Below are 144,179 nucleotides of genomic sequence, written 5' to 3' on the forward strand. Positions count from 1 at the left end.
GGGCTCAAGAGTTATAGTTAGTACAACTAACTATAACGGAGGAATTTCAATGGTTTTGTACAAGTGAAATATCCAGCTAACTATAACACCCCTGAAACCTATGTTTTTTTCAGTGAATTTGTCATGTTTTTTCAGTGCTAATTCCTAACTATAACACGTCTGAAACCTATGGTTTTTTTCAGTGAATTTCAAAGGTTTTTTTATATGCTAATTCCTAACTATAACATATCTGAAACCTATGTTTTTTCCAGTGAATTTCAAAGGTTTTTTTAAATGATAATTTTAAAATATATTTATTGTTGTATTTTTTTTATATTTTTCAATTACATTTTTTAATCTTTTTATTTTTAGATATGTTATTTTTTAAGTTACATTACACATATATTTTTTTTTAATTGTAAAATAATAAAAAAAAAATATTTTATATTGTTTAAAATATACTTAAATTATTTGTTAAATTATTTTTTTCCTTTTTTTTGGAGTCGCGCACCGAAAGCATACCTTGCTCGTTCACTGCGCGTAATGTGTCCGCCATTTTAGGATTGCTGTATAGGATCTGCGTAGGGTGTGCGACGAGTACGACTTTTTAAACACGGATGATATGCGACTTGTACGCGACTTCTGAGGAGATGAGAAGACTACATCAAAATGCTCCTGCACCACCAGCTGTACCAATCACATCTGGGACAGTGCCATCATCTTCTAGTTCACCACCAGATATACGTCTCAAATTTGCACGAGTCAGGATAAATTGTGTAAAATGCAGACGTCTCATTGCTTATGGTGAGCAATCAGTGGACCTTGTTTGTCGGGCTATCGACAACCACCATTGTTAGTTTTTTTTTCTCCTCATATATTTTTGTTCTGTTCATCCTGTTTCCCTGTTTTAAAATAAATAAATAAAAAAAATCGTTAAAAAAATACAAAACTACAAAACAAAAAAAAAGTTCTTGTCAGAACTACCTACTCTGGTTAAAAAAAGAGATAAACTTGTATGCTAGTGTGTGAAAGTTTAGATGTATGTATGTGTAGTGCATAATTGACTGAAATAATGCATTTTTAATGTGTGGTTAATACATAAGTGCAGAACTATAAGAAAATGCTGCATCATGACACTGTAAACTATTTAGCTACAGCATGCTGCACTATTTCCGAAGCACGGGGATGCAACATTTGTACATAAATATGTTGCAAGTCTGTGCATCCCTCTGCACAGCTGCTTAAACTGCAGCCATGTGGTGACACATGCACCCTTGCACCATGGTGCAAGGATGTCCGTGCCATGCAGTGATTGTTTTTGTGCAGCAAGGGACACCTTTCTGCACAAAAACAATCAGAAAAGGCATTTTTCACCTTCAATATATGTTGTGCATTGTAGCATATATTAAAAGTGAAAAAATGAGAAGTAAAAAAAATTCTCCTTGTACTTTGCTACACCAAATGTAGGATGGTGCAGCATTCACAAACATGGCCAGATTTATAATTTTTTATAATACTGGATATATGTCTTGTTCTATGACTGTTCTGTGCAAACACGCACAGCAAAACCTATAGAGTGCTGTGTATGATGAGATTATCTTTCCATGGAAAACAAAAGGTATATAGAATGTCTTTTTCTCACCTTGCAATTAAGAAAGAGAGTTAAAAGCTAGGCCAATTTTTGTTATAGGAGTAAATTTATATTTTACAAAACTTATAGCACATATTTATATATGACTGAAGAGAAGGGATGGGGCCTACTGTCACATGTAAAAAAACACTTAGTGATGTGCTTTAAGTTAAATAATGTTATTTCCTATAATTCTAAAATTACCTGTCTGCAATGGTATTCTCTGGCACAAATCTAGTCCATCAATCTTCCATTTTTTCAGCTGTTTGCAAACATAGTCCATTGTGCATTTTAAGACTTACTTAAACTTACCTCAACAGTAATACAACTAAAAAACACTACACATTTTTTCAGTTGTTTTTTATAATGTAAAATATAGTAAATTCCATATTTTAAAAGTAGGATCTGTAAAAGAAAAGAAAGAATAGTTATAACATGTAATAATACATTTTTAACAGCACAGCATTTAACATTTTACCAAGTAATTTCTTTGCCTTTTTTGCTGTTCTCAGAATATATTGAATTTCACTACAAACAGTGATTTCAATCCTACTCATCACATAACAACGGGCAAAAAACCCCAATTAATTAGATTGTTTAAAAAAACAACAGCAATCCATCCACAGTAAAATACCGGATAATACAAATCACACATGGTTACTGCTAAGAAAATGTTATAACTTAAATTTATAAACAATGTAAATGTTGTTGGTTAAAATTATACACCGAGACAATGTGCAACACAAATTCCATAATTCAAAGAAATACCTTTCCTTGAGGCCAAATTGTATTTTTGCAGTAATTTTTTTGTAAATTGTCCAATGGTAATCCTATTGAATCTTTGACTTTAAAAATATTAGGTAGGAATTTGGTAATTCAAAAGGCAAACGTTGTTTGAAAACCAACTCAACATCTTTATAAAGAGTCCTGCATTTGTCACTTTTTAGATAGGCAGTGTAATGTCCAGATGTTGTTGAAGGGCCATCATTGGAAATTATTGCTACTGCTACAAAAGTCCTTCCTGATATTGATAGTTGAGTAGCTATAAAATATTTATTAAAGTGTCCAATTTTCTTCCGTCAGCGGTACAACATTGCATCATTAAAATTATATATTGTTCATATCTTTGTATAAATAACGTTGATAACATTTCTGATTTGCATTGGCTACATTCCATGTTTTGATTTGCAACTTTAACTAATGTATTGAAATACACTTATTTACAGTCCGGTAATATCAAATATAGAAATTTTTCAGTGTCTACATTAGTGCTACATGTATACATACAATTTCCACAATAATGATCCCATTTATAACAAAGGCCAAAAATATTTTCTATGTCTACACCTTCAAATTCCAATACAGTAAGCATATACATTAGAAATTCCTGAGCATCTTGTTGGATATTTTGTGTAAATTGTGTAGAAGCAGAACATACATCCAAAAGATTATGAACATTGGAAACGGTTTGTATTTTCCTTGCATCAGTTCTTAATTTTTCATAAACAGAATGCAACAAGCAACTACATTTTTTCCCCGATTCTCCATAATTTACTGTTGCAAACCTTCAAGAAAAAAACAACATTGACCACTACATTAGCATAGCAGTTGACACCAGAACTATTTTCAAACTGATAACCAACAATGTCTTCAACAATGTCCTTTTTCTTTTTGCTTGCAATCACATTAACTTGTTTTTCCCTTCTCTACACCTTCAGTACAGATATTCTCATACCTTCGTTTTCGACCAACCACACGCTTTTCAAATACAGCATATTGACCTAAATTAGGAGCATATGTTCTTCTTAACCTATTATACTCTTTGACACAGTTCGCATATGCAGTAACCTTTGTATCATCAAAATACGCCTAAATTGGCTCCCTTATTACAATCCCTTGACATTGGGAGATGTCCCTTCATCTGATATTACCCATCCGCCTTATTGGCTCCGTTATTGCACAAAACGGCTCTCACACGTCAGTCCTGGCACCCTTAATGGCTTCAACAACAATGTGCACTCACACATTGAGCATTATTTGCAATCCCTAGCAGTCTTCACATTTAGTGTGTAATTCTACTAAATGCCTGACCCCACGCTATCCACTGACCGAGTTAGTCTTTTCACTGTGTCAATGAATCACGTGACCTGTTGCCTAGGTAACACCCTAGTAAGCGGAACTCTGCTTCGCCATTCCTCCTGCGAGCAGTGAACGGCTTCGGATTCAGTCCATGACCGGTAAGCATCAGCACCCACCCGAGTGCATGCTCTGAGCCCGCGTCCTACCACCAGACTTGTAACGCTCCGTAATCTTTTCTTCTCTTGACTCAGCCCTGCAACTGACTCGATGCCACAGCGCGAGTGTTTGCTACCCCACGCCGAATGTTGACGAAATACGGCTGTCGGGTAAGTCCATCCCTGGCTCTCCGCTCTTGGCTCCAACCCGTCTGGCTTGGCAATCAGTTTTTAATGTCTGCCCTCGCTCTTCATTTATTTAGAGCAACTGCCCCATTGATGCCCTGTCGGACCCCTGACCATCAATTTACACGGCGCTTCCGAGTGAGACCTCGGTGAGTTTTCTATTATGTGGCCACTCTCGCATTTTATAAACTAAGCACTGTCAGAAGTATAAGAACTGTACATTTTAATTACAGATCCATTCTCTATACTAACTCTCCACCAAACGGGTCCGGTGCACACCACTTTTGTGGTAAGTCTCAACTTCTCCTAGTCTGACCCAATTTAACCATAGTATTTAGTAGTCACCAATTTGATATGTGAGATTTTTTATACTCCCGATCTGTATAACCAGCCCGTACTTATTAGTAGGTGTGCTTAATTCACTTGTAGCCTTCAGGTGTTCGTGGATGGGCTGCCCCTGTGTGGTTAGACCTATTTTCAGACTGCTCCTTCTCTCCACAACGATATTGATTTAGGATCAATTAATAACACATTAATTGGTTGCATTAGTAGCGCTTTTGGCGACACAACTGTTGCATTATGTCTATCCCACCTGGCGGGAAACTCTCTGTTAACTGTCAGCCATCATCATGAAATGGTTGGTGTGCTCTGTTACGTTTGAGTAATTTACGGTGAATTTCTGTCCCTTTATGATAATACATGTATATTTGTACACTAACTAGGTCACGTGTCCCCAACTCCCCAGTCCTGAGGAAGACCCCACGGCAAGATTAATACTCATATCTGCGAGTACGAGGGTCGAAACGTCGACAACACATTGTTCTCTGCTGTCAACTCCACACCCCATTGTTCTCATTTGCTGTACATTTGGAGTATGATTTTTGTAAAACAATTTATATGAACCTATTGGTCCGGTTCTGGGTACATGAACATGTAACTCCATTGAATCTGTCTTATTCGTCGATTTTACTGTCACTTCAAACCCTTTTCCTTCACTCATTACCCACACGTATCACACCCCCTCCCCCTTTTCCCAACTTTTGGGGCACTGTAAAATAGTCACTGACTAATGAATGTCAAATAGTGAAGTATATGCAAGATATCAGCACATTGTGAATAAAACAATGTGTCTTTAAGATTTGTCTTTTTGATTGTTCACACATTCTTTGTTATTATTTCATGCTTACTGGGACCCCTTCCCATACTTCACTGGTTAGAGGAGGCAGACCTGGAAGCAGAGGTCAGCCCGGGACCAGGGTTCAATTCCCGGCTCGGCGGGGTCTTGAGTCCTAAAAATGTCCATGGACTCGACAATTCTCGCTCCGGTGCCTACTCGATTCACGGGTTCACACTCTGCGACTCTGGGCAATAGCTTGCTTAATCTCCACAACGGCCCTTCGTGGCGGGATGCCTGGCTTTCACCTTGCGGATACCCTGCCGGGGTTATCTCACAGAGGAATACCAGTACGGGTTCCCTAAGCAAGCGCTTAGAAACCAGTGGTGATTTGCGCTATATAAATTCCTGTACATTTACATTTACTTCAAAAGCCTTTTCAACAATGGATTCGATATGCTTTTTCATTTTATAAAATACTGTTCTCTTTCTATATTTCTTTGCATGTTTCATCAAACTATGGACTGTTGTAAAATATTTTTTTGCGGATTTCTATATATTGATTTTCCCTTCTTTTACTATAAGTTGTATCCTTTGTTTGTACATTGCCTTTTTTCATTTCCTATTCGTTGCACTTTTTTTGTGCTTGGAACATTTTCAGTACTTTTTCACATTTCCAGTTTTGTTTTCTGAATCTAGTAATGTTTTTAATAAAGTCCTTTGTGGTCTTACCAGAATTTTTTTCTCTGTTTAGCCACATTGTGTGGGTCTTCCTATACTTGTGGCTGAGTTTTGTCAAGTAAGTATCCTTTTTCTGACCTTTTCTTCTTCTTTCTCTCTCCGGCATGATAACGTTATTTTAATGATGATAAACAGTATCTTTAAAAAATAATCATAAATAGGTATTTATTAATAACTTTATAAATTATACTTTTTTATACTATACAAACACATTTCATATAAATTCTGACTAAGAAATTGTATGCCTGAAGCACAAATGTGAAGATGGTAAGAGCAGTACATACATAGTGCATAGCAGTTTGAAGCACTCCATAACACTAAAACCTGAAGCACTGTATGAGTACATGCATATTAACTAAATGATCACAATACTATAGGGAGAGACAATGAGTGAATTTATAATTGGTTCACTTTTACTTTAGTAAATAGATTACTACATGGTACATAAACAGTCACTATGGTTTTGCAACAGTACAGATTTAGAGTTTAGAGTAGTGCAGTGGTGGTTGTGTAGTGTAGTGGGTCGTGCTGGGGTACTGTACTAGGGTAGTTCAGTGGTGTTTGGGTAGTGTAGGAGGTCGTGCTGGGGAAGATTTAAGGTTTAGGGTAGTGTAATGGTGTTTGGGTAGTGTAGGGGTTGTGCTGGGTGTTCCGTTGCCGACCGGCCCAACACCGCAGGAGTGAAGAACGTCCCAATCCTCTACCCTCACCGTGACCCCCAACACCCGCAATCAAAACGGATGGTGGAGAACACGACACCGGGAGAAGGTGGGTAACAAAACAAGGGAACCCAAGGTCTTGGGGAACACAACTCGTCTCCTCTGGCTTCTTGGCAGCTGACAGCTTGACACAGACGAGACCGCTAAAATGAAACAAGGGGACAAGATTAAACACACCCCTATTACTATGACCAGTGCCAAGTACACACGCAAACCACCGACCTCCCTGCTTACCCCGGATAACAAACGGGTGTAGCTTGATACGAAACAGGAATTCTTCCACTGCAATCGTATTGGTTGTTTCTTTGCGTAACCCCAGACCAACCACGCCCCCTCGGGAAACACCGAAAATGACAAGGGGGTGGAATTCACAATTCTTTGGACAAAAAGGGGACAGGGGAAAAATGGTATCAAGGGAATATGAAAGATACCCCAAAAAAACCTGCAATCTAAAAAAGAACACGAAGGTAGCACAAAAACGGCCGTTATTCAGCTCCTTCGTGAAACCACCCAAACAATGCGCATAACAAGATGGTTAGGATACAAAAAAGGGATAATTACGGGACGATACAACCCAAGGAAACGCAGCCGCGAATCCTGGAACGTCACCAAATTTCAAAAACAGGTCCCAATTAAAAGGGTTCAGAAATGCCCAAGGGAATAGGAAAACAGGGGGGGGGGGCAGGGAAAAAAGGGGGTCAAAACCCAGCACTAGAAAAGACCGCTGGAAAGGAGCTCGAAGGAAGGGAAACAAGGTAGAAACACAGGAACAGGAATCACTCGGCAAGGGACCAATAACAAAACCAAGCACTTGTTTCCTGTTGGCAGCCCCCTTTTAAAGCGAGCTCTAGGGAGCGTCCATAAATTCACATATGCACTTGGCACTTCTAAGGATAAATCACTAACGGGGAACTAGACAGAAGGACCCAGGCCCCCTTGAACCCCAACACTGGGGTAGTGTTATAGGGTTTAGGGTAGTGCACTGGTGAATGGGTAGTGTAGGGGGTCGTGCTGCGGGTAGATTTAGGGTTTAGGGTTGTGCAGTGGTGTTTATGTAGTGTAGGGGATCGTGCTGAATTACTCATTTCGGTAGTACAGTGGTGTTTAGGTGGTGTAAGCGGTCGTGCTGGGGTAGGTTTAAGGTTTAGGGTAGTGCATTGGCATTTGGGTAGTGTAGGGGGTCGTGCTGGGGTGGTGTTTTAGGGTTTAGAGTAGTGCAGTGGTGTTTGTGTAGTGTAGGGGGTCGTGCTGTCATAGTCTTTTATGGTAGTGCAGTAGTGTTTGAGCAGTGTAGGGTGTCATGCTGGGGTAAATTTGAGGTTAAGGGTACTGCAATGGTGTCTGGGTAGTGTAGGGGTCGTGCTGGGGTAGTGTTTTAGGGTTTCGGGTAGTACAGTGGTGAATGGGTAATGTAGGGGATCGTGCTGGGAGTAGATTTAGAGTTTAGGATAGTGCAGTGGAGTTTGTGTAGTGCAGGAGGTTGTGCTGGAGTAGATTTAAGGTTTGGAGTACTGCAATGGTGTTTAGGTAGTGTAGCGGGTTGTGCTGGGGTAGTGTTTTAGGGTTTAGGGTAGTGCAGTGGTGAATGGGTAGTGTAGGGGGTCATGCTGGGGGTACATTTTGGGTTTAGGGTTGTGCAGTGGTGTTTATGTAGTGTAGGGGATCGTGCTGAATTACTCTTTTAGGGTAGTACAGTGGTGTTTGGGTAGTGTAAGGGGTTGTGCTGGGTTAGGTTGAAGGTTTAGGGTAGTGCAATGGTATTTGGGTAGTGTAGGGGGTCGTGCTGGTGTAGTGTTTGAGGATTTAGGGTATTGCAGTGGTGTTTGTGTAGTGTAGGGGGTTTGTGCTGGGGTAGGTTTAAGGTGTAGGGTAGTGCAATGGAATTTTGGTAGTCTAGGGGGTCATGCTGGGGTAGTGTTTTAGGGTTTAGGGTAGTGCAGTGGTGTTTGTGTAGTGTAGGGGGTCGTGCTGTGATAGTGTTTTAGGGTAGTGTAGTGGTGTTAGAGTAGTGTAGGGGGTCGTACTGGGGTAGATTTAGAGTTTAGGGTAGTCCACTGGTATTTGTGTAGTGTAGGGGGTCGTACTGAGGTACTCTTATAGGGTGATACAGTGGCGTTTGGGTAGTGCAAGGGGTCGTGCTAGGTTCGGTTTAAGGTTTAGTGTAGTGCAATAGTATTTGGGTAGTGTAGGGGTTCGTGCTGGGGGAGTGTTTTAGGGTTTAGGGTAGTGCAGTGATATTTGGGTAGTTTAGGGGGTTGTGCTGGGGTAGTGTTTTAGCGTTTAGGGTAGTTCACTGGTATTTGGGTAGTAGAAGGGGTCATGCTGGAGGTAGTATCACTGCAAGAGTACATGTACTTATATGCCTGCAAACATATCAACCAACCAAATATTCTATCTCAATTTTCCGAAATGGACACTGACTCACAGTGTGATTCTAGACAAATAACAATATTTCTTATACATTGAATATATAAATACTGACTGGGAAAATGTAGGCCTGAAACACCAGTGTGCAGATGGTTAGACTACTACTTGCATAGTGCATAGGAATTTCAAGCACTGCATGCCCTAAAGCCTGGCTTACTACAACAGTAAATGTGCTTATATATCTGCTAACACATCAAGCAACCAAACCATTCTCTCTCAATTTTCCCAAATAGACACTGACTCACAGTGTGATTCTAGACAAATAACAGTATTTATAAATGGAGTAGTAGGATAGTACAGTGGTGTTTGGGTAGTGTAAGGGGTCGTGCTGGAGTAGGTTTAAAGTTTAGAGTAGTGCAGTGGTGTTTGTGTAGTGTAGCGGGTTGTGCTGGGGTACTGTTCCAGGGTAGTGCAGTGGTGTTTGGGTAGTGTAGGAGGTTGTGCTGGGGTGGATTTAAGGTTTAGGGTAGTGTAATGGTGTTTGTGTAGTGTAGTGGGTTTGTACTGGGGTACTGTTCTAGGGTAGTGCAGTGATGTTTGGGTCGTGTAGGAGGTCATGCTGGCGGTAGATTTAAGGTTTAGCGTAGTGTAATGGTGTTTGGGTAGTGTAGTGGTCATGCTGGGGTAGTGTTTTAGGGTTTAGGGTAGTGCACTGGTGAATGGGTAGTGTACAGGGTCGTGCTGGGGTAGAGTTAGGGTTTAGGGTTGTGCAGTGGTGTTTATGTAGTGGAGGGGACCGTGCTGAAATACTCATTTTGGGTAGTACAGTGGTGTTTGGGTAGTGTAAGGGGTCGTGCTGGGGTAGTGTTTTAGGGTTTAGAGTAGTGCAGTGGTGTTTGTGTAGTGCAGGGGTCGTGCTGTCATAATGTTTTATCGTAGTGCAGTAGTGTTTGAGTAGTGTAGGGTGTCATGCTGGGGTAGATTTAAGGTTTAGGGTACTGCTATGGTGTTTGGGTAGTGAAGGGGTTGTGCTGGGGTAGTGTTTTAGGACTTAGGATGGTACAGTGGTGAATGGGTAGTGTAGGGGATCATGCCGGGAGTAGATTTAGAGTTTAGGATAGTGAAGTGTAGTTTGTGTAGTGCAGGAGATTGTGCTGGAGTAGATTTAAGGTTTAGAGTACTGCAATGGTATCTGGGAAGTGTAGGGTGTCGTGCTGAGGTAGTGTTTTAGGGTTTGGGGTAGTGCAGTGGTGGATGGGTACTGTAGTGTAGGGGATCGTGCTGAATTACTCTTTTAGGGTAGTATAGTAGTATTTGGGTAGTGTAAGGGGTCCTGCCGGGTAAGTTTAATGTTTAGGGTAGTGCAATGGTATTTGGGTAGTATAAGAGGTCGTGTTGGAGTATTGTTTTAGGGTTTAGGGTAGTGCAGTGGTGTTTGTGTAGTGTAGGGGGTCATGCTGTGATAGTGTTTTAGGGTAGTTCAGTAGTGTTTGAATAGTGTAGGGTGTCATGCTGGGGTAGAGTTAAGCTTTAGGGTACTGCAATGGTGTTTGGGTAGTGTACGGGGTCGTGCTGGGTGGTGTTTTAGTTTTTAGGGTAGTACAGTAGTGTTTATGCAGTGTAGTGGATCGTACTAGGGGTAGATTTAGAGTTTAGGATAGTGCACTGGTGTTTGTGTAGTATAGAGAGTCGTGCTATGGTAGTGATTTAGAGTAGTGCAGTAGTGTTTGGGTAGTGTGGGGGGTCATGCTGGGGTAGATTTCAGGTTTAGGGTAGTGCAATGGTGTTTGGGTAGTGTAGTGGGTCATGCTGGTATAGTGTTTTAGAGTTCAGGGTAGTGCAGTGGTGTTTGTGTAGTGTAGGAGTTCGTGCTTGAGTAGATTTAAGGTTTGGAGTACTGCAATGGTGTTTGGGTTGTGTAGCGGGTTGTGCTGGGGTAATGTTTTAGGGTTTATGGTAGTGCAGTGGTGAATGGGTAGTGTAGGGGGTCATCCTGGGGGTAAATGTTGGGTTTAGGGTAGTGCAGTGGTGTTTATGTAGTGTAGGGGATCGTGCTGAATTACTCTTTTAGGGTAGTACAGTGGTGTTTGGGGTGTGTAAGCGGTCGTGCTGGGTCAGGTTGAAGGTTTAGGGTAGTGCAATGGTATTTGGATAGTGTAGGGGTCATGCAGGAGTAGTGTTTTAGGGTTTAGGATAGTGCAGTGGTGTTTTTGTAGTGTAGGGGGTCATGCTGTGATAGTGTTTTAGGGTAGTGCAGTAGTGTTTGAGTAGTGTAGGGTGTCATGCTGGGGTAGATTTAAGGTTTAGGGTTGTGCAATGGTGTTTGGGTAGTGTAGGGGTCGAGCTGGGGTAGTGCAGTTGTGAATAGATAGTGTAGGGGGTCGTGCTGGGAGTAGATTTAGAGTTTAGGATAGTGCAGTGGAGTTTTTGTAGTGTAGGAGGTTGTGCTGGAGTAGATTCAAGTTTAGAGTACTGCAATGGTGTTTGGGTAGTGTAGTGGTCGTGCTGAGGTGTTTTAGGCTTTAGGGTAGTGCAGTGGTGAATGGGTAGTGTAGGGAGTCATCCTGGGGGTAAATGTTGGGTTTAGGGTAGTGCAGTGGTGTTTATGTAGTGTAGGGGATCGTGCTGAATTACTCTTTTAGGGTAGTACAGTGGTGTTTGGGGTGTGTAAGCGGTCGTGCTGGGTCAGGTTGAAGGTTTAGGGTAGTGCAATGGTATTTGGATAGTGTAGGGGTCATGCAGGAGTAGTGTTTTAGGGTTTAGGATAGTGCAGTGGTGTTTTTGTAGTGTAGGGGGTCATGCTGTGATAGTGTTTTAGGGTAGTGCAGTAGTGTTTGAGTAGTGTAGGGTGTCATGCTGGGGTAGATTTAAGGTTTAGGGTTGTGCAATGGTGTTTGGGTAGTGTAGGGGTCGAGCTGGGGTAGTGCAGTTGTGAATAGATAGTGTAGGGGGTCGTGCTGGGAGTAGATTTAGAGTTTAGGATAGTGCAGTGGAGTTTTTGTAGTGTAGGAGGTTGTGCTGGAGTAGATTCAAGTTTAGAGTACTGCAATGGTGTTTGGGTAGTGTAGTGGTCGTGCTGAGGTGTTTTAGGCTTTATGGTAGTGCAGTGGTGAATGGGTAGTGTAGGGGGTCATCCTGGGGGTAAATGTTGGGTTTAGGGTAGTGCAGTGGTGTTTATGTAGTGTAGGGGATCGTGCTGAATTACTCTTTTAGGGTAGTACAGTGGTGTTTGGGGTGTGTAAGCGGTCGTGCTGGGTCAGGTTGAAGGTTTAGGGTAGTGCAATGGTATTTGGATAGTGTAGGGGTCATGCAGGAGTAGTGTTTTAGGGTTTAGGATAGTGCAGTGGTGTTTTTGTAGTGTAGGGGGTCATGCTGTGATAGTGTTTTAGGGTAGTGCAGTAGTGTTTGAGTAGTGTAGGGTGTCATGCTGGGGTAGATTTAAGGTTTAGGGTTGTGCAATGGTGTTTGGGTAGTGTAGGGGTCGAGCTGGGGTAGTGCAGTTGTGAATAGATAGTGTAGGGGGTCGTGCTGGGAGTAGATTTAGAGTTTAGGATAGTGCAGTGGAGTTTTTGTAGTGTAGGAGGTTGTGCTGGAGTAGATTCAAGTTTAGAGTACTGCAATGGTGTTTGGGTAGTGTAGTGGTCGTGCTGAGGTGTTTTAGGCTTTAGGGTAGTGCAGTGGTGAATGGGTAGTGTAGGGAGTCGTGCTGGGGGTAGATTTAGGGTTTAGGGTAGTGCAGTGATTTTTATGTAATGTAGGGGATCGTGCTGATGTACTCTTTTAGGGTGGTACAGTGGTGTTTGGGTAGTCTAAGGGGTCATGCTAGGGTCATTTTAAGGTTTAGGGTAGTGCATTGGTATTTGGGGAGTGTAGGGGGTCGTGCTGGGGTAGTATTTTTGAGTTTAAGGTAGTGCAGTGGTGTTTGTGTAGTGTAGGGGGTCGTGCACTGATAGTGTTTTAGGGTAGTGCAGTAGTGTTTGAGTAGTGTAGGGTGTCATGCTGGGGTAGATTTAAGGTTTAGGGTAGTGCAATGGTGTTTCAGTAGTGTAGGGGGTCATGCTTGGGTACTGTTTTAGGGTTTAAGGTAGTGCAGTGGTGTTTATGTATTGTAGGGGATCGTGCTGAAGTACTCTTAGGGTAGTACAGTGGTGTTTGGGTAGTGTAAGGGGTCGTGCTGGGGTAAGTTTAAGGTTTAAGGTAGTGCAATGGTATTTGGGTAGTGTAGGGGGTCGTGCTGGTGTAGTATTTTAGAGTTTAGGGTGGTGCAGTGGTGTTTGTGTAGTGTAGGGGGTCGTGCTCTGATAGTGTTTTAGGGTAGTGCAGTAGTGTTGGAGCAGTATAGGGCATCATGCTGGGGTAGATTTAAGGTTTAGGGTAGTGCAATGGTATTTGAGTAGTGTAGGGTTTCGTGCTCGGGTACTGTTTTAGGGTGTAGGGTAGTGCAGTGGTGTTTATGTAGTGTAGGGGGCCGTACTGGGGGTAGATTTAGAGTTTAGGATAGTCCACTGGTGTTTGTGTAGTGTTGAAGTCGTACTGAAGTCCTCTTTTAGGGTGGTACAGTGGTGTTTGGGTAGTGCAAAGGGTCTTGCTAGGGTAGGTTTAATGTTTAGGGTAGTACAATAGTATTTGGGTAGTGTAGGGGGTCGTGCTGGGGGTAGTGTCTTAGGGTTTAAGGTAGTGCCTTGATATTTGGGTAGTGTAGGGGGTTGTGCTGGGGTAGTGTTTTAGGGTTTACGGTAGTGCAGTGGTGTTTGTGTAGTGTAGGGGGTCATGCTCTGATAGCGTTTTAGCGTAGTGCAGTAGTGTTGGAGTAGTGTAAAGTGTCAAGCTGGGGTAGATTTAAGGTTTAGGGTAGTGCAATGGTGTTTGAGTAGTGTAGGGGGTCGTGCTCGGGTACTGTTTTAGGGTTTAGGGTAGTGCAGTGGTGTTTATGTAGTGTACGGGGTCGTACTGGGGGTAGATTTAGAGTTTAGGGTAGTCCACTCGTGTTTGTGAAGTGTCGAAGTTGTACTGAAGTACTCTTTTAGCGTAGTACAGTGGTGTTTGGGTAGTGCAAAATGCCTTGCTAGGGTAGGTTTAAGGTTTAGGGTAGTACAATAGTATTTGGGTAGTGTAGGGGGTCGTGCTGGGGGTAGTGTTTTAGGGTTTAGGGTAGTGCCTTGATATTTGGGTAATGTAGGGGGTTGTGCTGGGGTAGTGTTTTAGGGTTTACGGTAGTGCAGTGGTATTTGGGTAGTGGAAGGGGTCATGCTGGAGGCAGTATCACTGCAAGAGTCCATGTACTTATATGTTTGCAAACATATCAATCAACCAAATTATTCTATCACAATTTTCCGAAATGGACACTGACCTACAGTGTGATCCTAGACAAATAATAATATTTCTTATAAATTGAATATATAGATACTGTTAGGGAAAATGTAGGCCTTTTTTTTATACTAGATTTCTTTTATTTCTACTATTTAGGCCCCCCACATTCCATACTAAACATTTTAACATATGCATTGAAAAAGTTATATATCTCCATTATTAACACATGCAAAAAGAATCATATCCATCTTGTTGTATCTCCAAGTAATATAGTCTTTTAACCCCATGATGCAATTTTTCCCCCACGTTGATCCCCCCCACCCAGACCTTACCAGGCCATAGCCTGTCCCAACCCAGCCGCCCCCCTACTTACGGGCCCCCCCAGTTGATCTGCTGCCGTTCTATTGGCAGCTTTAGTGCGAAGCTAGCCGCCTCGAGGCCTGAGCATTCAAATAATCAATAGAACTTTTGAAACACCATGTCTACTTTTGCCTAGGTTTTCCCTAAGGAAAAAAAAATATATATATATTTTGGGAAAAAGAAAGAGAGATTAAGAAAAATAGAAGAGTTATTTAGTAACTGCTTCCTTTTCCCTTTTCCATTCCGCCAATGCCCTTTCTATTTCATTTTCTTCCATGAAATAATATGTTTGACCGTTTTTAAGCACTTTCAATTTAGCAGGTTCTTGCAAATAGGCCTGACCACCTAGCTCCTTTATGGGGTCTATATATTGCTTCAATTTCCATCTTCGCTCCATAGAAAGTTTACTTAAATCCGATCTTACAAAAAAAGTAGTTGAGTCGATAGTGACTGGACTATTTGGTCTTGCTTTTAGTGAGATAGCTTGATGCAGCAGGAAGTTACCAATGTATATCAAGATTGGGCGAGGGTATTTACTATTTTTATTTCTTTGAAAGAGAGGGAGTCGATGGGCACGCTGAATTTGTGAATCCCAATCCCAATCAGATAATTCAGGAAAAGCTTTCTGAAGCAAATGGACAGTATATGTCCTAGCGTCAGCTCCCTCGGCCCCTTCCGCAATTCCAAATATGCGTAAATTTTGTCGACGTTGACGATTTTCCAAATCTTCAACTTTGGCCTGCATTTGGCATAGCTGAGATTCATGTCTATTTACCGCTATTTCGGAGCGGGTTGTTTTTTCTTCCGTCAGCACAACTCTTTGCTGTAGCTCTTCCATCTCTTGAGAAATCGTTCCAAGTTTGCGTGACATTTCCAGAAGGGAGGATTGAGTCTTATTACTATCTTCCCTCATCTGTTGATAGTGAGATTGAGCCTCTTGTTTTTGCTCACTTAACAGTTTCAGTATCATCTGAAATGAAGAGGACACCTCCCCTTGGGGCATCCAGTCTGTTGAGGATGCGTTGTTATGGGGCTCATTAGTTAAATGTCCGTCATTGTTACTCTGTGCATCATTGGCTCCAGCACTCATTGCATCATTTGGGAGTCCTATACTGGGTGCTGTGTTGGCCGCTGTCTCAAATAATACTGCTGTGGTTGAAGCAGGCACATTATGATTCTCTGAAATCTTTTCATTAGAAATAGAAGAAAGAGGGAATGAAGTTTCCCCCAGTGGATTTAACTCAATATTCCTCTTTGAAATATCAGCAGAGGCACAGGAAGGAGTAGTTGATATGATTTGTACCATCTGACTTTGAGTATCACCATCCGTTATCTCTACTGCTGAGTCCTTATTATTAGTCAAATCCATCATAGTATTAGAATCATCAGTATCAGCTACAGTGTTAATTAGCTCAGCTGGGCTGTTTCCAGATAGTCGTAGTGCCATTGATTTCACTCCACCTTTAGACTGTACCCATTGTCTTATCAGGCTATTTTCTGCGATTGATTTCATGGTAGCGGATTTAGGTTTATTTGTTACCTTTTTAAATTTGTTCTTAATTTTACCTCTCCCTTTCTTAACGCTGGTAATTTTATCTTTGGTTTCAGAGCGAGGTCCAAGATGGCGGATTGACACCGCCGTGCGGAGGAACCCTGCTCGAGAGCTGAGCAGAGCTGATTGAGAGGCACCGTGTCTAACTCCTGAAAACGAGTAAAAATAAAATGGGAAAGCGGAACGATTTAGCCCTTTGAGAGAACCAGACTCAAAGGCTTTTACTGTGGCTAATTTCTGCACGATACGGCAGCGTGTGGCTGGAGCCGAGGACGGCGAAGGAAAGGCTCACTGTGCTGAACGAATGGAGATCAGCTGGAACCTGAGGGCGGTGTACGGCGTGCTGCGGGAGCGGTGTGTTTAGGAACCAGAGATTGAACAAACGGATGCTGAGATTACAGCTGCTTGAGACCAGGCTGAATGGGCTGAAGGGGCTCCTTCGTCTCACTCAGCTGCAGCGGCGCTTCCTCCCAGTGGCAGCGAGGGGTCGGCGTGCAATCGACTGGCTCAGCTCTAAAGCGATTTGGCGTTCTGCCTTGCTATTTTCCTCGGAGGCAGCAGCGGAGTGCAGGGAAATGGCACCAGAACCACCGGGGCGGAGTACTCGTCTAACTACAGCTACAGCTACAGCTACTAAGGTGACGGCGACTATCAGCGGTACTATTCCTGTTCATGCTGGGGCTTTACCAGGAATCACATCAGGAAAATCTGGTAGGCAGGAGAGAATGGAGAAATATGATGTGACTGATAAACTGATCTCTCAAATGCCTGACACTGCTAATATTAACGCTAATGCTAACGCTAATGCTAAAAACGACCCTGCTTCTGCATCAGCTTCAGACTTAAATTCATCGCTTTCAGGGATAAAAAGTAATCTTTTGATTCCACAGTTAAACAGCTGCCCTGAAAATGGATGTAATATTATAAATAATCAAGAAATGCAGCGTGGTGACGGCAATGACATAAATATTTCCACTCCTGCTTCCACTCCTGCTTTTGTAGGAATTACTACCCCTGATGAACCCTCTTTACAAATTGTGACTGAGAGTAACTTGAGCACATGTATTACACAAGTTACATTAATTACACAGCCTAGCACTACTCTGATATCAAGAGAGGAAGTGGTATTAAGCTCTGACCTAGGGGGTTGTAGGGGGAGTATAGGAGTAGAGCATTCTGAATGCCTGGAACAGTTGGAGCAGTTGGAGCACACGGAGGGAGTAGAAACGGATGAGGAGTATTATGATATCTCTGATATGGGAAATAGCAAAACATCACCTTCTATCAAAGGGAAAATGTAGGCCTGAAACACCAGTGTGAAGATGGTTAGACTACTACTTGCATAGTGCGTAGGAATTTCAAGCACTGCATGCACTAAAGCCTGGCTCACTGCAAGAGTATATGTACTTATATATCTGCAAAGACATGAACCAACCAAACCATTCTCTCTCACTTTTCCCAAATAGACACTGACTCACAATGTGATTCTAGACAAATAACAGTATTTCTTATAAATGGAATAGTAGGATAGTACAGTGGTGTTTGGGTAGTGTAAGGGGTCGTGCTGGAGTAGGTTTAAAATTTAGAGTAGTGCATTGGTGTTTGTGTAGTGTAGCGGGTTGTGCTGGGGTACTGTTCTAGGGTAGTGCAGTGGTGTTTAAGTAGTGTAGGAGGTCATGCTGGGGAAGATTTAAGGTTTAGGGTAGTGTAATGGTGTTTGGGTGGTGTAGGGGTCGTGCTGGGGTAGTGTTTTAGTGTTTAGGGTAGTGCACTGGTGAATGGGTAGTGTACGGGGTCCTGGTGGGGGTAGATTTAGGGTTTAGGGTTGTGCAGTGGTGTTTATGTAGTGTAGGGGATCATGCTGAAATACTCATTTCGGGTAGCACAGTGGTGTTTGGGTAGTGTAAGGGGTCGTGCTGGGGCAGGTTTAAGGTTTAGGGTAGTGCAATGGTATTTGGGTAGTGTAGGGGGTTGTGCTGGGGTAGTGTTTTAGTGTTTAGAGTAGTGCAGTGGTGTTTGTGTAGTGTAGGGGTTGTGCTGTCATAGTGTTTTATGGTGGTGCAGTAGTGTTTGAGTAGTGTAGGGTGTCATGTTGGGGTAGATTTAAGGTTTAGGGTACTGCTATGGTGTTTGGGTAGTGTAGGGGTCGTGCTGGGGTAGTGTTTTTGGGATTTAGAATGGTACAGTGGTGAATGGGTAGTGTAGGGGATCATGCTGGGAGTAGATTTAGAGTTTAGGATAGTGCAGTGGAGTTTTTTTGTAGTGCAGGAGGTTGTGCTGGAGTAGATTTAAGGTTTAGAGTACTGCAATGGTATCTGGGTAGTGTAGGGTGTCATGCTGAGGTAGTGTTTTAGGGTTTGGGGTAGTGCAGTGGTGGATGGGTAGTGTAGGGAGTCGTGCTGGGGGTAGATTTAGGGGTTAGGGTAGTGCAGTGGTGTTTGTGTAGTGTAGGGGGTCATGCTCTGATAGTGTTTTAGGGCAGTGCCGTAGTGTTTGAGTGGTGTAGAGTGTCATGCTGGGGTAGATTTAAGGTTTAGGGTAGTGCAATGGTGTTTGAGTAGTGTAGGGGGTCGTGCTTGGGTACTGTTTTAGGGTTTAGGGTAGTGCAGTGGTGTTTATGTAGTGTAGGAGATCGTGCTGAAGTACTCTTTTAGGGTAGTACAGTGGTGTTTGGGTAGTGTAAGGGGTCGTGCTGGGGTAAGTTTAAGGTTTAGGGTAGTGCAGTGGTGTTTGGGTAGTGCAAGGGGTCATGCTAGGGTAGGTTTAAGGTTTAGGGTAGTGCAATAGTATTTGGGTAGTGTAGGGAGTCATGCTGGGGTAGTGTTTCAGGGTTTGGGTAGTGGAAGGGGTCATGCTGGAGGTAGTATCACTGCAAAATCACATGTACTTATATGTCTGCAAACATATCAACCAACCAAATTATTCTACCTCAATTTTCCGAAATGGACACTGACTCACAGTCTGATTCTAGACAAAAAACAATATTTCTTATAAATTGAATATATAGATACTGACTAGGAAAATGTAGGCCTGAAACACCAGTGTGAAGAAGGTTAGACTACTACTTGCATAGTGCATAGGAATTTCAAGCACTGCATGCACTAAAGCCTGGCTCACTGCAACAGTACATGTACTTATATATCTGCAAAGACATGAACCAACCAAACCATTCTCTCTCACTTTTCCCAAATAGACACTGACTCACAATGTGATTCTAGACAAATAACAGTATTTCTTATAAATGGAGTAGTAGGATAGTACAGTGGTGTTTGGGTAGTGTAAGGGGTCGTGCTGGAGTAGGTTTAAAATTTAGAGTAGTGCATTGGTGTTTGTGTAGTGTAGCGGGTTGTGCTGGGGTACTGTTCTAGGGTAGTGCAGTGGTGTTTAAGTAGTGTAGGAGGTCATGCTGGGGTAGATTTAAGGTTTAGGGTAGTGTAATAGTGTTTGGGTGGTGTAGGGGTCGTGCTGGGGTAGTGTTTTAGTGTTTAGGGTAGTGCACTGGTGAATGGGTAGTGTACGGGGTCCTGGTGGGGGTAGATTTAGGGTTTAGGGTTGTGCAGTGGTGTTTATGTAGTGTAGGGGATTGTGCTGAAATACTCATTTTGGGTAGTACAGTGGTGTTTGGGTATTGTAAGGGGTCGTGCTGGGGCAGGTTTAAGGTTTAGTGTAGTGCAGTGGTGTTTGTGTAGTGTAGGGGTCGTGCTGTCATAGTGTTTTATGGTGGTGCAGTAGTGTTTGAGTAGTGTAGGGTGTCATGCTGGGGTAGGTTTAAGGTTTAGGGTACTGCTATGGTGTTTGGGTAGTGACGGGGCCGTGCTGGGGTAGTGTTTTTGGGATTTAGGATGGTACAGTGGTGAATGGGTAGTGTAGGGGATCATGCTGGGAGTAGATTTAGAGTTTAGGATAGTGCAGTGGAGTTTTTTGTAGTGCAGGAGGTTGTGCTGGAGTAGATTTAAGGTTTAGAGTACTGCAATGGTATCTGGGTAGTGTAGGGTGTCATGCTGAGGTAGTGTTTTAGGGTTTGGGGTAGTACAGTGGTGGATGGGTAGTGTAGGGAGTCGTGCTGGGGGTAGATTTAGGGGTTAGGGTAGTGCAGTGGTGTTAGTGTAGTGTAGGGGGCCGTGCTCTGATAGTGTTTTAGGGCAGTGCCGTAGTGTTTGAGTAGTGTAGGGTGTCATGCTGGGGTAGATTTAAGGTTTAGGGTAGTGCAATGGTGTTTGAGTAGTGTAGGGGGTCGTGCTTGGGTACTGTTTTAGGGTTTAGGGTAGTGCAGTGGTGTTTATGTAGTGTAGGAGATCGTGCTGAAGTACTCTTTTAGGGTAGTAGAGTGGTGTTTGGGTAGTGTAATGGGTCGTGCTGGGGTAGGTTTAAGGTAGTGCAATGGTTTTTGGGTAGTGTAGGGGTCGTGCTGGGGTAGTGTTTTAGGGTTTCGGTTGGTAGTGCACTGGTGAATGGGTAGTGTAGGGGGTTATGCTGGGGGTAGAATTAGGGTTTAGGGTTGTGAAGTGGTGTTTATGTAGTGTAGGGGATCATGCTGAATTACTCATTTAGGGTACAACAGTTGTGTTTGGGTAGTGTAAGGGGTCGTGCTGGGTTAGGTTTAGGGTAGTGCAATGGTATTTGGGTAGTATAGGGGGTCATGCTGGGGTAGTGTTTTAGGGTTTAGAGTAGTGCAGTGGTGTTTGTGTAGTGTAGGGGTCGTACTGTCATGGTGTTTTATGGTAGTGCAGTAGTGTTTGAGTAGTGTAGTGTGTCATGCTGGGGTAGATTTAAGATTTAGGGTACTGCAATGGTGTTTGGGTAGTGTAGAGGTCGTATTGGGGTTGTGTTTTAGGGTTTAGGGTAGTACAGTGGTGAATGGGTAGTGTAGGGGATCTTGCTGGGAGTAGATTTAGAGTTTAGGATAGTGCAGTGGAGTTTGTGTAATGCAGGAGGTTGTGCTGGAGTAGATTTAAGGTTTAGAGTATTGCAAGTGTGTCTGGGTAGTATAGGGTGTCGTGCTGAGGTAGTGTTTAAGGGTTTAGGGTAGTGCAGTGGTGGATGGGTACTTTAGGGGTCGTGTTGAGGGTAGATTTAGGGTTTAGGGTTGTGCAGTGGTGTTTATGTAGTGTAGGGGATCGTGCTGAAATTCTCTTTTAGGGTAGTACAGTGGTATTTGGGTAGTGTAAGGGGTCGTACTGGGGTAAGTTTAAGGTTTAGGGTAGTGCAATGGTATTTGGGTAGTATAAGGGGTCGTGCTGGAGTAGTGTTTTAGGGTTTAGGGTAGTGCAGTGGTGTTTGTGTAGTGTAGGGGGTCATGCTGTGATAGTGTTTCAGTGTAGTGCAGTAGTGTTTGAATAATGTAGGGTGTCATGCTGGGGTAGATTTAAGGTTTAGGGTACTGCAATGGTGTTTGGGTAGTGTTGAGGGTCGTGCTGGGTGGTGTTTTAGTGTTTAGGGTAGTACAGTAGGGTTTATGTAGTGTAGCAGGTTGTACTAGGGGTAGATGTAGAGTTTAGGATAGTGCACAGGTGTTTGTGTAGAATAGAGGGTCGTGCTGTGGTAGAGTTTTAGTGGGGGGGAGAGGCTTACAACGTGGTGACACTGCCGAAGGAGAAACACGCTACCTGCTCACTGGCAAACGAAGGCTCCTGGGTCATCAACGCTGCAGTCTCGCCGCGCCGCTTTGCTCCATCACGCGGCCAGCGGCTGGAGACTACAGCTCCCAGGGGGCCTAGCGGCGACTTCCGGTTTTGCCGGTACTTCTGAGGGAGGCTTCCTCGGTGGAGCGGGGGAGAGGCTTACAACGTGGTGACACTGCCGAAGGAGAAACACGCTACCTGCTCACTGGCAAACGAAGGCTCCTGGGTCACCAACGCTGCAGTCTCGCTGCGCCGCTTTGCTCCATCACGCGGCCAGCGGCTGGAGACTACAGCTCCCAGGGGGCCTAGCGGCGACTTCCGGTTTTGCCGGTACTTCTGAGGGAGGCTTCCTCGGTGGAGCGGGGGAGAGGCTTACAACGTGGTGACACTGCCGAAGGAGAAACACGCTACCTGCTCACTGGCAAACGAAGGCTCCTGGGTCACCAACGCTGCAGTCTCGCCGCGCCACTTTGCTCCATCACGCGGCCAGCGGCTGGAGACTACAGCTCCCAGGGGGCCTAGCGGCGACTTCCGGTTTTGCCGGTACTTCTGAGGGAGGCTTCCTCCGCGTCGCGGGACGCGTGCGGGCAGCGCCGGGCGGAGCCCGGACAGAGGGCGGGCCGTCTGTGGCCGTCAGGGGACGACAGAGGACAGGACAGGCCGGTCCTCTAACATCTACAGTCCAGAAATGGGTAAGAGAAAACTCCAGACATCGCTTACAGGGGGAACCAGCAAAGTAAAAATTGCACGCAAAACTAGTGCTCCCGAAAGCATCTTGACATACCTTACATCTGCCGTAGGGAAGCTCAATAAGGAAATCGCCGAGAAAGAACTGGAACTTGGTTTGGAGGGAGCTTCGATTGAACACAATGAGTCAAGGGTACCTTTAGAACCCAATATTGTTATTAATAGTGCCTGTGACAATTTACCTAATGCTCAACAGTCAGCGAGCCAGGAGCACTCTACAGGGGTATCTGGCCCCCCTGTGCGCGCCCAAGTCCTAGTGGGGGATGCCAAGATATGTAAAACTAGGAAAAGAGCAAGATCTTATAAAACTCTACCCTTACAATACAGAGCCACTACTAAATCACGACAACCCTCAGCTAAATTTGAAGGCTCTATTAAAGATATGATAGAAAGGGTATTAACTGACACCATTGAATCCACACTCATCAAGATCTCAAGTGACATAGTGGAAACCCTTAAAGATTGTGTAGCAGGTATTATAACCCGATGCGAGAGGATGAACTCCCTGTTGCTCCAAAAAGTGGCAGAGCATCTAGCAAATGATCCATTACATGCCACAGGGCATACCAGCCAACCCATGGAGGTGACCAATACTGGAAATACAATGCCCAAAACAGCACATCTGCCACTCATACCGACAGTGATTCCTGCAAATAATCCTAAAGCTGCCGGAAATATTCTGCACCCCAGCAGACAGAACAACTCGGATTCCAATACTAGTGAGGCAAATCACGGGGCTGCAGATAACACATCTCACAAGAGAACGGGGCATGGTTTGTATCCCAAGCCCATGGTAAATTTACCCCCTGAGGCAACTCCTTTCGTGGCAGTTCTGGTTAATGTCCCAAGACTTACTCCGGGAGAATCAGAAACTCAACTAACTCTTATGGAAAATGTAAAGAGTTGGTGCGATAAAAACTGCACAGGTCCTAGTGACGTTTCTGCACATGTTAGCTTGGCGAGAAGAGTTACTTGGCTGGGCCCGACGGCCAAACGCTTCCCTGATGATTGTGTCATCATTAACTTCAGGAATCCACACGTCTGCTCAAGACTTTTTTGGGACGCAACTGATATTATCCAAGGGCAAATACGTGCGGTCCCATTGGGCTTTTTTTATCCTCGCCCAACACAACAAACCATCCGGGACTTTGCTCACAGGAAAAATACCCCAAGACAAAAAGTGCAACTAGCCAGCTGGGCCACTCTACCCCTTAGCTCACATCTGTCCCTAGACTGTAATCACCAAGCGGCTCTGACTCCAGGCCTGGAGCTAAGTAACCGTTTTGATGCTCTTACAAACCTGGATACAAACATCTGACTGGGCACCAAGATGGGGCTGCAGGAATCTTCCGGGACCAAAGGGGCTGTCAGAACTATGAAGCTAATGACTTGGAATATCTCTGGCCTACAAACCAAAAGAGAAGATAAAGAATGGCTTGAAATCATTAAGCAACATGAAGTGATTGCACTCCAAGAAACATGGGACACCGAATGTAACTTTTGGGTAGAAGGAAATGTATCCCACTTTAAAGCTGCACAAAAGTCCAATAGAGGCAGAAGTAAGGGAGGCCTTGCACTATTAACCTCAGTAAGTCATATGGGGGCGATGAAAATTATAGATATCAACTCCCCTAACTGTCTCATCTTAGAGGCCTTGATGAATACGGGGGAAAAACTCCTATATGTAAATTTTTATAATTCAACAGAAGGGTTACAAGGAGGCGAAAATATCCTAATGTTGACTGATTTTTTAAACAACTATATGAAGAGTCAAACTACTTTGGTTTATTATATTGTTTTTGGTGATTTTAACACACATCTTTGTCAGCTTAACTGTTATAACGGTAGTTCCTACGATGATGACTATTTGACTCACCCGCACTTTGAACATTCTGCAAAGGGGGGCGCTTTAGAAGAACTGTTGATTGATATGGATATGTCTGAACCCGCTTTTGCGAACCCGAAAGACAGAGTGGTGACCTATAGTGCGAGAGGTAGTAACACTATCATTGATTATATCTTTGTGTCACCTAGTATCCTCGTAAATGTTATTTCATATAATGCCATTATAACAGCATTTAGTGACCATAACCCGGTCGTTATGGAACTGACTAACATAAATCCTACCATAATAAATTATGACCAACAGTCAACCTACCCTACTGTAGTCCGGGCCCACGACCAAGGTAGACGGGTTAAGTGGTCTAAGATTAATGTTGAGGAATTTTTTACTAATTTGTGTGACGAATTAAGTGTTGAACTTAACATATGCAGGGATCCGCTGTCAACAGGAGGAAATGTCACAAAAGCTTTTGGAACCATATGCAAAAATGTTGCTGAGGCACTCACAATCAAATCATCTGATAAACCACGAATGGCACAGGGATGGTTCAATGCCGATTGCTCAAAGGCGCATAAAAAACTTCTAGAAGCCCTAAAACGTAAGCCTCGTAATATAACTGAAGTGTCCCAATTGAGGAAAGATTATAGGAGTACGACCGAGGCTCGTAAAAGAGAACTAAAACACAAGGCCTGGGAAGCACTTTATGACAACCTTACTTTAAGGGATAGTGCAAAATTCTGGAAAATAGTGAACTCTCCTTTGTTTAGTGGTAACGAGAATGAGATAATAGAGGCTAATATCACCGAGAAACAATGGCTAGATCACTTCGAAAACATCTATGGAAGTAAGACCCTTACTACCCCTTTCACTCCTATAGATTCTGTACCTACAGACACTCCATTAAGGGTAACGGTAAAAGAAGTATTAAATGCAATTGAAAATACTGCCGGCGGGAAAGCCCCAGGCCCGGATGGGGTCCCCGCCGATATGTATAAAGCACATCCCCACATATGGTCCATAGTACTCGCGAATGTTTTTAATTTAGCATGCATGAATTTGACTGACACTCCCAACACTTGGTCACATTCGGTTATTATTCCAATTTTTAAAAAGGGGCAAAGGGGTGACCCCAGATGTTATAGACCTATATCGCTACTTGATTCTTCATTCAAGATTCTTGGCAAAGTCATTTTAAATAAAATTAACTTGTGGGAAAAGGAAAATGCAATTTTATGTGATACGCAATATGGATTTAGAACAGGGAGGGGTACTGAGGAGCAGTGTCTTAACTTATACATGACTGTTTCTAAATATACTGCTGCTTCCAGCGGGTCAATCCACCTAGCTTTTATGGACCTGTCCACAGCGTTCGACTTAGTAAATAGGTCGAAGCTGTGGACAATTCTCTCTGAGTTGGGTCTAGACCCTGCTCTGATAAATTTCTTAGCTTTCCTGCACAGCGACCTGACGGCTTCGGTCCGGATGACTACAGGTGGCAAGTGCACTACTGGGTTCAGATCAGTTAGAGGGGTGAGACAGGGGTGCATTTTGGCCCCCATGTTATTTTCCTTGTATATTAATTCCCTGTATTCCGTTTTAAAAACTGCTACCCCAGATATACCTAATATGGGAGGGTCACCGTTGCCCGTACTGATGTACGCCGACGACACGGTCCTCATCGCCAGAACCCCTAATGGTCTACAGCTGCTCCTCGACTCGTTTGGAGCTTTTATGGAAAAACTAGACCTGGTTGTAAATATGGATAAATCGCACGTTATGTCCATAGGGAAAGGAAAGAACACCACTAAAACCCTGCGATGCAATGGAGTGATTTTAACCAAAGTTAAAACATTTACATACCTTGGAGTCATTTTTGATGACATGGGCACCTGGACTCCACAGGTTGTCAATAAAGCAATGGCTATTCGGCGGTCATTTGGAGCGATACAGAGCTTCGCTAAAAGACTGGGGGGTAAACCAACGGAAGCCATTCTCAAGCTGTATAGAGCCAAAACCCTGGCTCTGGCTAGATACGGGGCTGGGATTTGGGGATTCAGGGATTTGGCCCTGATACAGAAGGAGGAGAATAGGTCCATGCGTTCACTATTAGGCTTACCACAGTCCACACCCATTTTTTCCGTCCTGATAGAATTAGGGCAAGGATACATTGAAGATACTCTTAACCTGGCCCCACTACTTCTTTGGGTGAAAATGTGGTTGAACCCGAACCTGACGTTAAATCGTCAAATTATTACTGACTGCATGGGGAGAGACAGAGCTAATGATATTAAATGGCTGAGCTATATTAAGTCTGCTGCTACCCTCCTGGGCCGTGTTGACTTGTATAGTAATCCCGAGAGGCTGTGCAAAGAAGATGTTACATGGATCAAAACACAATTTTTAGAGTCTAGGAACATGCTGCGTGAAGCACAAGAAATAGAGAAAACCACTGTTAGGGCTCACTATATCGTTGTATCTACCATATCCATCCAGCCTTATTTAAGGGTAGTGAACAGGCCTTATCATCGGTGGCTTCTCACAAAATTTCGTTTCAACCAGATGCACCTCCTTCTGGGAGATTACCCGAAATGGAATAAACCAAGGGATAACGTCCCATGTAAATGTGATTCCTTTTCCGACCAAGACCAGACCCATTTTGTATTTTTCTGTCCCTTTTTTGCGGAGGGGAGAAAAAAATATATATACTACCACTAATGAGAAACAGGGGATTTAGGCAAGTGAAACCCGCATTGTTGTTTTTACAAATTATGGAGACCCCTATTGTGATGTATGGGGTTGCAAGTTTTTTGGTAGCAGCTATGAGAGCTAAACGTCTCAGATCAATGAACTCTTCAACACCTGATTGAATCACGTAAATATAGGTGCAGTATATTACACAACCTATGTCTGTAGATTTGTATAAAAAACTTGCACCATATAGTTTTTAAATGTTTTTTGAACTTGCCAATGAACTACTTATAGAACATAAATGTGATGTTTTATCAAGGGGTTTGATCTATTCTATTCTAAAAAGGAAAAGTAAAAAGTAAAAAGTAAAAAGTAAAAAGTAACACCTGACCCCGATTTTCCCTGCATAAATGTTCTTTTTAATGTTTCTTTTAAAACATTGTTTTATATGTATACCACATCACTGTACCGTATTTGTTGAAATATGAATGAAATGCCATCCCCATCTTTATATTTCTTTATATGCCTTTATATGCCTTTATAAGTTTTCATATGTGTATGTGTTTGTAGTATACTTTTATGATTTTAACTAATCGAATAAAGTATTTTTGACTCTGACTCTGACTCTGGGTAGTGTTGAGGGTCGTGCTGGGTGGTGTTTTAGTGTTTAGGGTAGTACAGTAGGGTTTATGTAGTGTAGCAGGTTGTACTAGGGGTAGATGTAGAGTTTAGGATAGTGCGCAGGTGTTTGTGTAGAATAGAGGGTCGTGCTGTGGTAGAGTTTTAGAGTAGTTCAGTAGTTTTTAGGTAGTGTGGGGGTCATGCTGGGGTAGATTTAAGGTTTAGGGTAGTGCAATGGTGTTTAGGTAGTGTAGTGGGTCATGCTGGTATAGTGTTTTAGAGTTCAGGGTAGTGCAGTGGTGTTTGTGCAGTGTAGGAGGTCTTGCTGGAGTAGATTTAAGGTTTAGAGTACTGCAATTGTGTTTGGGTAGTGTAGGGGGCTGTGCTGGGGTAGTGTTTTAGGGTTTAGGGTAGTGCAGTGGTGAATGGGTAGTGCACACCATACCACAATTATGCTTTACATCCTAGAACAGATCCTAGAACAGATCAAAATAAGCTCAGGTACAGACATTAACACAGCATTAGCTCACAGGGAAACTCACTTTATAAAAATGTTAGGGACAGTGACTCCAGGTGGGCTCAATGACCATTACGAAATGTTATGTTTTCTCTAATATGTATTGTATATTCATTCACATCTCATTTTGTACAGGATTTGCACTCTTTCTCATTATCATTTCTTTATCTCCTCCACTTTGTTGTACTGTTGTTGTGCATCACCTTAGTGCCGTTTCATCTCAACTTTCCATATTCTTTAGGTTGCATTTAGGCTTGGGGTATGATTTCTCTTCATGACAATGTAAGCACACCGGATATAGAGTGGCGTTCCTTGAGGTCATCCATCTTGATACAGTAGGTATGCGTGTCCGTCTTTCTGTAAGCACGCATACTTCAATCAATCAATCAATCAAGAGATTTGTATAGCGCGCTACACACCCGGAGGGTCTCAAGGCGCTTGGGGGAGGGGGGTCCGCTACTGCTCGAACAGCCAGGTCTTGAGTTGCTTCCTGAAGGAGAGGTGGTCTTGGGTAAGACGGAGGTGGATGGGGAGGGAGTTCCAAGTCTTGGCTGCCAGGTAGGAGAAGGATCTTCCTCCCATGGTGGCTCTTCGAATGCGTGGAAAGGCGGCGAGGGCGTGGCTGGTCGATCGTAGCTGGCGGGTGGGAGTGTAGAAGGTCAGGCGGTTGTTGAGGTACCTGGGGCCCAGGTCGTGGAGGGCCTTGTGTGCGTGGGTGAGGAGTCGGAACGTGATTCTCTTGCTGACGGGGAGCCAGTGCAGGTCTCTCAGGTGTCCGGAGATGTGGCCGTGTTGGGGGATGTCCAGGATGAGTCGAGCGGAGGCGTTCTGGATGCGTTCGAGTCTCTTCTGCAGTTTGGCTGTGGTTCCGGTGTAGAGGGTGTTTCCGTAGTCCAGTCGGCTGGTGACGAGTGCCTGGGTGACCGTCTTCCTGGTTTCGGTGGGGATCCATCGGAAGATCTTTCGAAGCATACGTAGGATGTTGAAGCATGATGATGAGACGGCGTTGACTTGTCTGGTCATCGAGAGGGAGGAGTCCAGGATGAAGCCCAGGTTGCGTGTGTGGTCCGTTGGTTTGGGTGCACTGCCCAGGGCAGGGGGCCACCAGGAGTCGTCCCAGGCAGAGGGTGAAGATCCAAGGATGAGGACTTACGTCTTGTCTGAGTTCAGTTTCAGGCGGCTGTTCATCATCCACTCGGCTACGTCTTTCATCCCTTAGTGTAGGTTGGTTCTGGCGGTGACTGGGTCGTTGGTGAGGGAGAGGATGAGCTGGGTGTCGTCGGCATAGGAGATGATGTTGAGGTTGTGTTGGCGTGCGATGGCTGCGAGGGGGCTCATGTAGACGTTGAAGAGGATGGGGCTGAGTGATGATCCTTGTGGTACTCTGCAGATGACTTTGGTGGCCTCGGATCTGAACTGGGGGAAGCGGACTCTCTGTGTTCTTCCGGCGAGGAACGAGATGATCCACTCCAGTGCCTTCCCTTAGATTCCGATATTGCTGAGGCGCTGGACTAGGGTGCGGTGGCAGATCGTATCGATCGCTGCGGAGAGGTCCAGGAGGATGAGGGACGCTGTTTCCCCGTTGTCGAGCAGGGCTCGGATGTCGTCAGTGGCTGTGATGAGGGCGGTCTCGGTGCTGTGGCTGGCTCGGAAGCCGGACTGCGAGTGGTCGAGGGATCCGTTCGTCTCGAGGAAGGCGGCAAGCTGTCTGGTGACGGTCTTCTCGATGACTTTGGCAGGAAACGGGAGGAGCGAGATGGGGCGGTAGTTCTTGAGGTCGGTGGGGTCTGCTGATTGTTTCTTCAGAAGGGTGCTGAGTTTGGCATGCTTCCAGCTCTCCGGGAAGGTGGCGGTGTTGATGGAGCAGTTGATGATGTCCCGGAGTTGGGGTGCGATGACGGAGTCGGCCTTGTTGAAGACGTGGTGGGGGCATGGGTCGGTTGGTGATCCGGAGTGGATGGTGTTCATCGTGTGGATGGTGTCTTCGGTGCTGACCTGGGTCCAGGCGCGGAGGGTGGTGGTGGGGGGCATTGGTTCGGTGGTTGGGTGCGTGGTCTGTGCGCCAAAGCTGTTGTGTATGTCTGCGATATTGCTGTGGAAGAACGAGGCGAGTGAGTCACAGAGGTCTTGCGGGTGGCGTGCTTGAGGCCGGTCATGTTGTCTGTAGTCGGGTTTTCACCATTAGCTTGCAGTATCTCACTCTCAGGTATTATGAGTTTGTTAAAAGTATCCCCTCTCAAATGTTAGATCTTGAGCACACTTTTTTGCATGATGTCAGACACATTATAGCCTGCAATGTTGTGATGGTCTTATTAAGCCTCACTGTACATTCCCACTATAATCGAATGGTTTGGCCTACAATTACTCCTGTAGCACTCAGTGTCAGGATATCTTTGTCCTTTCACTTCGGGATCGATAAAGTGTTTTCAATGTTATGGCCTGGTAATCTTTTTAACCTAGTGCGGTTCCTTTAAATGCACACAGGATGCTGGGTGCACACGCGAACTCCGGCACAGCCGAGAGTCAGAGGCAGCTTGAAACCGGTCGGCGGTTTCACTTTTGCGGTTCAAAACGGTGAGGACACTTTTAGTTTGTTATGTTGTACTGAGCGTTTTCGTTACAACTTCCAGAAGTAGGCAATGCAGTGTCACACTTAGCGTTTTGTTTCTACTATTTTAGAACACGGACAGTGACGGGCATTTAACATGCTCGGGGATTACTTCGGCACCAGCTGGGTAACTTGAAGATCACACAATGAAGATTGCTTTTTTACGCATGAGGGCTGGTTTCTAGAATACTCGTGTTTTGCACACGCGTTTGATCATGTGTTACTTTATATTCAGGATGCATTACTCGCTTTGAGCTCTGGAAGGCACACATCTAAGCAGTTAGTTTATCGTACATTCACGGGTAAGAACCCTATTGTTTTTAACTTTTCCTGCACGTTACCCCACACAGTTTAGGAGAGACACTGAGGTGTTGTCATTTCTTTGTCTTAAGTGGCACATGGCAGCTTGGTAATCGCTCTCTCCAAGGGCATTTGGTCTATCTTTTCACCACTATTGTTCATTACGAGTTTCAGATGGCTCACTGATGTTTGACAGAGAGCACTGCATGAAGTTCTATGGACAGTGGCAGGCTTGTTGTATAGTACATGAAGTCATTGGATCTAGGCTTCAGAGCCATATCTTCACTTCTATAAGTTTCACCTAATAGCACACCATTTCTTCCTTTTCATATCTTTGATCTTTAGAGAGTGCACATTCTAATTTTTTCTATTGTAAAAAAAAAAATTCTATTATAAATGATATTTTTTTATTGGAAAGGACAGTATTTTGGTTACAATGCAACTCATTGTGTTGTAGGTTTCCTGTGGAGAACATAACTGCATATTCTTAGCCTCAACGGACCTTTAACCACATGGCTGCTAGGCGTTTTCCCGTCCTGCGCTGAAGAACCAAAATGACCATTATTCATGACCAGATGGCCTTGTCATCCGCGCACGGCAGGTAAGCGCCATGACGAGCCCAGCTCGTCATTAGCTTCGAAGGGGTTAACATCTATCCCCTGATGAAGGGTTCAGTTTGGAACCCGAAATGCATTGGGACCCCTCTTGTATAATCTGTTGATTGTATCATATGTTTGAAGTGGGATTTGATGTCGCATACAGAATGACTTTTCTCTAGTTGAAATATGTATGCAATTAAGTGCATAACAGTTTTCCTTTTGAAGATTGATAATTGATTTCACACATTGTTTATGTCAAGTAAGATGCATTATGGTATGATAAATTCACATGCCTGAGAGCGTTTGATTCTTTTTTGATTACTTTGGTTAATCTACTGAGACAATCTTTTGTCTAACGCTGTGCTCCACTCGGGTTGTGGTTTTCCACAGCCCCCTTTGATCCTGCTGTGAGGCAGGTCAGGCTGGAGCCTGCTGACTAATTGGGAGGGGGAGGGAGAGCAGAGAAAGTGGGACCAATGAGCCAGGAAACAAACAACAATAAAAATGAAACTAGCTTGTGAAAGGGGCGCTCTGCTGATAGATAATGTCGACAATTATTAACAAGCAACCCAGGGGGGGCAGGGGAGGCAGCAGTAACACAACTGTGGTGTTAAGAGGAGTGGGAGGAATAATGCTGTATTTAATTATATGAAGCTATGGCACTGAAGCTGAACACAGACAAACAGTAACAGAGAAGGAAACCGAAAAAAGAGTCCCACAGAGAACAGATAAAAAAATATAGTTGGTGGGACAGTACTAAGCCCCTGCTCTTTGGGAGGAACAGAAGAGAGAAAGGAGGGACAAAGAGGCAGGACTGGCCACTGGAGAGCAAGGATTTTTGGAGGACACTCACATTAACAAATGCAATGCAGTGGCAAAAAAGGGGATGGACTTAATGCACATGGACGGATTACAGCAGGTCCCGAAGAGGCAGCTGCGCTGCCTAGCTCAACCTTAAAAAAGCAGTGCGAATCATAAGAGAATGAAGAGAGTTGGCATAAGTGTTCAGTTGTAGAGTAGTCCCTTATCATATCAGAGTTGAAGTGTAAGAACAATGCGCTTACGTATAATGGATATACATTTGCTTGGAAACAGAGAGTTGGCCCTGTTTAGTTCTTACTGCTCTGTTCACTGTTTATAGATCATGGGTAACACTGGTATGACTTGACATATCAATGAAGTTCATTGGAATATGACACTCTGAGGAGTTAAATGTACACTGATTCAGTGGTGAGACCAAGCTTCTTCTTTGCTCTTGAACTGCATTGACTGAGGGACTTGATGATGCAGACTGATACTAGTATTAAAGTAACACAAGGTGGTCATTCAGTAATATTCCATAGGAATATATGCTTGCACCTTGAGCTATCTCTCTGTAATATATTGCCATGCAAAATGTTATTCTTGTCTAGTGCAAAAATTGTAAACCAAGGCATCTGTAAATGACAGGGGGCATATGTATCAATATCCCGTTTTGAGAATCTCAAATTGCTAGAATTTGCGATTCGCAACTTCTGATTCGCAAAATGGGATGTATGTAAAAAATCTCTAAAGTTTTGTGATTTTATAAATCTCGCAAAAAATTCTCATAATTGTTTTGCGATTCCTTAATAGCGAAATTTGCAAAATAAGAAATCACAAAACCGGGAATCTGCAATACAGGTGCAGCTTGATGACATCACAACCAGGAAGTGGGAGTGATTAGCTGCACCTGTTTGCCTGAGCCACAGTTAGAGGCAGTTTGGAGTGTGTTTGGAGGCTGCACAGCTCATCAAGAACCCCAATGGAGTCTCAGAGGCCACAGGAGGGCATGGAGGGTGAGAAGAGGAAAAGGAAGCACACATTTTCAGAGAAAGAGCAGGAGGTCCTCATAGAGGAGATGGTCTGCAGACATGAGCTCCTGTTTGGTAAGAAAGCCCTGAAAGTACCAGAGGCAAGAAAAATGAAGATTTGATTGCAAATACAGGAGAAGGTGAATGCTGTGGGTGTGAACAATCGTACCGTCGAAGAACTGCGCAAGAGGTGGTATGATATTCGCCAAAGGTCCAAGGAAAGGGTGGCAGCCAGATTGAAGGAGTCACAGAAGACCGGGGGAGGAACATCCACAGCAGGACAGCCAACACCCCATGAAGAGCTGGTGGAGTCCACTCTCCTGCCTGAGAGTGTATGTGGTGTGGCTGATATTGACAGCTCTGACCCTGCATCCAGCAATCAAGGTAAGATGCATGGCAAATATTTTTTTGCACACCTACCCATAGCATGCACACTGTGTAGAATGTGTAACATAAAGACAACACTTGTCACTCCGGTCCACTTCTTACAACACACACAGCAATGCATCAAGGGAGTTGTAGTTGGATGTAGGTTAGTTTGTGAATGAGACAGGAAATAATGCCTAAAATGTGGGTTGCAGTTTAGGCACAATGACAGCGTCAGGAGTCAGTCAACTTAAAAGCTGTAAACTTTATTGAGTCCAAAATGCAGACAAAACACAAACTCATATGTCCCCCTTTACCTCCACAGCACAATCCAGGGCACCTGAGGACAATGCATAAGAAAAGATATCCCAATTAATTTGGAGCACTCTGATGATGGGAACACAGGTGATGACTCTCATCACACATCCATTATGAACAGGAAGCGCACATATGTGCTCCCACTGGCTCCATTGGAGGACGACTTAGACGCCACAGGGGAGGCGAGTGAAGATAGAGAGGAAAGGCAGGGAGTGTCTGACAGTCGTGGATATGAAAGACCACAAAAAGTGTTGAAGCAAATGAAGCACGGAGGTCAAGACCCAGGAGCAGCACTGGCAGTGAACAGGAACATACTCTTTTTGCTAAACTTGAGCAGAACATGCTTGAAGTTCAGCACCTGCAACACAAAGCATTACGTTCGATTAACAGGCAGCTGAGCGCACTCAACAAAAATCTGCGGAACATGGGGGAGGGCATCATGGCCATGGCAGGTTCCTTACAAAACCTATGCACCGCACAGGAATGTAATGAAATTGTCAGGGACAGGGCTGCCCAATGTGCCAATGCACGACTGCAAAATTATACAAAGGCGGTGAACCGCCTCTGCACCACCATCAGCAACTTTGCACGGCGCAGCATTACTATGCAGCTGCAAATGACACACTGCTGCCAGGACATTGCAAGAGGGCTGGAACAATTAACAAACGCAGTGGACCAAATGCAAGCTGCGAACTCTGGAGGCAGCACACTCATGGTCTATGGGGAGAGCGAACAGACCTCCAGTAGGAGCAGCATCACTCCGACAGTGCCTGATGCACACAGTCGCAGTGGCAGACAAGGTGCTGCAGGTAGGCAGACAACGGAGGGCACTCAGGCAGAACACCGTCCTGCACCAAACCGTCACCGGAGGAGGTGAACTAAACATTGAAACTTTTGTGAAAAGGGGTGAAGCAACCCACCTAAACATATTATTGCACATTATTGATCAGTACCTTCACTGTGTACAAAATATGTGTTGGGTACTGCTAAAAATCTTGAGTGTGAAGTGTGAATAAACACATCACATGTAACAGAAAACATTTTAGCCCAACACCTTTATTTCTTACCTAAAAGTAGTTTTGTGTGATCTCAGACTGTCTCTGACGTCCAGCAGCTGCCCTGACTCCTGCTGCTGCCCGGCCAGGGGGAGGTGGGCAATCATCATCCGATGTGTCTGTGTCGCTCACATCAATTGCGGTGCCTTTTCTCATTGCCATGTTGTGGAGCACTGTACAGCTTGTCACGATTGTACAGCTTGTCTCAGGGCTGTATTGCACTGCACCTCCACTTTAATTTTATTTATTTTTTAAGCATGGGCGGAAAATCCGTTCCGCTCGCGGATTTTGTGGATTTTCGGTAATTTCGCAATCCGCAAACTCTCGCGAATTTACCGAAAATCCGCAAATTCGCACGCAGCGGATTTTTTTGCTTGGTGATACAATATTGCAGCGTGCGGCGTTCACTTACCGTCATTCAGCGTTTGCCGAGTTGTTTTTCTCGATATTTTGCGAGTGCTACGCCATTTTGGATCTTGCTGCGGGATCCCGCGGGAGTTTGGCTACGCATTGCGAGAGTTCGCACTTGCGAACATGTAGATGCGGCGGGCAGCAACAATCTCGCACTCGCGAAATTACAAAATTTGCAATTCTGCACAAGAAATCCACCAGCAAGCAGCATAAATGATGATTTTTATCAGAATAACTCCTCAGGTTGACATTTGCCTGCACTTTTTTGGATTTGAGGCTTTTTTGACTTTCTTTGGATCACTTTTGGATTAGAAATCAACTTTCACAAGTAAGTTTGTTTGGGGCATTACAGTTGCTGTTCTGCAGAAAAACGAGTTTTGCAAAACTGAAAGCAATCAGCAGGTGCAAATGTTCACTTATAATTAGGGCTCCCGGTTTTATGGTATTTATTTTTTTAACATTTCCGTCTGTATTTATCCATATTTATTTTTATGTCATTTTATCTGTATATATCCGCATTTATTTTTGTCGCAAGCAAAAAAAAGGGTTGCAGCTAGTATTTTTCCACATTTATTTAAATAGACCGTGCACACAGTTGTTATAGGTTTAGCCAGGCACGCAACACCCATTGAACTCAACGGGCTTCAGCCCCCCCTCACCCCCCCGTCGTGTGTGGCAGCCCAGGATGAGACAGATCTTGGGACCCACAGAGCCGCACCCCAACGTTTCACAGGTCTTTAAAAGACCATTTGAATGTTAATTAGGCCTTGCAGTTGTTTCACCCCTTCTAACAGCCCCTGCAGCTCCACTCTGCCTACTGATTAAAGGTTCAGCCCCCCCCCCCCGAAATTTTTTCTTAGCCCCAACCCCGAAATCCCCCCCCCCCAAAATTTGGCTCTAGTTGCACCTCTGGGTTTAGCTATATGTTTATATGCGCCAAATTAAGTGAACACAATACAGTCATCAGACAACTTTGCCATTGTAATACAAGTCATAGTGGTGTCAGAGATTACTTGCAGTAATACATGTGAGCTGCTGCTGTGTTACAATATTGAAAACACTGTCACTAGCAGTGATTATTAGATGTAAAAACAATTTGATTTTATACGAGTGCATCTGAGCACTTTCAGTGATCTGGCCAAAGACTGAATGGAAGAGCTGTCTGATTTCGTGATAAATTAGAGGTATTGGATGCCTCGTTCTCCTTATTGTCAGTTCCATGCTCCTCCCTGCAGCATGCTCCTTGGTGCATTAGTCCTGCCGTGCACTATTTCCCTCGCATTTTTTAGGCCTAAAATATCCAACACCACCAACGTGAGCTGAAGATTTTAATTCACACTTTTTAAAACTAAGACATTTGCTAATGTAAAACACATTTGTAGAGTAGAACAATCATAGTTTCTAAGATCTCGGCCAAAGTGAAATACTTCAGGTTACCGAGGTTGGGAGTTTCAAACCCCCTCTGAACCTTTGCTCAGTTCCAGTTGACACAATACTTTTAACTTTTTTTGTTTTAGAGTAATTGTACTTTTTATTTAATATTCTTTTTTATCATTTTCCTGGATAATGTTAACCAATCGCTTTTTATAATTGGTACAGTTTAAAGCATGAAGTTGAAGTTAAATGGCACGATTATTTGTGAAAGCTTGAGCTTTGTGATAAAGGAACCGCTGACCTTTCTGACCTTTTGGGTTCACACTCATTTTCCCGCGCCTACCAAAGATTAATGGCCCAGCAGGTGTTAAAGTGGCCAGGCATACACTGCAATTAGGAAGAGGGGCGAGGCGAGGCAACCACGGGCTGGAGCACAGATTGACAAATAATTCTGGACATCTGATTAGGTCGTATTTTTCTGTTTCTATTTATAAATACAGACGGAAGAAAAATATTTTTCCGTCTGTATTTATATGTAAAAATCCGTTTAAACGGAAAACCGGGAGCCTTACTTATAATTAGTAACCATTCCCTGTAGTGCTTCCTGAGGGGCCCCTCCAGAGTTCAGTTGCCTACGTTTGTTTGGGGCATTACAGTTGCTGTTCTGCAGAAAAACGAGTTTTGCAAAACTGAAAGCACTCATCAGGTGCAAAAGTTCAAAGTCATCATTAGTAACCATTCCCTGTAGTGCTTCCTGAGGGGCCCCTCCAGAGTTCAGTTGCCTACTTGCAACTATTCTATGACCCTGCTCTGACCCTCACAGCAGGCTCATAGAATAGCTACAAGTAGGCCACAAAGGTCCTGGGAAAAAAAATTGCACTGTAACAGAAAGCAAATTACAGATAAGGAAGCAGGTGCCAGACAGGAAGTTTAAATTCAGTGACACATTAATCAACCCAAAATTAATTCATGTCAGTTGAAGCAGGGCAGGTGTGCTTGCTTCCCCCCCCCCATAATCTACAGTGATGAATCAGAACCAGAGGGTGGCAGTGATGTACCAGAGGGTGGCATGGGTGAATCAGAGGGTGGCAGTGGTGAAACAGAGGGTGCTGTGAACCTGTGATGATGAACCAGACGTAGAAACAACAAAGTTGCGACCGTTGCGAGCCGACAAGTAAGTTCGCAATTGCGAACTGGTACAAAACCCTCGCGAACTGGCAGAAACCCTTGCCAACACAAAAAAAATCCGCAAATTTGCGAGAATTCGCGGATTTTGCGGATTGCGAGTTCGCAAATATGCAAATTCGCGAACGCCAGATTCGCAAAATTCACCCATGCTTATTTTTTTTAAAAGTTTTTATCAAACATTTTATTAGGTTATAAGGCACATAATCACAGCAATCGGAGGAACCCCATCTCCCCCAATTGATCATACACAGTGCAACACTACAGAGTCTCAATAAAGAAGCCCTACTTCCGATATATACACAGCCTTATAGCCAACAACCCATCACTGGGCAGGCGGCGCACATTACCTCATCAGAACCCGAACTAACCGTATAGACAGAACACCCCTGGAACCTCCCCTCTCCCAGAAGAACGCATTACCCACCCATGAACATCGTGCGTGACAGGCTGCCCAAACTCGCCCCCCCCCCACCCCGGGCAACATCTATTATGTCGTCACCTCAACCCCCTGAGCCCCCTCAACACCTCCCAATGGAGTACTTGCTACTGCTATACCCCCACTGGTGGGAGCCCCCCCAATGGTGTCTTAAAGCGTTACTCAAATCACACTCCTCAGAAGTGAGAAATCAGCTTGTATCTGATCATTGCACCGCCTCTCCCCCGTCACTGGGTTCACCCTCGGCCCGGTTCTCCACACCACTGCCACTTAAATGCATCTGGTACAACCCCCAAACGTTTTTGGGGCGGCTCTTAGGAGGTAGCAGCTCGCTGTAGTGTTCAGACTGCGTGCAACAGTATAGCATTTCATGTGCCCAGCGTTTAGTTGTGGGTGTTGGGCCTCTCATCCAGCATAGGGCTACCACTCTTTTGGCTATGAGCAGCCCCATGTCTACCAGCCTGCGAATAGCCCGGGGTAGCTTTCTTGAGTGACCAAGCAGCGCCAGCGCAGGGTCTGGGACCAGTTCAACCTCCACTATACTGCTCAGCTCTGAGAAGATGTCCTCCCAATATGCCCTCACTCCCGGACACTGCCACGCCAAATGCAGAAAATCTGCGACAGGAACATGGCACCTCTCGCATTCCGCCGCCTGGAGGAGGCCGTATCTGTGCAGGCGTTCAGGGGTGTTATACACTCTATTTAAAAATTTGAAATGAATCAATCTATGTTTGCCATTTAAAGAAATCCACCTAGTATTTACGCAGCAGTAGCGTCACATATCATCGTCTATTGTGATCAATACATCTTTTTGCCATGCCAGCCTTGCCACCGTGTATTGATGTTCCCTATGCGATATTGCTATTTTGTAGAGGTTGGTTATCAGCTTGCGAGGGAACTCAGTCTTCACCACATAGGAGAGCTCAGGGACCTCTGGTGGTTCCGCAAGGTCGTCCCCCAGTTGCTCCAGTAGAGCACCACGCACTCTATGATACTGAAAGCGTAGCAATAAGGATTCCTCCACCCCGCTCGCAGCAACCTGATCCCAGGATTTAACCTTCTCGTCATAGAAGAGGTCCCCAGCCAGCTCAATATTCAGTTTGTGTAGAGCAGATATCACCCCCTTATCTCTGCATGGGGTCAGCCACTGGGTCCACTCAACCGGCATGCTGGGAGAGTATAGCAACGCTCCATCCTGCTGTTGCAGAAGGCAATGCCATGCATGATTAGTGGCAGTGATGGAATCTAGAATCCCAGTCCTACGATCCACCGGTTGGAAAATCGTGGCAGGAAGAGAGAGGGGATCTGCGAATACCCTCTCCATCAGGACATGGGGGATGTGCGCATCACCATGAACCCAGGAGTGCAGGTGCGTCCCCTGGGCTACTCTGTAATAAAGTTCCAGGTCTGGGGTGCCCAGGCCCCCCATGCTGTACGGTAGTGTGAGAATCTTCCAACGTGCTCTAGGCTGCTTGCCAGTCCACGCAAGTTTAATCATGAGTTGTATTAGTCTCTGGAAAAATACCCGGGGTAACACCATCGGAAGATTAGTGAACAGAAACAGCATTCTTGGGAGCACCACCATCTTCATGATCGAGATGTGGCCCAGGAGCAAAAGCAGGAGCTTGCACCAGGCCTCTACATCATCCTCCATTCTGCTAACGGCTACACCGTAGTTCTCCCTGAACACTATCTCCGAGTCAGTGTGAAGCTGTATACCCAAATATCTAATCGAGTCTGTGGTCCACTGCAGCGGGAACTCCATGTCAAATTCCTGCGTAATCAGAGTGAGAGGGAAGGCCAATGACTTCGTCCAGTTCACCTTCAAGCCTGAGAGGGCACCGTAGTGTACCACTTCCCTAAGCATTGGTGATAAATTATGTTCTGGGTCACGGACATAAAGTAATGAGTCGTCCGCATACATGGACACCACAATCCTGTAGGTAGGGAAGCCTATGCCCTCGTGGCCATGGTATTCACGCAGTGTGCACGCAAGCGGCTCAGCCACCAAGACATACAGCAGAGGGGACAGCGGGCAACCCTGGCGAGTCCCCCTGCTAATGGAGAAGGAGTCTGTGACCAAATTCCCGAGGCGAACTCTGGCCCTCGGTCTGTTGTACGGGGTTCCAATCATTTGCAGGAACGGCGAACCCAGCCCCATCCACAGTAACACCTGCCGCATAAAAGGCCACTCCACGAGTCAAAGGCCTTCTCCATGTCAAGGAACACGGCTACCGGCTTTGTGTCCTGTCTTACGCGTTGCATAGTGCCAAGTACCGTGTGTATGTTATATGTTAGGTTCCTGCTCGGGATAAAACCCGCCGGTTCCGAAGCAACCAGCAGTGGGGCCAGGAGCGCCAGACGATTTGCCAGCACTTTGGCAAATATTTTAGTGTCTACGTTCAGTAGGGAGAGGGGTCTATACCAGCTACACTCCTCAGGCGCCTTACCCGGCTTAAGGATAGTTACCATGATAGCCTCCCTCATAGACTGCGGCATGCTTCCTTCTACACAGATATCATCAAACAGGGCCGATAGATATGGGAGCAATTGGTCCTGGAACGCCTTATAAAATCCCACTGTGAGCCCGTCTGCTTCTGGGGCACTGCTCGACCTCATATCCGCCAAGGCCTCCACAATTTCATCTTTTTCAATAGGAAGCATCAGGAATTCCCTATGTGTATCGGTTAGAATCGGGAGTTCTATATGCTCCAGATAATCAAGGATTTTGTCGTCTAGGTCCCCGCTCTTGGAAGAATACAAGTCCGAGTAATAACTTCTAAACATCTGCACTATGTCGGCCTCGTCTGTGAGAACATTAGCCTCTTCCGTCCTGATCTCCGTAACCTGTGGCCTACCCCTCCTTCCCTTCAGCACCCTCACGAGAACTGAGAGTACTTGCCCATATGTTTGACCTCCCTGTCTGCTTCCTCATGGTATTCAGCTAGCAAAGATTTTATATCCTCTTCCGTAGCTGTATCTTGGACCCTCCGCTGTTGCTCTTCTAAGTGAGCTAATCGCCTCTCCAATTCAGCCAATCTGAGCCTAATGGACCTAAGGACCCCGGAGTGCTTAGACGTAGTGATGCCCCTTATATAGGCCTTAAATGCATCCCAAACTGATTGAAAGCTGTCCACTGAGCCTATATCAGTTTCAAAGTTTACATCAATAGCTTCCGCTAGCTCTTCTCTGAATAGCGGGTCAAGGAGCGAGTAGGGCGGGAACCGCCAGGTGAACGGTGGACTCGTTTTCTTAGGAGTGGCCAGCACTAACAGGATAGGTGAGTGGTCCGACATGGTTCGCGGGAAGACCCTACAGTCGCGTATCTGTCCCATCGGGGAGGCTGACGCCAGCCAGTAGTCGATGCAAGTGTGAATGTCATGGTAGGCCGAGTAGTGTGTATATCCTCCCTGAGCCGCATGTCTCACTCTCTACACATCTTCTAAGTCTAGACTGGTGAGTACGCTGCCCCTCCACTTTTATGTAGGCATCTGAATCGGCTCTTCAGTATTCCGAAGGTACGTTCTATGACGCTTCGTGTTGATTTGTTTGCCCTGTTATACCTCCTCTCCCTTGCATTTGCTGGATCCAGATACGGTGTGAGGATGAAGTCTGCATTGCGTAGGCACTATCACCTACATGGATACAAATAATAGGCTAGTCAATGTCCCCCCCCCGCCACAAAAGAAGTAGTGGATGGATGTATGTGTGCTATAGATTTACCTAGCAGGTATCCCTCTCCAAAGTCTCCAGCACTCAGACGTCTGTCTATCCCACTATGTCTGAAGATGAAAGAGTTGTGTGTGCTGCCTGGGTATTTTGCTACAATGTTGGTGATCATGTACTTAGCATTGCACACAATCTGTATATTCAGGGAATGGTAGCATTTTCCGTTCCTGTACACATATTCTGTTGCTGCTGGGGGTGGGAGGGCCACATGGGTCCCATCAATGCAGCCAATGACATGGGGGAAACGTGCAATTTGATAAAAGTCAAGTTTGGTTTCCAGTAACGCCTGTTGGGTGTTGGGGAATTGTATATGATGTGCTAGCCTCTGCAGCATTGCGTTCTAAAAGCCATGGAAAAAGCGAGATAGTGCACTCTGTAACACCCCGCCAACCTCTACTATGACTCCTTGAAAACTACCTGAGGTCAGGAGGTGCAGTGAGCACAGGACCTGCACATGGGTGAGAATTGTTTGTGTCCTGCGCGTGGGTGTTCCAAAAAGGGTTTCAGCTCCTCAATCAGGTCCAAGATGGTCTGTGGGTACAGCCTGTACTTCTCATGGATGTCCTCTTCAGTCTGCTGGAACAGCGTGATGCGCAGCCTGAAAAAACGCTCCTGTCTCAGTCTCCTGTGTGCAAGGGCACGGATACGCAGCCTCCTGGCTATCACATATAGTGCTGCCATTGTGGAAGTTTCAGTTGCATTGTGGGCTGCTTTTTATACCTTGCACCTGGTTACCACCTGCATGCACTTGGTGGTAATTGTGATTTCTTAATTTGTGATTTTCTCATATTCGCAATTTGCGATTTTTTGTTACATTTCATTGCAATTTCTTATTTTACGATATCACTTTGCAAATTTCGCAAACAGTGAAAATCGCGAATTGAGAAATTGCTAGAAAATTCGCAGAATTCATGGTATCGCAACGTAAGAAATCGCAGGTTTTGCGATTTCTTATTTTGCTATGCGATTGTGCATCATACATCTGTTAAAGCAAATTTTTAATTGCAAAAGCTGTTTTTTGCGATTTGCAGCGTTTGCGACTAAAAATTCGGTTGATACATATGCCCCTAGATGAGTTCATGATATGCAAAAGAGAGTGTGTTGGAGCACGATTGATAACTGTGGAGTTAAGGATCAAGGCAGTGAAAGTTTTTCACAGTTTCTATTAGTGGCTCATGAAGATGTTAAGACAACATGCTCTTCCAATAATTATACTCTGCATACAGTGCATAGAGCAATGATAAACTTTTCCCTAAGTAACATTAATGTCAGGGATACAGTCTCTGGTTAAATTAAACATTTTACTTTTTTTGCATTCCCTATCAGAATATGCATTTTCCAAATGCCATGATTTTATAGGGTTTTTTATGCAACATGCAGGTCATGTATAGCACTTACTGTTTACCAAGTTGTTTCTAGGTATCTGGGTGAGTTAATGTTGTGGGTGGGTGGTCATGTCGGGACATGATTAAGAGCCCTAGAGATGAGTCGGAAATCAACACGAGTTTCATGCACCACAGGTCTGGTCCTCCCCCTGTCAGCGCCTATTTGTGTCAGTTCCTACTCCTGTGCTCATAGTCAAGAATTTAGAAGTATGGCTTGAGGAAAGCCTATGCATGAGTCATCAAATTACCAATGTTTCTGGCACGTGTTTTGGCATTTTAAGACGACTTAAGAAAATGTTGGGATGTCTCCCTAGTTCTGCACAAAGAACCGCAATCCAGGGTTGGTTATTTCTAGGCTGGATTACGATAATATTCTCTATCTAGGAGTAAAAAATGTCTGCTTAGACGACTCCAGATAGTGCAAAACTCTTACTACAACCTTCCAAATCGTATTCTACAGCTAGCATGCTTCAAGAACGTCATTGGCTTCCAACTGAATGTCGTGTTCGATTCAAGGCACTTTATGTTCATAAATGTCTTTCCAACTCAGGCCCCAGCTATCCTGATTCGATGGTGTCAGCATACTTACCCAACCGAGCTTTGCGGTCCAGTAACTTGCAACCTTGTGATAATTCCTCAAATCATTCCTTTTTGGCAAGGAGGGCGGGCCTTCTTCTTTTTAGGTCCAAAGCTATGGAACGCCTCACTCCTGAATTAAGAGCTTGTTGCTCTCTATTGCTTTTCTGTAAGAAGCTGAAGATGTGGATGTTCTAATCTTTGTCTAATGTGACTATGGGTTCCGTAGAGTAGAGTAGCAAGGGGAACCCCTTTTTTTGGGTGGCCATGCACTCCACAAGTCTATACCATAATACTGATAATAATAATAATAATAATAAAAATGTCTGTTGGTGGGTCATAAAGTGTTATGACCGCATGCTGATTCAAACCAACTATGTGCTCGTCCAATCTTTACTCCCCCCCCCCCCCTACCCCGGAAAGCACACAGACCAGTTGTCACACATATATACCAATTGAGAGTACTAGTTTATGTGAAAGTGTGCGAACGAGGTATACAGCTGTTGCGATACCAACAGCAACAGACTAAAGGAAAGGAAATACTGTTTCACTTAGGAAGTTTGTGTGTGTGTGTGTGTGACCCAAGAAAGTGCATGCAGAAAGATAATCAGAATTGGGTTTTATTGTAGAGTTATTTAAAATGATTACAATATATTGTCATAGCGCAGACATTATGCAAACTGTAAATAAAACAGACACGCGCTTCACCCTAAAACATTGGTCTATTGTCCTCCTGTCCTGGCATTTGAAGCTACAGATGCCTGTAGGCATAATAAAACACACCGACTACCTCAGCTAGTGAGTGTAACTATGGATATCTGCTGGACTGATGGATGCCGTCACTGACTGGTACACACCAGCATACCAAATGTTGTGGTCCCACAGTGAAAATTAGCCTTATAAAAAATTAAAACACTCCTCATTATAGCTTTAAAGTGCCTTTTGCGACAAGTGTGAAGTACTAGAAAGGGGGCTTGAATATAAAAAATTAGAACAGTCCTCGCTATAGATTTAAAGTGCCTCCTGGAACCATTCTAAAGTGCTGTAGCTGGGGCTCGGTGCTTTTTTAGGATTATTGGAGCAGGGTCCAACTGTAGCTAAGGATGCTTTGGAATTACTAGTTGCAAAGTGAAATGACAGCTGAAGAGGAAGGAGATAAGGTGTGAAATAGGTAGAAATCTCAGAAAGATGCTGGGAGAAAAAGGAAAGACATATGTGGCTACCAGTGTGAGAGAGTGCAAAGGAAATTGGTGAGAAGGGGGGAACATGAGTGACTGAGACACTTCGAATAATAATATCCCTTCGACATACCTCAGTAATGTTTAATTTAAAGTCCACATTTTAAGAATATTCAGTTCATTTTCAATTCTAATTATTACCTATAGAATCATTGTTATTGCTCATTTACCTAATACTGCTATCAAACATTTGCAGCGCCAATAGGACAGGCGTGTTTAGGTGTCTCTTCGTTATTGTGCTATTTTTCTCCATACAGTACCAGAAAACGCTATCAAATATTGGTCATTGCTATGATTTGGTGACGAGAAAGAGTCACTCAAAGTGTCACACGTTTGACAGAAGAATGCCACTCATACACAGACTAAAAGCATAGGAATGTTACACATAACCAATTTGGCAGGTATGCTTTTTGAAATTATTTACTAATATATTTACTAATATATGGCCGTATTTGTCATGTCTTGGTCCAAGGAAGACATACAAATATGTTATTCTTACAGGAGCTTTATTGATTACATCTTTCTTAGTCCCTGTCCCTACTCTAACTGGCCCGGTTCCTGTCCCCTGGCTCCTCCCGTTCCTGCTCCTCCCTCTTAGCTCCACCCCAACCACTAGACTACCACATGCAATACTACATCTCCCCCCTTCTTAACAAAATGAACTTAGTTTCCACAGTGTTTGCAATTCTTCAATCCACCACACGGGTGGACGGACAGCTTGTTCTTCAAGCATCAGTAATGTCGAATCCTTGGTGATCCTGACTTTGATCAATCTTTCCGGTGTCTTAGCCAAGACGTCCTTAACTGCGGGAATGCATTTTTGAGATTGCAACCCATTACATGTGGGCTGCTTATTATTCGGTTTCGCAGTTATCGTGGTTCTTTCTTGTTGGGTGACTGCTACGGGCTCAGCTCGGCAGTGGCAGTCTGCCTTCCTTGGTGACTCTTGGTCTATTGCCGATTTATCTCCTTCGGGAGCGGACGGTGTGCTGGTCTTCTTCTGAGCTCCCACCAGTAAGGTTGTTTCTCTTTGTCTCGTCCGGTTGGGGACCGCACTGTTCTTCTGTTCGCCATCGGTCAGGTTGGGAACAGCACTGTTCTTCTGTTCACCGTCAGGCATGCCAGACACAAGGGTATTATCTGACATGAGTGTCCTGTCTTGATTCTTGGACTCGTTTGCTGCCTCTGTTTGTGTCTTCCCTTCCCACTCGTGTCTGAGACTGGCGAAACCCTTGACCACCCGGTCAGGTGCCTGTTTGTCTCTCATTCGGTGACTGTTCATCTCTGTCACCACGTTCGATCCTCCCCGCGGGGTGACGGGATGATCCTTTACCACTTGGTAGATACTGTCCCAGTCCTTTGCTCTCCTTCCGTCAGTTCTTTGAGTCAGCCTCTCTGACCCCTTCAGGGGTGACGGTATATTATTTATGTCTTGATGTGGCGATGACTGATGTGACTTGTTGTCCTTTGGTTCTGTTGTGCGTTCTGGTGATTGATGCCATGGCCGTGGTCGGGGCCATGATTTTGTTGACCCGAATGATCGGACAGACATGTTTTCCGACTCGGAGGAGTCGGTTACCGATTCCCTTTGAGAACGTTCTTTTGAGGACGTCGTGACTGATAAGTTTATTGAGTTGGTAGTCTGGGATGACGTGCTCCTGGAGTCAGAGCTATCTATGGAGTATTTCCTTGGGTATGTCTCTTTATGTGTCTTCTGTGTTGTTGCGGTGGAGGGGTCGTTTACTTCTTTAGTTTGGTCTCGGAGCATTTGGTCCTTACCCTTTTCACGGGACATCAATTGTCCGTCTTTAGTTTGGTCTCGGAGCATTTGGTCTTTACCCTTTTCACGGGACATCAATTGTCCCTTCTCCGTTTTCTCGTTGACACAACTGTCTGAAGTGCCCATGCCCCTCCCATTTCGGTGTCTGGGTGGCTTGCCACTCCTCATGTGGTTGGTTTCTTCTTCTCGCTTGTTGTTTGTGTTAACGTCCGTGCTATTGAGGTGATGTGTCTCACTGCTTGATGCTTCCTCAGACTCATCTATAGACTTTGGTGCATAGCGGGAGGATGCCCGAGGTTGTTTGTGTGCTGATTTCTGGCGTTGACGGGATAGGTCCCGTCTTCCGTAGTTCGTCTTTCTTGCCTTCTTGTTGAGTAATCTGCCATCTTGTCCATGGGTGTAATCTGTCCCACTTGACACTTCATCTGCTTCATAATCATTTTCATCATCGGTTGACTGACTCCTTGAGGTTGAGTAACTCCGTGAGGTTGTATCAGTATCATCATCTGTTGACTGACTCCTTGAGGTTGAATAACTCCATGAGGTTGCATCAGTATCATCACCATCTGTTGACTGACTCCTTGAGGTTGAATAACTCCATGAGGTTGTATCAGTGCCGCTTTCGCAATCCTGATTCATCCAGGTCTTTTGTGATGGTGACTTGGAGTGTTCCATGACGCTCTGTCTCTTGTTTCGTCTTGGCTCTGATTCACCCTCCCTCTTTTCAGCCTTGTTTGTTTCCTGGGCCTTGCCCCTAGACATAAGGGGTGCCTCTTTCCAGACATCCATGTGTCTTGCATTCGAGTGCACGTCTTTCGATAAGTCCTTTGCTTTTACCCGCACTCCAGCCTCGGCCCCTCTGATGATTCTCTTTAGCGACCACTGCTCCTGAAGAATCTTGCGCTTCGTGTCTGCGCTTGAACAGCCTTCGATTATTTGGAGCCGAACTGCTTCTTCATTCGTAAATGTATTGAAGTAGCAGCAGGGTACCAATCCTTGTAATCGGGCAATGAATTTTGGCAGTGGTTCTCCTGGTTCCTGCCGTGCGGTGGTGAAGGCGATGCGAGCATGGTCCACGTCTACCGGTGTATGGAAATGGGCACGTAGTTTCTTTTGGAGTCTCTCATAGGTCTCTGTATCCTTTTCAGGGAATGTTCTGACTAACCGTCGGCCCTCATGACCTACCAGCTGGTGGAGTAGTGTCAGACATTTTCTATCTCTCCTTTCACCGATTGCGTCGAGGAAATCATCCAATGATTCCAGCCACCGGTTCCATCTGGGGCCCAAACTCTGACTGTCAATCTGTGTCACTGGGGGCGGTACTTCAATGCAGGGAGTGGACCGACGGGTTGCTGTACCCACCGCCATGAGGGAGGAACATTTTCGTCTGCTACCGTCGCCGGATTGTTCACTTTGCTTCCCGTCTTATTGGCTGACCACCTTCTGCCGAGACCCTTCGTCTGGTTGTTTCCTCTGAGGTTGGTAAGTTTTGCAACTATCTCGATAGGCGCTTGTCTTTGCTCGTGCTCGTTACACTCGCTGATTTCGGAGCTTGTGGTCGTCCGTGCTTGGTTATATGCAGTGCAGTCTTCGCTTATTTCCGACATTGGCTTGTGCCTGACGCGCTACGAATCGTGCATGTGCCAGTGTTCGTTGCTAACAGTTACTTCTGTTCACTCCTTTTCTTATCACCTGTATTAATGCGTGTTTGTGTTCCCCGTTTACTTTGCTTGTCTCTGGCATTTGCTGATGCTCATTTCATCTGGCTGATGCATACTCTTTTATTACTTTTGCCACGGCTTGTTCGCTTCCGTGTATCAATGTTTGCTCCTTCACGTTTGCCAATATCTGTTCATTTAGATTTGCCAGTGCTTGTTCCTCTAACTTGCCAAGGCTGGTCCCTTATTGTTCACTCGCAGGTATCAATGCTCGTTTCATTTCTGTTACCGATGCTTGTTTTATTTCCCGTACTAATGCTAGTTTCATTAGTGTTTCCAGCATCTGCTTGTGCTTGTCTTCATATTGCACTTCTTGCATTTACTCGTGCTTATTTACTTGTTTAGCTCCTTGCGTTGGGTCGTGCTTGTTTTCTCTTTATACTTGCTCGTGATTATTTATTGTGAACTCTTGCACTTGCTTGTGCTTGTTGCACTGTTGTGGCTTTACTATTGCCTTTATCTGTCTCTTGCATTTGCCAGTGCTTGTTGGATTGCTGCAACTTTGTACTTGTCAGTGTTTGTTTGTTTCCATCTACCAGTGCTTGTTTCTTTTACAGTTGCCAATGTTTATTTTTGTTCCACCGTCGCCAAAGCTTGTTTTTTGTCTTTCCAGTGCTTTTCTTCTTCACTTGCAATTGCCAATGCTTGTTTGCATGTGTCAGTGCTTGTCTTGGCTTTCCAATGCTTGTTTTTTTCTTTTCAGTGCTTTCTTTCACTTGCATTTACCAAAGCTTGTTTTCATCTGTCAATGCTTGTTTTTTTTTTTCTCTCTCTTTTCACTGGAGTTGCCTGACTTCAAGATGGCCGCTCATGTATCTCATAGGGGTGTCCTTAGTAGCCGCCTGACTTTAAGATGGCCGCCACCTAGCACCCACGAGGTTTGAAGCTCCATTCATTCTGCAGCTCACTCGGCTCCATCAACCACTCACCGAGGATGTCTTCTCCACACGGCAGGGATTAGGCAGCTCAGCGCTCACTTCCAGGCCACTCAGGTAGGTCAGGGGCGAGCTCCGGTTCCTCCCGGCAGCTGCGTGCCGTTCCTCACGCATCGGGGGTGAGACCCGATGCCGGTAAAATCGGCGCTTTCTTCCGGCGCCTTCTCTGGGATTCCTCGCTCCTCCGGACGCTCCCCACTCCTTCAGGGTACTTCAGGAGGGCTGAGGTGGGCTCTCAGTTCCCTCTATTTTGGCGCAATCGCCCAGGAGCACTCGCAACTTTTTTTTTTTTTTTTGAATGGCGCTAAGGATCGCGTCGGGTGTCAGAGAAGGCAGCGCTACTCTCACGCTGTCCTGGAGGGGCTCTACACGATCATCTGATCGTGGAGCAATTCATTCACCGCTGGCCTAATGCTATAGGCGGCGGCGGCGGCGTCAGGGCACACGTGTCCTGCAACACGATTTCTTTCCTTCGTGGTGCCCAGGGACAGGACGCTTCTTCTGTGGTGTAGGGTGATTATTTTCCCATCCCACCCTCGTCGCCAGTTGTCATGTCTTGGTCCAAGGAAGACATACAAATATGTTATTCTTACAGGAGCTTTATTGATTACATCTTTCTTAGTCCCTGTCCCTACTCTAACTGGCCCGGTTCCTGTCCCCTGGCTCCTCCCGTTCCTGCTCCTCCCTCTTAGCTCCACCCCAACCACTAGACTACCACATGCAATACTACAGTATTGAGATCACAATTTAAAAAGTCAAAATTATACAAAATATAGAGAATCTTGAAATGCAATAAAATACCTATTTTTTCAAATAGCCACCAGAGGGCAGCAACGTCTTTGTATAGGATACCAAAGAGAAGGCGGGCTGTCAAAGGGGTGTTCCTTTGATTTGCATGGGGTTCCTGGCCCCATGTAAATGAGAAAACAGTATCTCACTCGTACTGTATTATAGATACGGGTTCAGAGGCAAAAGAGCGGTTGATGAATCCCTAATTAGATAGATGGAAACAAAGGCACAATGGCTACATCGAATATTAATGTATGTTTCGCTTTATTGATAAGAATGATCTTCTAAGAATTTGAAAACCCGAATGTAACATACGTCTTTTGGCTAGATAGGGTTAAATTTATTGGATTTAGAGAATACATTTTAACCAATGCAGTTGAAAAGCGCAATTTTTAACATGACAGAAATAGTCTTCTTTTCCTGCCACCATAAACTAATTTAATTGAACTCTAGTGAAAGATGTTCCCGAAAGTGGCCGCACGGGTGAGTAGTACCATCTTCAAATCCCTGATTGGTTGATTGGTTGATTGCTTGAAAGAAGGTCAGATTCAAAGCTCTGCAGCTGTGTTATAAAGTCCAAACAGTAACGTTACACTTTGTACAGGGGTCGCACTTTTTCACCACTCTGTATTTGCACTGGATGTCATCAAGGAACGCAATGCATTCGGTTTTGTTGTACATAGCAGGATAGGCCGCCCTACAAGACAGAAAGAGGACACAATTACAGTCGGTCAGGACACATCTCACAACTCAGCTCTCTTTTCTCTGTTTGGAGTTTTCCGTATAGAAAAGTACAACATAAGTATTACAGTTTGTTTCGACAACTTCAAACACATTTTTACCATTTAGATGATTTTAGAAATATTTGATCACTATTTTCACTCTTTATTGCCCCGGTTGATGCCTTTAAAATATCTACAAATCTGAATACGAACATCACCGTCTCAAACGTTTCCAAAATAGTTTTAACATGGCATTGTATAATAATGAAAATCTGACTTCCCTTTTAACAACCTTGTTATTTCATCATATTTTCCCCATGTTATTCATCCAAATACGAGGGCAACCGACTATGGTGCTTTATGGTGTATTTTTTTTCACACCGTGTTGAAGCAAACCTGCTTCATAAAAAACATAGGCCTGATTCAGAGAACTAACTTAAGATAAAATCCTAAACTTACTACTTTTGGTATTCACAGAAGTTAGGATTTTGTCTTAAGTTTGTCTTACATTTTACTACATTTTTTAGTGCTTCTTCTGTGTTGCTATGTTGATAAGAGTTATCATTCTGCACAGCACCGTTGATGTAAAATTGTAGTCCCTTTTCTACTTTTGCAAAATGTCCCAGTTTTTGGTTTTTAAGATCTAGTCACCCTAGCTTGAGAGACACTATTGTTTTGAGTTAACTCTTTTATATTTAAAGAAGCCAAAGTATCACAGTGCAGTTTGTAAAGCAGCTGGTCATGGGCTACGCAGAGCCCAAGCATATGGCATGTCTTTAAACAAATTAGACCTAAAACTAAATGAAAACAAGAAAGAACAAAGAAAGAAAAGCCCCTCCGCTTCCACTTGTCCCCCCTCCCCACCACTGTGAGTTGAAGATTGTGGTAGGTGTGTAACAATAACAATTGTGTAGCGGCTCCTGGGGAATCAATTTCAGGTGTGATGAGACGCAGGAGTTGTAATTACCTGGGGCAGGTAAGTTCCCTGAACTCTTGAGTGAGGATGCCCAAGAGTGTTTGCCAAACCTTTCCAAATGTCGAGCTCTTCCCAGCCAGTGTAAGGGATATTTTCTCCATCCCCATTATGTGCCAAAGGTGATGGAGCCAGTGAGTGGGAATCCGGGAAGTCCTCCAGTGAAGCAGAATGTTTTGGGTGGCAGTGCCCAGCACAATTGCTATCTGGTGGCCTCTTTTCGACTTGAGTGGGTATGTTAGAGGGTTCGGCACGCCCAAAAGAATATAGCTAGGGAATCTGAGGAGCTCCGTATCAAAATTCTTATCAATTTCATCTAAAATCTGGGACCAGTATTGTTGCAGGTGTTCGCATTCCTAAAGGAGGTGGACCAGTGTTCTAGTTTTCCCACAAACTCTCCAACATTCCGTGCTTTGAGTGGGGTCCGCTTGATGTAAGTGTTCTGGAGTGTAATACCAGTAGGTGACTAACTTGGTCAAAGTTTCTGTGAGGCCCATATTGCTTACTGTGTGTCGAGCCCTGTAGTACACCCCCTCTCATTCTTTACTGCTTAGTTTGCGTCCCAGGTCTCTTTCCCATTGTGTATTTTTATCAGGAGAGTAGCATCTTATAGAGGTCTGAGATCAGTTTCTTGACGGACGATGATGTGATTAACCATCGTTCGTATGGAGTAAGAAGTATTTGTGCGTGTGGCCTATTGTCTGGGTGAAGCGCCCAGTGTCGTAGTTGCAGGTAATGGAGCCGTTCGGACTCTGGCAATCCATAATCAAACCTGAGCTGGTAAAAAGGAATCACCCCCTGGGTATCAAAGAAGAGACATAGTCCTCAACATTATGAGGCTCGCCACTGTGTGAAGGAAGTCTTCCCCATCCCTGGGCTGACGTCCGGATTGTCAAAAAGTTTGGTGAGAGGGGAGGGAAAGGTCGTCAACCCGTGTCTCCTGTTGGTCTGATCCCATATTGTTAGGGTAGTACGTGTGATGTGAGCGGTGTAGTGGTTAGGGGGTCTATGCTGTTTCTTGAGGAAGGGAATCTTCCTGAGAGAAGTACCCGCTACTGCCCAGTCTTGAAATAACCAGTGTTTCTCTGATTCTGTGCGACTCCACTCCGCTAGGTGATAGAGTTGCTAAGCTTCATGGTAGAGTTGAATGTCAGGGACCCTGAGTCCCCCTTCAGTGGGTGGGAGAAAGCAAACTAATTTCTTCAATCTTGGTTTGCGTCCCTGCCAGATGAATAAGGAAAGTTCCGACTGTACCCTGTAGAGCCAACCGTCCGGTGGCCGTAAAGTAAGCATCTGAAAGAGATACAAAATTATGGGCAAGATTGTCATCTTGACCGCTGCTATCCTCCCAAGCCACAAGACAATAATAATGTTTCCAGCGCCGCAGGTCGAAGCGTATTTGATCCTGTAAGTTAGCGTAGTTAACGGACGCCGTAGAATTGAGGGTAGGCACTAAGAGAATCCCCAAGTAGGAGGGACCGTGTCTCGGGACCATTGCAGTGGGTGTTGCCTCTGAAGGCATGCCTGCTTCTGTGGGGATAGAGAGAGATTAAGAGCTGTCGACTTTGCGATGTTGACTTTGACGAAGGAGTCCTGCTCCGATAGGAAGGATCCCAAAGCTACTACGGGGTCTGTCAATGTCATAAGGACATCGTCCGCATATAAACTAATGGTGTGCGTATCACCCCCAAAGCGTTTGGCCGTGATGAGCGGATGGTCCCTAACTTTCTGAGCCAGTGGTTCCATATGGAGTGCGAAAAGCAGGGGTGACAGGGCACACCCCGCCTCATGCCTCTGCTAATGGGGAAGGGAGCTGAGGTATGTCCATTGACCCTGACTGATGACGTGGGGTTGCGTTAACAGTTCAGGATCCATGTCATCATTTTCTCTTCGAGGCCAGCTCGGATCAGCACCTGTTCTAAATAGGGCCAGTGGACCCGATAGAATGTCTTTTCGGCATCAATGTTAAGGAGCATGTAGTCTCCTGAGATCCGCAACACCTTTTCTATGAGATGCAAGACCCTCTTAGTGGTATCGCTTGTTTGTCTTTGGAGGATGAATCCCGCCTGATCGGGGTCAATCAAGCCCGGCATGTGAGGAGCTAACCTGCTCGCCAATATCCCCTTGTATAATTTGAGATCGATGTTCAAAAGTGAAATGGGCCGAAACGTCCCGCAGTAAGTTTTATCTTTTCCCAGTTTGGGAATTACGACTACAGCGGCCTCAAGCATAGATCGGGGGATCGCTCCTGGGGAGGTGAAGATGTTATATAGCCTAGTGAGCAGGTGGGCTAGAGTGGATCAGAACTGTTTATAAAAGGCCACAGTGTAGCCTTCCTGGCCAGGCTATTTTGCTAATTTGAGACGTGCTATCGCCTCTATGACCTCCTCAACCTGGATGTCCCTGTGCAGGTGTTCGGCCTGTTCCGGCGTCAAAGTGGGGAGACGTGCCTGCATCAAGTAAGCTTCTAGCTTCTGCTTGTCATATAGTTGGGCATAGAATCCTCTAAACGTCTCAGCGATAGTCATATCGTCTGTGGTTACCTCCCCCATTTGGTCTCGGAGCTCCTGAACCCCCTGCCGCCGTCTAGCTTTTGCAAGTCGTGAGCACGCAGACGCCCGCATCTGTCGCCTCCTACATAAAAAGAATTGCACAAACGCAGTGCTAAGTATTCCACCTTGTCTTGATACATGGCCACTAATTGCGCCCATGCTGCTGACAGGTGGTGCCAGGTACAGGGTGCACCAGTTCGGCGATGCATTTGCTCCAGCTCCCTGACTTTTTTTTGTCAGCTTGTCCCATTTGTGCTTGTGTTCCACGTTGTATGCCGTGGAAATGGCGATTAATAAGCCCCTGATCACGGCCTTGAGTGCTTCCCATCTGGTGGACAGGATGGTGTTGGGTTGTCATTGTGTAATAAATACTCGTCTAACGCACATTGTACCTGGTCCACCATGTTGGTCCGCTGCAGGAGGGCGTCTTGAAGTCTCCATTGTCGTGTGAGTCACTGAAGAGGAGGCACGGTCAGATTGGCCATCACTGGCGCGTGGTCAGACAGTGATGCTACGAGAATGTCAACCACTGACGAGATATTGCGGAGTGCCATGGAGCATATCAAATAGTCCTGCCTGGAATAGGACTTATGGGCGTTAGAGTAGAACAAGTATTATCTAAGCTGTGGGTGTTGAACCCTCCAAAGATTTACCAGGCCCAGCTCATTGAATCTATTCAGGCTGCTCTGTGAGAGAGCCCCACCTGTTCAAATCGCTGGGCTGATCTGTCAAGTGTATTGTTAAATACTAGGTTCAGGTCTCCCACCAAGAGGATCTTGCACTCTGTTGTAGCTGTGGCCTCCGTCAGTGTCTTGTGAAGGAACCTCTTCTGACCCTCGTTAGACGTGCATATGGACCCAATGATCAGTGTATGCCCCACGATTAAAAATTGATAGGAGAGTAGTCTCCCTTAATTTCGGTTGTCTTTCCCCCACCTTCCCCTGAAATGCTCTGGAAACTAGTATCGCAGTTGTTGAGTCCTCTTACATTGAGCGTGAGGACTTTAAGAGCGTTAGGAGGCAGCTAGTAGGCTGGGCGCACAGGATGCAGTGTGAGGCCAGGAGCGGGGCCATCCTGTGGGGACTAGTTTGCACCTGTGAAGGGAGGCCTGTGTATGAACCCCAACTCGGTACAGGACAGAGAGTAGTCAACGGGGGACCCAGGTAACAGAAACCCCCATATAAACAAATTGAACAAACTTAAGAAAAGAAGTTGAGTGGTCCAAGTTCAGTCCGTCATCAGGGGATGATCGGCAGGAAATATTCCTGGTGTCCATGGTGCTACCAAGTGTGTTGCCCCTACCCCCGCCACCCACCTCAAATGAAAGGAAGAGAGGGCAGGCAGTCCCTGTGGTGTTTAGGAAGTTTGCATCTTCGCCTAGGTTCCAGGAGGGCCTCCAATACCGCCTGCTGTCCTTTTGTGATCTCTGCTGGATCTGGGCGTTTGGTGCGACACCTGCGGCCCTGCTGTCGCCACCTTGAATGTGCTTCTCCTGTACTTGGGCTGGGGCTACGGCCTCCATCCTCCTCCTCTGGAATGTCAACACCCAGCAGTTGACTAGCCTCTGTAAGGGAGCAAAGTTGATACAGCTTGCTATCAAGGCGGAAGATAAGGCGGAACGGGGCCCCCACAATTAAGAAATGTTGCGTTGTCGTAAATGAGCTGTGATGGGGCAAAAGGTCTGGCATTTCTGCAAGGTGAGCACCGCAAGGTCCTGATACATGATTGGGGTCTGGTCTGGCTTTGCGAAGTATGTCCTGTTTTGTGCGGAATTCCGGGATGCAGACCAGGATGTCCTCGGGCTGAGCTTTATCTGACATGGGGAGGCCCACCCTAATAGCTCTGTCTAATTTAAGGTCTGTGTTGGGTGGGTTGCCCAGGATGTGATTAAAAAGCTCCCTACGTAGCTGAATATTTCGCCGGCTTCTTCATTGGTTCGCGCCCCTCTGATCCTGATGTTGTGCCTGCAGGAACGATTCTCCAAGTCCTCGAGGTGTGTTTATAAGTCCACCTGGTGCTCATGAATGGCCTCCCGCTGAAGGGCCATTAATTCTGTGACCCTATTATCGCCCTTGTCTTCTAGTGTGACCACCCGCTCGCCGATGTTGTCTACATCTCTACGGATGTCTTTCATTTCAGAGGTGAGGTCACGCTTGACCGTCTGTAGAACTTCACAAAGCATCACTGGTTTCTCCCTGTTGTCTTCCGTCGGCATCGTGGAGGAGTCACCCGGTGATGGATAGTCCATGGTGGTGCCCCCCTGTTGACGTGTGAAGAGCTCTTTCAATGTCTTATCTTTATTTCCCCTGGTGGAAGTCATATCCTGTGCTTAGTGGTGATTTGTAGCCGGTACGCCAAGGCTGTCGGGCTCTCTAGTACCCCTCCAAGCTGATCCAGGTGTGTGTCAAAAAGCATCTCAGCCTCCCGTTTCATTCCCTGTAAATGCCCCCTCAGAATGCTAAATCGTCCGGCCAGGCCGTGGGGGTCACCACCCCGTGAGATGTAGCGAAACAGGGGCGGTAAAGCGTCTGGTTCGTCCTGTTGAGTGACCTTCGCCTGTGGACTCTGCTATAGATATAGGGGCTTGCTATGACTGGAGGGTCCTCAGCTGAATGAGAGCACACTGCCCAGGCTCAATGCTTCCCGCTGCCTCCGTGTGATCCACATGTGGATCGACCTGCTTAGTGCAGGAATCCCAGTGCTGCCTCCGCCTCAGGGGTCCCTCTCTCTGATGCAACTCGGGGGTCTCGGACTGTTCCGTCTGGTAAATCTATGCCTCCTGCTGCCTTGCCTGTCCAGTGGCAGAGCCTAGTCCCCTGTGGATCCCGGACTATAGTAGAGAAGGCAATGCTCATCCTGGAGGGGGCGCTGGACAGCAGAAACGCTTGTGGCCCCGTGCCTCCTCATGCTCCCTTCTAGAATCTTTCCTCCGGAGGTAGCTGGCAATGCTAGGAATCAGGCAGGCGCTGTAGCGTGCTCTGGAGGCCCAATCATTTTGCTCCTGGATGCGAACCTTGCCTATGCAGTTCTGCCCCGTGTGTCGCAGGAGTCCAGGCTGTGCCCGAAACTCCCGTAGCCGTGCACTGATCAGTCTGCGCCATGTGGACAAGCGTCAAGCCGCCCCACACTCACCTCTGTCCATAGCTTGGACTGTGTCAATTCTACGTGTGAGGTCTGACTGCAAAAGCAGATAGCCAGGTCAAGGCTACCCTCAGACAGTGCACTGTATCGGGCCAGCCAAGCCGCATGCACCACTGCTACCTCCTCGCTGCCTCTAGGGCGCGATCTCGGTGATGCTGGTGTTGGGGTGCGGCGGCTGGCAGGGCCCTCTCTCCCCTCTCTCACCTCAGGACTTAACCCGCGTCAGTGCTTTGCCACCGGACAAGATGGTGGGGTAGCGCTCCAAACCTGCGGCCGCAGCCAGTCCTGGCGCCTCCTGTGCTGTGCCATGGTCTGCTTGTCACGGCGGGTGCTGACAGGTGCACGCAAGGCGCTAGACCCTCTAATCCGGACCCCGCTGCTCTAGGGCTGTCTCAGAGGCTGCGATAATTCTCCAGGCAGGCCGTCTCAAGGGAGCCTGTGTAGCCGCCTCGCCGGGCCAGTCTAGTGTGCCGCTTCCACCGCTTCAGCAGATCTCGTTGCCTCATCCTCGAGCTCCCAGGGTGTATTGCGCTGTCAGGCCACCATTCCTCAAAGTCATCGGCTCCACAGGCAGCCGGAGGTTGGTGCTTTGCTCGGTGGTCGGCGGGGAGGCAGTGAGACAAGTCCTACCTCACCGTCATCTTGGTCACACACCCCCACTATTGTTTTTAAACGGTTTGCAGCCTGCCCATTGCTTTCCATTCGTAAGCTTCAGTTTAAATCTTCTTAGCTGCATCGTAAGTGGCCAGTGCAGGCAAAACGTCACTTCCATTCGTCTCTGTGGAGCAGGGACCAAGCACAGATTAAGCTACCATAATCAGTGCTCATCAGCTGCTCCTTATGTGATTGAGGTACTATTTGTTCTGCCCCCGGAGATGGCATAAAATGACCAAGACTCACTTGTGACTCTGGTGACCTTCCCTTCAGTTAATGGCATTCACTTTTTCACTCCTAGGTGTTGATCCTATGTGACAGTCTAGGGACAAAAAAGAACAAGATTTTGTTTTTTGAATATCTGATGTCATGCATGAGCTTGGAACCTCTATTTGCCTCTTTATGCTCATCCTGCCCGTTATTTTGCCTCTTTCCGCTTGCTCTTGACCTTTATTCTGTCTGTTGCTCCTGGTTTCTGACTTTAATATTGCCCGTTTCTGCTTGCTTCTGACCTTTATTTTGCCTCTTCCTGTGCGCTTCTGACCTTTACCCTGTCTCTTTCTGCTTATTTCTGACCTTTAGTTTCCTTCTGGCTGCTTGTTTCTGAGCTTTATTAGCCATTTTCTGATCGTTGCTGACCTTTATTGTGCCTCTAACTATTCATTACTGAGCTTTAGTCTGCCTCTTTCTGCTTGTTTCTAACCTTTATTCTGTCTCTATCTGCTCCTTTCTGCCCTTTATTCTCGCTTTTAGCTCCTTTGGGTGCCCTGTAGCCCACCTAGGGCACCCAGTGAGCACTGTTGGGTCTGCGGGGAAGCCTCAATGTCCTGTGGTCCCTGTCATTGCTCCTGCAAGCAGGGGACATCTTGAAGTAGCAGCTGCCTGCTCTCAGGAGCATTGTTTTCATCTGTTTCTTGCATGTTTGCATGCACTGGAGAAAATGAAAATTCCACTTTCTGCAAGCCGGAGCTGTTTGACAGCTCCGACTCGCCGAAAGCTGAGTTATGTTTGCTTTGCATGGTGGGAGCTGTCAGCTCCCACCAAGGTAAGGCAAACAGCTACCTTCCGAGGGTAGGCACCTTGGGAGGTAACTGGAGCCGGCCCTGGGGACTAGAAGTACCCAAGGCCATAAATGGCTCCTAGGTAGAACTTAGCCCCGGGCGGTGGTGGACCCCATGGCCGGAGATTCGCAACAGATCCCCTACATTAATTTATTTTAGCCCCTTGGAGGTAGTGGTCCTTGGACCACCCATAATAATTTATTATATATTTCAGCCTCCGGGAAGGTGGGGGTCCCCAGGGCATGCGTGGGCTGAGATGGGCCTGCCCGCATACATTATAAGCAGTGCCCCGAGGAGGTGGCAGTCCCCGGGGACGTTGTGGGGGCCATGTGGGTTCCCTGCATTAATTTAATTTATTTCAGCCCCGTATAGGTTGCGGTCCCTGGGGCATGGGCCCACCTGCATACGTTATAAGCAGTGCCCAGTGGAGATGGAGTCCCCAGGGCTGCCGGGGGCACAGGCCTCCCACATTCATTTAATTACTTTTGCCCCGGGAGGGTGTCGATCCCAGAGGCTGGGGAGGGCTGAGTGGGCCTGCCTGCATACATTATAAGCAGTGCCCCAGGGAGGTGGTGGTACCCGGGGTTGCAGGGAGTCCGGGCAGGCCCCTCCGCATGAATTTAAATACTTTTGCCCCAGGATGCTGGCTGGCAAAGAAGGCCTGTCTGCATAAATTATAAGCAGTGCCCCAGGGAATTGGCAGTTCCCAGGGCTTTGATAAGCCCTAGGAAGCGGGCCCGATGGCCCCCTCTTGTATTTTGTAAGGAATGCCCCTAGGAATTGGCCCACCTGGTTGGGTTAGTTAAAAATAGAGCATGAGCCCATGCTTGTTTTTTTATTAAAAATCCTGGGAATATTATACATTTGTGGCAATTTATTTTAAATGCTTTTTTAGCCTCGCGGGTGTCCCTCAGGAACCCCAGGACCAACTTTACAGGGTTAGGATATTCCAACCCTGCCTCCATTCCTTTTTTTAATGTTTTTTGCAAGATTCGGCTGAAGCGAGTCCCAAGATGGCTGCCAAAACTTCAGGTTGAAGTGTTGGCAGCCAATCACAGTGCTCCATTTCCGTGCAGGAGCTTGTCATCATCATCATCAACCAAGCTTTATTTTACAGATTGTCATAAAAGCAAGATCAGAAATATCCAATAAAAACAGGTAAAATGGATGATATCTCTCAAATATAAAAAAATCCAATAAAAAGATAATAAAAACAACAGTGTTAAAAATTATTTTCAGCTCATAAGAACCCAGCTCTTATTACAAAAGAAGATGGTGCAAAAGGCAGTATATTTTAATTTGGTGCCAAAGTCTTGTGTAAACTCATCTATGTACATGTCTAAAAGGGTCTTGGGGGTACAATACATAATATGCAGGAGCTTGTCATTATTCACTGAGTCCTTGTGGCCATAGATATCAATAACCTTTTTCTCTTAAATTTCTCAACAATCACGGAATGGATTTATATCAAATAAATGAAAGCGCGATTTGCGTAACCAAATCTACCTTTCTGCCAAATTTGGTGTATTTCCACCCAAGGGTTCAGGCTTCAGCTTCGACTAAAGGTTCTATGGGAATTAACATGGGAAATGCTCTTCTTTAGCTCTCTCCCCTTTTTTCTCGCCCCCGTTGATGGATCCCCTCGAAACTTACCATGCATACCAAGATTCACTGGGGCACTTGTTTTTTTGTATTTTTGTGAAGATTCGTTAAATGGCACCAAAGATAAAGGCAAGTCAAAATGAGCTTTTCCTATGGAAACATGGTCCTAAACAATCTTGAAAGGCGATATGCAGCACACATGGAAAGAATAAACAAGCATTTGCAATGCAATCGGTCTCGCCTTTAGGACCTTATATGTATGTAGCTATGCAGCACATTAGCCTGGGTGCTGAAACATCTACTGTTCTTTAACATGGAGGGAAAGTTAGTACCAAACTGCTTGACATGCCAGATATGGGAAAACATGGAGAGAAATATTGCCTTTCAGTGGGAAATGGTATAGTCCAAAGCTCTGTTTTTAATATAAAAGTTGGGATTTGGTGGTCATAACACTGAAAATACAAGATTTGAAAACAATATTATTGTCTACGGGTGCTTGTGTATATACAAGAGGTCCTGAATGCTCGACCTAAAAACCAGGAGAAATTTATAATTTCTCCTCGTATCTCCAGTCTAAGACCAAGTATTCCCTGGTCTTCATTTTTGGCGTTGCCCCAGCCTTGTATATATGGGGCAGCGTAAAAAAGCAATGGGTGTTGTGGTATTACACTCTCCTCAATAAAAGACATGCTCCAGAAACCAGACCAACAACATCCCTCAATATCCAAAGCTGGTAATTGCTCACACCCCCAGGCGCCAGCCATTAAAGAGGAAATCGACTCAATGCATACAGAATTCTGCAAGAACATCACTTCTCTCAGACAAGATTTCAGTAGCGCTCTATCTGATCTCAATCGAACAATGTGGAGTCCTGTTTGGCCCAAACAGAGACCACTGTGACAGATCACACCCATCAGAATAATTTGTGCTCAACCATGCTCACTGTTGGACAAACTTGATGACCTAGAGAATCACTCTTACTCCAACAATATTTGCATCTGAGGCATTGCAGCAACAGTCTTGGCTTCAGACCTTGAAGCCCGCACCCAAGCCCCTTTCTCACATCTGCTCCAGTTCCCAAACAATGCTTAGGTCAATTTGGACCATACCCACAGGATTTATTCAGCCTAACAACAGTAACGTAACCTGACCACTCATGTTCTCATCCATGTTCACTATATTCAGATGAAGGCAAAGATCCTAGCAGCAGATCACCAAGAAGAATCTTTAATGTTCTTCGGAGACTCCATCTTGCTCTTTCAAATGTTTCTGCCTATATGGTGAAAGACTTGCGCGAAATCGGGCAGCAACTCCAGAGGCAAAGATACCCTATAGCTAGGGCTACCTACTTCGTCTCCTATTTAAATACAATGACAAGCGCCAGGTGGTGAAGGACATACAGGAAGCACAAAAGATTTTGGGCCTCCCTTCCCTGTTGCCATCGCAACAAGATTAAACCCAAAAATCAACAAACTTAACGGACAAAGGAGAGGTTTAAACCCAAAAATCAAAAAACTTAACGGACCAAGGAGGGGTTTGATGCTTCCTGGCACGGCACAAGTCCCGCAAAGCAGCTTGAAAACTCTGCCGGCAAAAGCACAAGGAATGCTGCCTATCATCATCTGGGGAGGGCAACCAGATTTGAAGCAAGGCAACCAGCGGCCCATTAATACATGTCTGCTGCTTTCACTTGGCCAGTCCCACTATAGGATTGTAATGAATCTTCTGACAGGACAGGGTCAACGGCTGCTTGTTATCACAAGTGGAGCCCGATCCTTCTACTTTTTGCTTGATTAAATGCTTAACCATTTCTTCAATTCATTCATTATTTTTCCACCAATCCTAGCCCTCATTTCGACTTCATGCTACCCCATCCACTTGCCAACCCAGTACACCAGTCTTATATACCCCATTTAACCTGTTCAGTTCCTCACATGGGGACACACATTATCTTTACTCGCAAGAGACATAAAAAAGCCAAAAGTCACAACCATTGCATCCCAAGTTTAACAAGCCCATCTCTGATAGCAGTCCTTGGGGTCTCACTCTTACACACATCACTGATAATGAAAAACTATTCCAAGTCGAGGAAATGCTCAACTTCGCCATGGTAGCCCTGAAGATTGTCTCGATCATTATACAGGGACGTAACCCTCTGATTAAGCGTTGAGCATTAATCCAATGGCTAAAAAGCAAATACGTTGGCATAGCTTTATTGCTGGATACTCATCTCAAACAGGACAACGCTGGTAGGCCCCCATCCTATTGGTACCCCATACAATTCCATTTAAACACGCAAAACAAGAGGGGCTACACTTCGCCAGAGAGATTTTACTGAGAGGTTTGATGCTTCCTGGCATCGCACAAGTCCTGCAAAGCAGCTTGAAAACTCTGCCTGTAAAAGGACAAAAAATGCTGCCTATCATCCTCTGGGGAGGGCAACCAGCTTTGAAGAAAGACAACCAGCAGACCATTAATACATGTCTGCTGCTTTCACATGGCCAGTCCCACTATAGGATTGTAATGATTCTTCTGACAGGACAGGGGCAACGGCTGCTTGTTATCACAAGTGGAGCCTGATCCTTCTACTTTTTGCTTGATTAAATGCTTGACCTTTTCTTAAATTCATTCATTGTTTTTCCACCAATCCTAGCCCTCATTTTGGCGTCATGCTACCCCATCCCCTTGCCAACCCAGGACACCAGTCTTGTATACCCAATTTACCCTGTTCAGTTCCTCACAAGGGGACACGCATTATCTTTACTCGCAAGAGACATAAAACAGCCAAAAGTCACAACCATTGCATCCCAAGTTTAACAAGCCCATCTCTGATAGCAGTCCTTGGGGGTCTCACTCTTACACACATCACTGATAACAAAAAACTATTCCAAGTCGAGGATATGCTCAACTTCGCCATGGTAGCCCTGAAGATTGTCTTGATCATTATATAGGGACGTAACCCTCCGATTAAGCGTTGAGCATTTATCCAATGGCTAAAAGCAAAGACGTTGACATAGCTTTATTGCTTGAAACTCATCTCCAACAGGACAGCACTGGTAGGCCCCATCCTATTGGTACCCCATACAATTCCATTTAAACCCGCAAAACAAGAGGGGCTACACTACGCCAGAGAAATTTGCCTTTCCAGGATGAAAACACATATAACGATCACAAAGGCAGCCAATTGGGATTGGAGAACATGGCGGCTGCTAGCGGTTGCTAGCTGAGCATGCGGCTCCCGTCCTCTGCTTAGAGCATTTTCCGTCGTACCGCTTCATTGTTGTGTGGTTGCTCGGTTAATTTTCTCGAGCTCTCTTCTTTGGCCACTTGCGCTGGCATTGTTGGGATGTGCGTGGGGAGGCAGACGGATTTCCATTTCTCCTGCCCGTCTTGTTGGACCGAGGCCGCCCTGGAGCTTCAGAGGGGCCGCAGGGCAGTCGCTCGCGGGCTCCTCCGGGTAAGTGGGGGCAGCGTCAGCACCTGCCAGCATCCTGATCCCTTGAAGCACGACTAGGGCGAACTGAGGAAACAGCAGGAGCTGGCTCCAGTAAACACCAGTATTATTGAACTGACTGTGCCCTCTGTGAAATCCCTGGAGCAGCTATTGAGGGACCCACAGGGACAGGGAGCTCAGAAGGCCCAATTTGTCCCCAGGATTGTCCTAAACCCCAGGTGAGATTGGCCTTTGTCATTCCTACTAAAGGGCAGAATAAAAAAGGAAAAAAACACGGGGGCTAATCAAGGGTCTGCTAAACTTAATTTGGTTGCTAATAGCAACAAACAGCCGCCGGAGAAGCAGAGAAGAGATGGCCTGGGTAAAAGTCAGGTTTTGAGCGGTCCCCCTTGCAGAAATATTTACCAGTAGTTCTGCCTTTCAAACAAATCAGGTTAAATGCAGAAGCATTAAGAGTGGGAGGCCCAAACATAATCCCTCTGATATTAAGGTTAAGCTCAGCCCGTCTCTAAGGTCATATTTTAGAGTACAACCAAAGGTATTGGATATTGCGAAGCAGGGCGAGGTCCTCAGAAGAGGGTCAAAAGGGCAATCATCGGCAAAATCAGTTCCTAATAGCATGGAGTCCACTGATAACCCGCTTCTCCGGGCAGCAAAACTAACTACTGTTACTGAGAGTTCGCTAATGGTGGGACCTGATAAAGAGACGGATCCTGTAGGTCAGGTGGCAGTAGTTGACCGAGGCAGTGGGAGGACAGAGAATGGCCCAAAGTATCAGGAAATGAGTGGCCCCTCAGTAGCTTCTTTGGAGGTTCTTTTCTTCACATTATCGGAGGACATAAAGAAGGTTTTTTTGGTATCTACCTTAAATCAGGGTGAGATCTGAAATTTCTGTGAGTCTCTGGAGAGGAAGGTGGATCTTTTAAATTCCAGGACTGAAACCTTAGAGAACACTGTTGGAGAATTAAAAAAACATCTCGGGCGGCCGAGGCTAACATTCAGGAATTCAAATGGGAGGAAGAAGCCCTGCTCAGCAGAATGGAGATGCTGGAGAATAACTCCCGTAGGAACAATCTTCGCCTTCTGAATATTCTGGAGGGGAGTGAAGGAGCCGACCTTGAGCCGTATATTATCTCTGTCTGCTTAAAGCTTCTCTGCAGCTTACTGAATCAGAGGAGAACCTGAGTAACGACATACAGAGAATACATAGGGGCCCGTTTTGTAGAGATCCCAATTGAACCAAGCCAAGGAAAATTCTCATCAATTTCCTTACCTACTCTTTAAAGGATAATTAATATGGCCTTAAAGGCTTAATCACTGAAAGCTAGGGACTTTTCCTCTGAAATCCGTTCAGATCTTGCCTAAGTAACCCTTGATAGGCAGTGGGAGTTGGGGAGGAAGCTGGATGACTTTAAAAAACTCGGTGCCGTTGCTCAGTTGAAATTTCCAGCATTTTTTAAAGTTATGTATAATAACAAAATGCATAACATCAGATCAGTTTAGGAGGCAGACAAGTTGCTCGAAACTATGGGGAAGGGTGTCTCTTAATGACAGTATCATACTCTCAAGGTTAAGTTAGGGCTGAACCTCCTTTCCCTAGATTTGCCTTCCCTCTGTTTCGTATTTGGAATAACATAATGATGTTAAAACTTTTTTATTTTCTCACTTTTTTCTTTCCTTAGTTGGGGTTGAAATTTCTTCTTTCTTGACTTATTTAAAATTTAAACATATCAGGACGGGACTGGCTGCTCCGGGTGGCAGCATCTGGACTCCATCTGTCCAGACAAATGGGGGAGGGGTTCTTCGGGGGGGGTAGGTGGGGACACGGGGTGTGAGGTCGGGAGCACAGGGGTATAAAACATAAAATTCCCTCATTTGTATGAAGAGTTAGCCCAGATAGCCGCTGTTGGATTTCGACTGGTCTGGTGTTGGTTTCTCCCTAGCTATGAGTGGGCTGGAGATTTTGGATTTAAACCGCCATGAAAACAATTCAGATATTGTCCTGGAATATCAATGGCTTGTGTGTGAGGTCCAGAGGGGCTTAAATCTTGCAATATCTAAAAGATTTCCCCCGCACAGGCCATTGTCCTCCAGGAATCACATCTTCTTAAAGAAGAGACTATAGAATTTTTTAAAAATAATAAATGGGTGGACTCCTTTGTGTGTTCGAATCAAACTGCTAATATTAGAGGGGTTCCTATTCTCTTCAAAAACAGGCTAATGCTCGGATTTTACATTACCTGGTTGACCCATGTGGCAGATGGGTAATTTTGAAGATCACTATAATGGGTCTCCTGTTTACTTTGGTAGGCTATTATGGTCCAAATCAAGATGACCTCTCTTTTCTTAAAACCATCTTCTCGCATCTTCTAGATTTCCTAGACCCGATTATAATGGCCGGGGATTTTAATATTGTTCTTAATCCAAACTTGACAAATCTGCAAGTAGTAGAGCCACTGTTCCATCTAAGTCACGGGTGTATCCACAGACTATGATGGTGCAAAATGACCTTTGTGACATCTGGAGAGAAAGATCTGGTTAGCAGCTTGGTGTATCATACTGTGATAGCAAGTATCAACATAAATCAAGAATGGACTATATTCTGGTCAGTCAATCTCTAAGGGGTAAGGTCAAGGACATCGGATACCTTACTTCCCACCTTTCCGATCACTCTTGGATATTATTGGATCTAGACTGGGTGCAGGCCCAGCAGCATAGAGTTTGGTCTTTCGATAGAACCTTGCTTATTGAGGAAGCAGATATGTCCTTTCTATCTTGGGAGACTGAATATTTCTTGAGCGTAAATCTAGGCTCTGCTGTAACCACCGTGGTTTGGGACTCCCTTAAGGCGTTTCTAAAGGGTCTAATCTTGAGTTTGGTGAGCTTTAGGAACAAAAAATACAGAGGAGAGATTGCATTTATAAACGCAGAAATGAAGGTGGTGGAGTTAGAACTCAAAAGTCGGGTTGTTTTGGAAAAGCAGCAAGAGGACCTGGTAAACTTAGCAAATTAAAGGAACAACTTGAGTCTATTCTTCAAACAAGGCTTATGCATAGATGGGAGGCAAGTAAGATCCCTCATTTTGAGTATGGGGAAGAGGCAGGTAAGCTCTTGGCATGGAAGGACAAGTTGGACAGGCTTCGTAATGATATTAAAGAAATCATCGCAGATGATGGGGTAGCCGTTTATTCTACGGATGAAGAGATCAGCGATGCCTTCTTCGATTTCTTCCAAGACCTCTACCAAGAAGATCGAGCTGTAGATAAGCTCAAGGCTAAGGACTGGTTGGATAGGACCACACTCATGTCCTGAGTCCTAAGCAGCAAGAAGATATTGAGCAGGATATCACTCAGGAAGAGGTGAGGAAGGCTATTGTTGCCTGCAAGAGAGAGAAGACTGCAGGGTCCGATGGGCTTCCAGCTGTGCTTTAGAGGTCTTTGGGTGAAGTGATAATCCCAGTTTTGATACAACTATTCAATGAGATCCTATCAGACGGCCTTTAGTCCCCAGGATCCTGGAATGATGCTACCATTTCTTTCATTTTGAAATCTGGTAAAAATCCAGTGAGCTGTGGGTCATATAGGCCGATCTCGCTGTTGAACCCAGATTATAAAACTTTGCTGAGATCTTGGCGGCCAGGCTGGGCTTTGTGGCCGAGGATATCGTACATCCTGACCAGAAGGGGTTTGTTAAGGGAATAGTATCAAAACAAATAGTGGGGAGGTAGAGGTATAGGCTAGGTCCACCCTCCAAAGTCAGACGTAGGCCTAAATAACCTGAGGTATCGGGTAAAAGAACCTAGCCAAAGGAGAGATTTTCATACTCAATTTGAGTTTTTAAAATCAGCAAGGAAGAAAAGCTTTTCTTTCTTGATTCCCCTCACTCACCAGGGTTTCCCCACAGTGACATGCTTCATCATAGGGGCCATCTCAGTCCTCAATGGACTGAGGCGTGCTACGACTTGCGGATTTACGTAGGAGCACTGTTGTGAAAACTATGTGTAGTGCAGCAAGTGTAGCGCCATAGGCGGGGGTAACACCTTGAAACACCAGTTAGTGGTCGGCCAGTTGGAAGGAGGGAGGGTTCTTCTTGGCATTGGGCCATTGAGGAGGCCATGGATGGTGATTTTAAACTAGCCGATAAACTGTGGGGGGAATCTCTACCGAACGAACAGTCTGAGCAGTTGTTGCAAAAATCTTTTAAGATCCTCTTTAATATCGTAAAACCAACCTGGTTGAAGAGACACCACCTGTTTACTGCACACAGGGCCTATCTCGCTCCATTGGGGTTGACTAAAATCTCAAGGGGGCCTCCAGTCAGCTGTGGAAAGTGTGGCCTGGCTGAAACTTCAGACGTACATATGTTTAAGGACTGTCCAGCCATTACAGTTCTCTGGGAAGGAGTTGAGAAATCTCTGGTGGACATTTTGGACCTTCCAATTCAAATAAATATGGCCTTGATTATTTTCGGCTTTTCTAACCAAGTTACAGGAACTGCCAGATTCTTTTTATTGTATGCTATTCTATTAGCCAGGAGGCAAATATGTAAACGATGGACAGAACACTCTCCCCCCACACATTCCGACTGGCTGGCCTCCCTTTTTGAGATTTCTAAGATGGATCTGTCTAGAGCTTGTGGCAGAAAAAAAGATAGCATTTTGGGACTGGCTGATAACATTGGCTGGGGCCTAATCTGTAGGAAAATATATAATGTTTTAAATACTCACATAAACAACCAGTGGGTCCTAAGATTATGTCTCTTTGGTACTCTTAGGACTTTGTCTGGCACCCTCAGGTATCCTGTTGGCCAACGACGATTGTCACCAGGTTCATTTGGACCTTGTCGAAGAGCAACCTCTCCCCCATGTCGGGGTCAGTAACACTCAAGTCTGTCATAGTACCTGTAGGCGGGTGTTGCTCGAGATCCTAATTTAAGGCCTACTTTTCCCAGATTACTGGTTACTGGTACAGACCGCTTGTCTGTTTAGTGGGGTTGGAGGTGAATGAGGACAAAAAACCCCACAAAAAACAAAGGTAGCACTTGGGTAATCGAGGCAACTTAACCACAACCCCACTTACTATAACCACTCTGTATGATACCAACAAGGATAGAGACAATTTCTATTCTAATCCTTTGCCAAGGATCGCCCAGATCACCTCTGTCAAAATAATAATGTGAGAGGATTATAACACAGTGCTCGATCCCCCTTCAGACCGCTCTCATTTAAGTTACGCCGCTTATCAACCACCACCTTCCCTGCTCTGAGGCATCTCGAAGCATATTCTGGTGGAGTTGAGGCATCAGCATCACCTTGGTGAGCGGGATGTACGTTTTACTCGTATGTACATAATACTTATTCCAACATCGACTATTTACTAACCTCTAGAAGTGTAGATGCTAGTTACCCAGCTTGCTAAACTCTTTTATAGACGTCAAATTGCTCTCCAACCATGCCCCTATCTAGCTCAGAATAAATTCCCTAACTCGACTGAAACCTTTTCCAAGGCCCTGGATAATAAGCAAAATAGTCTTGCGAGAGCCCACCTTCAGAGACCCCAATAAAGGCATGGTAGAACACTACTTTGCGGAAAAAGACACAGGCGAGGTTAATTCTTCTATTGTTTGGGATGCGGCCAAAGCAGTATTCAGGGGAGACCTAATCTCCCTCACAGCCACATCTGAATGCCTGGCTAGAGAAAGAAGTGCTGAAGAGCAGCGCTCTCAGGCCAAGCTGAGACACAAACAAGGGGGATCCACCAAAACCATTTAAGACCAGTTGAGGAATCAGGGTAGAATTAGAACACTTACAAATAAAGGATGCCACAAAGAAACTCTTATATATTAACTAAATCGATTAAGAAGAGGGTGAAAAAGTGGACAGGCTGTTAGCCTACATAATCCAGCAGGTCACCACAAGACACCACCTAAAAACCTTAAAATCACAAGATGGGTAGTTGATCTTGGAGACAAAGGACATCTAGGCAGTCTTTCACTGCTACTATTCTACCCTATTTGAGTAGCAGGAGCTCAACGGAAAGGACTGTCCCAAGTAAGTGTCTTACAAATTTTATCCCCCGACCCACAAAATGATTTCTGTTCCCTAGAAGACGACATTTCCACAGATGATGTACGCAAGGCGATAAAAGGAAATCTTTAGGATCTAACAGATTTGCAGCCACTTTCTACCAGACTTATGCTTCTTTATTGGCCACACCCCTGGCATAGATGTTAAACGACTTCTTGACATCAGGGAGGGTGACATATACAACTGGGGAGTCCCACCTTGTTTTCCCCCTTCTCCAGGCAAAGATCTGCTTCTCAATTGCGACTCATAAATCTTCACATCTATACTGGTCCAACACCTTCATCACCTATGGCCCCACCTAATTTCCCCTTATTAATCAGGCTTTATTAAAAATTGTCAGGCCAGTGATAATACCCAACTTGCAGTCACCTTAATGAAGGTGGCAGAGAGGCAAAATCCACCAATGGTCCTCCTCTCCCTTGATGCAGAAAAAGCTTTTGACAGAGTTGACTGCTCGTACCTTTCTAAGAATACTCGGCAGGAGCCATTAGGCCCAAATTGAGAACATTTAATTTTGCAAATTACCAACTGCCATGCGCCAGACTTAAGATCAGTGGTGAATACACAGAGGCGATCCATCTAACCAGGGGACTGAGACAGGGATGCTCTCTCTCCCCATCTGATTTTCGCCCTAATAATTGAACCCTTAGGAGCAAACATCAACAATCCCACCATCCACGCCCTGAAGGTGGGCAATAGGGAGCATAAGATATGTGTAGATGACAGCCCCTGCTTTGTGACCAAACCTGATCAAACAATTCCAGCCATTATGATAGAGCTGGATGGCTTTGCACAGGTTTATGGTTTTAAAACAAATTCAGTCAGTCAAATCAAACTTTATTCAGCTGTATAAACAACCATAAAACCACACAAACAATACATGAAAGTACACAATCTGCTATAAAAACAATTAAGAATTATTAAAAAATCCGGAACAATATCACGGGTTAAAAACTCCAAAAAGAAAACATAACAATTCATCATTACGTCATTAGCTCCGCCTAGTCTGTAAACAGCATGTGATCAAATTTAGCACAGCATAACACAACTGTGGGATACCTAATTTCTGTATAGAGGAAAAAGGCAAGTTATGCGAGCTTGTATTCAAGCTACACAGAAAGTAGCAAGAAGGTGTTTCCTATGAGTTGCGTAAAGCCTACAGAAGAGAATAAAGTTCATCAAGCTCTGCTTGGATAAACCTTACAATAACCACATGCTTTGAACAGGAAATGCAACTAAAAAGTTAACAAGATTAAACCGAAACCTCGTGAAGAGGAACCTGAACTATTCATTCACTCTGTAGAATTCTGAGGACTTACATAAAAACTTCCCTAGTATCCATGAAGTTCAGCAAGCGGGTGGAATTTGGCATGTCCCACTTCTTGCATTGATATTTGGTGCCGGGAGCTTATTCCGCACTGTAAAATCAGCTTGAGCGACACTATGTGATGCAGCAGAGGGCACTGCTTCTTTTTGGCTTCTAGGACCACAAAATCATGCTACAGGGTACAAATTCTTGCTTGCCAACTTAAAGTTGGTGAGCCGCGTAGAAGAAAAAACTCCACCATGCAGTGGTTAATGGAGTTTTGCCGACACTTTGCGTTACAAGCGTAACGCGAAGTGGGCAAAATGACAAGAACTCCGCTACCATAGTGGAGTTTATTTGCCACCCCTACACCTGATCTCGGCATCCTGACTTGTTAGTTTCGTTCATAGTGGTTAATCGCAACCCACAGTGAATGGAATGACATAGAAAGTTGTGTGGATTGCCTGAGCAAGGAGACCATATAACAGGTGCAGTTACAAAATGACTCTATTTACTTCTTTTGTTTTAAGTAAGTGCTATGGTTATCATTAATGTCAAAAGTTTGTAGTGCAGCTACCTCTCTTTTGAAACTCTCTTCATATATTATAGTAAGGCAATAAGGCCAATGCAGAACAAAATGCCCTTTGATGAACATATGTATATGGGAGTAGCCGAAAGGGAAGTTTAATTGAAATTTCTTCTGACTTGCCTACTACTAGTTTAAAAGAGCATGCACATCTCTCTCTTTGCCAGCATGTTTCTTCCAATGACAGATATATTGGTCACATTCATCAGGACCATAGTTTCATTGGACCAGCAAAGGAGCCCAGGTGCTGGCAAACGAGGTATTTGATGGCCCTGAGACTTCCAACCGGAAAAAAACTTAGCCCAAAGCCTTGGAGAAACTTGGAAAGCAGGATGTAGAAAGCAAAGCCAAGTACTTCAACTCCCAGGACAGAAGCGGCAAACAGCAAAGTCGTAATCCGTCCGGGGGGCCACTTACCTACATTCTCACAGCAGGACAGGTCGAGCCAGCACTTTGCCGCCACAGCCAAGAGTCACCGGACGCATAGACTCGCGCCGCCGCCCCGGGACTACAATTCCCGGTAGGCTCAGCGGCGGCGCGCCCTGAAGACGTCCTAGCAGCGCCAGGAGGCCCATTAAAACAGCGCGCAGCCCGGCAGGAGCGGGGGACCACTTACCTGCATTCTCACAGCAGGACAGGACGAGCCAGCACTTTGCCGCCACCGCCAAGAGTCACCGGACGCATAGACTCGTGCCGCCGCCCCGGGACTACAATTCCCGGTAGGCTCAGCGGCGGCGCGCCCTGAAGACGTCCTAGCAGCGCCAGGAGGCGCATTAAAACAGCGCGCAGCCCGGCAGGAGCGGGGGACCACTTACCTGCATTCTCACAGCAGGACAAGATGAGCCAGCACTTTGCCGCCACCGCCAAGAGTCACCAGACGCATAGACTTGCGCCGCCGCCCCGGGACAACAATTCCCGGTAGGCTCAGCGGCGGCGCGCCCTGAAGACGTCCTAGCAGCGCCAGGAGGCGCATTAAAACAGCGCGCAGCCCGGCAGGAGCGGGGGACCACTTACCTGCATTCTCACAGCAGGACAGGATGAGCCAGCACTTTGCCGCCACAGCCAAGAGTCACCAGACGCATAGACTCGCGCCGCCGCCAAGGGACTACAATTCCCGGTAGGCTCAGCGGCGGCGCGCCATGAAGACGTCCTAGCAGAGCCAGGAGGCCCATTAAAACAGCGCGCAGCCCGGCAGGAGCGGGGGACCACTTACCTGCATTCTCACAGCAGGACAGGACGAGCCAGCACTTTGCCACCACCGCCAAGAGTCACCAGACGCATAGACTCGCGCCGCCGCCCCGGGACTACAATTCCCGGTAGGCTCAGCGGCGGCGCGACCTGAAGACGTCCTAGCAGCGCCAGGAGGCGCATTAAAACAGTGCGCAGCCCGGCAGGAGCGGGGGACCACTTACCTGCATTCTCACAGCAGGACAGGATGAGCCAGCACTTTGCCGCCACCGCCAGGAGTCACCAGACGCATAGACTTGCGCCGCCGCCCCGGGACTACAATTCCCGGTAGGCTCAGCGGTGGCGCGCCCTGAAGAAGTCCTAGTAGCGCCAGGAGGTGCATTAAAACAGCGCGCAGCCCAGCAGGAGCGGGGGACCACTTACCTGCATTCTCACAGCAGGACAGGATGAGCCAGCACTTTGCCGTCACCGCCAAGAGTCACCAGACGCATAGACTTGCGCCGCCGCCCAGGGACTACAATTCCCGATAGGCTCAGCGGCGGGGCGCCCTGAAGACGTCCTAGCAGTGCCAGGAGGCGCATTAAAACAGCGCGCAGCCCGGCAGGAGCGGGGGACCACTTACCTGCATTCTCACAGCAGGACAGGACGAGCCAGCACTTTGCCGCCACCGCCAAAAGTCACTGGATGCATAGACTCGCGCCGCTGCCCCGGGACTACAATTACCGGTAGGCTCAGTGGCGGCGCGACCTGAAGACGTCCTAGCAGCGCCAGGAGGTGCATTAAAAAAGCACGCAGCCCCGCGTCGCGGGACGCGCGCGGGACGAGCCGGGCAAAGCCCGGGCAAAGGGCGGGCCCATTTAAGCCCATTCAAGGCCGAGAAAGGACGGGACGGGCCACCCCTCTAACACCGGCTACTCTACAAACAAGGTTAGGGCCATATTGACTCTCCACAAATTTTGTTTTGAGCTACACTAAAGGATGTCTACCCTACAAGATGGCGAACCTAGCTGTAGGAAATCTACTGGTGGTACACTATTAGGGACTCTTGATAACTTTTTTATAAGGGTATCAACTGCACTTGCCAAAGACATAGAACTCACAGAAAAAAGACTATCCTTGGATACATCCTTTGACAAAAGGTCTTCTCTGGGCCCTCGGGCACACGCTAGATCACCTACTATTCCAGATTCCAATTTGCAGGGTTCGCTTCCTCCGTCAGGGGTAGTAATTTCTTCCCTATCCCAATCGGCGATTATGGTTATAAGCGATAATTCTCCAAAAGAAGGAGTGCCCAGCAGTGACTTAGTCAGAGAATCCTCTCCTAAAATTAAGACTCGATCCGCTGGCCAAATGAAAGCTATCATGATCCAACCAAAGGGGAGGGAGCAAACAAAAAGGAAACGTCCTGGTCCTCAAATTAACGCCGGTGGGAAAAAAGCCAGATCTTGTAAAAGTAATTTTCCACCCAATGATCCACCCGATGACCCAATCGTGACGTCGCAAACCAGCCCCGTATTATTGGATGGGGCAGACAGAAGTGGGCAGGGAACCCATTTGGACAATAGGGATGAGGATCCACGTGTGGAGCTGGGTCCTTCTTTCTGGAAAAGATTGGAGGCCACCTTCAAGAAAATGTGTCATCCTCTGCATAATCGGCTGGACTCCATCGAAAATAGACTGGTGTGTCTTGAACTTTCACTGGCATCAACTCAGAAACAGGCTGGCCCAAGCCGTAGTACACACATTCCCAGACCAAAATTGAATATAGCCAATGACCCTTCTACCTCTAATAGTGCAATCGGATCAGGTCAGTCCGTAAGGCCTGTTCAGGCTGTTGAAAAGGGGCCAATTGTTAATCAACAATCTGCTCCCCAAAAAGGAGTGGGAAACACACACCAAACTAGTGCGATAACACAAGCTACCCTGTCAGGAGTAGTTCCTTCCCCGGTATCTAATCCCGCAGGGGCGGGTGCAAAGCCATCGAATAGAGAGAGAGCTGTGGGTGATGGAACCAAGTTGCAGGACAAACAGCCAAGTATACCTACTTCAAGCAGAGCGCATAGTGCGCCTCCCCTTCCTTATATTAACCTCCCTCCTCAAGCAGCCCCTTTCGTGGTAGTTCTGGTGGGGGTCCCCCCACTAGCACATGGGAAACGTGAATGTTGCCAAGATCTAAAGCACAAATCTATTTTCTGGCTAAATAAAAATCGCCCATTGCCAGTGAATATGCGTGCTGAAATCATGGGTGTCAGGAGAGTAAATTGGATAGGCAGGGGATGTAAGACAGTGGCAGGAGATTGTATCGTTATTAACTTTAGAGACCAGACATGTGTTAATTTCATCTGTAACTGGTCACATAACGATATGACTACTGGGATACAAGCTCTACCCCTAGCCTATTTCTGTGGCCCCCCTACCCCAGTTTCCTTTGAGAGGGATATGTTTTCTCAGAACTCTGTACCTAATTTCTGCCCCTTAGGGAATATTAGGTTGTTCAACAGATTCCAGACCCTGTCGGGGTTAGGGGACTGTGATTGACAGTATGAACAAGAAAATTCCATATTGGTTAGTAGGGGAGGGGATGGTAGAGAAGGGTTTGAGACTGTTAAAGAGAATGTGCAGGCACAGGGTAGTAATGGTGAAGGGCTGGCTGAAGCTGGGCAAGGTACCACATGCGACATCACCCTAAAAGCTCTAGAGGTAGATCAGTCCATAAGTAGACTCCTTAATATACATCCTGATCTAGAGGGACAACCCGTTCGGGGTGAACTGGCCACTCTATCTGATGGCCCACCAAGTGGGACATCACTGGTTTCCTTGAATGTGGCAGGGCTGGGGTCAAAACTTAATTCGGAGGTTTGGGCAGAGTTTATTGATCATTTTGATATCTGTCTCTTTCAAGAAGTCTGGGCAGTTGAACCAATGTTTAGAGTTGGCTATCTGAACTTTTATGTCCCGGCTATAAAAAAATCAAAAGGGCGACCTATGGGAGGGCTGGTTATATGGGTCAAGCAGTCCCTAAAATGTAAAACCCAGTTGCTCCCAACTGAATGTGATGACATTCTTGGTGTCAGGTTTACCTTTCACGCAAATGTAGAAGTTGACATCTTTAATGTTTACGCCAGGGGGCTCCCTGGTGGTAGGAAATCGGAAGTTGTAGCTAAACTAGATATATTACTATAGGCTTCCCCTAATAACACAAAGACACTGATTGCTGTGGACTTTAACACCACTTTTGAACCCCTTGGTTTAGATGATATCCATTTGACAGAAGAGGAGGATGCTAGGTGGGGAGTTCCCCAACTTAGCATTAAACCTATAAAAAGTGGACCGAGGCTGCTATTCAGCTAAAGGGTTTCTGTTTGGAGAACGAGCTGAGGGCCGTCAACGGGCGTATACTTTCTGATAAAATGGGGAAGGAAACCTTTGATAATGGTACTAGGGCAAGCAACATTGATTATCTACTAGTCTCTCTCAATCTGTGGTCAATTCTCCTTGATATGGAGGTTGTGGCACGTATTGAAAGCGACCATAACCCCCTGTGCGCAAAGTTAAAATTGGGCATTCATACAGGGGATGACGCTCACCAAGGGCATTCCCACCCGGACCTTGTAATGGCAAATGACGAACAACACCTTAAATGGTGCCAAGTTGCTGGGCATCAAGAAATAATTTGTTCTATTGATGTAGACCTGGAAGGGGCCTTAGAGGCGATGGAGGACGTTATGTGGAAAGGATCTCCCCCCTATTTTTTGTTAGAGGCTCACAACAGGCTCTTTACTAAACTGAAATCATATTTCTGTAAACCCAGCTTAGGGAATAAAAGAGCTATAACTAAAAAACCAGAGAGCTGGTATAATAGCTCTTGTCGCCAAGCAAGGAGGGATCTTGGTATAGCCCTAAAGCTTAAAGATATGGGAGCAGTAAGACTGGCTAGGGCAAACTACAGGCGCAAGCAAATTGCTGCTAAAAAGGACTGGGAAGAGGGCCTGTGGCAGGATTTGAAAGTGGCATGTTCTGCAAAGAATTCCAAACTTTTTTAGGGAAATCTTTAAGTGGGACAGGGGAGGTTATGGAGAGAGTCCCCACATTAATGTTGACCGTAACTCCTGGGTCGACTATTTTAAGCCCCAATATGCTGCCGTGCCAATGGTAAAAGCATAGGCGATCAACCACATATTGTGTACAAGGAACCTCCCTTTTCTTTGAATGAGGTGGACAGGGCGTTGGACCTAGTCACTGAGGGGCGTGCTACCGGCATTGATTGTGTCCCTGCAGATTTATTTCTGAACAATAGAAGACGTTGGCGACTTTATATTCTTTGTCTGGCAAACGCCATAGCTCAAGGGATGGAAGTGCCCATCTCATGGAAAGGGGCAGAAATTGTGCCAGTGTACAAAAAGGGGGACAATTCACTTGCAGCCAATTATAGACCAATAAGTCTAATTGACTGCTTACAAAAAATCGTGGGCCGGTTGGTTTTGGGAAGAATTCAGTCCTGGATGGATAATGACAATATTTTAAGTCAACTCCAGGCTGGGTTCCGCCCAAAAACAAGCACCATTGACCAGGTCTTTAGGTTCATCATGTTGGTCATCACCGTGGTCTTGGAAAAGGGCACTTTGTATGCCGCTTTTGTCGATCTAAAAGCGGCATTTGACCTGGTCCCTCGTAATATATTATGGAAAGTTCTAGCAGATCTGGGGATGGCACCTGATTTGTTGAGTCTGATTATCCGCCTGCATGAGGATACCTTCGCGCGGGTACGGTGGGGATCCCAGGGGGAGGTCACCGAGCCCTTTCCGGTGGAGCGTGGAGTAAGGCAGGGTTGTGTCAAGGCGCCCACCTTGTTCTCGCTCTTCGTAAATGGGGTTGCGGATTTCCTCTCCCTGGTCCCGACCGATGCCCCTGTGATGTCTGGTGAGCGGGTCCCGATCCTCATGTTCGCGGACGACACTCTCATCATTTCAAAGACTCCGAGTGGACTCCAGCAAGCACTGAAAAGTTTTGAAAATTTCTTTTTGGACAGGGGACTAGAAATAAATACTACAAAAACGAAGTATATGGTTTTAACTGGTCGCAAAACGTGCCGGTGAAACATACCTTTTAGAGGGCTGATCAATATGAATGGTTCCCCGTTGGAGCATGTAGACGCTTTTACTTACCTGGGGGTCACCCTTCAGAAAGACTTGGGGTGGTGCAGCCAACTAGATATCGCGGTTCTAAAACTCCGCCAGCAGGCAGGTATTCTTCTAAAAAAAATTCCACCTCAACAACTAAGCCCATCAGTCCCTTACTTGAAGTATATGGGATGAAGGTCCTAGGTTCAGCCTTATATGGAGCCGAACTATGGGGTTTTGAAGATCTTAGGAAATTAACGCTAGCTGAAAATGAATTTCTTAGAGAAGCTACTAGCGTCCCCATAAGTGCCCCCTTAGTGCCGCTAATGTGGGACCTTGGAAAAAAGGCGGTCTAGGACTTAGCCTTTTTGCGTCCGGTTCTTTGCTGGCGCCGGCTGTGGACGACTGAAGAACTACAGCATTATGCTCAAGGCCTGAAGGAGGTAATGGCTAAGGACACGTCCCAAAAAATTCATTGGCTTAAGAACATCAAGTCGATACTTTCCAGGTTAGGGATGACTGACTTATGGGAGGACCCAGAAAATGCTCATTTTCCCTCCAAAAAATTATTAAAAGAAAAATATTGGGAAATGGTGATCTCTGAAGCAAGGTCAGAGGGTCTTTCCGCGCACTTAACTAGTCGCTTCATGGACATTAAAGCCCTACCGAAACTAGAACAATACTGGGACATTATTGCCAAACAACAGGATCGTAAGCTCTATTTCCAGCTTAGAGTAGGATCACTCCCAGTAAGATCTTTTACGGTTAAATGGGCAGATAAAAGTGGAATCGATAGATGCCCCAATTGTGAGGAGGAACAAGAGACAATCAGCCATTTTTTATTCTTTTGTCCCCTGTATAAAGCCCCCAGATCATTGTGGATCAAGCCTTTATGTATACTACTAGGGCTTCAAAGACACGCTGAGGCTCTGAGAATTTTAACTTCAGACCCGATGCCTACAATTGCTGTTGCCGTGGCTAATTTTTGAAATGGGCCTGGGTAATCCGCACAAAATACATAGCGGTAAAAATGTGAAGACCAAATTGTATTTGTCCTTGCACTTACGGGCCACCACTTGCGAAGTTTGCACAATATTCCCCTGTACTAATGTATGTTTATGAAATAGTTTTTATATCTCTTTTAAGCTGTAATTCGACATAGTCTACTCTAGTTTAATACTTTAAAAAATATATATTTATTGTATGGATTTTAATGTCTTTTTTATCTCTATTCGTGTAATATATGTATGTATACTTTTAGGACTTAATTGTCGAATAAAGTTTGTGAATTGGTAATCCGTCCTGACAGCAACACAAATCTTCATCCTGGCACAATGTCCTCAATCCAGAAGTGTTCTGAGTATATGGTGTCAGAGGTTTAGTTCTTATACTCAATTCAGCCTTTGAAGTAGGCAAACTTCAAAGAAAGGTCGTTGTAGTACACAAGACACTGCTCTTCCTTGCACCGGCTCCAGTCACACTACAGGAGGTGGAGACTTATTTGTGTGGAAACAGGCACATCCCTTTTCAGGTCTCAGTGTCAACTCCTCCCACCCCTCTAACTAGGGCAGGCCGATCAGCCGGGTGAGTGGCCATCAGGATATGCAAGGTCGGAAGATGCCGATCGGGAGGAAATCAGGAGACGCTACTCCCGCAACAACAGGAAACAAGGAGGCAGAGGCCGGGAAACAGAAAGGCAAAGATTAGCGTCTTGGAGAGGAGGCGGGCCCTGTCATGCAACGAGTAATTCCAGGGATGTTTTCTGGTCATGGGAGAGTAGAAGAGAAGGGAGATGCTGGCAACGGTGAAACTGTGCTGGTGCCTGCTGTGGGTAGCAACAGCCTTCCACCCCTGGACAGAGGGAGTATGGGACTGGCGTCTCATGCATATTTATGTTTGGGTCAAGGGGAGCCATTGCAGAGGGGAACAGTGGGCTCTGACTGTACCATCATGAAAGGCAAACATGAGAATAAGGAGCAGGACATTAATGAAGGCTTACTAGTTATCGCTAAACTCTTTAAGATACAACATAAGATTGGGGTGATCCCAGAAGGGGGGGGGGGATTATTTTCCATCAATGAAGACTCTGAGCTATCTAATATCAGTGAGCATGAGGTATCAGAGCTGGAGGACTCAGAGATGGACTTGGGCATCTCACTGTCTAACCACCAGCAGGCAAAAGCGACTTTCCTCTCAGACACAAAGAAATAGAAATACAGAGAAAAAGCAGCTGGACGCTCGGCAAACTGAGTCAGATCATAGCTGGTCCTGTCAATGCAAATGGAATTATTCAATTACACATTTTGCAATCGAGGATGGAGGATTGGAAGTAACCAAAGTCTTTGATGGAGCCATCTCCTTCAATAGGTCTGATATACTCCACTCTCGAACAGATCCAGATGGAAGTTAGACAGGAACATAAGAGGGCCCACCATGCAACTAAGAAGCTACAAGGGGCCATCAGGAAAGTAAATAAAGCCTGAACAGAAATCGGCAAAAGAACTACGGCGTTGGAAGAGCGAGTTGTGGCATTAGAGGCTGGAGAAGAGAGCACTGTCCAACAAGTCACAGCAAATGAATCACGGATGACGGATGCCATGTGGAAGCTAGAAGACTTTAAAAATCGCCAGAGGTTCAAAAATTTAATGCTACTGGGTATACTGGAAAAGGCAGAAGGAGAAAACATCAGAGGATTTGTGCTGTGCCTGTTGAATTAGCACATTGGGATTGGGACACAGAATTGCAGCGAACACATTGTTTTCCACTCATGCTCATAAAAAGGAAGGGGCAGAATGACGTGAATGATAAACCTAGAGCCATATTAATATTCTTTGTCAACTTTCTTCTGCGACAAGCAGTTTTTGATAAGGCGTAGCCGGAAGCAAGACGCTCAGCTGAGGGACATTCCTTCTTCGTCAGGCCAGATTTTAGCCATACTACTGTGGAAAGAAGGTGAAGGCTTCGACAACTAATTACTCCCTTCCAGAAGATTGCCTGTGAGGTTTATCTACTGAGTCCAGCTCGGCTCAAAGTCATTCATCAGGGAAATATATATATATTTTTTTGATTCCAAGACCCTTGGGCCGGCAGCATGTCAATTCGTTAAAGAAATGTCACAGAACAAGATTGCAATTCAATTATATAAAATACACAGAAAGTCGCCTACAACCACCATGGGCCGGCTGTGTTAACAGTAACAGTAACATTTGGTCTCAGATTTTGTTTTATCTACTGTAGAACATTTTTAAACCATAACGGGATCTTCCACTACCGCACTCCTCACCCAACCGACATTAAAGTGTTAAGAAACATGTAGTGCCTTCGCCTTTCAATAATAGCAGGAGGTCAGTTTAAATAACAGATGATCAAAGCCTCTCAATCATCGACATGTGCATTCAAGTAGGTGGTAAGGTACATCCAATAGTCCTTAGGTCTGGATCTAGGAGGCAGTGATTCTTCATAAGTCCGGAGCGTGTCCTGGCAGTGCTCCATGTCTTTCAGCCACTGCTTGACCAATGGTACCCTAGTGCTCTCCCAGCACATGGAAATTCTACGCTTAGCCAACAGCAAGGCCACTGCGCAGAACCTACGTTTCGTTGATTTCACACTCCCCAGTAACCCCAGTAAGCAACAGCGAATTGTACATACAATAGTAACTCCCACCATTTCGGACAATTTAGCCACAACCTCGGCCCAGTAGGTCTGTATTCCCGCACAATGCCATGCTAAATGAATAAAGTCTGCTTGGCTGTATCCGCAGCACTTGCAACGTGCCTCCTCACGTAGACCATACCTATGTAGTTGGAGTGGTGTGTAATACGCTTGGTGCAGGTATTTAAAATGTATTATACGCAATGCCATCTGTGAGGGGAGCCTCCAGTACTGCGTTCCATCTATCCTGAGCCCTGGTCGCTCTACAGCCTATTTCAGCCTGCGCCCTTTTGTAGAGCCGCGAAACCAAGTGTGTGTTGTTAGGATTCATTAGAAGGAATTGCAATGTATCCAAAGTTAACGGTTCATTAGGAAAGGTTGGGTAATGCTGTTTGATCGCCCCCTTTAGTCTGTGGAATGTAAAGCAAAACAATAGTGTTGGGTTTTGCATATAGGCCAGGTCTTGTTCCGCGATGAATACCCGGTCTTTATATAAGTCACCCATGGAGACTATCCCCACCTGTTTTAGGAGACCCATGGCGACAGCTTCAGCCGTGACCGACAGATTCGGATGATGGTGTAGTGGCAATGCAGGAGCATATAGGGGTAGTTTGTGCATCAGTTGACCCAATCGTTTCCATGCAGCGTTTGTGGTGTCAATCGTATTGATGTCATTGCTATGGAGTGGGGGTCTGTCGTGTGTGATGATGGCGTCTAGTGGGACCGGTTCTGCGTCACCCTCCTCAACAGCTACATGTGTCAAATATGGGGTTTTGTGGCACCAGTGTGCAGCGTATTGGGCCTGGGCACATGAGTAATATAGCAAGAAGTCAGGTACTCCCCACCCGCCTTTGTCATAAGGTAGTGTCAACATAGCTAATGTGATACGCGCTTGCTTACCCGCCCATATCAACTTCAACACCAATGTGGTCAATCATTTGAAAACTTCCCTTGGCGGTTAGATGGGGATATTATTGAAGAGGTAAAGAAGTTTAGGAAGCACTACCATCTTTACGATTGCTATTCTGTCAGCCAGTGATAATGGGAGCTGAATCCATCTCTTGACTTTTTCTTCTAGTGTGCCTATTGTCCTGCCATAGTTCGTCCGTATGACTAATTCCGGGTCCCTGTGGAACCATATACCCAGGTAACATATTGGGTCTGTCTGCCACTCTAATGGGTATTCAACCGGTTGCGGTGGGGTAGTGTCAGTCAGCGGGAATATAGAGGATTTGTCCCAGTTTATCTGTAGTCCCGAATATCCCCCAAATTTAATGTATGCGCGTAAAAGAGGGTACAGGTTTTGTGCGGGGTCGCGGACATATAGCAACATATCGTCCGCATATAGGGAGATATGTAGGGGTCGACCTGGGAATTGGAGCGCCAGGTGATGGTGTTGCTGCCGCACTATGCAGGCCAGGGGTTCCAGGGCCAGGGCAAACAGGAGAGGGGACAGGGGGCAGCCCTGCCTTGTCCCTCTACCTATATCAAAGGCCTCCGATACATAGCCATTGATCTTAACCCTTGCCATAGGCTGGGTGTATAATAACCGGACCCATTGAATGAAAATTATGAGGAATCCCATTCTGTGAAGTATCGTGATTAGATAGGACCATTCAATTGAATCGAACGCCTTTGCGGCGTCCAGCATAATCGCTGCAGCTTTCGTGGTGGGGCTCAGGTAGTGGGAGACCGCAAAGAGCGTCCTGGTATTGTGTGCGGTGTTTCTAGAGGGTATAAACCCTGATTGATCCGGGAGGACCAGATTTACCATTAGTGGCTGTAATCGCGTAGCGAGGGTTTTAGCGAGTATTTTCGAGTCCACATTTAGCAGAGACAAGGGGTGATAAGAATTGCATCTGTCAGGGTCTTTGTCAGGCTTAAGAAGTGCAATTATCATTGCTTCGCGCAGTGTAGCTGGGAGTATCTGATCTTCATAGGCAGCACCAAACATTGCAACCAAACAGGAGCCAGTATATCTTTATATGTTTTGTAGAATTCACAAGTGAATCCGTCAGGGCCTGGAGCTTTTCCGTTTGGCAATGACTGGATCACTTCCGTTACCTCCTCTACAGTGATCGGCAGAGACAAATATTGTCTTTGGGAGTCGGACAGCCAAGCTATGGCAATGTCTTCTAGATAACGTAGTGTATCACGTTGCGTAGCTACCGGTCGTGGTGTATACAAGTCTCTATAGTTGTGGACAAAACTCTGCAGTATTCCCATCTGATCCGTATGTGTATCATCGTCGTCCCCAGTAATCTGTGTTACAGTGTGTTTTTTATGGCCGACACATATTTTAGATGCCAGTACCCGCCAAGGACGACCTCCCTCCCCGTATGCCATGGCTATGTGTCTCTTACTTAAGTATTTAATCTCATCGGCTGCGAAAGCCTGATGTTCCGTTAGTGTGGTTCTGATTTCTCTAAGTATCAACGGTTGTGGTGTTCATTCATATTGATGTTCCAGCGTGCTTAGTTTGGATTCGCCATTAAAGAAAATGGGGTAGACCACAAGGTACGGACCTGGGTATACTACGATATAAATAAACAGTGGTCCTAGACCTATTAATCACAGTAATTGACACAATCAATCCTTGTTCAATCATTTAAACATTCCAGAGCAATTCAGCCGAATCTGCTCCAATTCTAATCAAGATTAGAATTGGAGCAGATTCGGCTGAATTGCTCTGGAATGTTTAATGATTGAACAAGGATTGATTGTGTCAATTACTGTGATTAATAGGTCTAGGACCACTGTTTATTTATAGTTTGGATTCGCAACGTGTCAGCTGCGCTCTAATGTCACGCAATATACCTGCAGTTGTGCTTATGCAAACACCACATATCGTGGCTTTAAACGCTTCCCATAAGAGGCCAGCGTCATCTGTCGAGTCTTCATTCAGTTGAAAATACTCCTTAATTGCCTTTGCTATGGTATCCGCATAGATGGAGTCAGTTAGCTCTGCGGCATTGAACCTCCAACTGTACGGCGGTGGTGTATAATTAGGAATTTGTAAGGACAGTTTAATGGGGTTGTGATCGGAAAGAGTTTTGGGCATGTGTTTGATTGCCTGGGTCCACAGTAATAATTCATCTGAGCCCAACCAGTATTCAATACACGACCAGCTGCTATGTGCTGCTGACGTGTGTGTAACTTCTGTAACCCCCGGATGACGCGCTCTCTATAGGTCTTTTATACCTAGATCTATCATAACATCTTGCAATTTGGCTCTTTCTTGCGTGTGGTGCTCAGTCGTGTCGCCTGATCTGTCCACACTATCATATAAGGCGACATTTAGATCTCCCCCCAAAGCAATACTTGATCAGCCTCAGTGGTCAGCTGCAGCCCTAGTTCATGAAAAAAATCCGGGGCATCTGTGTTGGGCCTGTATGTGTTAACCAGTGTCAGTGGTCTACCTCGTAGTCTAACTCTCAGTATTATGTAGCAGCCATTTTCGTCTAGAGTCGTCGAGGTGGTTTTGAAATTTGTGCCTTTTTTTACTAGTATGGAGACCCCTCTAGAGTAAGACAAGTATTTTGAGCAGTGTATCGATTCCGCCCATCTCCGTCCCTCCTGTGCATGTGAGTGTGGAGCTTCGTGTGTTTCCTGGAACATAACAATATCAATGTGCCATCTATCCAGGTATGCGAAAATCTGACGTATCTTTTTCGAATAGGTATAGCCCCTGATGTTCCAGGTGAGGAAGTTTAACAATGGTGTAGTCAATGTAGAAGTAGCCATTGGGTCCGTCTGTGTAATCTGTGTGCGTTCCCTGTTTGAGCTAGACAATACCCCCTTGCGAGGGACAACAGATAATGCATTAAGGCACAGTAAGGCAAGCAGTAGGTATATCCCGGCCGGATGTAGGCAGTGCTTCCCAAGTAGTCTGATCCATGAACTAAAACAGCAACCCTCCTGTCCCACCCCCTACCCACAACAGCAGCCCAATCCTGCTGATGCCATACCCTAAGTAAACATCCCAATTGCATAGAAACTTTCGTGGGGATCACCCATGGGGGGGTCCGCCTGGACAGCACAAAAACTATCTAGTAGCAACCAAATTAGTACATCATATGTTACAGAATGAGGAATTATCTGTGCAATGTATATAGGCCACCAGTTCCATAGTAGGCGTCAAGCAAGGTAGCCCTTCCTGCATCTCCCAGCATGTCTCACTCGGTAGTGTATCGTCAGTTTTAAACCGGAGAGGAGGCGCAAGTAGCACCAAAGTAAGCAGGTGTACTGGGGGCCGGCTTATGGTTAGCACCGTCAATTAACAACATAGTCATAACAGGCAGGTGCATGTTGGGACTACTATATAAATGCACGATAAGAGTAATGTATTGTAATCATGTGTAGCACATCTCCCCGTCCCCCTCTGCAATATAATGACAAGTTATGCCATTTAGGGCATGAACACGTGAATTATCACTTGCAAAGTACTCAAATAGGTGACACTGTGCTACTCAGCGGACTGACATCATCACATTACAACCAAGTGTCTCTTCCACATCTTCACAGTGTTCGCCAACCTTCAATGTAGACACATCTTCCATATGAGTACATGTAGTGCAAATGCATACGCTGTTCTCTGTGGCGTCTACACACAAGACAGAATCTTGTGTTCAGCAGTGCCAACATTCTGTACTCACAGGTCTCCCTCTCGGGGCATGCAGAAGCCGTGTAACTCCCAACCCTCACCTGTGGTCGAAACCGCCCTCAGTGGCTAGGGAAAGGTGTGCACAGTCCCGTGGTTCAAAGGTAGTGTTATGTGTACCACACCAACAAAACAGCCCAGAGGCCACAGGGGCAGGCCAGCCATGTCCGTTGCCAACTAATAAGAAAGTACATGTTAGACTTACCAACTCCAGCGCCGCCCCTGCATCATAGCCCCCGGCACTGAGTGAGGGAAGAAGTGCAGCACCTACTGTTCAGTCGTTCCTCTCCACCAAGAGTCCAGAGGGCACAATATCACAGCTGTGACCGCTCAGTCTTCATCTTGAGATTGGGTCTGAGGCTTACTCTCTTTGTGGTGATTAATAATCTTCTTTATGAAGTCATTTGCTGCCTTAGGTGAGAGAAGCAGTGTCGAATTTCCATCCCATGTGACCTTCAAGCGCGCCGGGTAGAGCATGGCGTATTCAATTTATAGGTCGCGTAGCTTCGTCTTGGCGCCATTAAATTCTTTGTGGGCCTGCTGTACGGCCTGTGTGTAGTCAGGGTAGAATTCAAGCCGGTTATTCTGGTAGTGGATATCTTTCTGCTCCCTTGCCAGTCTCAAAATAGCATCGCGGTCTCGATAATTTAAGATGCGAGCTACTATCGGTCTGGGTGTAGCGCCTGGCGGTGGACGTGGTGCCAGTGATCGATGAGCTCTCTCCACAATAAAGACTGGGGACATTTTCTCCTTACCAAACAGAGCGAGACACATTTCCTCCACGTAAGCTTCCATGTTGCCAATATTTGTCGATTCCGGCACGCCTGCTATTCGGACATTGTTGCGGCGTGACCTGGCTTCCAAATCCTCCGCCTTGGAATTGATCACCTCCAATATCTTCTCGAAGCCGGTGCATTTGGAAGTACTCGCGTGTGCCTCGTCTTCCACCGCAGAGATCCGAGTTTCAGCATCGTCCAACCTCTCGCCATGTTGGTCCACCTTGGTCGCCATAGTGTCCATGCGGATGGTGAGATGGTCTAACTTGCCATGGATGTCCTGAAGGCTTGTCTGGATGGCTTTCAGCATAGACTCCATGCCTTTGGACAAGGCCTGCTCCTCATCAGTTTCCGTGTCCGAATATGACGTTAGGCCTCTAGTCGCCCTGCGTTGTTCAAAGGTGAGTTTAGGTTGCTGCTTATCTGGCTTCCCCATTTTTAGTCTGTGCGTTTGTGCCAGGTGTTCGAGGCAGTAAAATAGATGTTAGGTCTGGACCTTCCAACCCAGCTCAGCAATGGCACCGCAGTGTAGAACGAGGTTGTGAAGAAATGGCGCCGAAGACGGCTTTGTTGTGAGATGGGTCTTAAATCTCGAGCTGAGGTGGCGTTGACAGATGGCAGCTTGGTATCTCCTTGCCTGAGTGGTCGTGAACGGTGTCACCGCCCTACACGACGGAGTAAAGAGTTGGCGGGGTCAAGAGGCAGTTTCCAAACGAAGTGTCACCTGAGCCGCCTCATCCGGGACCGCACATACAGCTCACAGGGCGTGTGTTGAAATGGCGCACTTAATAGTACTGGCGATCAACGATTATAATTGTTGTTTGTGATGATTTGAATTACACTTATACTTATTTCAGCACGTTATGGTGGCGCACAATGGAAGTCGCTGAACAATCTCCGGTGGGGTAGGCACGCTGATCTGTGGTGTTATCTGGGCCACAATCGCCGTTATGTCTGTGCTCAGAGCGTTGGCTGTGCTGCCAGCGTAAGAAACAGTACTGCTCTCGGTGTCAGTGTCGTTTTGTTATAGCCGCAGTCATTACCAGCAGCTATAGCGCCTGCCTGCCAATCCTCACCGCGGTCATCATGTTATCTGTAAAGGTCGTCAATCGGTAGTACTGATCACCATGAGGTCGGCTCACTCATGTAGGTTACCACTGGCAGTCATTACCCGTTTTGTGTGTCAGCTCATGCGTATTCCTCCTGCAAGCAGCCCCACAGGGGGTGGGAGTCGCAACGGCAGCAGACGTGACCGAATTTCAATGCGAGTGAGCTCTTGGTGTTCCAGGGGCCACGCTACTCTCCCCGGTGGTCTTCCGCTATACATTTGTGGCCGTAAACAGCGCGGGCCTGCAGTAGACGCCTCAGTCCGCATGACGTTCCCTGGGCGCCGCCATCTTATTTCACGGTTTCGCGCCGTTATCCGCCCTCAGCCCGGTACAGCGCACAGTGTCCCCTCTAGGCTCTCGGGCAGCAGCGCGGGTAAAGAGCAAAACGCCAGGGCCACATTATTGCGTGGTTTGCATGTCCGTAAGTGTACCGTCTTGTAACAAGTGCTGGAAGTAATGCCTCGAGCCGTTGGACGCACAGCGGGCCACCATCTTGAGACTCTACCCGTGTAAGAAGGGAGGGGATCGGTAACTGCTGTTACACCTGCCAGCTACGTGATCGCCTGTTCATTTAGCGGACCCAGAGGGTGGGCAGGATCCTTCCTCCGGCTCATGTCGCTACGCTGTGGGGTTACGGCCAGGGAGCCAGCACAAAGCACAGAGTTCTTGCGATGCAGGCGCCATCTTACCCGATCCGCGTGATTTCTCGGGGCACACTTCTATTGCAATTTCCTCCACTCATGGCAGCACCACAGTTGACAAACCTCTCGCATTTGGTGCCTCGCTCATTCCGCTCACAGATCCCATGCAGCAACGTTACATTCGGTTGCTAGAAACGGAAGAAATGATGCCATGTAACGTCCGTTTGGCGGAGCTGTCTATTCAGCCAGCCATCCCGCAGTGCGCCCTCTAGCGCCCCCCCATTCATCAGGGAAATATAAGGGTATTTTCTTCTGAAACACAGGCACAGGATTTTTTACGAGAATATACAGGATTTCAATTCAGTAAGAACCTGAGGGCTGATGAACTTGGGCAAATATTCACATTGGATTTTTTTTTCTCTTTGCTGCTTGCCTGGTGGAGCTTGATGGGTGGTGGTGGAAAGCAGTATCATGTAGGAGACATCACAAGGGTGTTTGGACCTTTTTTGCCTGGAGGTAGGGAAAGAGGGTGGTTGGGAGGGAGGGGAAAGGATTTGGTGAAGGGCTGGGCCAACTGGTTGAATCTTATGAAATGGCACTGATAGCAATGAGGTCTTCACTTAAACTTTTGATTAAGACAAATGGGAATGTGCAAGCTAAGAATCGCATCTGTCAACATTTGTAGATTAAATAATCCTCAAAAAAAGCGCAGGGTTAATGAGGGCATTCAATATTTGAAGGCAGACATAGTATGCCTGCAAGAGACACATATAGAAGTTGGTAGACATAAGATGGCCGAACTAGCAGGATGCCAGATGGTTTCCACCACAACCCAGGGAGCATGTACAAAAGGGGTAGCTTTTATGGCTCATAGAAAAATTCTCAGAGTCCCACGCTCTAAAGCTGATCAGCTCGGCAGATGGGTCAATACTCAATGCTATACGGATAATTATTCTTTACGCTGTGTTCGGTCTATGGTTCAGTATTTAATGATCCTGCCCTTTTTAATTGACTAAATACAAAACTTGCTGGGTGGCCACTGCCTTTAATTATCTGTGGAGAGTTTAATATAAATATGAGTAATAATAATATCAAGCTAGGGCCTAGTCTATATCATGATCAGAAACCTAAATTTCTTGGTCAATTTTTGCATGACACATTGACTCAATGATGTCTGAGCCACTCAAGAACCCCAAGATTTAGGATATACTTTTTTTTCTGCCCCGCACTAGTCACACATTGGGCTAGACTACATTTTGTGTCTCAGGGGCTCTCGACAAACTGCCGGATTTTTACATTTTCTCGCGTAATGTCTATCATAATCGGCTTGTCCTTGAAATGTAATTTCAATCCTCAAAGCCTGTGGCACCATGGTGGACCTTTGATAGAGCACTCCTTTACAATGAGGAATATATTGCACATATGAGGATATGGATTCCTAGTTTCATAGCCGAAAATATTGATAGTACACGGGTTGAGGTGGTATGGGACGCTCTGAAAGCTTGGATACGAGGGGAAACATCAAGGGATGGCAGGAGGTCCCAGAAGAAGGTGAAACAGCACATGCAGGAACTCTATAGAAGAAGCAGAGACACAATTAGAAGATGTAATTATGAGGGGGGAAGTGGGGCGTGCACAAACACATGTGGCATTAGCAAAGTCTACAATTTTAGAAGTTCCGGCGAGCAAAGCGGCAGGGAAATATGCCCACCTGGCGATCCAAAATGTATGAATGCATTGAGAAAGTGGGAAACCTGCTTGCGTTACGCACTAGACAACGGCTGACATGTGGGGATACTTGAAATTGAAGATCCTCGGGACGGGCTAGTGTCCGAGCCTTCTGAAACTTTCAGTGATTCTATCAACAGCTGTATACTGAAGAAACTAGTGGTAGTTAAAAGGAAATTCATGACTATATAGCAGGGCTTCCAGGGGAAAAGGTATCAAGGGAAGAAAGAGAGGCGCTGGAGGCACCCATTATGGCAGAGTAAATTGATGGCACTATTAGGTCCTTGGTAAATGGAAAGGTGGTAGGTACTGACTCCATCCTGTGGGAATTTTATAAAAAAATTGGCTGCCTGCCTATTAGAATTAATGGAGGATGTCTTTTTAGAGGCCCAATCTGGTCAGGGGGCAACCGAATCATGGGGCTTGGCCAATATTGTTGTTTTTCCCCAAAAAAGGGAAATCAGTTAAGGTGCTATCGATCTATCACATTAATTAATAGTGACGCTAAGGTATATGCTCAGATTTTAGCTAACACGCTAGCGGTCCTGATCAAGAAATGAGTCACACCAATTCAACAAGGGTTTGTCCCTGGCCGGAGCCATATCGATTATGTTGGGTGATTGCTCTCTTTGATGCTGCAGGGATCACTGGAGGCCCTGTTGGGCTAATCCTGTTAGATGCGGAAAAAGCCTTCGATAGGGTCTCCTGCCCTTTCTTGCGGCAACGCTTAAGAGTAGAGGGTTAGGCGAAGGTTTTATCAAGGCCATCGCAATAATATATAGCAACCCGGTGTCCAGCTTGGCAATAATGTGTGAATTGGGCGGCCCTTTTTCAATTAGGGCTGTCCATGCTCCCCCTATTATTTGCCCTGTATATTGACCTATTAGTTAGGAAGATTATAGACAATGATCAGTTTTTAGCAATATATAGTTATGTGGAGCACTAAGATCCAGACATATGCCGACGATCTAGCAATTGTGACTCCTAACCCACAGGGCACACTAGAAGAAATTGAAAAAGATACAGACATTTTCCGACACATATCAGGCTATCCACTTAACTCCAACAAAACCCTAGTTGTTGTTAGTAAGGCACTCCAGATAAATGACCCATGGGTCGTACAGAATGCAACATACCTCGGGGTCGAAATAATGGCGTACGTGTCAGAAATTGAGGATATTAATCTGGGCCCACTACTTCCAAAATTTAAAGAAGGTTTTAATCGATTAGACAATCTTACACTCACGTTGATGGGGAGGTGCAATGTTATTAAGATGCTGTTTTTGGCAAAAATGTTATACCTCTTTAGAGCAATTCCTTTAACCATTGATAACGATTTGATTTAAGTCTTTGAATCAGATGTTCTCTAAATTCCTCTGGGCTAACTGTCGCCCTCGGAGAACGCTGACAATTTTAAAGCTACCTAGAGATAGAGGTGGATGGGCGGTACCTAACCTCCAGTTATATCATTGGGCTTCAATATTATATAAAATGGGTATTTTACTTAAGGATGAAATAGATCAGTTACAGATTACTGCGCCCGCCTCAATTTATGAATTGCTATTAGGGAAAAAGGCTAGCGGCTGTCTCTTGCGACAAACAGATTTAAACTACTATAAAAGGGTGAAGTGCAAGACATTGACTTGCGCTTTCAAAATCTGGACCATAGTCTGGAAATGGCTCGGTCTGGGGCTTATTAATGCTTTTACCCCATTGTATAGCAATGAGTCGCTCCCTAGTATATTAAATGACAGACATATGAAAAACTGGTACAACTAAGGCGTCAGGATGGTTGGTGATGTCATGGATGAGACAGGGGTGATTGCTTTTGATAAGATTAAGGAGACATTTGAGGTTGAGATCAGACAGTTTTTTAAATATCTCCAGACAAGAGAATTTCTAGCAAGAAAGACAGGGGGCAGTAGTGGTTTTGCTCTGGTGATGCTGGCCGAGACATTACTTAAAGTGTCAGCTACACTTGGAGGGATTTATAAAAAGTTTAATTAGAAAATGCCGGCTGACTTATCTAAACACTGTGACCGTTGGCAGGAACAACTACTGGTGGGAGTTGGTGAAGTGGAAGATTCATTATATATGGCCCGAACTTCATGTATTGCAGCTAATCTCCAGCAGCAATGTTTTAAAACATGGTTTAATCTTTATATAAGCCCGGAGAAGATTACCAAAAGAGGAGGAGTTGCGAGTTCAACATGCCCATGGTGCGGCTGTCCAGCTGCAGACATTGTTCATATGTTTGCTTCCTGCCCAGATCTGGATACCATCAAAGGAGATGTTGGTACTATTCTGGAATCAAATCTGGGCCAGAAAGTAGATCTGTCACTACAGCTGATTGTACTTTGAGTGAGTAACCCTCTGCTTACGGGGCAGGTTCAGGCCTTTCTATTCATTGCTATGACAGTATTCAGATTCTGTTTAGCCACCCACTGGCATGGTCCAGTTCCACCAACAGGTCAACAGTGGCTATGTAGATTCTTGGCAGTATACAGGCTAGAGACTGCAGTATAAGCTAGAAAAGGACGTAGAGCAAGAGAAAAGGGGTTGGAAATCTGGGCCCCTCTGATAAGATGGTCGCAAGATAGCTAATTGTGTCATCCACCTAAGTAGCCCTCTAACCATGTCTCAGGCTCGCCATTGTAGAGCCTGTGTGTGCAGTTTAAACTGCCATATCGACCTGGCAAAATACACCTTTTGCCAGGCCCAAACGTTCCCTTTGTTTTACATATAAGTGACCTCTAAGGTATGCCCTGGACAACCCAGAGAGCAGAGTGCAATGTAATTAAAAGGCAGAACATGTACTTTTAAGTTTTGCATGTCCTGCTAATGAAAAACACTTACATTCATTTTTCATTACCTCAAGGCTTATATCCCCCATAGGATAACATTAGGATTACCTTATTACACTTTATATGAGTAATTACCAAATGGGAAGATTAAACTGTCTAAGTTTGGTGTCTCTGGAATCACATTTTTTTAAAATCCAAACTTACAATATTGAAAATTACACTTTTAGAAAGTTGCCAGTTTCTTACTTTAGCCATTTGGTGCCTGCTGCCTGTCTCTGATAACCTGTCTGAGGTGGGTGACAGCTGGGCTTTGTGTATTTTTCCTAACCAGCCACAAACACTGGGAGCTTAGGAGTGACTTGATGAGACTTGGCTTGGCTGTATGGTAGAGAGGAGCTGGACCCAGCCTCACATACACCTGTCGTGCCCCACTCAAAGGGCTGCATACCCTCTGATGTTAATCTGGAGCCAGGGCAGGAAAGGAGGCCCTCTGTGCACTTCAAAGGCGTGTCTTTGAATGTATAGGCATTTATATAGCGCACTACTTACCCGGAGGGTCCCAAGGCGCTTCGACCGCTGCGAAACCCTTCCTGGCTTCCCTGAGAGATGGTCCCTTAATGGGTATCTCCAGGGTGAGACCAGGCATCCCCGGCGGTCTGGTGGGGCCGTTAGTGAAGATGAGGCAAGCTAATGCCCAGAGTTGCCGAGTGTGATCGCTGATCAGAGTGGGCACCGAGGCGAGAGAATTATCGAGTCCGCTGATCCTGGTCCAGAAACCTGCCGCGCCGGGAATCGAACCCTGGTCCCGGGCCGTCCTCTGCTCTCGGGTCTGCCGCCTCTAACCAGTGAGCCACACTACTTCAAGTCTCCCCCATTTCAAAGGCACCAGTGGGTATAAGTACTGGCATTTAGATACCACCACTTTAGTACACTTCTGGACCTGTGGATACTCTGCCAGGAAGAATGACTGCTGTGCTGCTAAAGGACTATCAATATGCTGGACTGCTCTCTGCTGGGTTCCTGCTTTGCTGTGCTGATCAGCAGCCTACTGCCCTCTGCCTGGTTGAGAAGAACTTGACCTGCATCACTTGACCTCAGAACCCAGAGTGACTCCAAGGGCTAGTTGGCTGACTTTCTGATCTGAAGTCTCAGGGACATAAAAGATTTCCAACAACCCTACTTCTGCAAATGGACACCGCCAGCTGTTATTCTACCTTGCCAAGTGGTGCTACCCCAGTCCTGGACCCTTGAAAGTGGGCCTAAGGTGCTTGCCTGCAGAACTGACACATCCTCTCTCCTGAGGGATGCATCCCCGAGCAGAATTGATGCATCGCTGCTGCATGGATTAGACCTATTGCAAAATACTTGCATCGCTGCCGCCTCCGCATCTTGGGAATTTATGCATCACATTCAGATCCATCGCTGTGGCCTAAGCTCTTCTCATCGCTTGTCAATGTCAGCCTCGATGATGAAACTCTGCATCGCAGCTTTCCTGCTTATCAGAACCAATGCATCATAACTGTTGCACCCTTCATCCTCGACACCAAACTTCTCATCGCAAGTCCAGTCGATGGACTCCTTGACGCATCTCTTAACTGACGCATTGCTTCAGCTGCGCAATGCGTATTTGACGTGGATTTACGCAATGCTCTGCAACCCGGATTTATGGTACTTTGTTCAGGGGCCTAACTGGGCCTTTGTGGCCGGCCCTGACTGCTTCAAGCTACTAGACTAGAGGATGAGCGCAGGTTGAATTAGGGTTGGCCTGCTTCTTACCCTTACTAGGATTTTGGTTGCTGCATGACCAAGTCACATACTCCAGTCAACCAACAACCCAATTTATAACAACATGTTATTCTTTATCAATGTACCACATAATAAGAGGGATCAATATATAAAAAGCAGACCTTCCTGTTATGTCAGGGTGTCACCAGATTAATAGAATGAGCGGCATGTCACTGATGAATGGCTGATGAAATCCATGAAGATAACATTTGTCACTCCTGAAAGTCCAAGACTTAACAAGAGGTGTAAAGAGAAGGAGCATGTAAAAGACTTGGCGCAGTTATCTGAATCTATATGGTTAACACGGCTACCAAAATTACTTCCAGTAATTCCGTATGTTGCTTTTAATAGTCAGGTAACTTTCTTTTTTTAATTTATAAATTGCTTCCTTGTACCAAATATGGGGCTTTATTTAGAGTTTGCGGATGGGATAGTCCACCCAAAATTTTGTGAATATCCCATACTACAACTGCTGTAGGCTATAATGCGCTTGTAAAGCAGCAAACAGGATATCTGCGACATTTTAACAGAGTATCCTGTCCACGAAACTCTAAACAATGCCGATAGTTTCTATTTAACAATATTTTCACCACTGGAAGAATCCAATTTGTAAGGATGACTATGATACACTAACCTTATACTTGTTTGATTCTGTGCTCAAATAGGTAATTCCTTTTATCAATTCACTAAAGTTTCAATATAAATATATTGATTAGTTTACCTCACATTCCACAGCAAATTGAAAAGTACTAAAAGGCGTCCTTCCGCTGTGTGGGTTCTGAGACTTTAACAGAGAGGGTTTTCTTTTGCACAAGTTGAGTGAAAGAAACAAACAACTGCATCTTACCCTCTAATAATATTGATATCAAGTGAAATCAATACAAAATATGATATAGCCACCGAATGAGTTTTCAGTCATGCACTACCAGGGGCGGCTGGTGGATTTGGAAAGTGGTGAGGCGAAAAATTGTATTGTAGTGTAGCGAGCGAGCGAGCACGAACTGCAAAAGGAGGGTGCGGGGTTCGAAAATTTTCCAAAAAATTGATTAAAATGGCGGCTTTTACACCACATATTTATTGCAAATTGTTGCAAACACGGGGTCCAAATATAGCATTTTAAAGCACAAGTGAGAAGAAAACTTTAGAAACAAATACAAAATGTGCCCAATACCACACCAGCCTCAGAGTAACATCAGCCTATCTGATGAAGCCTGTGAAATTTCTCAGTTGGATAATGCTCCAGTTGAGTGCATTAGGGTAGCCTGAAGATCAAGGGTTCAAGGCTTGGCGGGCCGATGCAGACGTTCATCCTTCCATCACATATCTAAATAAGTGCCATTAAGCTGTTGTTTGGAAAATGTTACCAAATGATATCCCCCTCCCGAAATCCTTAGCAGCAGTGGCCCCCCTTTCCCTATGGTACCTAAAGCACAACTGTGTCTTCCACTAAGCCCTATGTCAGTGACTAGAGTAAGCGACTGGTTAAGAAGAGGTTCCCTGAGTCAAATAAAAGCCAATCTGCTCCCTTCAGGAATAACAGAAGGGCTTGGCACTAGCTGGGCCTTGTATTGGTCCTTGTCTGACGAGACAGGATGAAAACACACGCTTAACATAAAAGGACGCAGCTGAAATATAACATCCATGCCATATGAGCGTCTTTCGCATCAGTTGAGGCAGTCTTCTGAGAAGAAACATTATCTGGCCACCCCGGAAGCATCCAAAGAGCCTTGTGCATACCTCAAATATGGAAGTATCTTGGGACCAAAAACAAAATCTGCTTCATCCCACGGCCAGGCCCTGACATACATGTGGACTCCTCCCTTTCCATGCGCTTGTCAGCACCTCATGCTTCAACAACATTGCATAAATATGTGTACTGCTGAAATAATACAATTTATATAACATATGTCAGTCTCTCACATTTCTTTGTCCATTACACCGACAAGTGCTGCGTTGTAACACAATGATTGCTCCAGGGGTGGCCCTCACTCATGACTTGAAAACCCTTACGATAGAGGGCTGCTTGTGTATCCAGAGGACGCCTTACTTTGACTGCCGGACTCAAAGTTCCAGAAAGCTCTGTTCTGCTCACACCTGGTCCGGGACTTGTCACCGCCTCCAGCACCGACGCTCTTCATAAACCTCGCCGCACCCGCTTCGCGGGTGCCGCAGCGTCTAAGAGTGTTGTTTGTTAATTGGGCATACTTTGAGCACTTTGGATATTTTTGGACCGTAGCAGGGGATGAGTGGATTTATCCCGCTGCTGAAGAGGCGATAGAGGGCTGCTTGTGTTACCAGAGGATGCCTTACTTTGACTGCCGGACTCAAAGTCCCAGAAGGCTCTGGGCTGCTCACACCTGGTCCGGGGCTTGTCACCACCTCCAACACGACCCCATAAGTAATTTGGCTGATTCCGCTGCGTGGGAGCACGCTGGAGTGTCCCGGGAGAAGCCCGGGACAAGGGCGGGACCGTCTGCGGCCGTCAGAGGCCAGAGGAGGTCGGGCCGGGCCACCCCTCTAACATATGCAAACTATTACTTAGGAGTTGGACCTGCTCCATAATGTACTGTCTACTGGAAACACTTTTTGGACATTTCTGTGTTTACGTACACATATTTGACCACAGGACTGTCTATTTAAATATCCCTTCTAGCGTTGGGAGGGCACATTGTCAATACTGGGATTATCCTTCTTCCCACTCTGTTAACAATGAGTCATACAGGTACAAATTTGAATTCTGCTGTTTCTCGCCCTATGAGCAGGCAACGCCTTCCAAGCCTAACGGCTATTGACAAGATGCTACAGAAGACAATTGGTGTTGTGGCAACAGCCATAGAAAACACAGAGAGGAGATGATCAATTACTCCTGCTGTTCCTCCGCTACAGCAAGTGGGGGATTTTTCAGCAGTCACAATTAATCCTCCTGACACTAGTTTTTTCCTCACGTCTTCTTTTGCTGAGCTGCCTTGTGCCCAGGTTGCCATAGATGTAAATGATAGTCTACAGGTTGCTAAATCCCCCCGACACTCTGTAGTAAATAAAGTTATTAAACCACGCCCTGGAAGTAAGAAACCTAAATTGCCAAAATATCAACCAAAAGAACCTTACTTAAACATGATTCCGTACCGGTTGTTACAGGCCCTTCTCTATCCCATGTGGGAGCACCACTTGGGGTTACCCACCTACTTGCTGATTTCCAGGCTCATATCGAACAGATTATTGGTACACATATCAAACCTTTGGCATCTAGGCTGGACTGACTAGTCTCCACACTTTACAACATGGGTCCAGGGAGAGTTCCGCCTACTAGTCCATTGGGGAAGTATGTTAACAGAGAGTCTGCTGGTACTATCAAGCCCACCGCTTATTGCAGGACCACTCCAGCCAACAACAGTGTTGCTGGGAATTCTGTCACTCGACTAGTTGCAAGCACTAATAAGCCTATTCCTGACCCTGGGAGCTTGCCAGCTAGCAATAATATTTCTGATGAAACCCCTCAGGCAACTGGAAACATTATTTCTGATATAGTTCAGCCTTTGCCGAGGGATGGAAAAATAGGAAGCAGAAGTAATACTATGAGCAGGCAACAGGCCGCAACAACTGAACCCCTTCCAAGCCTAATGGCTATTGACAAGATGCTACAGAAGACAATTGGTGTTGTGGCAACAGCCATAGAAAGCAAAGAGAGGAGGTTATCAATTACTCCTGCTGTTCCTCCGCTACAGCAAGTGGGGGATTTTTCAGCAGTCACAATTAATCCTCCTGACACTAGTTTTTTCCTCACGTCTTCTTTTGCTGAGCTGCCTTGTGCCCAGGTTGCCATAGATGTAAATGATAGTCTACAGGTTGCTAAATCCCCCCGACACTCTGTAGTAAATAAAGTTATTAAACCACGCCCTGGAAGTAAGAAACCTAAATTGCCAAAAAAATCAACCAAAAGAACCTTACTTAAACATGATTCCGTACCGGTTGTTACAGGCCCTTCTCTATCCCATGTGGGAGCACCACTTGGGGTTACCCACCTACTTGCTGATTTCCAGGCTCATATCGAACAGATTATTGGTACACATATCAAACCTTTGGAATCTAGGCTGGACAGACTAGTCTACACACTTAACAACATGGGTCTAGGGAGAGTTCCGCCTACTAGTCCATTGGGATAGTATGTTAACAGAGAGTCTGCTGGTACTATCAAGCCCACCCCTTATTGCAGGACCACTCCTGCCAACAATAGTGTTGCTGGGAATTCTGTCACTTGACTAGTTGCAAGCACTAATAAGCCTATTCCTGACCCTGGTAGCTTGCCAGCTAGCAATAATATTTTTGATGAAACCCCTCAGGCAACTGGAAACCTTATTTCTGATATAGTTCAGCCTTTACCGAGGGATGGAAAAATAGAAAGCGGAAGTAATACGGTGGCGAGGGGGGTAACACAACCGGGGATAAGTCACTCGGACAAACAAACCCTAACTAGTAGAAACATCCCAGCAAGGGGTCCCTTAAAGGAGTTGCCCTCTATTGATCTCCCTCCCGAGTCTTTACCCTATGTTGTGGTGCTAGCTGGGGTACCTCCCCTTAGCCAGGGAAAAAAAGTGAGGATCACACCGATCTTAAAAATAAATGTATCAACTGGCTCAAAATAAATAGGCCTACCCCCTAATGCCTCAGGTGAAATACTGTGCGTTAGAAGAATAGAATGGATCGGGAGTGGACCTAAAACTATTGCAGGCAACTGTGTTGTAATTAATTTTAGGCACACTAGTGCTGTAGAACACATCTGCAGTGGACTTTCAACCTGGTCTAATACCCAAATTATCCCCCTTCATTTGTCATACTTCTATCCTACTTCCCAGTTGAAGATTGGTCAGAGTAGAGATGTGCAGTATAGTGTGGGCCAAAGTAAACTACCTTGTAGAATGCAACAGGGGATAGCAACCTGGGAGGGCTCTCATTCATATACTCCTTTACTCGCATCATTCCCTCAAAGAAACAGGTTTAACGTCTTAGATCAGGTGGATTGACGCCCTGAGAGGCAGAATCCCATATTACAAACTGTCAGTAGTCTATGTACTCTCGCAATTGCACTGGAGGGTAATGTTGCTACCACCGCTCCCGATAATGTAATAACAGTACAACACTCTACTGTTGAGTGTAGGGTGGAATTGGGGGAAAGGGTGTATCAGCCGGGAGCCCGTACCCCAAATGTGCCATCAACTAGCGGCGAGACAAGGAAAGGGACAATAAAGTCCAGGGTTTCCACTGGTGATAGCGGGTCTGATAGAGGCAAAGGGAAACAGTCAGCAAATGTTGGGGTAGCGGATGGATGTATAAAAATGTTGTCCTGGAATATGGCTGGGCTGAAAAACAAATTGCTCTTGCCTGAGTGGGGCTCCTTTATGGCACTGAATGATATCTGCTTGATGCAGGAAGATTGGGCATTGGAGGAGAGTGTAAGTCCCGGTTATGCAACCTTTGACATTTTGGCAACAACCAGGGGCAGGGGGAGACCATCGGGAGGCCTATCAATATGGGTGGGCACGCATCTGGAAGTTCAGGCTGTCCAAATACCAACTAACTCCCTAGATGTCCAGTGTGTACTTTTAACCCCTCAAAATATGCCCCAGGTGGCCATATTAAATATTTACTCAAGGCCAGTTAAATGTGGGCAGGAATCTGACACAATTGATGCATTAAAGCACTTCATCCAGGCACTTGATCCCTTGATCATTATAGTGCTTGGTGGTGATTTTAATTGTCAGTTTGAGCCCCTTGTCAGTGTAGAGTTGGGTGAACAGGATGATCTGTTTTGGCATGTCCCCGATCCTCAGGTCCCTCCTGTCAGGGCATGGACACCGTTGGTCCTCCAAATTAAATCATTCTCCCTTGCAACGTCTTTGTGGGCGTGTAATGGGAGGCTGGAACCTGACAGACTGGGGTCAGCTACGTTTAACAGATTAGAGCAAACTTCCATCATTGACTATATAATGATGGAGGGTAAATACTGGGATAGACTGCTGGAATTCAGGGTTCATCCAAGACAAGACAGTGACCACAATGCCCTTGTCCAAACACTCAAGCCAGGGAGTTTTGGGCTGACAAATCATGCTCCCGAATTTTGATCTTCTGCCCCTCACGATAGCCAACAATAGGCGCAGGGTATTTCCAGGGCTCCCCCACCAAACTTGCTGAAATATATCAGATAGCTATACCTCTGATTTCTGAGATGGAGGATCTGGGTCCCCAGGGTAGAGCTGTGGAAATCCATGAGCAGTTGGCTGTCGTGCTAGTGGATGTGTTTTGCCCTGTGAGTGGGAACAAACCCCATCGGGTCAGGACACATCCCTGGTATGGCTCCTCCTGCAGGAAAGCAAAAAAAAGACCTGCTCACTGCAATTAAAACCAAAGACAGCAGAAATTAGGATATACGATTGCTCTACAAAAAGGCAATTACTAGGGGAAAGAGGGATTGGGAGGAGACTAGGTGGGAGGAGCTTTGATCCGCACTCTCATGTAAGGACTCTAAGTCGTTCTGGGCTATTGTTGGCTCAGGTGTGAGTGGGGGAGGTTTGGCTCTATCCCCGAATATAGCACCCTCAGTGTGGGAAGCACACTTTGGAGCATTATATGCCAACTTGGAGCTGGCGTCCGTGCCCTTTTCAGGTCTCGGACCCTGCCAGGAGTATAGATTGGTAGGGGTGACGGACCAGGCCATGGGTGAAGTTACGGTGCCTCCTTCGTTCGCCGCCACGGGCCCCCGCCATGAGTATCGATTGGTGGGGGCCTTGGGCGACGAACGGGGGGAGGACTCCTGGGTTATTGAGGATGACTGCCATCTTGCAATGCCTGAGATTATCACTCTGAAGGAGGTTGATGTTTGATGTTTTGGGGGTTTTATATAGCGCACGTACACTCCAAAGAGCATCTTGGCGCTGTTGACTTCACTGCAAAGTAGAATGTTAGAAGGTTGTAGTTGAGATTTAAGTATCCTTAAACTAGGGTTTTGCATTTTGATTCTGATAGACCATAAATCCAGGTTTTTAGTAATTTTTTATAGGCTTTCTCTGATGGAGATGCTCTAAGTTGAGCTGGAAGGGTGTTCCAGGCTTTGGCGCCTAGGACTGCCAAAGATTTGCTGCCCTTGGTGGTCAGTCGAAACTTAGGTATGGTCATTAGATTGGCCGTGGCTGACCTGAGATCTCTGTTTGGGAGGTATCTGTGAAATTTGTTGGACAGATATTTGGGTCCGTACTTATGAAAACCTCTGTATGTAATCAGAAGGACTTTGAAAAGTACCCGTTTCTGGATAGGGAGCCAGTGCAACGTATTCAAGGCAGCTGATGCAGATGATTTTCTAGGCCATCTCAAGACAAGCCGGGCCGCCGCATTCCTGATCATCTGGGTAGATTTTGCTACTCCTGCATACAAACTGTTGCAATAATCAATTCTCAATGTTATGAGAGCGATTGCAACTGTGCGACGGGCGGCCAGTGGCAGGTAATCAAAAAACTTGCGCAGGCCCTTGATTATGTTGAAACAGACACCGGCCACTTCTTTGGATTGCTGTTTGAAAGATAGCATATCGTCAAATTTTATTCCTAAATTGCGTGTTGCACTGATGGTATTGGGGGGGGCTTCTGCATCTGAAGGCCAGCAGGTACGTGGGGAAAAGATGTTATTTTTTCCGAAGGGCAGGATCTCTGTTTTAGCAGAGATGCACTTAAGATGGTTATTGTGCATCCATCCAAAAGTCGCGGTTAGGCAGTCTTTCAGTATCTGATCGGCCTTCTCTGTATCCTCATCTAAAACCAGGACCAGTTGGGTGTCCTCTGCATATGCAACCGTGGTTACATTATGCAAAGCAATTAGATTGATCAGGGGTGCCATGTAAAGATTGAACAAGGTAGGGCTCAAACTGGAGCCCTGGGGCACCCCTGACCTAATCTCCTTCACCTCTGAGTAGAAGTGTCCCAATTTGGTTATCTGTTTTCTGTGAAGCAGAACATTTTTAAACCATTTCAACACGGTGCCCCCAATGCCTGCCTCGGTAAGGCGATGTAATAAGATGGTATGGGATGGTAAGATGGTTTGCATTAGCAAGGCTTCTTCCTAACAAAGCCCATGGCCTTGATAAATTGCCTGGGGATTTATTTCGTTCTCAACCTAAAATATGGTCACCATATTTGGTTGTTCTATTTAAAGCGATTCTTATGGGGTCTGCTCTACCAGGCACCCGGTTGGAAGCCGAGATCGTCCACATCTATAAGAAAGGTTGCCCGTTAACCCCATCTAATAATAGACCCATTAGCCTTATAGATACAACACAAAAACTAATGGGCAGGATCATTTTGGATAGATCCAAGGGTGGATGGAGGAAAACGAAATATTGACTACACTCCAGGCTGGGTTTAGGTCAGGTATTTCAACCCTGGACCAAATATTCCGGCTGCAGGTTTTATTTTGGAAAACGGCAAGAGTGGAGGGTGGCAGCCTTTACCTTGTCTTTGTTGACCGGCGGGCCGCTTTCGATCTCCTTCCTAGGGAAAAGTTGTGGAAAGTTCTAGCAGAGTTGGGTCTCCTGCCCTATTTATTGAACATCTTAAATAGATTACATACTGGCAATTATGCCCAAGTCAGGTGTGGGAGGTATGGAGATCTCTCAGCACGCTTTCTTGTTTCAAAGGGTGTACGCCAGGGGTGTGTCCTGGCTCCCACGTTATTCTGCCTTTACATCAATGGTCTCGTGGACCATTTAATTGGTGTAATAGACAATGGTGCTCCCAGGCTGGCTACCGGGCGGGTGCCCGCTCTGATGTTTGCGGATGACACCTTGTTGTTATCTAAACAATCATCGGACATCCAGAGTACTCTGGACGGCTTTGCAACGTTCTGTGCTTCGCATGGATTGGAGGTTAACTTGGATAAAACCAAGTTTATGATTTTCAATCCCCCGAACGAGACCCGCTGAAATCCCGTCCTTAATAGCAAACCCCTGGAACGTGTCAAAACCTTTGTCTATCTTGGTATTACCTTGACGGAAGATTTTGACTGGGGCTTCCAAATTTCTAAGTCAGCTCTCTGGCTAACTCAAATAGCAGGGGGTATTAGCAAGCTCCACAGAACATCAGACTTCAAACCGGCAGCTCCGGTCCTTGAAATATATCGACTCCAGGTGAGAACAGCCTCAACGTGTGGTGCTGAACTTTGGGGCCATAAGAATACATCCAATCTTTTGAGGGTGGAACAATATTTCATGAGGAATCTGGTGGGTTTACCACAAAGTACACCACTTATCCCTCTATGATTTGATTTGGGCCTGGAGTCAATAGAAGAGTTGGTAGCTGCACGGCCTGTGCTCTATTGAAGGAGGTTCTGGTCGGGTCCCGAGCTGGCACCTTATAGGGCAGAATTTATGGAGGTTTGGGGTCTTCTAAAAAGCAAAAATATCCCGTGGTTGCTTCACATTAAGGTTTTTAGTCCCCGGATAGGTTTGCCTGAGCTTTGGGAGACCCCAGAGCTGAGCTGCCCGAGGATATCCAGATCGGAACTTCAAAATCTGCTGAAGCAGCAAAATTATTTAGCCCTACAGAGATCAGCTACCCTCGGCAGGCTATCCGTATAGTTCCTCTTAGTAAAATCGGAACCACGACTATAGGAATTCCTAGATGTAATCCAACCACCTCTTGCGAGGAAGTTATTCACTCAACTAAGGCAGGGCAGCCTACCAATTAGGGTATTTACTTCTAAATGGGCTAAATCGGGGAATGGAGCCTGTCCGGCATGTAATTATAAACGAGAAGATGTTCCTCATGTTATGTTTTTCTGTCCAGCGTATGTAACAATAAGGAAATGCTGGCTGATCCCATTATGTAGGAACCTGGGGTTTAGACATTGTATGCAGGCCTGCAGGGTTTTAACCCTTTCGATGCTCATGACGAGCTCAGCTCGTCATGATGCACAGTTGAGCTGTGCTGATGACGAGCTGAGCTCGTCATGAATCATGTACTAAAGCATTTTCCAGCACAGGAGGGGAAAACGCCTAGCAGCCAAGGTGTTAATGTATGATACTTCTCCCCCTATAGTATTTGCTGTATCTCGTTTTCTACTTGGTATGTGGCGCAGAAGGAAAAGCTTTGTATAATGCCTGTGATCAATTATGAATTTTATATTACTTGGTCCTTGATAACAGCTGAGTTTAATTAATTTTTATCTCTAATATTGATTTGTTCACTATTTATTGTTTTAAAATGAACTGTGCCTTGTACGTATTTTATCTGCACTTTTATGGTCTTTTCGACCAAAATAAAGTTATCATTGATTGACTTACCACATAAGCCTAAATCAAACACAACACACTTCCAACCACACAAGCCACAGGGTGTAGTGTGCTACCTACATGGATAAGCAAGTCGGTACGCAACATAGGGGTAGTAAGTGCTATACAAGCGCCATAATACAGTACAGTAACATACTGCAGTGGCCTAAACCTGAGAGGCTAAAACAACAAGCATTTGCAATGCAATAGGTCTCGCAGTTACACTGGTTTAAGCTATTGGCTTTATAGATGATAATGCCTTTTATTTATGTTTTTAAAACGAAAACAAAAATAAAAGGCATTGTTATTTGCAATGTCAATAGCTCAAACTTGCATAAATGCGAGACCTATTGCATTGCAAATGCTTGTTAGTACATCTGTGAGCCAGGGCCAATTGGCCACAGTCTGTTACTTACCGCCCAGTTATTAAATCAGTTAAGAGGCTGACATCACGGTAAGCGAATTAGCTCCGCGTCCTTTTAGGGCTGCTAAATGAGTATTCACCGACTCCAGGACACAACGCTGGCCATCTTGGTATTTCTTTTGACAAATCAGTGCACTCTGCGAACTGTAATTTTTGTTTGTTTCAATTAAAACAACTGAACTAACGCACATAAAATGAAAGTGTAAATATTCCAGAGGTCAAATGGTAAAGAAAAGTGCTCTGAGGAATCAGCAAATCTTCTAGATCACAGGAATAATGGGAGACTAAAGTAAAGGTCGCCGTATACTGAGGAAAAACAACAAAAGGGCACCCAAGGGCCAAACTGGGTTCAAAGTGTAGCAGAACTTGCAGTTGCCAGGCATAGTAAAAAAGAGCAACTGCCACTGTCGTGACCCGACAGTGTGGGCGACTGACAGTAGGGCGTTAGGACCCTGTGGGTCCTCAGGCAGAGTGGCCAGGTCACCGGACACCAGATCCGGTGAGGAGACAGGAAGAGGACGGACAATGACCAGGATAGGGACGAGGACGGATGTGCTGATGAGCAGCTGCACGAGATGCTAATAAAGAAAATATCTGACTAACCTGCGTCCTGTGTTTGGTGTACCTCCCGGCGAACAGCATGAACACGACAACTGGCGATGAGGGAAAGTGACGAACGACGCGTGGATCGTCGTGCAACCATCGATGGCTGGAGATACACCAGGAGCCCACCCTGGAAGTGTAAGACACACAAGAAAGACTGCCCATTGAGCAGCGACGCGGGAGCCCACCCCGACTGCCACCGATGAAGACCAGCGTGGATGCGGTAAGCGCTGAGAAACAAGTGCATGAGTTGAAACGGCTGGCGCGAGCCATCGCGAGAATATCGAGAGTCTCGGCGGCCATATTAGAATAAGGCGAGCTGAGCCAATGGGCACTGAGAACAGCAGTGGCGGCCATCTTATGAACAGGCAATGCGATAATGACCGCAAAATAGTGCGAGAACAGCGGCGGCCATTTTGGATCAGGAAACAAGCATAGACAACAATGGAGCGGCCATTTTAAGGCCAAATAACGTCGAAAAACAAGTAAATGAAACAGAAAAGATACCCAGAAGCCAGAAATAGACAAATTAAAGGAAAAACTAAGGAGAATAGAGGGGCATGATAAGGAAAGAAAGAACAAAGATCACCAAAGTACCGTGAGAACGACGGCGGACATTTTGAATGGGACAGTCAAGGAAAGATCATAGGAAACAGCAGAGCAGCCATTTCAAAGCCAGGCAAAGGGCAAATAAGCAGAATAACATAAGAAAATGTGAATTAAGGAGAACACGAGCAATAAAAAGGAATAAAGAAGAAAAGACAGGAAGAAAACGAAGATAAGGCAAAAAAAAAAAAAAATAGACAAAAGCACGGAAAACGTCTGAAAAGAGAAACAAAGGAAAATAAACGTTTTGAGTGAAGAATAAAGGATAAACAAAGCGCAAAAGGGCGCACAAGTGGAAAAAAGAGCAATAAGACAAGAAAGAAGATGGTGCAATAAGAAAAGAGAAAACCAAAGAATAATAAGTGAAACAAAGAGAAAGGACATAAACAAAAGGACAAATCGAAAAAGAGAAAAAAAATATATATATATATAAGAAAGAAGCAAAAGAGAGTGGAAGAAGCCAGAGAAGGCTAAATAAAAGACAGAAAAGAGAAATAACAAAGAAAAGAAAGGAAAATAAAGGAAACAAAGCAGAACAACAAGGAAACAAAAGGACAAAGATAGCACAAGGAAAAAGAAAGAGCAAAGGAGAAGTTACAAGGCAATAAAGAAAAGAAGAAAGAGAAGTAAAATAACGAGGAAAGAAGGGACAAAGATCACCAAAGTAACAGAAAGAGGAAAGGAGAACACGAAAAAAACCAAAACAAAAGGAAAGACACAAACATAAGAAATAAGTCGCAGCAAAGACGCAAATATAAGAAAACAAGGAAATAAAGAAGAAAAAGACTAGGAAAGCCCAGAAGAGGCCAAATAAGAATTCTGTAAAAGTAAAGAAAAGAAAGAAGGACAAATAAGAAAGAAGTAAAAAAAAAGGAAAAGCCAGAGAGAAGGCTAAATAAAGGACAGAAAAGAGAAATAACAAAGAAAAGAGGGCCAAAGACCCACAAAGAAACAGGAAAGAGGAAAAAGACAGAAAAGAGAAATAACAAAGAAAAGAGGGACAAAGACCCACAAAGAAACAGGAAAGAGAAAAGGAGAACATAAAGAAAAGAAAACAAAGACAAAGGAAACAAAATGGGTAAAAAAGTGTAAAACGAGAGGACATTGGCACAATAGAAACAGCATCAAAAAGAAAGGACAAAGACATACAATGAGCAGAGCGGACAGGCGCCACCAAGGAAGATCAAGGCAAGAGGCACCGCATGGCCAGAACCAAAGGTGGTGAGACAGAAACAATATCGAAAATCGGACAACCGGTTCTCCAAAGACTCACTGGCGGTGACGAAAGTGAAAGGGCCGATGATAACGGCTGCCTCCGACCAACAACGAATAACAAGAAACAGCTCGCATTCCAAGGAGCTGAAGGCGGAGGAAGAAGAAACGGCAGCGGCAACTGCAGCCGCATGGAAGGAGGAAGATAGAGGACAAGGAAGCGATGGAGACACAAGATCACGAAGGACATGCAGTAAACAACAGAGACTCATTGAAGAGATGTAGAGTGACAAGTGCTCTCTCTCTCTCTCTCTCTCTCTCTCTCTCTCGTTCTTTCCCCTCCATCAAAATAACTGTGAATGAGGACTATGGTAAATGTGTCACGAACATTTGTTTTCAACAAGGGGGGAGATGTCGTGACCCGACATTGTGGGCGACTGACAGTAGGGCGTTAGGACCCTGTGGGTCCTCAGGCAGAGTGACCAGGTCACCGGACACCAGATCCGGTGAGGAGACAGGAAGAGGACGGACAATGACCAGGACAGGGACGAGGACGGATGTGCTGACGAGCAGCTGCATGAGATGCTAATAAAGAAAATATCTGACTAACCTGCGTCCTGTGTTTGGTGTACCCTCGGCGCACAGCATGAACACGACAGCCACTATAAGTCAGAGATGGCAACCATGACCTAAGGCACTTTCTTGTTGGGTCTCACACCAGTGCAGAAATAACCGCCCTTGTATCCAGCAATGCCACAGCATTAAAATGGTTTATTAAAAGGGTGGGTAAATACCTGTTGTTAACGTTTACTGGCACTGTAGGTTGGAGGGGACAGCTCAGCAACAAGTGCCACCTTGAAGCGCTTCCTGGATCTTGGCACACTCATTTGCCAACGCGTGTATGCTGGGTGCCACAGGGTGAGTCAGTTCCACGGGGTACCTTCCGTGAGCGAATCAATCCTGTAAACACATGCGATCTCCACGTCCACCAGCCCAAGGTGAGAGGCTGTACACAAACTGTAGTGCACGCCACATCCTCCCCGTGTGCCCCGCAGGCCCCTCGCCCTCACCCTGACTCCCTGCTCTGTGTAAGTGGCTGCCAAAGTGGAATAACAAAACAGCCCATGTCGATTGTTCCCAATGGAGCCAGGGTTGCCCTCGAGGCCACTCTTCTACCTCTCCTCCTCTTCCTCGCTTCATCGTCTGGCCAAGCTCAAAACAACCCAGCTTGACAAAAAGAGAATACACACCAACCAGTGCACATAGTGCAACGCAACATGTAGTCTCTTCATACACAAACCTAACCAACTACACAACCAGTTCAAACACAAACTCACCAACCACACACAACACCAAACATAGCACTAGCAAATCCTCAACAACCACTAAGAACTAACCTGCCACATAAAACCCTTCACAATTACCAGGACAGACACTGAAGTGCCCAACTGCCACCATAAATAGAATAGGCACACAAACTCTACTGGCCCGTACAGCTACAACAAAAACAGAACTGAAAACACATGTCCACTACACACCTCGCACTCAGATGTACCTTCAAACATACCACAGGCCTGCATCCAACTCACACAAACCCCCACATCGCAGAGTGATCATACACCCATCTAAAGACACACTGGCAGGCACCAAATCCAAGACCAACACAATCACGATACACATAGAGCCTGCATAGACCCTTACACTTTTGAGATCTCAGGCACCAAACATACAAGTACACTCAACATACTAAATGTTGAAATCTTATCAAGGAGCACATTTTTTATGATGAGATTAGGCATGTAGGGATCCATAAAATGCACCAAGTGCTATGTTGTCCGTCTTCATAATTTATACAATGTGTTTTCACATTACCTACAACTATTTTGATACCTGTCATAATCCTGTTACATTTACTCTGCATTAAAAGTGGCTTAAAAAAGCCTTAGAAATAACAGTATTGATTTTTTTGTGCATGTGCACTTGAGGTAAAAGATTGGCAGCACTCACAATAGGGAGGCGCTGTTGCCTCAGGAGTTACGAGAAGGTGGAGTCTCCAACTACGATTTTGAGGTGACTGCTCACCTCTCCACTACATAATATAGAGCAATGTGATTGAATTAATTCATACACAAACAGAGGAGGGGATAGTCAGTGTGACCTGCTGCACATAGAGATAGTCTTGCAGCAGGAGAGGCCCCTGTGGCGTCCTTGGGAGTGAGTGAGCAAAGAGGTGCATCTATTGTGGGTATCGGTTGAACTGGGGATGAGGCACATGATACTACCCCCCACACATACTCAGCTCTATTAACATACAAAGGTGGGTGTGCGCACACACCCATGTCCAAATCCACTCAATAAACATTATCAAGAACAGACACATTACACACCATAGACACAAATGAAACACCTGCATAGACCCCCTACAGACAGTGCCATGGACATGCTACTTCACCCCCACATACATATATAACACAGGAATAAACACTGACATACATCTAAACCCATGCACGTACTCAGCTAAAAGCCTGGCACCCACATACCCACATACACATTACCTATCACACACAGCACCTCCAATACACACAAGCATTCTCATCATGCATGCACATGTGCACAATAACTCGACCTCACATGCAAAAACATAGCCAACGCCTTCACTGTGCATACACATAGAAGAGACAGGACACACATTCATGCCACAGCCACACTATTGATAAACAAGCATTTACAATGCAATGGTTTCGCCTTTGGAAAAGTTTGAGCTATTGGCATTGTAAATGGCAACATTTGTATTTATGTGTTGGTTTTGAAAACAGATAAATAAATGGCATTGTCATTTACATTGCCATTAGCTTAATCTCTCCTTACAAGATTTATGTGCACTGTGGGGTTTCCAGGGCTGAAGCCCGCGAGCCCAGACACTCATTAAAACCCACAAGGCGTTTTCATGCAAATCAGGAGGCCTCGACCACAGAACAGAGCTATCATTTCAGGGCCCGTTTTTTGGAGGCCGGCGTCACCCCACCCTGCTGACTATCTTAAGCTTGCAAAAAATAAAAGCAAAATCATAGATTTGAGACCCCCCTTCACCTTCAGGAACAAAACCTTAGTCTTTTCCACTGAAAGGGGGAGGTTTTGTGTGTTGCAACTATCAGAGCCGTGTGTCAAGTAGGGCCCTTCAAGGAGGCACAGGCCCGTGTGGCAGTGAGAGAGGGAGAAAGAGAGGAATAAAGTAGGAGGCAAAGAAAAGCACGAGAGGGGAGGCAGGAGAGAGAAGAGTACAAAATGACTGCAGGCAAACAAAGAGGGAAAAGAAGGAGTGGGAGAGAAAAAGGCAATAAAGAGAAGGCAAGGACGAAGTAAAATAACCAAAGAGGGTGAGAGAGGAAAAGCGGGCAGATTGCGATTGTAGAGACAGAGGGCAGAGAAGTGCGAGTCTCTATCTTGCTGTCTGCTCTGGTCATCTATATATAATTGGTAATATTAGTCATACGTCCCAATAATCTCCCCAACATAAGGTAAGTTAAGGCAGCGTAATACGCTGTTACTGTGATTCTATGTAGTAGCGTCCTGAAAACACACCACCTCTGGTCCACGCAAGATCACCTCTGGATCTGTACCACTGGCAATGGGAAAGGATTCACCAAACGGGAGACAGCTCCGGTCTGTGAATCAAGGAGGTAAAAACACCAGGCTGTGTCCACCCGGACGACGGAGCAAAGCCCGGCCGCCGGGCGGAGCACAAGGGCGGGGGAAGAGTGGCTGGCTTTGCCCGGCCGGACGGCGGAGCAAAACCCGGCCGCCGGGTGGAGCACAAGGGCGGGGGAAGAGTACAGGAAAGGCTAATAACCTCGGAAACACAGATTCCGAAAAAAGAACGTAAATAAACGAACATAGACCTATGCTGTCCCTGAGATTCGTAAATTTTATTTCTATACAGAGACTGCTGAAGTGATTATTTTTGTACTTTCGTAAAGAAGGAACAACTGCTTCTACTAGTTGTTTTAAGGGAAGAGACTTTCTACCCAACAAGTGAAGCCATGCTGGAATTTGTTGGCAGCTTCCCGTTTGATGAAATTGATATCCGTTTTTAAATACCTGTTAATTTCTTTGTTGTCCATTATTGCTTGGGGTAAGGTTATTGTATTGTGACTATCTTAAATATTCTACATGGAGAGCTTATCTTATCTTATCTTATCTTAGGTGCCATTTGTAAAGCGCACTGTCGCCGAAGCTTCCTGGCGCTAAAGACAGAATGAGTGAGGAGGAAGTGCGGGTGCAAGAAGCCTAACTGGGGGGGGGGGAAAGGTGCGTTTTTAGCAGCTTCCTGAATTTAAGAAGGGATGTAGAGGATTTGATTGAGAGGGGGAGGAGGTTCCAAAGGGCAGGAGCCAGATAGGAAAAACGGCGACCGCCAAATTTTTTAGTTTTGCTTTTGGGGGTAACTAGCAGATCACGATGGGCTGATCGGAGGTTGCGTGTCGGACAGTGAGGATGGATAAGGGATTTGAGGAACCCGGGGCTGGGGCAATGAAGAGCTTTAAAGGTGAGACAGGCCACCTTGAAGGTGGACCCCTGTTCCACGGGAAGCCAATGGAGGCTGCGGAGCAGAGGTTTGGCTGATAACCATCTAGGGGATCCGTGAATCAGGCGAGCCGCCTGATTCTGGATGACCTGGAGGCGGTGTGTCAGAAATAGAGGGAGGCCGTGATAAATTGCGTTGGAAAAATCCAGACGGGAAAGCACAAGTGAGATCACAGTTTGAGTGAGTGCTTCGGGGGGGAGGAGATGACGAATTTTTCGAATCTTCCGGAGTTGGTACATGCAGGAGGATACTACAGCTCCAACTTGGGTTTTGAGGGAAAGTTCGGCGTCAATGATTATGCCCAGGCTTTTTACAGCTTTAGCTGGAATAGGGGGAGGGCCGAGCTCTGGAGGCCAGTACTGAGGGCCCCAAAGGGTATGGCTGAGTCCCGGGAGGAGGAGCTCAGTCTTGCCGGGTTTAGTTTTAATTGATTCTGGTTCATCCAGAGCTGGATGTGAATCATAACCTCATGAAAAGTCTTGGTGCCATGAGGGGAATTGAGGGGGAAGATGAGTTGCAAGTCATCTGCATAGTTAAAAACTGTGATATCCCATTTCAGAAGGGATTGGATCAGTGGCCGAAGGTACAAGTTGAAGAGGAGCGGGGAAAGGGAAGAACCCTGGGGAACACCACAGGAAGTGGGGGTTTTGTTGGCAGTGTAAGGACCCATGCGAACTGGAAGGAAGGATTTGATCCACTCATATGCTGTACCTTGGATGCCCGCCTGCCCGACACAGTGGAGAAGGATGTTATGATCCACCGTGTCGAACGCGGCCGACAGATCCAACAGGACCAGGGCCTGATGACGTCCGCCGTCCGCGTTGCTTCTGAGTGTATCAAGGACTGCCAAAATGACAGCCTCAGTAGAATGGGCAGGTCGGAAGCCCGCCTGATTTGGCTCCAGATGGCAGGAGGATTCGATGAAATTTGACAGGCACGAGTGACATGGGCCTCCAAGATTTTGGAAAAGTAGGGAAGGAGGGAGATAGGACGATAGTTCGACGGTTCTGCAGGGTCGGCGCCACGTTTTTTTAGGAGGGGGTAGTAGGATGGCCTCCTTAAAAGAGGTAGGAAAGATGCAGCAGCAAAGGGATCTGTTAAGTAAATTTAGAATGTCGTCCGGTAGGTTGAGACATACATTCCGCATGACAGATGGTGGACAGCAGTCATTGGGGGAACCCGTTTTGACACGGGTGGCAAGTTCCGCTAGGGAAGTGGAGTACAAAGCAGGAAAGGTGGAAAGAGTCATGGGGTTTATAGAGGAGGTATCCGGTGGGGATGACTGGGGAGGGGAAGGGATGGACGTTTTAATTTTTATGATCTTTTCCAGAAAAAACAGGTTTAAGGAATCGCAGGGCTGCACCAGCATAGTATTAACTAAACAAATATAAAATGCATGTATTTGGGACGTCGGGCCTCCAGTAAATGACCATTTGTCTAAAAGTAGGATTCAACTATACCACTCGCAGTGTAAAGCGCAGCAGGGGTTTGGTTCATCAGCAGACGGGCTGCCCATGCTGCACGTGTTCTTGTCATGGACTGAGACAGCAGAGACTCACAGGGATCTCTCAGGGTACGCACAGGGAGGAATCTAACGACGAGGACCCCCGACTTTTAGTATGGGTGAAAACAGTAAGTGGGCAATTCACCTTTTCATAAAATATTAGGCACCGGCAAGGACAGAAGAACACTCGAGTGACTCTCCTGTATTCGATGGTCAAGGGGTGGTGGTCTGGATTTGACTGTCCTCATACTCCAGACCTTTGTGCTTCATGCTGCACTCGAATGAACTGAATTACACGTTTGCCAGGCCAGTAATGTCGATGTTAATCTGCTAACTTCACAAAGCATTGCAGTTGTTCGCGTGGTAACTTCAAATATCTCTCCCAATATACGGAGCACATCAGAGTGTTAGTGTGTTATCCGAATACTTCAGTACCTGTGCTGCGAGGTGCTGTCTCCCCTGCAGGCTACCCGAAGCAGTGTAACAATATCTGAGTCTCGTAAAGTATAGAAGCCGGATTTTACTAGGTTATCTTATGCCACATGCTTCATGATTGATCCTCAGTTTATCCAGGGCCTTCGTGCTCCCACAGCTTCTAGTAGTATTCAGGCAATTCCAAATCATGGCACAAATAACTAGGTAACTCTCTTGCCCTGAAAACATGCGAGAACTGCTTGCAGCTTATCTTTAAGCGTTCTAAAATCTGATCTGATGATACCTGTTTGAAAAGAAAGAAGCACCTTTGAATTTGTACTCAAAGTTCGTCCAAGTGAAGCCTGTAGAGGCGGCACTTGGAAGATGAAATGTCTACAAAGCCAGTTGTTTAATAAAGAGGTATGTTCATGAATTTTCTGTTTTGGCTAAATTGTACACTTCGCTAGCAATGATTAAACTTACTTCCATGCTCCGCACTTTACAGTTCTCTGCTCTAATTCAGTAACATTTATTCAAATATTTAATTACAAGCATTCCTTCATGCCATCTTCATCAATAATAAGGCCCCATCTGGAGCCAGAAAATTAGGGGCCAGATGTAAGACCGTTTTTTGCAGTCGCAAAATGGAAATCTGCCCTTTTGCGCCCATAAAATAGCTCTGCTGTATGAAAAAACCTTGGGGCATATTACCAACGTTAAGCGATATTTCTCGCTAACGATGCTTAGCAACGATTTTTTTTATTTTTTATATTTCTGTAATTTTTTATTGAAAAAAGGATATATTTACATGGAGCACACCATATACATGGGAAGAAGAGAAGAAAAACGAGAAAACGAGGGGGGGAAAAAAAGGAGAGAGAAAAGGAAAGAAAAATAAACGTCCGGGGGGGGGGGGGGGGTGTCCACCTCGCTTCCAGCTTTCCAGTCTTATTGGTGTTAGTCCGGCCGCGAGTCGTTCGAGCTCGGCCTTGCCGCTTGGGTCCTCATTCCTCTTGTCTTGAATCGATTGTCGCTCTTAAACCCTCTCCCCGCCGGAAATTATCGCTGAGATAACTTGCTATTAGCAAGGTTTATCTCAGAAGTGATAAAAATCCTCACGCTAACTGCCAATTGAGAGATTATCGCTCGAAAACCAACAATAATCTCTCAAAATTTGGCGTTAGCTTGATGATAGGGGCTCACAAACGTAGCCATGATATCCACCTTCCAAAGGATATCATGGCTAAGTCAGGAAAATATCAGGTGTAACCGCGGTTAGCGCTGCTTTTTTTTATCACTAACAGGGTTAGCGAAATCCTTGATAATAGGAGAAATGTCGCTTAACAACATTTCTCCTATTATTTTTCTCTGGAACGCCCCCTTTGCATCTCATTAGAGATGCAAGGGGAAGTGCAGAGAAAAAGGGTGCTAACATACGAATTTGCGTGTTAGCACCCTGATGCTGATAGGGAGATAATTTTATCTCCGCTTTCTTGGCTTTTAAAGCCAAAAAAGCGGAGATAAATCCCTTGATAATATGCCCCCTTATTTTGCGAGTCTGTATCCTATTACCGACTCGCAATATAGGATGTGTGACTTGCTATTACGAAGGGGCATGACAAGGGCGTTGCTTCCTAATAGCGAGTCATACTTCAATGTAAGATTGTTTTGTGGCCGCACTTGCGTCTGCAAAACACTCGCAGTATACCACACATTGCAAATGGGTGGTAGTCCACTCGCAAACAGGAAGGGGTCCGAAAGGGTCTCCTTCTCCTTTGTGACTGGTAGTGAAAATATTTTTTCAAAGGAGGCAGTGGTCCCATGGATCACTGCCTACACTTAAAAAATGAAAAAGAAACGTTTCATTTTTCTTTTTTAAATGCATCCCATTTTCCATTAAGGAAAATGGGCTGCATTTAAATAAAATGCTGCTTTAATAAAAAAAGTACTCACAGATATGGTGGTCTGCTGACCACAGCAGGCCACCATCACTGGGAGTGCAAGCCATTCTCAATGGGGTCGCAAATTGCACCTGGCTCATTAATATTAATGGGGCAAGAAATTTGTGACCCCATTAGGATTCACAAAGTGTCTGAGACACTGTTGTAAATTCCAATTTGCGAGTCTCAAATTGCGAGTCTCAAAACGAAGCAATTTGCAATTCGCAAATTGGAAGGGTGGTACATGTGGCCCTAGATGCGCTGAATTCCATTTTCCTCTTTCCTTGAAGAAAATTTTTTAGTGATAGAAAAAGATGCTACCTATTGCACCTGGCCAAAATAGAAGCATCAACCACAGGGAGTGGGAGTCAGTTTTGTTACAGACCCGCATATTTGATAAGCCTGATCTCAAGTCTAGCTCAAGACATGTGAGAAAATGGGTTGTCGGTTGAGGGGGGTGAAATCCTACTTAAGCAACAGCACACTCCTTGTCAGGGTGAACCACAATAATCACAAAATAAGCCTGTGCTTAACTTTTTGGTAACTTGGCACAAAAGCAGTCAGCTCTAACTTAGAGGCAGTGTGTAAAGTATTTATGCAGTACTTAAACAGTAATAAACTGAAAACACACCACAAGTAAAATCCCACACTAGTTTAGAAAAATAGAGTAATTGTTAATACATGTTTTCACACTAAAATGACAAAAAATCCCATCAGTAGAACTAGAGTTATGAATTTTTAAAGTAGTGCCTAAAAGATCCAGGTGCCAACCACAGACATCAACACAAAACTGGGGTAAAGTGGAAAGTTATGTGCCGATAACGATGGAGAGCGATTCGGACACAGGACTGTACTGGGCATGGTCTCCACCTGCCTTCGGACATAGAAGAAGTTTTGAAGAAAAGTGTTTGAGAATGTGAAGGCCCTAGGGCAAGGTAGCCAGCAGTGTCCGAATAGAAGGGGTCATCATTGAGGAGTCACTGGATGAAGTAGCATTGAACATTTGGGGCCCGATGTAGGTAAATCCCATTTACCGAATTTGAAATACCGAATTTTACCGATTCGGTATTTCAAAATCGGTAAATGAGATGTAGGTCCCAACATCTGGAATCGTTACCGATTCCTTACATATTCGGTATTTACCGATTCGGTAAATACCAAATCGGTATTTGCTATTGAATCCTATGGGCCTTTGAAGCCCATAGGATTAAAGTCAAATACCGAATCGGTATTTACCGAATCGGTAAATACCGAATTTGGCAAGGGTGCAGGGGGTGTCACTTTGACACCCTCTAGCACCCCCAAAACGGGCATGTGTGCAATGTGGCACACAGACATGCCCTAAAGGCACGTCTGTCTGTCACATGGCACATGTGTACATGCACAGATGTGCATGTACACAGGAATCGGTATTTTACCATGGATTTGTATTCCATGGTAAAATACAGATTCTGTAAGCCATGTGCTGATGGAACATTGGCTACCTACATTGCATTTTCGGTAATTTTACCGGATCGTTATCATTACCGAATCGGTAAATATTACCGATTCGGTAAATTTACCGATTCGGTAATGATAACGATTCGGTAAAATTACCGAAAATGTGCCCCTACATCTCGATAGCCCTTTACCAATCGGAAGCGGCCAAAAATCGGTATTTTCGGCCGATTCCGATCGGTAAAGGGCTACCTACATCGGGCCCTTGGTCTCTTTTATGAAAGTTAGAAACCTCCAGTGAGATGAAGATGCAGGCTATAGCTGATGAGGGCTCCATGGGGCGATATACCCCTTCTGCAAGGAGCTATAGAACACCATTCAATGCTGCAGAGAAGAATGTAGTAGGAGCTGCTGCGAAGTTAGGCTGATCGGCAATGCATCTTTGGTAGATCAGCAAGCAGGTAGGTCCCAGTCACCTCTCCGTTCTCAGAGCTCTTTTAGGCAGAAAATGATCTAAGTCCCAGGTTTTGGATTTGGGCATCTTTAGCACCACTTCCAAGGGTCAAGGGGTGGAGGGGCACCACTTGTAAGATCAAACGTCACTCAGGCTGGTTCAAGGTGTAGGCTCAAGATGGTGGGAGTCTTTTCTGTCCTTGAGGCTCTGATCAGGAGGCCAGCCAATTAGTACTTGGCAGTCTTCTTGGTGCATCAGGGCAGTCCTCTGAAGTACATATAAGGCCACAGGTAGCAGGGCAGTTATTTGAGAGTCCTTGCGCAGTTCTACTCAAAACTGTGCTCTGTAGAGTTTAGCACGTGCTAATCACCTGTGGGGGTATCAAGGCACTTGACGGTAGGTTAGGGATGGCCACCATGCTTGGAGTTAATAGAAGAGCCAAGTCTTTAGGTTTTTGTGGATTTTGAGGAGTGACGCAGAAGACCTGATAGGTTGGGTGAGGTCATTCCATGCTTTGGGGGCTATTTGTGAAAATATGCGACCTCCCACTCTATTCTTGTGTACGAGAGGACGGGCACAAGTGAGAGACTGCTGATCGGAGGTCCCTGGAAGGTTGGTGAAAGTGGATGAGCATGTTGTGGTAGGCGGGCCCTATGTAATGTAGAGCTTGTATGTGTGGTTGAGGAGTTTGAAGTGAATGTGGTTGTGTTCTGAAGAGTAGGTGTGAAGGTCAGAGTTGTATCTCTAGTGCCAGCTTTGAAGTGAAAGAAACATTTGGAGTCCCCCCGCAAACAGAAGTATCCCGAATTTCCTGTCTACCTGCTCTGGTCCCAGGCTGTCTGTAGTCACAATAGGCTAGTGCGAAGTTTTTTGTGTGTGAGCTGAGACAGTGTCTTTGAAGTGCAAATGGGGCTGTTAACAGCTCGGCCACCCCAATCTGCTTGGAAGGCCCATCCTGCCAAAACCCAGTCCCTCTATTGTGTGGCTGCCTTTGAGGAACACTTAATCACACAAAGTGCTCCCCTGATATCTTTATTGTTCTAGATGGATCTTGATCAAACAGTGTTGGGAAAATCTATATGTGCCGCTATGAGTGGTGCACCACTAGAAAGTGGGAAAGGAGGCAAGTCCGTTTGTTTTATATACCCTCACAATCCCTAGTGGTGTCATGCTTCATCATCGGATCACCCTGACGCCTAAAAGTCAGGGTGGGCTCAACCATATTTCAGGGAGCTCTTGGTAAAGTTTTTGGCAAGGGGGAATAAAGATTAAAACCCCACAGAAAGATTCCAGTTACCCTTTATTCTTGGACCTGTCTAGGATATTAAAATTAAGACAAATATATAGGGTAGTTTAGGAGATTATGGTCTTAAGACCCTAATGCCAACATGTTTCAGTGCATTGAAACCCCTAAGGGGGGCTGGACGTTCTTCAGGGCGATGTCGCTATACCCCCTGGAATCAACAGTAGTAAGGAAATTTCCCTATGCTATTTATAATAAGGGCAGATAGCTGCTCCTTCTTTAGTCAGTAACCATGTTTATTTTGATCACTCTATCTGTGGAAAGATACAGGAACAACGGAACCAGACATAGCGTATCATTCTTTAAAACACTTGTTAATTCATGTTTGTGATTTGTGCCGTTTTCCCATGTATCATAATGGCAAGAGGTGAAGAGAACACAAAACACATGACCAACATACCTATTTGGAGTATGTGTAAAATTTATGTTATACCTTTACCATTCTCAACTATGTAGCAAAAGATTTGTGTTGTGGCGGCAATTCGTCGCATACTGTCATTACCTGCATACTTGTGCCTGTGAATCACTGTGTGCCATCCGTGTCATCCACTCAAAACAGCAGCCGCTGTAATCACTCCATGAACCTCAAACATTCACAACATTCAGCCTTCACTCCTTACCCCAGTGTGGGAGAGGTTAAGCTCCACGTGGGACCTCAGGTAAAATTGGGGTAGCCCTGTTGTCACACACTATTGCAATTGCATTATGTAGTTCAGCAAATTGTAACATTTGTGCATGAAATGAAAAGAAAAGAAAACATGGGAGAGAAAGAATCAAAAATCCAAGTTACTGTTAGCAGTATTTCTCCTCTATTAGAAGAGCATTGTAATTGTACCTTAACTCAGCCATCATGCCCCCATTTACTCTCAACTCCAAGGGTCCTGCCCCGTAGTGGATCCTATTTGGTGTGGGTCCCGCTGGCTCTTCGCAACGAGACCGGAGAATGCTGATTAAAATGGGCCACGCAAGCTTCGGAGAGGCACGGTGTGACACGCTACTTCCGGGGTCGGATGTTGATGGTGTGACGCAGCCCCCAAGACTGATGGGAAATGTAGTCATCCCTATTCTATGTATGTACTGAATTTGAACTCGGAGTAAAGACGCCTGTATTCATTGTTACGGGACACAACCATATCATATGTTTACTCACGGTGTTGGAATACATATTCAATTCAAACTGGTTGGTCAAGGTCTGTGTTATGGAGACCGAGGAGGTTCTGTGCAATTATGTTTGTGAGCACATTTCTTAGCTACATTGAAGGTGTGTCTGAATCACTAAATATCCCTAAGGTCACATAACTTTGTGCATCGGGGTATAGAAATTGGTATTTACTGAGGGGGATTTGTATTGGTGGAAGCTGTGGATATACCTGTGGCATTCTCTACAATTGTATGCTAGTCAGCTATTCGAGTGTAGGGGTGAGATGCTAAACCCTATATCATTATCATCTGGACCACAAGTCCAGATTCATAGGAAGTCGTGGGGGTCCCTACTTCGACAGTTAAGGACAGACAGTGTTTTCTGATCATCTTTTTCTATTTAGTTGATTCCACGGTATGGGGTCATTTAATCCAGAGACATGGGGTTTTAATTGATAAACCCATTGTTGTTCTCGTTCCAGGAGTACTTTAGAAAGGTCACCGTCTCGCTTGACCTTTTCAATAATGGTCCACCCTATGTCCTTGTCGGTGTGTTTCATCTCAACATAATGGGATGTCAACTTTGTGGCTGAGACTGCCCTTCTAATGGTGCTCCTATGTTCACTTATACACACCTTTATTTTCCTCCCCGTTATACCAATGTACATAAATTGTTCTACACAAATGGGGCCGCTCCCAATATAATGACCTAAATAGTGCTCTGGTGTGTTATGTGTTTGAGAGTTTAGGCATCTCACAAAGAGTTTAGGACTGGCCTCAAACACCACCTGGTGTCATGCTTCATCATCGGCCGTCCTTTCCCTCTAAAAACTTGGTTTGGTAATGGGCGGGCATACTCCTGACGACAGGGATTCACTTCTAAGCTAAGTGGGGGCCCAAAGTGAGTGGGTGAGATTAAAAACCATTACAGTTGCCTCATTTAATTTTTATGAATTTAGGTAACTGTATGGTATCTAAAAACAAGTGAACGGCGATATGGGGGAGGTTATTAATCCCTCGCCGTGTAGAATTGTGTCGACATGTTTCTGCCTAGTGTCAACAGTGGTACATGGCATTCATCTGGGCCTATCTCTATATTTAGAAAGGGTTCCACTCTTAACTACATTGTGGTTAAGAAGTCAATGTGGGATGACCTTTGTCACTCTCCATTATCTAGGGGATCTCTGTACCCTGTGAAGGAAAAAGAAAAACGCACAAGAAAACCATCAGGATATTTAGGTCATTCATATAAAAGGAAGGAACCACTCAACTCATTTTAAGTGCGCGTGGTTTAGGTGTGTAACATGTGACTGTCATACGTGAACACACAAGTGATAAAACCAAGGGGGAGAGTAATAACTCCCATGTCTTACCTACAGCCTTTACCCTACGTACTTCATGGGAGGGGGGATAAAGGAAAGCCCCTGTAGACAAACCCTGGAGCATGTAAGCACAAATAGCCGTGTTCGAATACCAAGAAGCTTCAAGGTTTGTCAAAAAACGGAATGAATTTACTTCTAAAAATACATCTTACATTCATTCTCACACATTTGCCTTACTTCATCAAGGTGGACTTTTTGCTGTATCACCTAGTTGTATCCAGCTCTCCTCCCCGGTGATGAATGAACCTGGTGGAGCGAGCGGTATAAGTAGTGTGATTAATTGGTAGAATTGGCGGGAGGGGCGTGCAATCATTGCTAATTCCAACCAGCCGGTGTCTGTGCGCATGCCAGTGTTAGTTTAACCAAAAGTAGCCTGACCTGCGCCCAAGTTGTCGCTCCAGTGTGCATTTGATATCCGCTGTCCCGAGCAGCATCTGTGTAAATCGCCTGGTCAGTGCCTTGCTGCAGGCGGGCCCGCTGGTCATGAGTGCATCTGGCCAGGAAGTGGGCTCCTCTACTGAAGGTATGCGCATCTGGTGTCACAACCGGAAATCAGGCACGAGCTTAGCTCGTGATTAGGAGAAATGCTCGAAGTAAATGCACATGCTCGAAGGTAAAACATAGTATATCCCTGATGTTAATGGGATTCCTATTTGTGTATATGCGCGTTATGGTGCTTAGTTAACGCGAGTATGTACCTGACTTGATGAGTAGTATTCAAGCCCTTTGTCCCTCACCATTGCAAATATTTGTAAATGGCGTCACATTTCTATGTGTGGTACTACATACAATAATAACAGGGAATAACACCCTCCCACTCAAAAGGATTTTTTTCGAAATGGGTAAAGGAAAGGGTTTCATGAAACGCACGTAGATTGGCCAACACTAGGTATTGGCAAAATGGTCACATGATCCATGGGCAGAACCTCTTGGTGGACATGAGACAGTCCTTGTAGCCCGACTATTTATTCCCTTACATCAAAGTCGTGTCCCGTTGCATGTTACTCCTATAGATGTTTTACAGGAGCAGTGCAGGGTCCACAATTGTGCCAGAACGGAGGAGACTGAAACCAGATGGTGGCTTTTACCGCCCCATTTGTAGCTAGGGAATTTCGTCATTAAGTCCAATCTCCCATGAGCATAGGCGGAACACCCAACGTTGCTGTCTTAAAAACAGCGCTTTCGCTATGTAAGGACTGTGTTTAACCCACATTGACTTCTTAACCACAGTGTTGGTAAGAGTGGAGCCCTTTATAAATATAGAGAAAGGTCCTGAGGAATGCCATGTACCACTGTTAATACAAGGCAAAAAACATGTTGACCCAATTCTACACGGCGAGGGGTTAATAACCTTCCCCATATCGCTGTTCACTTGTTTTTAGATACCATACAGTTACCTAAATTCATTCAAATTAAATGAGGCAACTGTAATGGGTTTTAATCTCACCCACTCATTTTGGGGCCCCACTTAGTTTAGAAGTGCATCCCTGCCGTCAGGTGTACGCCCGCCCTCTATCAAACCAAGTTTTTAGAGGGTGAGGATGGCCGATGATGAAGCATGACACCAGGTGGTGTGTGAGTCCAGTCCTAAACTTTTTGTGAGATGCCTACACTCACATACACATAACCCACCAGAGCACTATTTAGGTCATTTTATTCGGAGCGGCCCCATTTGCGTAGAACATTTTTTGTTGGAGTCTGGCCAGCTCCTAATGCCCTGTTTGCCTCTCGTTCCAGCACACTCTGGGGCTAGTGTCGTCCTAATGTACATGAGTTGGCATGAGCATTTGATTAAGTATATTACTTTTTTGCTGTTACAATTGGTACTTGACCGCTGTTCCCAAGCATGGTGTATGCCAAGGTCAATCTCTTTCGTATGTTCCGTGAAGGGGCATGCCACACAGGATCCACACGGGTAATGGTCTGATAGTGAGTTATTTTGGACTTCAGACAGTTAGAGTATATGAGAGTGTCACTGAGAGTCCTGTTTCTCCTAAATGAAAACATTGGTTTTTCGAACGTGAGTTTATTTGATGTTAGGATTGGCCACTTCTTTTTAATGATTTTCTTGATTTCATTAGATGAATCGTTATATGTTGTAACACATATAAGTGTGTCCTTTTCTTCTTTACAATGGGATTCCAGAAGAGCCTCTCTTGGTGTATTCCGCAATCTTTTCCTTGCTTTTTCAATAATCTTTTTAGGATAGGCTCTTTGTTCCAGTTTTATGGACAACATCTCTGCTTCTGCCTTGTAGTCTTTAAGATCAGTACAGTTCCTGCGGATATGCAGGAACTGTCCAATCAGTAAATATTCTCTTAGAGCGCGTGGATGAGTGCTGTCAAAGTGTAGCAGGCTGTTTCTGTCAGTAGGTTTCGTGTAGAGGGAGCTCACCAACCTCCCATCCTTAGCACTGATTTTGACATCCAGGAATGGTGAACTTTAAGTGTTGGTTTAGCTGGTATAACCAATCATAAAAGTTCCCAAAGGAGGTTGCGTCACCACCCTAGATGACCAGGATATTGTTGATGAATCGCAACCACTTACTGATGTTGTTAGACTAAGGGTTGGTGGGCCTTATGTGTTGTTCTAATTGGCCCACGTACAGACACGCTGTGGTAGGCGCAAAGGTGCTGCCCATTGATGTTACATGGACCTGTAGATATAGCTGGTCTTCAAAACAGAATACATTTTTAGTGAGTGCTAGACGCATCAATGTGATCACCCAGCTCACAGGGGTGTCCCAGACCCAATTCTCCTGTTTTAGAAGGTCTTCTATAACACGGATACTCTAGTTCTGCAGAATGCTCGTATATAGCACTTCAACATCCAAACACACTGTGATGTTGTGTGCCGGATAAAATGTGACATCTGTGAGAAGATTGAGCAGGTGTCATGCACATATGACCTAATTCATGGGATGAGAGAGCGGAGGAATATTTGGAAAGGGGTTCTAAAAGAGACCCTATATCGTGTCCAGTAGAAGGTCTCTTTTTGAACCCACCAGTAACCGGCCATTACCCATGTGGATCCTGTGTGGCATGCCCCTTCATGGAACATACAAAAGAGATTGACCTTGGCATGTACCATGCTTGGGAGCAACGGTCACATACTAATTGTAACAGCGATAAAGTAATATACTTAATCAAATGCCCATGCCAACTTATGTACATTGGCATGATGGGGAGGAAAATAAAGGTGCATATAAGTGAACATAGGAGCACCATTAGAAGGGCAGTCTCAGCCACAAAGTTAACATCCCATTATGTTGAGATGAAACACACTGACAAGGACATACAGTGGACCATTATTGAAAAGGTCAAGGGAGACGGTGAACTTTCTAAAGTACTCCTGGAATGAGAACAACAATGGATTTATCGATTAAAAACCCATATCTCGGATTAAATTACTCCATACTGTGGAATCAGCTAAATATAAAAAGATGATCAGAAAACACTATCTGTCCTTGACTGTCGAAGTAGAGACCCCCATGACTTCTTATGAATCTGGACATGTGGTCCAGATGATAATGACATAGGGTTTAGCATCTCACCCCTACACTCAAATAGCTGACTAGCATATAATTGTACAGAATGCCACAGGTATGTCCTCAGCTTCCACCAATACCAGCCCCCCTCTGTAAATACCAATTTCTATACCCCGCTGCACAAAGTTATGTGACCCCATAATATCCCTTAGGGATATTTAGTGATTCAGACACACCTTCGATGTGGCTAAAAAATGTGCTCACAAACATAATTGTGCAGACCCTCCTCGGTCTCCACAACACAGACCTTGACTGTTTTTTGTAAATAGGTGCCTTACGCCACTTGGAAGAGGGAGAGTCTTTTGTTTGATGCTTTGCTCCAGCTTTGGAACCTCGCGGTACCCGCTCCGCGGGTCCCGCATCGCCCGTCTGCCTGGGCGCTTTACTTTCCTTTGGACTAGAGACTTGTGGGATCAGCAGGGCTGCAAGCGCCAGGTGAGAGACAGGGACTCCATTTCCCAGGAGTCCCTGCGTTGTCATCACCTGCACCTGGATGCTCTCCCTGTTTGACCCGCCCCCCGAACACCTCTTTCCAATAAAAGGAGTTGTTATCCCCGCGGCGCGGGAGCGCGCGGGAGCGTCCCGGGAGAAGCCCGGGACAAGGGCGGGACCGTCTGTGGCCGTCAGGGGCCGAGGGAGGCCGGGCTAGGCCCCCCCTCTGTCATTTTGTATTTGTGACATTTGCGTTTCCTAGTGTCCACAACGATTTCAGGTACTGTCATTAGTATAACATAGTACTTCTATTAAATACCTAGACTACCAGATATGACATCACCTACAACCTCCACCGCCGGCATCCCTTCCCAGGCTGTGGTGGTACCAGCAATCTCGGACCCTTTGGATAAATATTTTTGTAGGGTAGTGAACGATATCGATAAAGAAATTGCATTGGCGGAGAGACGCGCTGAGCGTAGGTTGTCAATTGAACTTCTAAAAATCCCCTTGGAAAAAAGACAACCGCAGGCTTTCCCGGCATTGATTCCTCCCCGGTCATCCCTAATTCTCCCAGTGGTAGCTGAAACTCCTTATGCTTTCCCCCCTGCAAGCGATTCGATGACCGATTCACATGTGGACCTTGATATTCGCTCTCCTCTTGTAAGTACACTTCCCTTATCTATTGATCCATCAATAGGGCAGCCGAATTCGGCCCAACGGAGTGTGTTAAATCAAGAGGTAAGAGCAAAGCTATGCCCTAAAAGGAAGAGATGTCCTGCCCCAAAGAAGTGTTATCTGTCTAAACCCCCCCAAAAATTAAGGAAAGTTGTAGCATGTTCCCGCTCCTCCCAGGAATCTATCGAGGCTGGGGAAAAGATATGTGAGGAGGGGGCAGCCCTTGTGGTGGTTAGTCCTGGCTCGAATGGCACAGATCCACTAGCCATGTGGTTGCCAGAGCTTCCACCTGTAGTCCCCCCCCTGTCTTCTGAGGGGGGTAATGTGCCAATTAGTCCCAGCTCTAAGACCAACAATCTCCCTGAAACAGGAGTGGTTGAGTCCACACACGTCACCCCGACCCTGCTACTTGAGCTGGAGAAGGTAATGAGGTCTCTTCTGACTCTGCTCGAGGACCAAGTCAGAAAACTAGTGGATAGGCTAGATCATTTTGAGCAGGTAACCTTGGATAACTTCTTTACTACAAAATCACTAATTAAGTCCCATATAAGGATAGGGGAGTGTAGTAATCCTCACCAAACTAGTGGGCAGGGGAAAGGTGTGTCGACTCTTGTATCTCTTCCACTTGTGGATGGTACCCCAAGTAGGCTCCAGGGTAAAGGAAAAACTAAAAAGACCAATTTGGAGCCAATGAACAACCCAAGTAGTAAGACCACAAAATTAGTCAAGGTCCCTGTCACAGTTGTTATGGGCACAAAAGACCGTTCTAGCAACGTTGGCCCCCTATCCAATGCCCCTCAAGTTCCATCGAACAACCTAACACCCTGTAATGGTACTGCAGTCAGCAGTAGCAGAAACACCTCTGGGAACAAAAACACTCTATCAAATAGCTCCCAACCACCACATGACATCTCTTCTTCCCGATCTGTTGTTCCCGCCAATAGCCTGCCAAAACCGCTTTCAATGAAGGCGCCGCGTAGGATACCTTATATGAATCTTACTCCAGATTCTTTTCCTTACGTGGCTGTCCTTATAAATGTGCCATCGCTATTGGCTGGGCAAAAGGAATCCTTCCAAATGCTAAAAAATAAGGTAATGCATTGGTTAAGGGTAAATAGACCACGGCCCGGGGAAGTTGATGTTTGATTGTTGGAGTAAGAAGGACGGAGTGGATAGGTTGTACCTCTAAGAAATTGGGGGGTGACTGTATAGTTGTCAATTTTCAAGATCCTAGGGTGGTAAGTTTGATAACGAAACATGATGGTGGCACAACCTGTGGGGAAATTGGTATCGTAGATCTTACCTTTTTTTATCCAAGACCAGCGGGTGTGGAATCTGTTATGACAAATTATTCAAGACCCATAACCAGTGTCCCGTTTCTAGGGTTTGCCCCCCCCCCACACTGTACCATTTCAACTGAATAGTTATTATGGTGGTATAAATACTAATCGCTTTGGAGTACAGAGGGAGCCAGGGTGGGGGTATTGACTAATGCTTGATAATTGTATGAACAAAGTAGAGGATATGACTAGCCGAAACCCATGTGGGAACTTTGTTGAATTTGACAATAACCAAAATGTGGAACCAAATGAAACGAATACTGATTTGGGGTTTGTGACTTTGGAAGAACTATATGGGGAATGTAACCAAACATCTGAGGGTGAGGATTTAACCACTTCAAGCACCTCAAGTAATCAGGGGGTTGATCTAAAAATTGCAGATGTAACAAGACAAAGGGTGGGAACAGATGTAACCCTGAAAACTCCGCCAACGAGGTCTTCAGTAGGACCAATGCCCAGGGACGGCCCAAGCAAAGGGAAGTTTTTCCTGTGGAATATCGCTGGGCTGGTCGGCAGGCTGATGTCCCAGGATTGGATAGATTTTGTTAATGGTTTTGAAGTCTGTCTATTCCAGGAGACATGGGCATGTGATCCTATTTTTCTCCTCGGCTATCTAAACTTCTCAATCCCGGCAAGTAAAGGTGCCAGGGGTAGACCAATGGGTGGCCTCACAATTTGGGTGAAACAAAGTTCACAAATTGAAGTAAAAGTAGTCAATCTGGGCTGTAGGGATATTCAAATGCTAAGATTGACTTCTGAAAAGGAGGGAGTGATAGATATTTACAAAATCTATGCTAGGGGCAACAATTCAGGAAGTTCTTCCACTCTAGAGGCCCTATTCACTTCCCTAGAATCACAGTCACTGGGGAACAAAATTATAGTAGCTGGTGATCTGAATAGGACCTTTGAGCCACTGGATAGTGTCGATGATCCCCTGGGGCAGGATGAAGATACACATTGGGGCATTCCAACCTTAACCTTGGCTCCTGTCAAACGGTGGACCAAAGACATCCTGTTAATAAATACTATTTGCCTGGAATATGGGTTGAGAGCTTTCAATGGGAGAACGAAAGTGTGGTGATGTGCATTGCGCAACTTGGAACTGTCCTATGTCATCGTGAATGTTCCTTGTACAGTGTTCTAGTTGGGGCAGTTATTTCCTTGCCATCGACCTGCCTGCTGGGACGGCTCTCCCTTCACCTTGCAATAAACTCCGATTGAAGAGTATCTTTCCTGTGTCCCATCTACATTATTTCACTGGCGACAGAGGACGGGATCCACCCCTCGACGATTAGAACTGTTCATTTTTTTTTTTTTTGCCGTTTTTTTTCGTTATCGACAACATCAAACTGTGAGTACATTTACAAAGTTATTTAACTGGGATTGACCAGGGAGAGCCGTACCCACTTTTAGACCTACGATTACACGGTCCAACTTAAAAAAAAGAGCTAACGAAGGGAAAACCTGAGGAAACCCATCTGTTTCCTACACATAAAAACCCTCTTGAGTAAACGACTTGCCGAAGATTTTCCTCGCTCTTACAAACACTTAACAAGCAGCAATTCCATCGCATTGGGAACACTAAAAGAGCTGTTTTCCTCACCACGTTTCACGAAGCTCACAGGACCCTCCACTCAGGCTGCAGTCACTACTATGATGACGTGGTTGAGCCTGACATGAGTGACATCACCTTCTGATGCGTGTGGTCGACCTATCACAAACACGCTTAGACGTTTAGAAAACATTCAATGGTTTCAGATCACCATAGCAACTGAATTTACATACCGACTGAAACCAGCGCGAAGACATTGCTTGTATTACGTTATGAAAAGCTTCAAGCTCTCATTCTTTTTACACAGCGCTACACATGTGATTGATTTACCTCATCTGGACATCGAACATCTGTGCCTTATAACAAAATAAATAAACTCCGAGATCAAATCGCTCACCCTGTCATGTAACGCTGCGCTGACACACACAGCTTCTACACGTGTTTGTCAAGCATTTCACAGCGTTTGAAATGCAGAGTTCGTCTGTTTGAACAAATTCTCACGCTGCCTCGGAATTCAAAACGAAAGACAGGATTTTCCATCTCATACTGCCATCTAGTGACAGAAACTGGAACTAAACTAGAATTGGACAATATATATATATTTTTTTTTCTTTCTCCTTTCCTCAACACAACTCATTGCTTCTGTGATACACACACAATTATTACAGTGTGTACAATTTTTGCGGCATATTACTTCTGTGATATGCTCACATTTTTGTGGGTAGAAGTAAATTCTGGGGATTTCATTTTTTCACGACTAGTACATATTTTATTTTATTGAAGGTCCAGAACATGTTCTAATTTTCAAACAACTTTTATTGAAGCCAATCCAAACTATCAAAATTAATCTACATCTCATCAGTAACTAATCCATTTAACTATGCAAAGTGTCACCCCACCAGCTCCATTCTTGCAGGTACCTGGTGATCCTCCCTTGGAATGGAAATTATGGGTCAGATCGTTCATGGCCTACTTGGGTGCCATTGATGGTCAAAGATATAGACCGGAGAGGAAAAAGAACCTCATGTACTACCATTTGGGGGTCGAAGGTCAAAATGTTTTTGACCATTTACCTCCATATGATCCACCTGAGGGTCAAGATCCTGATGAGTTTGAAATAGCTAAGGCGAAATTAGAGAAATATTTTACTAAAACAAAAAACTTAGTTGTACATAGGTATAAGTTTTTCACAAGGACACAAAAGAGTGATGAAAATATTGATACCTTCATAACTGCTCTAAAAATGTTAGCTGCAAATTGTGAATTTGACAATTTCACATCACAGCTCATTAGAGATCAGCTTGTTGCACGTTGCTATTGTAAAGAAATTCAAAAGAAGTTGCTAACGTGTAAAGACCCCTCATTAGATAAGGCGGTAGATATAGCTAAAAGCATAGAAACCTCTATGGATGATGTCAAACAGCTGGAAACAGCCTTGTCCAATACCACAATCTCTGGTGCTATATCTAATTCTCCTGCAACCAGAACTCCTTTTATGCCGCGTGGCAATTTCAGAAGACCCTATTCTTCTAGAGGTGGTAGATTCAGACAGTCTGACTCTAGAATGTTTTGCTATAGATGTGGTTCTTCCTCTCATGTTTCTTCTTTTAGGAACTGTCCTGCAGCCAACCAACAGTGTGGACAGTGTGGTAAAATGGGGCATTTTGCTAAGATATGCATGAGAGGCAGGAGAGGAGGCACAAGAGGAAATGTTCGATGTGTCATCAATGATGAAAGCATGAGCAAGAATGGTGACAATTTTTCGTATGAGGATGATCTTTCTCATGAAGATGTCATGCATCAAGAATATGTGGTAGTAGTCATGGATTCCCATGACAAAAGTATTTCTCATGACATCCCTGATCCCGAGGTTGATGTTATCATTGGAAAAGATCACGTTCAGTTGCTAGTCGACACTGGTGCACGCATAACCATTATTTCACAAGATAAATACACCAAATTTTGGCATAACAAGAGTTTATTACCCCCAGATATCCTTACTGTGGCCTTTGAAGGCAGTAGGATTAATTTACTTGGATTTTTCTGGGCCGACATCAAGGTGTTAGGAGTAACTATCAAGGGGAAGGTATATGTGGCCAAGAAAGGAATTAATGTTCTTGGTCTTATCCACCAAGCTGAAATAGGTCTAACTATCAAGCCAGGATTAGCCAATCCAGTTTTCATCGACAAACAGATTAAAGACACTCCTGTTTCCGCGATTACTAATAATACACTGTGCACTCATGCGCACAACACTTGGGAACAAAAGTTTAGTAAAATTTTTGAGAACCGTCTTGGAAAAATCACTAACTTTCAGCATACCATCAGAGTAAAGGACAATGTTGTTCCTACCAAACACAAATTACGCAATGTTCCTTTGAGCATCAGAAGCGATCTGTCTAAACATTTGAAGGCTCTGTGTGATCAAGGGATCATTGAAAAAGTCGAATCTACTCTGTGGCTTTCCCCCATTGTCTTAGCCAAGAAGAGGTCAGGAGATTTGAGAATGTGTGTTGACTTACGCACCCTAAATGAAGCCATTTGGGTTGATGGGTTTCCTTTGCCACGAATTGAAGACCTTATTGCCAAAGTGGGGTCGTCTTCGTGGTTTACGAAACTCGATCTCAAGGCTGCCTATCATCAGGTAGAATTAAATCCTCAATCTAGACATCTCACTGCCTTCGTCACCCCTGATGGTGTTTTCCAATTTTGTCGTCTTCCCTTTGGGCTGGCGTCAGCCGCAGCTGTCTTTCAAAGACTTATGTCGGAGATGTTTGCCCATAATCCCAATGTAGTTGTCTTTCAGGATGACATTCTCATCTTTTCCAAAACAGAGAGTGAGCACGATCAAGCGATTAATGAAGTTTTCGAAGTTCTCGAGAATAGAGGTCTGACCCTGCAGAAAGCTAAGTGCATTTTCAAGGCCAAAGAAATAGAGTATTTAGGACATATTATTTCAGAAAAAGGCATCAAGCCTAGGCCTGGTTTAGTTAAGAGTATTATTGAGGCTCCAGCTCCTCAAAACAGAGAACAACTGTTGTCTTTCCTCGGTTTGTGTGAATTTTATGCAAAATTCATGAAAGTCTTCGCAAAAACTACTGAATGTTTCAGGACCTTACTGAAGAAGGGAGCTGTTTTCGAGTGGTCAGAAGAATGTAAAAAAGGTTTCCAGATTATCAAAGATCACATACTTTCAGCTCCAGCTTTACAGGCATTTGTTGAAGGAAAACAAACTTTTGTCACGGTTGATGCGTGTGAGTATGGTTTGGGTGCAGTTCTTTCCCAATGTTCTGGCGGGAAGGAGTATACGGTCGGCTTTGCCTCCCGTACTCTTCGTCCTGTGGAACGGAAATATTCCGTCATTGAAAAAGAACTTCTGGCATGCACATGGAGTGTGGAAAAATTTAAATCATATCTGTGGGGCAGGTCTTTTGTTCTCAGAACAGATCATCGACCTTTAGTTGATATCTTAAATGGAAAAAATGTCAAACGCACAACAGCTCGTTTAGCAAGGTTGTCCACGAAATTACTTGAATTCTCTTTTAGCGTCGAATACATACCTGGGGGAAGAAACAGCAGAGCTGACTGCCTTTCCAGGCTTCCCATAACCGACAGTGATGAACAAGATTGGGAGACTGAGGTAGAGGAATGTTTTGTTGCTAATGTCTGTCAGGAACCCATTTCTTTTCTAGAGGATGATTGGATCAAAGCACTAAGTAATGATGTAATCCTTAAAGAAGTTTCCTCCCTTATCAAAAAGGGGTGGCCGAAAGAGAAATGTCTTTCTCCCGATCTCCAAATGTTTTGGAAAATTAACACTGAGCTCTCAATGGAAAATAGTGTAATTGTCCGTGGTGACAAGTTGGTTCCTCCATCATGTTTTAGAGAGAAAATTATTTTGGCAGCACATTCTGGCCATCTCGGCGCTACCATTACTAAAAGAAAAGTGAGGTCGGATTTCTGGTGGCCAAAAATGGACTCTCAGATAGATGAGATGGTCAGACTATGTCCACGTTGTAGTGCCAGTGACAAGGTATTAGTGTTGGAAGGTCTTGTTGAATCTAAGGTTTCTGTTCCAGGTCGTGCTTGGCAGAAGTTGGGAATGGACTTCTTGGGACCATTCCATGTCCTTCCCAACAACTCCAAATATTTTTTGGTTCTCATTGATCATTTGTCAAGGTGGGTCGAAGTTGAACCAATCAGTATACCAAATTCCAAAAGTGTCATTGATTGCTTGAATAGTATCTTTTTGAGAGAAGGTTATCCAGAGGAAATATTAACCGATAACGGAGTTCAATTCATCTCTCATGAAATGAACTCCTTTTTGAGGTCGTGTGGTATCAAACACACCAGAACTCCTCTTTATCATCCGCAAAGCAATGGCAAGACTGAAAGATTTAATAGAGTTATCGTGGAGTGTGTTCAGTCTGCTTTCAAATCTAGAAGTTGTGTATTTAAAGCAGTTAAAGATCTTGTATGGTCCTACCGCACTTCCCCTCATTCTGCTACCAATTATTCCCCTTTTGAACTCATGAGAGGGAGGAAAGCTTGTTCACAAGTATATCCCTTCTGGATGGTAAGAAATTTTCACCAAAGTGGCGACATGAGCAATATGTGGGATGCTGCTCATAGAAAATCCTCTGATGTGTGTTCTAAACAGGTTAAACCTGGAAAGAAAATGTCTCACAACATTCAGATTGGAGATTGGGTTAAAGTTAAAAATCCTGTTTTAGTTAGGAAAGGTCTTTCAAAGTTTTTAGATTCTCAGCAAGTAGTGGATACTCGCAAGAATGCGGTCAGATTGACCAATGGCAATTGGTGGTGTACTTCCCAAATCGCAAAAGATCCCTCTGGTTTTTCAAGTAATGTCAACTTTAAAAATGTTTCAGAGGGGGATGGGGTTAGGAAAAGTACTAGAATGTCTGTCAGACCTAGCAAATTGCGAGATTATGTTTAACCCTGTTGTACTTTTCACTTGAATCCAACAAGCTGCGAAGTTATGTTCAACCCTATGGTATCTCTCTTTTACTTTCCCATGATCTGTGTTTTACTTTCACTGTAATTGATGTTTTGGTGATTCTCTTTCCAAAAGAGGGGAGGTGTGGTGATGTGCATTGCGCAACTTGGAACTGTCCTATGTCATCGTGAATGTTCCTTGTACAGTGTTCTAGTTGGGGCAGTTATTTCCTTGCCATCGACCTGCCTGCTGGGACGGCTCTCCCTTCACCTTGCAATAAACTACGATTGAAGAGTATCTTTCCTGTGTCCCATCTACATTATTTCAGAAAGGTGATAGGGAAGGTGCTTGTACCTTTGACAATGGTCTAAACCATAGTAGGATAGACTATGTCATTTGCAGCCTTAGTCTATGGCAGTGGGTATGGGATATGAAAGTTGAGGGCAGATTGGAAAGTGATCACAATCCCCTCTGTGTGACTCACAATTGGTGGCCAATCATGCCTGGTAGCCAGCAACGGAATGATGATCTAATGCCCATAATGACTAATGATATGCGTAGACTTAATTGGCCAAGTGTCTTGGCGAACGCGGATTCAATGGACTTTATAAGTTCCAAGTTGGATGCTGCAATTGCTGCAATGGAACCTGAAAATTCCGTTAACCCAGGGTCCAGGGAAATCACGGATATACACAACAAGCTCTTTACCCTCATAAGACCACACTTTATGAGAGCATGCAAGACTAACAGGAAACAACCACCTAAACCTGCTAGGTGGTTTAATCATCAGTGCAGGGAAACCAGGTTAGCCTTGGGTAGCGCTATTAGGAAGAGGGATAGGGAAGCCATTAGCAAGGCTAGGAAGCATTACAAGGCTAGTTTATTACTAGCGAAAAAAACATGGGATGAAGAGTATTGGGCTGAGTTGAAGGAAGCGTTAGGGGTCAAGGACTCCAGGTTATTTTGGAAATTATTGAAGTGGGGTAGAGGTGGCAATCCGAATAAACCCGATAACAATGTTGCCGAGGGTGCCTGGGTGGAATACTTCAAACCCCAATATGAGGAATCTAAGGAGGTTGGGATTGTGAAAACGATTCCAATGCTATTTGCAACTGGGAATTTGTTCTCTTCTAAAGAATCAGAAGCTGCAATATGTGCTGCCCAAGGGGGAAGGGTCTTGACAGGATACCCTCTGACGTCTTTAAAAATGACATGGGTCGGTGGGTTAGGTATGTTTCCCTCCTGGGAAATTCTATTGCTAAAGGAGCTGAAGTCCCAGAAGTATGGAAGGGGGCGATCATCATACCCATCTATAAAAAAGGGGACAGGTCCGTTCCCGCTAACTATAGGCCGATAAGCTTGATTGCTACCATTCAAAAAGTGGTGGGGAGAATGGTGGTAAACAAGCTAATGGATTGGGTTGAAGAGAATAGCGCATTGTCCCCCTACCAGGCTGGTTTTAGGCGGGCAACAAGTACGGTTGACCAGGTGTTTCGGTTTACCTTACTTCAATGGGGAACGGTGGTGCTTGGCGAGGGCAGCCTGTATGTCGCTTTTGTCGACTTGCGGGCTGCCTTCGACCTGGTCCCTAGGAGAAAGCTTTGGGCAGTCCTGAGTGAAATTGGCCTCCCAGCCGAGTTACTTACCCTAATTATGAGGCTGCACGTGGCTAATTTTGCCAGGGTCCAATGGGGCACGAATGGTGAATCTTCCACCGACTTCCCGGTTGAACGTGGTGTTCGCCAGGGATGTGCAATGGCACCCTTGCTCTTCTCGTTATTTATTAACGGAATCGTGGCTCGGATGTTGGATGTCTGTGTCGATGAACCTTCGTTGGCGGGCATCAGGGTTCCTATCCTGATGTTCGCCGACGACACATTAATTCTGTCCAAAACACCGGGTGGCCTGCAGCGCGCCCTACATATCTTTGACCACTTTTGCGGGGAACACGGCTTGGAAGTGAATGTGGGCAAGACCAAGCTGATGACTTTCTCGCCTAAGCGTAGAGCCCCCCCAAATTTTTTTTTGAATAATAGCGAGTTAGAGGTGGTCAGTGTATTTACCTACCTCGGGGTCCAGATCACAAACAACTTAAAGTGGTCCTACCATATAGAAAAGGTGGTCCTGAAACACCAACAGATCGCGGGAGCACTAAGGGTTGAACACAAAAAATCAAAATCTAAACCTATCAAAGCAGCCCTGGCAGTTTATGACGCAAAGGTCATTGGGTCTGCCCTTTAGGGGGCTGAAATATGGGGCTTTGACAAGGTTCTTCCCTTGCAGACATCAGAGAACAGGTTTATTAGGGGCATAACGGGACTCCCCCAGAGTACCCCATTAATCCCGCTTGGTCTCGATCTTGGGAGAAGATCAGTCAGCGACCGAGTAAGACTGCGCCCAATTCTTTATTGGCGACGCCTTTGGACTACTCCAGAGATACGGCATTACGCTGATGGATTCCTTGCAATAATTAAAGCAGATGTTTTCCACAAAATAATATGGCTTAAACACCTCAGGGCTGCTCTAGGAGAACTCGGCCTCTCCAATCTCTGGAACAATCCATCTGGGGAAGTTTTTCCTAGTAAAAACATCATCAAAAGTTTATATTGGGATAGGATTGATGGCAGATTGTGGAGTGGAACGAGACCTGATTCAATGGGAGGGCGCTTTTTGGAAATAAAACAGTGTCCACTGTTAGAACTATACTGGGACAGTATTACTGTCCCAGGCGACAGGAAGCTAATGTTCCAGTTAAGATCTAGTTCTCTCCCCCTGAGATCTCTGATGGGCAGGTGGAGGAATACGACCAACTCGTGCTGCCCGGTGTGTGGTGTAACCAATGAAAGTATAGGCCACTTTTTATTTATTTGCAAGGCATACGCAACCCCTCGAAGAGTATGGCTAGTTCCCATCTGTAAGAACCTAGGGATATCTAGTGGTGTTGAGGCGCTAAGAATTATTTGTACCTCCACTGATTTGTCAATTGTTTTGGAAACAGCGAAATACCTGGGGTGGGCATTGTCCATCAGACGGAGGGTTATCTCTTTTTAATGTATATGGACTCTTGAGTAAAATGTGTATTTAACTGTTTCTACCCCTTTCTTGTTAAAGCTTGCACAACTGTTTTTATTACTGAATGTATAAAAAGGTAAATGTTATGTCTTGTATTTTTTTAAATGTATGTTGTGCTTTTATGAGTACATTGCTTGAATAAAGCTTTGAAACCGAACCGTAAATAGGTGCAGCTTGATAACCAGTTTGAATAGAATCCGTATTCCAACACTGTGAATAAACATATGATATGGCTGCGTCCCGTAACAATGAATACGGGCGTCTTTACTCTGCGTTCAAATTCAGTACATACATGACTACATTTCCCATCAGTCTTGGGGGCAGCGTCACACCATCAACATCCGTCCCCAGAAGTAGGCGTGTCACGCTGCCTCTTCGACGTTTGCCTGGCCCGTTTTAACCAGCTCTCTCCGGTCTCTCATTGTGAAGAGCCAGCGGGACCCACACCAAATAGGATCCACTACGGGGCAGGACCCTTGGAGTCAAGATTAACTGGGGCCTGATGGCTGAGTTAAGGCACGTGTACAATCCTCTTCTAATAGAGGAGAAATACCGCTGACAGTAACTTGGAGTTTTGCTTCTTTCTCTCCCATTTTTTTTTCCGTGTCATGTACAAACGTTACAATTTACTGAACTACATTACGCGATTGCAATAGTGTGTGACAACAGGGCTACCCCAATTTTACATGAGGTCCCACATGGAGTTTAACCTCTCCCACACTGGGGTAAGGAGTGAAGGCTGAATGTTGTGAATGTTTGAGTTTCATGGCGGGTGATTACAGCTGTTGCTGTTTTGAGTGAATGACATGGGTGGCACACAGTGATTCACAAGCACAAGTATGCAGGTACTGACAGTATGCGACAAATTGCCGCCACAACACAAATCGTTTGCCACATATTCGAGAGTCGTAAAGGTATAAAGTTAGTCTTACACCCACCGAATAGGTATGTTGGTCGTGTATTTTGTGTGCTCTTCACCTATTTGCCATTATGACACATGGGGAAACAGCACAAATCACAAACGTGAATTAACAAGTGTTTAAAAGAACAATACACTGGTTCCGTTGTTCTTTTATCCTTCCACAGATGGACTGATCAAATAAACATGGTTACTGACTAAAGAAGGAGCAGCTACCTGCCCTTATTATAAATAGCATAGGGAAATTCCCTTACTACTGTTAATTCCAGGGTGGTATAGCGACATCGCCCTGAAGAAAGTCCAGTACCCTTTAAGGGCTTTAATGGACTGAAACATGTTGGAATTAGGGTCGAAGGACCATAGTATCCCAAATGACCCTATATATTTGTCTTAAATTTAATATCCCGGACAGGTCCAAGAATAAAGGGAAACTGGGATCTGTCTATGGGTTTTTAATCTTTATTCCCCCTGGCCAAATACTATTCCAAGAGCTCCCTGAAATATGGTTGAGCCCACCCTGACTTTTAGGCGTCAGGGTGACCCAATGATAAAGCATGACACCACTAGGGTGTGTGAGGGTATATAAAACAAAAGGACTTCTTTCCTTTTCCACTTTTTAGTGGTGCACCACTCGTAGCTTCACATAGGGATTGCCCAACATTGTTTGATCAAGATGCATCTAGAACAATCAAGATATCAGGGGAGTACTTTGTGTGATTAAGTGTTCTTACACTGGAGGGTGTACTCCCTCTAGAGAGTTCCTCTCGGCCCTTCTGGTATCAAGAGGGTCTCACCTCTCTCTCGTTTACCTTTGTGTATCTCTTGCCTTTGAGGAATACACAAAGGCCACCTGCCAACTACACCTAGTGATGTAACCCAGGAAGCAGGCTGTAGGCACCAAATGGTTAGGACAAGAAAATGACTACTTTATAAATGTCCACTCGAGGAAAGGGGGGGTAAAAGAAAAAGAAAAGCCAATAAAAAGAAATAAGGCCTGTAACAGAAATTCTAGTTTGATTAAACTATCACCTTCCAGGCCAAAGAATAAGGTTTCATTAGCCACAACAAATTCAGACTCCTCAATAATACTTCCCCTAAAATACCAGTATTTACTGGCATTTTAGGGGAAGTATTATTGAGGAGTCTGAATACCTTCTGCAGAATTTAAAGAAATGATTGATCACCTCCATTATCTCTGGCTATGGGTCACTATTCAAACCACTTTGTCAATCTATGTATAAATGTATCAAACCATTTGTCTCAGACATCTACTTACATAAGAGACACCACACACTCCATCAACTGTGTGGAATATTTACCATTCTCAGGCAATAATCAGTTCTTGGCTACTTTGGCCATTCAGTCCCTGTACACTAGCGTTCCTTTACAGGAGGCTGTCAATGTCTTAAAAGAGAGACTGAAGACTCGTCTCACCCCAATGGAGGTCCCTACTGACTTTATTGTCAACTTCTGGGTATTGCAATGCAAAACAAATTCTTCATATTTCTAGATGAATGTTACCTTCTGATAAAGGGTGCTTCTTTTACCCTAACATAGCTATCTTGTACATGTATGAATATGAAAGCTAATTCCTGCTCAATGACAAGAATATATACTACCATAACATGACTATATGGAAATGTTATTACATGTTATGATTTTGACATGATCTGAAAATGAACTTCTCAATTTCCACCAACGGCTTAACACCATCGCTGCTAGTGATATTTTGCTCCTGTGCTGGAATTTTCAAAAGTCCATTGTGTATGACGAGCTGGGCTCGTCATCAGCCTGGTAGGAGGCTACTTCATGACGAGCCCAGCTCGTCATGAGCCTGGAAGGGGTTAATGGACTGAACTCACACATTCAGTTTATTATTAATTATAGTGCTGAAGAGGTTAGCTTTGTTGGTCTGTTGATTAGGCATGATATTGGCACCTTATACACACTACTTTATCGCACGCACTATTAGGAAAATTCCACATGACTGTACTCTAGGTTCCATCCTCGCAGTTTGCATGACAACTTGCCCTTCGGTCAGTTTTTACGGATTCAGCAAAACTGTACCCATAGGAAGGACTACTTTAAAGAATCAGATACCTTGATTTCTCGCCATCGAGAGAGGGACTGGCTTAAATGCCTTTTGGTTTTGTAATTGTGAAAATATACTCTCAACCACTGACAGAACCCTCCCAACAAAGACTGACTTGTGTCATTCAATTTACTCCAACTAGTCATAAAATAAAATAAAATTGTCCTCTCTAATTGGCAAATGCTACAGTCTCACAATGATATTATCCAGCCAATCCCACCTAAATATTTCAAGTGTGGGGTCTGGTGCCCCTGGTAGGTCACTATAAATGTGGCTCATGTAGTGTCTGTAATATTACGCTCAACCCTAAGGTTTTGCAACACATGAATGTGCAATTTTCTCTTACCTGCCATATGAACTGTAACTCTCCAAATGTGATCTATGCTATCTGGTGTCCTTGCAGTAAATTTTATGTTGGGACCCACTCAACCTGTTCATTGCAGGATTTTCCAATATAAGAGTAGAATAAATTGCGGAACCATCACTGTCCCGCTAGTTGAACATTATCACCAAATTGGCCATACTGCACAAGACATCAAATGGAAAGTAATAAAACGAATTCAGAAGAATATCAAAATTACCAATGTTCTCCGGACTCTTGTGACATTATAATGCAGATGGATTGAATGTCAACAATTTGCTACTACATGTCTCAATATAAATCATGAGACAATTTAGACTCTGTCTGCCTTAGATAGTGATGGTGTGATTTTTCCAACAAAGACTGTGATTGCAAGGATTTTGCTATTTGATAGGGGATCTGATTATGTTATAAATTGGGTCTTCCTTTGTATATATTATTGTATGCTATTGATTCTGTACTACATACATTTGCTATCCTGCCCCACATTACCATGTTGGTTTGAGTCCCCTCTATCTTCTTTGTCTGCCATAAACTTTATTTTCCGTATCGTTTTTTGAAATTCAATTGCCTTCAGGACGACAACTACCCTTGGTTCTCTAGAAGCAAAATGCATTTCAGGGGGTGTCTTGTAAGTTTTTGACTTCCCACTTGCTTCTCTTATATGTTGGTTAGTTGATTGTGCTTCATTAAATTAACTGACTTCTGTGGTGTTTACACAGATATACTTTCCTACCCTTGACGGTTGGCTTTATGCTGGAATTCTTCTCCCATTATCCCAGGTAGCTTTATTAATTTGTCTTCCGTGGATTGTGAGTCTGGTGCTCTAAAGTCTCTTTCTCTGGTAGTTTTGGCAAAAACACATTTTTTCCCTTAATTAATTATGGTGCTCTTTAGCTTAAGATTTTTGGCAAGCCTGGCAGTGTTTTAATTTTTCTCTTTCCTCTTTCCCTTGCACACTTTTAGTGAATCGTGCTTTTCTTCTCTTATTCCTTAATAGGTTGCTTTTCCCCTAATTACTTTTGCCAATCAGTCTTGGTGATGACCCCAGTCAAGTTACCTATAGGGGTTGAAACATCGACTTAACAAGTTAATATGGCCCAAGTTGATTGTATTCCCCAGATTTGATACATTTCAGTTGATTGTGGATTTCCTACATGCTATGTTTTTTTATTGCAGCCTATTATTTCTATTGATTTGTTTTGTCTTTTGTATTGCACTTGTGCCTCACCAGTTATTTACTGCATCATCCCACTAATGACACTGCACCACTGATATTCATTAAGACTATAATTGATCAGTTCTAATTGATTTATTTATCTACTGTGGTTATAATATAAATTAATATTAATTATCTTCTAGTTTGTGTTCATTTAATCATCTCAATAACACACATTCACTAGGCCTGGGCTTACCTTTTTCATTTTCTTTTTCATTTGGTCTTCTTTC

The sequence above is a fragment of the Lissotriton vulgaris genome, chromosome 5 (assembly GCF_964263255.1).
Source record: "Lissotriton vulgaris chromosome 5, aLisVul1.2, whole genome shotgun sequence".
Lineage (NCBI taxonomy): Eukaryota > Metazoa > Chordata > Amphibia > Caudata > Salamandridae > Lissotriton > Lissotriton vulgaris.